We start from the raw sequence: 138,737 nt of genomic DNA on the forward strand, positions 1-138,737 counted from the left end.
GGCCACGATCCTCAGCTGGGTCCCAGAGCCGTGAACTGCAGGGCACATGCTGGGCTCCCAGCAGGGCCTTCCCAGGAGAATTGGAATTCTCACCAGGAATGCTAGCCCGGCAATTCAGCGACACAGACATGACCAGACATCCCCCTCCTCAAATCCCAGTTCCATAGCCAGCTCTAGAAGCTGGGTCAGATATTTATTATCTACACACCTTATCCTTTTCATCAGAACCATGGATGTAGGAGAAATTATAGCCATCTTGTGAGGCTTTTGTGAAGCTGAAGTGGGAGAATTCACCAAAAGTCCTTAGCACAGCGCCTGGCACGTAGTAATTCCTCATGAAATGTTAAGTGCTGAGTGAGCTTTCCCTCCCCTTTCATCTCTGAGAATTTCCTTGGTGGTTCCACCTGCTTGTGCCTGCCCGGAGAGTCACTCTTTCTCTGTTCAGGCAAGCTTACAATAGCTGGCCCCCTGCCAGCTGGTCCCGGCCTGGCCCTTCCCTGTGGGGTGCTCCCGGGGATTCGTCCTCACTCACCTTTTCCACAAACTCAGAGCTGGCGACTCCAGTTTCCTCTCAGCCTCAAGTCCAGTGAAGCTCAGCTCCACTCATTCGTCTGTCTGTTATGCATTCTTTCAGGCCAGGTGTATGTTAGCGCCTCCCATGTGCCAAGCACTATGGTAGGTGGTAGAGGTAGAGACAGGTCCCAGCTCTGAGGGAAGCCCTGGCTTTTGGGGGTCTAGAGAGCAGGAGGGAAATTGGCTCTGTTGTGTGGTGGCAAAGACGTACTCTGGTGAGAAGGCTCATCCAAGACTCCTCAAGGAGAGCCGTGCCCACAGGCTTTGCAGCAGAGCTCTGCTTCCTGGGAGATGTCTCCAGCTCTCTCTTCCAAACCTCCCTTTGCATGCTTGATGTCATCAATTGTATTTTCAATGATCAGGTCTTCTGTTCTTGTTCTGATTATTCTTTTAGCCTAGGGGTTCTTAAATGGTGTATGAGAGTCAGCCAGGCATGGACATTTGGACGAGGATAGATTCCAACAACTGGAACAAGAACCTGGTTCTGAATGTACCAGCCTCTCAGCTTCAGGTTCTCTGTAAGATCCAAGGAGACCATTGGCCGGGCTGATAAAGCAAATCATTCACTTCTTTATTCATTGCATCAAAATGAGTGTGATTTGCTGTTGCAGATTATGGTTTGGGGTGGTGAGAGGCATGGTCTGTGCCTTCAAGATTTCACCAATGCGTGGAAGGAACCAGCATATGAACAATGAAAACCCCAAGGGGAAGGCTCCACATATATCAGTGTATAGACCGATCAGGAAACCACTGAGGAAGAAACGGGAAAGGAGGCAGGACAAGGGGGCACAGCAGTAGAGGTGATTTTATTGCTGAGTTTTAGAGGATAAAAGGTAATTCCCAGGTAGGGAAGGGGCCAAGGAAGTGGCAAGGGGGAATGGCATTCCAGGCAGAGAGAAAGGTGTGTGTTAAATCCAAGAGGTATTAACAAGCTTAGAGCCCATTTGAGATTGGTGAGAAATTCCATGACTGGGGCTTCCTTCACGGAGCAGTGGAGGCTGAGAAGAGGGTACAGGCAGGACCTGGGACTCTGCAGAGGTCCGTCAGTCTGGGCTGTGCAGGACCTTGACTGCCATGTTAAGGATTAGGGCTTTTGGTTGGAGTTTCTTAAACACTTTTCTAACAACCCTTTGGAAACTATGATGAAAATTATGAACCTTCTCATCCCCCAAAATGCACAGACACACACACACACACACACACACACCCAACACACAGAGTTTCAGGATTGAAAGGATCTGAAGCGCATTCCCATTCCTCTTTTGAGTTAGGCAGTGGGGAAGTCCCAGAAAGTTCTAAGCAGGAATGTCATATTCAGATGGAGGACTAAGTCCCTGCTTCTCCACCTCCAGGTGTACGTGGCTTCAGTGACAGCTGTATGCCAGCTTCACATCCCTACAGGCCACCATGGAGTGCAGTGGCATAGAGGTGGACAGTTCTGGGCAAGCTCTGACATGTCCTTGCATTGGCAGCTATGCCTCCTGTGACTTACACACAGGCTTAGTCAGTCTCAGGGCAGCTCCCCAACCTACAGACCCAGGGCTGATGGGTGTCAGTGCGTAAAGGTCCTGCCTCCCTTTTTCCAGTATATAATCCCTCCAACTACTTTGTGTGTTCCAAGAAATTTTTAAATCTCTAATAAACTGATAGCCCCCATCCCTTGCTCTTTTTATACCTTAAAAAAAAATCTTTCATGTATAGTGGTGGCTATCGAGAGGAAAAAGAAATAAGTATACTCAGTTGGCAATTACCAGCAAGACATCTATCTGTTCAGATTTTTTTTTTTTTTTTTTTTTGGTATTCCTTAGAGTGAAAAGTTTTAAATATAAACATAAAGTTTAAAATTTTAGACAAATTCTGAATTGGGGCTGAGCATTGAAACAAATTAGAAGAAGAATGGTTAAAATCCCTAAAACTGGGTTAAAGATTAAAGAATTTAAAAATCACTTTTGATTGATCAAATGCAATGCCATGTGCCCAGTGTTCCATTATAACATCCTCTACAAAAGTCAAGATATTCAGAGGATGTGCTATGATCCTAGTTTATGTGAAAAGGGGAAATAATGCTGAGTCCTCCTTTTAAAAAGGTGTGTGCTCCTCTTGCGCCCAGAGTTAAAAATGGTTAAACACTTCGCAGGACTAGGAGATCAAAGTCTTCCAACTTAACACAGGTGTTTGTTTTTTAAGTGGTCAGTTCATGGAAAAGAAAATTAGGAAAACGTGTTCATGGTTATGACCTTGATTTTCCCACTGACTTATGGTTGTGGCTTTGTGTAGATAGAGTCAGATTCTCAAAATCCATTGGCTTGCTTAAATACGGGCAGATAGGAGAGGGTGAATTTGGGGCTTGAGGGTAAGAGAATGTACGAGGACAATACACTTATTGAGAAGAAATCAAGTAGTCTTTTATTGCTTCTTGGCACGGTGATACAGGAAACCCACATTTTGTGGTCTCTGAGCAGGATCCCCAGAGAAAATCATGGCCAGGAATCTCTTGGGAGAGATGGAAAAGGAGAAGGACTCTATCGAGGTACAGAAAGGAAACACAAATGGGAAATAAAGAAATTTTTAAATTTAAATTTTCCTTTAAGTATCATGGGGTCTTGTTTTGTTTCCATTGTTGTTGCTCTGTTTTGTTTTGGTTGGTCTTGTTTTACCAGAATTTCCCACAGAAATTTATAGAATGCCTTATGAAAACCTCTCCCAGCCTACAGAGAGAAGGCTACTGAATTATCTCATCGGTTTGTGGCAGGGACTCAGTTCTTCCTTCTACGGCTTTCGAGGACATTGAAATCATCAGGGCAAGGTTTATAAAGACTGATGCTTGCCCACCTTCCCTCCCCCAGTTTAGATTCTGATTTAATCTCAAGTGTGACCTGGACATCGGGATTTTGAAGACCTTCCCAAAAGATTCTAAAGTTCTGCCCAGATTGACAACCACTGTTTTTAGTCACTACCCCTCCTGTATTAATGTGCATGCAAGTCACCGAATCACCGGGAGATGTCCTTAAAATGCAGATTTGAATTCAGTAGGTCGGGGTGGGGCTCCAGTCTGCACTGATAATGAGCTCCCCCGTGTAGTCAACGTCCCTGATCCAAGAACCCCATTTTGAGAAACAACAGACTAGAGCTCTCTGAGGTCCTTTTGTGGTGTTAATTCGATCATTCTACCACGTTGTTGGACTTCATGCCTTTAAATATCACTTCACTAGGACTCAAACAACTCTGATAGTAATAATGAAGGAAGGTTTAATATCATGATGGAAAATGAAAAAAAAAAGTGACATAAAATTTCATATGATCAAAAATATGTCAGACAAATAAAAAATGCATAGAAAAACTGGGAGAAATTATAACAAATGTTAATAGTGATCTTGATGGTGATATTTTTATTCTATTTTTTATAGTTTTTGAATATTCCATAATGAACACCAGTTACTTTCATAGTGAACAAAATAGTTTCAAAAGAGATGCCTAAACATCAGGAAGTTGAAATACAAGACTGCACTAAACATTTTCATATATCTAATTTCATGTTTTTATCTGCCTTTATTTTATATTTTTTTCCAAATTTATTAAAATATGATTGACGTGTAACATTGTGTAAGCAGAAGGTAGAGAGCATGATGATTTGATACACATCTATATATTGCAAAATGACTACCACAATAAAGGTAGTTAATGTCTCCATCATCTCTTATAATGACTTATTTATTTATTTTTTATTTATTTATTTATTGTGATTTAAGATCTTCTCTCTTAAAAACCTTCAAGTATCTAGTACAGTATTGTTAACAGTAGTCCCGATACCATACATTAAATCCCCAGAACTTACTCATTTTATAACTATGAATTTGTTTATAATTTAACCAACATCTCCCCATTTCCCCCACCACCCAGCTACTGGCAATCACCATTCTTTCTCAATTTCTATTTGTTCAGCTATTTTAATCCCCATATAAATGAGATCATATAGTATTTCTGTCTGACTTATTTCATATAGTACAATGTTCTCAGGGTCCATCCACATTGTTACAAATGGCAGGATTTCCTTCTTTTTTATGGCTGAATGATATTCCATTATATATATCACATTTTCTTCATTCATTCATCCATCAATGAAAACTTAAGTTTATTTCTACAATATTTTATTTTAACTATAAATACAGATGGTATAGATTTCATTAGCAGATATGAAGACTCAAGAAGTGTGGGGGGTGCCTGGGTGGCTCAGTTGTTAAGCGTCTGCCTTCGGCTCAGGTCATGATCCCAGGGCCCCGGGGTCGAGCCCACATGGGGCTCCCTGCTTGGCAGGAAGCCTGCTTCTCCCTCTCCCACTCCCCCTGCTCGTGTTCCCTCTCTCGCTGTGTCTCTCTCTGTCAAACAAATAAATAAAATCTTAAAAAAAAAAAAAAAAGAAAACTCTGGAAGAGATGGAGCTGAGTCTAAAACTAACCTCATTGTTATAACGTGGTTCTTTTCACTAAAACTTTCTATCTCTCTGTACAAAATATCTTTGTTGGCCAACAGGCACATAAAAAGATGCTAATCACTAACCATCAGGGAAATGCAAATCAGAACCACAATGAGTTGTCACTTCACACCAGTCAGAATGGCTAGTATCAAAAACATAAGAAATAAGAAGTGTTGGTAAAGATGTGAAGAAAAAGAGCCCTCATGCATTCTTTATGGGAATGAAAATTGGTGCAGCCACTATGGAAAACAGTATGGAGGTCCCTCAAAAAATTAGAAATAGTGTATAACCCAATAATTCTACTTCTAGATATTTGGCCAAAAAAAAACAAAACAAATCCAAAAAGATGTATACATCCTTATGTTTATCATAGCATTATTTATAATAACCAAGATAGAGATAAAGACAATGTGTGTGAGTAATACACACACATATATATATGTACAGATAGATATGTATTAATGTACATATACGCACCCACAATGGAATATTAGTCGTTAAAAAGAATGAAATCTTGCCATTTGCAACAATATGAATAGACCTGGAGGGTATTATGCTAAGCAAAATAAATCAGACAGAAAAAGACAAATACCATATGAATTCACCTATATGTGGAATATAAAAAAATAAAATGAACAAAAAAACAAAAAGTAGAATCAAACCTGTAACTACAGAAAACAAACTGGTGATTTCGAGAGGGGAGGGGAATGAGGGGTAGGAAAAATAGATGAATAGGTTTAAGAGGTACAAACTTCCAGTTATAAAATAAACAAGTCGCAGGAATAAAAACCACAGCATAGGGAATATAGTCAATAATATTATGATAGTTTTATGTTGAAACCAATGGTGACTACACTTTCCATGGTGAGCACGGAGTAATGTATAGAATTGTCAAATCACTATGTTAAACACCTGAAGCTAATATAATATTGAATGTCAACTATACATCAATAAAAATATAATCTTTGTGTCTGTTGAAGAACTCAGGCAGCCCCCCAAATTTTAAATAGTGAGACAAGGGAAGGATGGCTAGGCCAAGTATAAGGAGACCTGAATTCTTGTCTCATCTTGCCAGGCAACTAGCTGTGTGAACTTTGGCACGTTGATTAAATTCACTGAGGTCTTATTTTCCTCTTTTGTAAAATGGGTATTAATGGAAATGGCTGCTTCAGAGGTTATCATGAAGATGAGATGAGGTAGCCAGCACTCCGTAAATAATGACTCACATAACCTCTGAAGGTCTTGATGTGCCCCTCAGGCAATGCAAGGGGAGATTAGAAGATCTCCAAGGATTCTTCAAACTCTACCTTATGAGGGTAGAGAACTGTACTTTTGGAAAATCCATAGAAACAAGATTACTTGACATTTGTCTAGGTGTCAGATACGTTCCTACAGTTCTTGGCACTGTACCAGGCAGCAAGGATAAGACAGTGACTCAGAGGAGCTCACAGTGAAATACTTCAGCACAACAGGAGATGTGCCATGATGGAGATGTGTGTGTGTGTGTGTGTGTGTGTGTGTGTAGAGAGAGAGAGAGTGCTTGAGGACCCCGAAGTAGATGTGGTAGAGCTGCTGATAGTGTGGGTCTTGAAAGGGAAGCGGAGGAAAAGGCGTTCATGCAGCAGAAGCACATGGGCCAAGGCTTGGGAGCATGAAAGAAGATTACGTTTGGTGGGGCTGGAGCGAACGTGGGGTGGGGGATAAATCGTAGATGAATCTGGGATTCGGACAGTTTATGGAGGGCCTTTTTGGCTACAATGAAAACTTTATGACATGATCTTTGTACCGGGGAGTACTATAATCAGATCTGTCACTTTAAAACGAACTCTAATGGGACACCTGGGTGGCTCAGTCCGTTAAGTGTCTTCCTTATGCTCAGGGCATGATCCCTGGGGTCAAGTCCTGCATCAGGCTCCCTGCTCAGAGCAGAGCCTGCTTCTCCCTCTGCCTGCTGCTCCCCCTGCTTGTGCTCACACACACACACACACTCTCTCTCTCTAGCTGACAAATAAGTAAAATCTTTAAAAAAAAAAAATAAATAAAATGAACTTTAACAACCGTGATGAGGAAGAAGATCCGGAGGAAGGGAGGTGAGGCGGAGGTTATGACAATAATTCAGGCAGTGGGTGACAAAGAAACACAAAAGAGTATATTAGAAACACCAATAGGCCTTAATGACTGTTTGTGTGTCCTGGCGTGGGCAGGGAATGAGAGGAGGAATTCAGAGGTGCCCGTGACCCAGGCAAAAAGTGCAGGAGGAGCAGGACTGGTGTGAGAAGTGCTAATACATTCGGTGTTTACGTGGAGCGTCCAGGAAGACAGCCCAGATGTGTGGGTAGGTGTCCCGCCAAGACCAGAGGCAGAGAGATTCCAGAATCTGTGTACTCGTGGTGAGGTGATGGGTGGGTCAGTATTTGTCTCTGAAAACACTAGCAGTGTTAAGAGTTTCCAAGCAGCATGTCTCTCATTTCAGGCCAAGGAGAGCCTTGCCTGCATCAGAGCCCTTGCTGGCGGCCTTTACCCCAGGTCCACTGAGACTGGGTCTGGAAGATGAATGACAAGCATGAGGATTTAGAACTCAGCAAGGCCCTCTTTGCCCTCAGCAAGAGGGCCCTCTGATGAACTCATGAAAGCTAAGACTCAGTACCACCCAACAGAAATGTAATGTCCGCTACATAGCTCCTGCTTTTCTAGTAACCATATTTTAAAAAGTAAAAAGAAACAGGTGAGGCCAATTTTAATAACGTATTTTACATCACCTAGTGCACACAAAATATTATAACTTCCATGTTCGTCACTCTAATAATTGTTGAGATATTTCACGTTATCTGCAAAATCCAGTGGGAATTTTATCCTGACAACATACTTTGGTAGAGGCTACACTGTTAGCAAGTGCTTAATAGCCACGTATGGCTACCGCATTGGACTGTGTAGCTATAGATCTGTCCCACTACTCCACCCTGAAAAATATACACACACAAAGAATTTTCCTAGAATTCGAGGCATTCCCATAGCTCCTGAAGTGTATATATGCTTGGTTAGGAGCTCTTGATTTTAGAGGTTCAAGGTTTCTGAACACTGATTCTGGAAATCCATGGCTTTCTTCAATATCATCATGTTTAATTCTAAATATTCTATTTACACAGAATATAATGTACATTTCAGAGTGGTAGGAATTCATTCATGCAAATTAAAGAAAGGATTAAACAAACCTTTTTGGTTTGTAATTCTACAGTATACTGTCTGCTCCCCAAGACGGATTTTTACATATTCATGGGACACTTTTGGTGGCAGATCTAGTGTGTTTACCCTGTGGATATTGTTTCTAGGCCAAAGTAGAGTTATGTGAACATTTTCTAAGTGGATAATTTTAAACAAGATTTATAATTCTGTGCATTTTTAAAATAGGTTTTGGTGGTTCCTTTTCCCCCTTTTCACGTTTATGTACAAATTTCAAAGAAATGGCCTGAGGCACTATTTCCTTCCCAAACCCTATATGCATCCTTCCTTTAAAGCAGCACCCTCAGGGCGCTTGGGTGGCTAAGTCGTTGAGCATCTGCCTTTGGTTTGGGTCCTGATCCCAGTGTTCTGGGTTTGAGCCCAGCTTCAGGCTCCCTGCTCAGTGGGAAAGCTGCTTCTTCCTCTCCCACTCCCCCTGCTTGTGTTCCCTCTCTCGCTGTGTCTCTCTCTGTCAAATAAATAAATAAAATCCTAAAAAAAGAAAGAAAAAAGAAAGCAGCACCCTCATAAAAGCTGCTTCTTTCTAAATCTCAGGCAGAATTATTTTTAGAGGCAGCATCATGTTATATCTGAAAGAATGACCCTTCCTGTAAGTGGCCTGTCGGGATGATTTGGTTGTGGTCTCCCATAATTATAGACCTGTGCCAACAGTCTAGGGACCATCAGCATATTTCCAAGGCCTCTAAATCAAGGGCATTTGGTTAATTGCTCACAGGTGTTTTCTTGTGCTTATGAATACGTGCGGCCTATGAATTTTACAAAACTTGGCAGAGAGAAGGGTCGTAAGGCTGAGGAGTTTCTTCAATTTACTCAGCTAATTAATCAGGCAGGAGTATGGATTTGGGTCCCCTGTTGAGGGAGCTCTGCACTGGAAGGCTGACTGAGAAGTAACCTATACTTTTGAAGCAGAGCTTAAGCAGAAAACAAAAGGAACCGGAGGAAAACTTTAGTGAGCCGCTGCCGCTTAAATCTCAGTGGCGTGGCCCAGCCTGTTCCAGCTGCTTTGCAGAGATAGGTCAGCTCTGCCCCTGCAAAGAGATGGTGCTAGATTCTAAAATAAAGCGGACCATGTTGGGGTATGAATTTTAATTTCTTTTTTTTTTTTTAAAGATTATTCATCTATTTGACAGACAGAAATCACAATAGGCAGAGAGGCAGACAGAGAGAGAGGAGGAAGCAGGCTCCCTGCCAAGCAGAGAGCCTGATGTGGGACTCGATCCCAGGACCCTGGGATCATGACCTGAGCCAAAGGCAGAGGCTCAACCCCCTGAGCCACCCAGGTGCCCCTGAATTTTAATTTCTTAAAACCGAACATGTAGTATGAGCCACAACTGTTCATTCTTATTTCTACTGACTACTAAGGATCATTATTGTTGACTCAATGGCCTTGAAAAGTGTGAAAAGTGTGGCATGCTGATCAGAGGAATCCTATATTAGATTTACTTAGAAGTTTATCCTAAACAGGTAAATATGATCTTATTGGCTTAACATTAAAGCCCAAAGAATGTCCAGATAATTGCCCTAGGTCATATGTATGGCAGTCACTCATGGGAATAAAGGCAAGGGGGCTGGGTTACATGAAATGTACTTACAGCCGGTTAGATCACTACATTCTGCCCAAGAAGTTAGGTGGAAGAGGGTTTTCATCTCTGTTAACATCAGCACCTGGCTTTTTGTAGGTATTCACCTGTGCTGTCGAACTGAACTACGAATCAGTTTGACAAACACAGGTGGAATGCCTACAAGAAGCCAGGTGCTGATGTTAACAGAGATGAAAATCACGTGGTTCCTGCCCTCAAGGAGCTTCAGGTTTGAGAGAGAAAAACAGAGAATGTCCATTGAAGGTACTAAATGCTTGCAGAAAAGTCTGGATTCAGCCGTTGAACCTGGCAACCTTTCATGGAGAGAGGAAAGCGACTGAGCTCGACTAGGAAAGGTTGGTAAGAACTGGTCCAGCTGAGAAAGCTTGGTTTTCAGGGAGATATTAGCAGAATACGAAGAACTGAGTGGAGAGTGGATGGGTGTGAGGCTGGAGACAGAGGGATGAAAAGATGCAGGGCTCTTATCAGACATGGGGGAGACTAAAACTTGCTTATCCTCTGAAGGGAAAGACCCAGTAGAAAGGAAGAAATTAGAGACAAAAGCAGGTCTTGGAAGATCATAGGAGACATGTACAAAGGATGTCGTTTGCCTCGAGCTCTGAGACTGGAAGGAAGGGCAACAGAGTGGGTATAGAAAAGCTTGTGACAGATTTGTGCTTTACAACCTCCCATTTTCTGATGAAGTAGAAAGTGACATAATCTGCTGGAAAGCAGTGCGCCTAATCCTTGGTCATACACTGGAATCATCTGTGGAGCTCTTCAAACCATGGATGCTTGGACCCACTGTCAGAGAATGTGATACCATTGGCCAGGGATGCAACTGAGGTACTGTGAGTTTTCGAAGGTCCTGGGGTGATTTTAACGAATTGTGCAGGTTGAGAACTACTGGCTCAGACTAGACTAAGAGGGTTGAGGAGTGGAGTGAATAGGTTGGGAACGGCTGCTGAGGGGAAAGGAAAAGGGAACTGAGGACAAGCGAAATCACTGGGAGGCCATCTTGAAGACGAGGAAAGTCTTCAGATCCTAGATTTACGAGAGCCCCAATCTGCAAAGCCTCATTTGTTTTTTCCCTCCCAGCTGCAGTGTTATACCAGCATGGGATGCTGGCAGTGGGACTGGTCCTGAGGTGGGGTTTACACAGGCTTGAGGTACAAGAGAGGGGTCAGGTCATCTCCATGCAGTCTAGCCTGGGCTTGGAAGAAAGCGAGACAGGCAGTGGCCCAGCCCGGTTCTACCTTAATCCTCCATTTCTCCCAGTGGAAGTTCCCACCAACAGGAATCTGGACAAAAAAGAAAAAACAAACAAGTAAACAAGGGTCTGGGAGAAGCAAGAGGACTAGAGGCTTCACCACTTACATTGCTAATTGCTGAATAACCTGGAGAGGGCTGAACATGCTTTCTATAAATACATATGATATTACATGGCAAGAACACATTTCATGACCATCTCTTTCTGAAAATACCCTTTCATGTCCATGAAATAAAAAGGCAGGACGTGGTTTATGAGGCGTATGTCTTTCCCGTCTGTCACAGAAGGTTTCTCCTAAATCTCCTAAATCCCAGGAGTGCTGTGGGCCTGCCCCCTTCTTTTCCACAGGGACGGGCCGCATTTTTCTTGCTAAGGCAGTGGCCTATTATTGAACTGTTTTGCATGTACACAGTGAGTCATTGTTCTGGCAGAATTCCCTGCTTTCCACACACATTTTTACCTACCTTTGGAATGTGGAAACACTGACCTTGTATATGATGGCCTGGTGGAAAAGTGGCTCTGTCAGAGGTTTTCCCTCTGAACAGCCCCAGGGAAGCAGGGAACAGAAGGGAGAGGGTAGGGAGGGCAGTGGCAGGGGATGTAGAGAGAAGAAAGAGAATGATGACCAAGAGGAACAGAAATCAGTCTACCTGAAGTGTTCCTCAGTATGGGAAACCTGGCTGGGTAAAGCTCAGTATGTTAGAACTGTATTTCAGTAAGATGACCAACATGAATCTATACCTATAATGTAAAAAAAAAAAAAAAAAGACAAACAAAAAACAACCCAACAAACATTTAATATTATGTGTGTATATATTTGAGACCTTAGACAAGTTGCCTAACTTCCATTTCCTTTAAAAAAAAAAAAAAGGATAATAATGTTATTTACCTCACAGGTTTGTTATAGGGATTAAATGAATTAATATAATGGAAACACTGCTGGGATATCATAAGAGAGCATTAAATGTTAATCATTATTATTGTTTTTCTATATTAGGCAACTTTGTTTTTTTTTTAAAGATTTTATTTATTTATTTGACAGAGAGAAATCACAAGCAGGCGGAGAGGCAGGCAGAGAGAGAGGAGGAAGCAGGCTCCCTGCTGAGGGGAAAGCCCGATGCGGGGCTTGAACCCAGGACTTGGGATCATGACCTGAGCCGAAGGCAGCAGCTTAACCCACTGAGCCACCCAGGCGCCCCTATATTAGGCAACTTTGAACTCAAGGACCTTAAACCACTTTTCCTACCTGATTTTTTTCTTTTTTTTCTTTAAAACTGCTTTACTGGGGCACCTGGGTGGCTCAGTTGGTTAAACGACTGCCTTCAGCTCGGGTCATGATCTCGGGGTCCTGGGATCGAGTCCCACATCGGGCTCCTTGCTCAGCTGGGAGCCTGCTTCTCCCTCTGCCTGCCACTCCCCCTGCTTGTGTGCTCTCGCTCTCTCTCTTTCTGACAAATAAATAAAATCTTAAAAAAAAAAAAAAAAACCTGCTTTACTATCTGTGAAAGGGGAATACAGTCATCTGGTCAATAGGTTAAATTTATTAATTTAGGGGTGTATTATACTCGTGCACTTTAAACTGAAAAAAATGCAATGTACAAATGCACTACCATGATGATCCATTTGTTCACACATATTTATTGAATACATATTAATGTATTAAATGCCTCTCTGAACTAGGACATACATGGTATCTGTCCTCATAGAGTTTATAGTCTTCAGGAGAAGTTAGACATTTTATATATAGTATGATAAAAATATTATGATACAATATAAATACACAAATCCACAGTCAACTGTGGTGAGAGTATTGAAAGAGAAAAGCCAGTTATTATGTATAAGAATAATGTAACTACATGAGTTCGGGTACCAAACTTTTCTGAGGATTGACATTCAGTTAAGACCGATCTGAGGATGAAAAGACACTAGTGAGTGTCTGGGGCACGGGGTGGGGATAAAGGGGAGAAGGAGGAAATGTGGTATGTAGGCCAAAGGTGCTAGAGTTCAGGGAGCCAAGAGAAAAGGGGCAAGAGATTTAGACCTGTGTTAAGGAATTTGGAACAGCTTGCCCTTGTTCTCTCATTTCAAGGGTTGTTGTGTTGCTGTGAGCAGAATGGATGGGAAGAGGCCAGTGTGGAGGAAGAGCAACCAGGTGGGAGGCTATGGGATGAGTGGTCCAGCAAAGAACCGATGGTGGCTTGGGCACACGGGAGTTTATAGATGGGAAGCAAAATAGGCAGAGTCAAAATATAATGTGGGAGTGAAATTGACAAGACTTGGTGATGGACTGAATATAAAGGTAGATGGTGCAGCCGCCAACAGAAATGAGGAAGTCTGTAGGAGGAACACGTTGGGTGGAGAAGATGATTACCTGTGATTTGTTTTCAGAATTGTTTAATTGAAATGCAAATTGTTTAGTTCATCGCAATCAGTAAATAATTATTATGATATAATTATAAATGTATATTTTATGAAGAACTGACAAGGTTTCAACTGAAGCAGATATACATAAAGTAATATTAAGGAAGCCCAGAGGATCCTTGGACTCCCTATATTTAAAGAGTTTCAAAAGACTGATTCTGTGGCAAAAAATATAATCAGTCATCTGGTGGTTTAGGGCCCGCCTGACTATTATTTTGACATCATTTAAATTTAACCATAGAAAGCTGCACTCAAAACAGAAGTTTCTCATGATAGAAGTTCTATATATACTAAGGGGTGCGTAGGTGGCTCAGTCTGTTAAGCGTCTGCCTTCAGCTCAAGTCATGATCTCAGGGTCCTGGGATCGAGTGCCCCATCAGGCTCTCTGCTCGGTAGAGAGTCTGCTTCTCCCTCTCCCTCTGCCCCTCCTCCAGCTTCTGCTCTCTCGCTCACTCTCTCTCTCTCAAATAAATGAATAAAATCTTAAAAAAAAAAAGAAGTTCTGTACTGAAACTTCTTGGTCTTGACTCTGTAAAATGAAGAGTCATCTTATATTTTATATTAAAATGTGAATAATTCTAGTCTATATAAAAGCTGAGCAATATGAAGGAATGCTCATTTTTAATACATGCACAGGAAGCCAGGGCTCAACAAGTGACCAAATGATAACAGTCTCTCTTCCACAGACATTTATTGTAGGTGACTATTAAATGGCACAGCTGGGCTTTGGGGTGTGAAGAAGAAGGAAGAGGAGGAGAAAAAAAGAAAGAAGAGAACAAGAAAGACAAACAAAGAGATGGAGTTGGAAGGTTAGAGAAAGGAAGGAAAGAAGGGAGAAAGGGAAGGAAGGAATGAGGAGGGAAATGAGGAAGAAAAGAAAAGGAAAAAAAAGAGAAAATTCTGATTCACTTCTAATACATCTGAGGTCAATATACAAAGAAAAAATGCCATTTGGAAGAGTTGTCCCAAATATGACCAGAAAGATTTCTTCTCAAATCCCCATAAAACAAATCTTTCTGCCATCATCACCTTCCCTAACTATTCTTAAAAGGTCAGAGACCGATGGGGAATCAGAGAATACTCGAGACTCAGAGCATAAAGGCTTATAGCTAATGGACAGTTTATGATGGGAGCCTACCACACATATCAGTCCAGATGTTTGGGGAGCTTTGTACTTTCCAACAGCTGGTCCAGTGTACCTACCAAAATTACATCAGCTTCTTTGTATACTTTTTGGAATATCTAAAACATCTCATCAGCTGGATTCCATGTGTTTTCTTCGGGGATACAACATGACTCCATGGAAAAAAGTTAGAAGGTGAAAAGAAAGATGAACTTAAGAAAAACAGACCAGGCCTTTGCTTATGACAACTGTATTCAAGTTGTCTCAGAAGACAAGCAGGAATTTCCCCTGTAGTCCTAGTGTCACCCTTAGACTTTTCACTTTCTGAGGTGACCAGTAAGTAGCTGTGTAACAGGGCAAGTTCAGTCACTTTCTGAGCCCCAGGTCCTTCATTGTAGGAAGAAGTGACTAAACTAAAAGATCTCCCCAAGATTTCTTCCAGGTCTGTCACTGGACTTTGACTCGCATCCCTGAGAACGCTGTGTTCAGACCCCATGGGAACTGGTGTGACTTGCTCTGTGGAGGTCATCCAAACCTGATTTCCACTCAGCTTGTTCTGTGATTTCTACTTTAAAGTTGGCCTGGGAACGTCTGCTCTAAAATTTACAACTGGTTGAAATAAATCCATCAAGGGCAGCTAATTAGCACGAAAATAGTTGCCAGCAGTAACTTATGAAGGAAGTCTGTAAGGATAAAGGGAAATGATTCTTCCCAGACACAAGAAAAGTTCCACTGATTTGGCACACAGTTGGGAATTGATTGCCAAGACGTAGGGCAGAAAGGCGATTACTAGGTCTTTTTCTCGGAGAAAGGTATGATTCCAAAGTGGAAATGGATAAAAGAGCCCCTGTGTCCTTTTATTTAGGATGAAGTTAGACTACACCAGACATTTTATAAGCCATCAAGGCAGGGCTTCTAGAACCAGCAGCCAAGAGCCATCATCTCTTTGCTCCTCAGGGTGTCACCCAACCCCCCACCAGGAAGACTTGCCCCAAACCTACCAGCCTTTCTCCAGCTGGATTTCTCTGGCTGGCTGAGCAGTGGCTGTCCAGCCCTAGCAGGATTTGGCAGACAGGGTAATGCAGAGACTGAGAGCCTCAGTATTTCCAAGGGCTCCCACTGAACAAGAGCAACCGCAGCTCCTACAGGCCAAGGCTCCCAAGCCATCTTGCAGACATATGGTCGGTTGCGAACTGGCACCAGTCTTAGAGATCTGGGCAGTGCACCCACACTGGTCCTCAAGTTCTGACTTTTCCAGAGACAGCCCCCAAGTAGGAAGTAGTAAATTCGGGGAGAAGCAGCATCCGGGCCAGCTGACTTTCCAGAGTTTGCTGATAGAATCGACTTTGTTTGCAGCAGTAGGCCTTTCCCATCACCACATTCCAGGGCTGAAGTGTAATTACTTTAAACACAGAGTGGCATTTACTCAAGCCACTGTTTATGTGCCTAAATCAGCACTCAGAGGAAACTGCCTTTTAAATCAACTTTTTGATGTTACCTCGACATTGCATGTGACTTTGGCAGGGAAAATAAGCCTGGTTATTTGCGCTTGACGTATGACTCAAAAGCTCTGAAGTGGTGTGTTGGATCCAGTAGCCTGCCCACAATGAAGCTGTCTTGTTGTCCTGGCTGGTCCAGCCATGCAAAGCAGCTCCAGGTGGGGGTGGAGCCTTCTGCCTGCTCTTGCTGCTTGTCTTTCGCTAGTAGTGATGAATGGACACAGTGGGACCCACCAAGATGAAGCGATTGCATGGAGAGCGTGTCCTTAGTCCACCAGCACATTCCGTCTCAGTGGACCATCCAAAGGACAGGCACCCTGTGATCTTTTGACCCAGGCCTTCCTGCTGCTCCACCCTGCAGGCTGTTTGAGAAGATGGGTGGGTCTTCAGGAAAGCCGAACAGAGAGGACTAATTCTACTGGACCAGATGGTATTACTTGCAGATTCTTGGGTTTCTAAACCAAAGAAGCCTTACATACCAATGACTATTTTTTTTAAGTTTTAATTTATATTAAATCAATGACTTAAGAAGATTTAAAAAAAAATACACACAACAGGAGCTTTCCTTGCCATTCACCCTAAGTAGGTCAATGTGATTACCCCCACTTTAAGACTGGAACACAGAGACTCGCTTAGGTCCAAATGGGGCAGAAAGGCAATGAAGATGACAAAGATAGAATGGAGAGCTTCCTACCTGGGCCCGGTTTGCGTGGTTCTAGAGGTGACCTACAAAAATAGGGTGAACACATAATTTAATGTGCCAACCGGTTTGATTCAGGATGAAAGAGAATTATTCAAATTTAAGCAAGAGTAACAGGCATAACCTGAGACTTTCTGGTAAACCAGGATGTGTAGCCAAGTCATCCTCCTGCAGCTTTCATCAGGGATACCATATCTGGGAGAACCATGAAGCCAATGAAACATAAGCTTCAGCTTCCTCACTTCCTCTGTCCCTGTGCATGCTGGGAATGACCAAGACGTGTAGAGTGTTGTAGGTGTGGAGGGCACACTAGAGTGTGATCAGGAAGCATTTCTATGTAAAGCATCACTAATAATTCCCCTGAAAATATTTGAGGAAAAGTTCCATATCTCTAAGCCTTCAATTATCTGTTGTGATTTCTTTCCTTAATAGTTGTTCATTTTTGTCCTTAATTTTACATACATAATTTATTATTATTATTATTATTTTAAAGAGCATCCATCTTCTCACCCTCTACCTCCTACACAAATTGTATAAGCCTCAAGTTCCACACTTTGTGATAAGGGAACCTGCCCGGGAAGGGGGGAGGGGGCGTCTGGCAAGAGAAGTAGAAATCAGCATCATCCCAGTAAGGTGTAAATCAGACTGTTTCTTATCCTCGTCATATTTATATCAATGGGATCAGGACAAAATGATCACTAAAGGCAGCTCCAGTGAAGAAAATCAATCTCCCAGCTGGAACCGAGGGTCACAGACAAAAGAAAGGGGTCGCAGGAGTCCCGATTTTGAGTCCTTGGTTAGAGGAAGAAATGTAGGAGAAAATGGTTCATTACATGTTTGTGAGCCTCAGGTCCTGTTATAGTACTCACTGGAAGGGTTATTTCCTGCCCTCAAGCTTCACTCTGAGTCAGTCCCTGACCCAGCTCTGCTGCTGCCCGTACCCCAACACTACATACTACATAGAAGCTCAGCTTCTAAGGTATGTGCTCCTATTCACAGCACCCTAAAGATTCATCCAGACCAAGCTTTGGGAGTTCTTCGATCTAATTCTTTGTTGGCATTGACTCATTTTCTGGCTTTGTCATTTATCATAAGGCCTTCAGTTCTCTTGGCTGTGTAGTGAAAATGAATTAATACCTCAAGATATAGGAGATGAAATTTTGCTCCTCAAAAAAATAGGAGATCAGATTTTAAAATCAACTGACCTCTACGCGCATGTTAAAATACCTTTGCCTTATGGAATGGGAGAAAGGGACAGCTGATTGTAAAACAGAATAACACAGAAAATGATCTTGAAATTCCTGATCGTATTTCGAGAAATGAAATGAGATGCTCTTGTTTTAACACCAACTGGATACACTGTAGAAATTCTGCCTCAGAGTTCCACCATCATGTTTCCTCACTACCAATCGAGGAAATGGCTTTTAAATGGGCTTCTGAGGGGCACCTGGGTGGCTCACTTGGTTGAACATGTGACTCTTGGTTTCAGCTCAGGTCACGATCTCAGGGTCATGAGATTGTGCCCCATGTGGGGCTCCGTGCTCGTCTGCTTGAGACTCTTTCCCTCTGCCTCTTCCCTGGCTCATGCTCTAAGTAAACAAATAATAAATAAAATTATTAAATAAAGTAAAAATAAAAATGGGCTCCTGAATTCCACAGGTCCAAACAATCGGATTCATTATATTGTGAAAAACAGAGCCCAGCTAAGATTTTGAAAGCTAAATTCTGCAAACATTCCTCTTCCAGTTCTGCCACCTTTCATATTTTGGTGAAGGTCGTGCACATCTTCTCACGCCCTGGACATGCTTTTCTCCTATTAGAAAGCTGCTTTACCTCTTCTCCACCTGGACTGTACTCCCTAATCCTCCAGCGTTTTCATAGCTATCACCATTTCCTGGAAGACTTCGCCATTGCTGTCCTCCTCCTGTCATCAGGAACAACTAGTTCATGATCATATCACGTTTTCCTACACTGTCTCATTAAGTTTTATTGGCTGGCCTATGAAAAGTCTCAGTATAGGGAGTACATTTACTGTAACTGTAGTAGACCTCCAATAAATGTGGAATAAACGAACAAACGTATGGAAGCAAGATGGCATTGTAGAGCACTTGTAAGGTAAAGGCTGTGGTTCAGAGCTTCTGAAAAAAAAATTCCAAGAATTTCCTGTGAACCTTATTCTGATGTTTCCCAACTTAGAAACTGCAGCCCTTATTGGGAACTCCATATGGACAATACTATTTCCCAGCTGGGATGAAAGAAAATTTCAAGGGTCTGGGAGGCCCTGAGATATAAAAGAGTAAATTGGAATCTCCAATGTCTGAACCTTCACCCTTGGTCCCTTTCACTCCTGGATTTTAATATTGCTGCCTCTGTAAAAGCAAGATGCATTTGTAGGATGGGTGTATATGGGTGTGTCATCCCTTTGTGGAGTATAGTTCTCTATCCCTTTACTCTGTCTTTCATAAAACGGGCTCTGCTAGGCTCAGCTTAGCCAGGGGCATGGGCATTGTCTAGGTCTGCCTCGGTCCAGCTTTAGAAGCCCAGAGGGATGTTCTTCAGTTGCCCTTCTAAACTGTAGCGCTGAGACAGCTAAACGTCAACACCAAATCTTTTAAGCTCAGCAAGTTAGTAAAATGAATTTTTAAAACCCAAATTAGTACTGCGGGAGCTTGGGAACATTTGTCTGGGAGGCTAACTTGCCTTCATAAAACTCACGAAAATAATTGCTCACCCCAGTCTTGCACAATTAAAACTGTGTAATTAAACACATTGGAAAATTTTCAAGTTGTCCAGGTAGGAGGAAAATTATGACAGTAAGAAATTACACTGTATCTAGCAAGTATGCTTGAAAACTATGCAGAGGGTTAGCACCATCTCTCTTGTAACCTAAAAAAATCCCAGCAATGTTCTAATTTTAAAAGATCATTTGCCACCCAGCCTGTCTCCAGCATAGTACGTACTGGAAGGGGATGAAACAGGGTAGTTTGGGGGCACTTACAGAACCTAAATCAGTAATTTGAACACTTGGGTGTCTTACTTCCAACAATCTTCATATTTTGAATGGGATGAATCTCTGTGTGTGGTGAGGGAGATGATGAATAGTTTTTCCTGTTAGCAAAAACTTATTCAGAAGAGCTTCAATAATTTCTGCTGTTGCATTTTCAGAGAATAAATGACTGAAAATGAAAACAAAACCTGGAAATTCTGATTTCTAACCTTATATTTGTCCCCTGATCCTTCTGGGATTACACTCACTCTTTCTTTCCCTCTCTCTCTCTCTTTTTTTTTAAGATTTTATTTATTTGACAGAGAGATAGAGTACAAGTAGGCAGAGCGGCTGGCAGAGGCAGAGGGAGAGCAGGCTCCCCGCCAAGCAGGGAGCACAATGCAGGGCTTAATCCCAGGACCCTGAGATCGTGACCGAAGTCAGCCACTCAACCGACTGAGCCATCCAGGCGGCCCACTCTCTTTCTTTTCTTAAATGCGGGCAAAAAAATAGACATATTTTTACCCAGGACAGGAAGCAGCACCTGGATAACTATTCCCAGGGTCCTGACTGGATTGGAATTCTCTTAGTGCCACAAGCTGCCCTAGGACAAGTCACTGTCACATTCAAATCTTTTTGCTCCTTAGCAGAAACCCCATCACCGTGACCCCCCACAGAGGGGTGTCCTCACTGTTCTTTGATGCATCAGGATCAGGCCTGATCCTAGTTCCAGTCTTTGTAGACTGCTCTTCTATCTCTTCTCCGCGAGCCAAACCATGCCTTCTGTTCTAAGCCTGGCTTCACTTGAGGAGGCTACTCTCAGTCTCATGAGCTTGTAACTGTGCCTTCTCCAAGTTCCCTTAGCCAATGCTGTCTGAGTCACTCCTTGTATAACTTAATTCCGTCCTTTTCTCTTTACTAAATTATGAGCTCCTGAAGAGAAAGGTCTGTGTCTTATTTGGGGGAGGTTGTCATATCCTAGGTTTATTTAGGCATGCAGTAGGCCACTTTTAAGTTTAAGTGGCCAAAACTACTCTAATGCTTGGTGAGACTCCAAGATTTGGTGAAGGGTAAGATAGCGGCAATGGAAAGCACATGAGTTTTGAGTCAGAATTTTCTAATCTTGTCCTCAGGTGTTTGGGTTTTTGTCCCCTGTAAGTAAGAATAAGAACACCTAACTTGCCTAGTTATCAGGATGAGAAATAATAAATGTGAAATTCCAACTCTTGCCTCCTCTATAGTAGGTTCTCAATAAATGGGAGTCATTGTCGGTTGTGAAACCAAGACCTGGAAATCATGATTCTATTTTGTATTCATTTACCAAACAGATTAAAGGTTTTTGAGATTTCTGTTACTGAGGGAGAATAAATTTATTGAGGGGCCCAGGACTGCCCGTGCAACTTCTTATCAGCGTCAAAATCTGGCCTGGGTTGTTCTGCATAGTTAATAGAGCAGCAGTCACATCTTCATAAGGAAAGTATTTTAGATTAACATATAATATATTATCTGTTTCAGGAGTACAGGTCTGTGATTCATCAGTCTTACACAATTCACAGCACTCACCATAGCACATACCCTCCCCAATGTCCATAACCCAACCACCCTATCCCTCCCACCTCCCTCCACTCCAGCAACCTCCAGTTTGTTTTCTAAGATTAAGTCTCTTATGGTTTGTCTCCCTCTCTGATTTCTTCTTGCTTCATTTTTTCCTCTCTTCCCCTATAATCCTCTGCCTTGTTTCTCAAATTCCCCATATCAGTGATCATATGATAATTGCCTTTCTCTGATTGACTTATTTCACTTAGCCTAATACCCTGTAGTTCCAACCCCGTCATTGCAAATGGGAAAATTTTGTATCTTTTGATGGCTACATACTATTCCATTGTATATACATACACGACATCTTCTTTATCCATTCATCTGTTGGTGGACATCTGGGATACTTCCATAGTTTGGCTATTGTAGACATTGCTGCTATAAAGATTGGGATACAGGTGCCCCTTCAGATCACTACATTTGTATCTTTAGGGTAAATACCTGGTAGTGCATTTGCTCTGTCATAGGGTAGCTCTAGTTTCAACTTTTTGAGGAACCTCTATAATATTTTCCAGAGTGGCTGCACCAGCATGCATTCCCACCAACCATGTAGGAGGGTTCCCCTTTCTCCGTATCCTCACCAACATCTGTTGTTTAGTTTTTAAAGCATATTCCTCTGTAATTCATTCATTCCATTCACAGGATTTCTCTTCTCTGCTACTCTTGCCTGATGTCAGATTAAGAAGATAAGCCTGAAACATACCAAAGAGAGATTTTTTTTAAGAGGATTTGATATGTAATGATGTACCTTGAGTAAAATGACTAATTTTTTAGTAACTTAAAAGATATGCATATATCCACCATGTGATAATGTTATTGATCCATAACCTCATGTCTTTTTCTCAGTGGGACTGATGCCAGAATCTATGCATCAAATGTAAACTGAACAAAATTGCTACTTAATTATCTCTAATGACCTGGTAAGCTAAACACAAATGGCCCTTTTTATTTTCAGCCACTCCCGTGATTTCCAGAAAATGAAGAGTCTGAATTGTTCTTGCTTTCTGGGACCTATAGCTAGAATTCAGGTAGGTACCCTATAAAAGAAGAGTCCTGTTCAAGAGAGTCTTATAGCCTGGTGAACAATTTATAAAGCACTGAAGAGGAGGCCCATATGGTTCAAGGACAAAAATCTACAGGGAACCAACTTGTTGGCTATTCTTGAATGAATCATACACTCTGTTCCCTGTGGCTTCTCCATTTTTAAAAATGAGGATGACAGTTTTTGCAAGATACCACCATGAGTGCTATTTAGATGTACAGTATAGTGATTGAAGATAATGACTTTGGAGTCAGAAAGACATGGACTTGAATCCTGGTTATGTTACTTATCAACTGTCAGTCTGAGCTGAAAACCTCTTTGTGTTTTACTTTTCTCACTTGTAAAATGGGGGTAATTATTGTCTGGTGTGAATATTAAATAAGGTGCCTGGAACATCACAATAAATCAATAATTATTAGCTATTATTTGTAAAATACTTAAAGCTTCTTATAGAAAATAAACCCATGTAATTCAGAATCCAAATTATTCAACTGGCAGATAACAGGTTTGGGAGGATATTTTCAGTCTTAAGTATGTTTTAAACAGGCTTTTACTTTAAACAAGCACTATGTGCCACATTATCTGATATTTAATTGATTCACACCAATCTGATTGTTCTTTATGTGCCTATAGAAGTGCAACCATCAGTATTAGGAGTATAGCACATTTTATCTACATGATTAGTGTTTCCTCTCTCGATAATTTTACTCTGAAATACTGGGACTGAATGAAGTGAGAGGGAGAATTATTAAGTTATCAAGGTCCCAAATAGTCATGTTTCACTATTCTTTGAGGTTCTCACCCACATTCACTTTCTTCAGCAATACGAATTCCCAATTCATAATCTTAGCTTCTTAAGTATATGCTTGTGAATGAGACCTAGAAAGAAGTTTTGTAAGTTTTGTAAGTATAAGAAAAATAATGATTGAAAGACAGGGTTTTCCTTGGTTTAAACTATTGCCTATAGGGGTTAAGACACTTTAGAAGGTCTAGCCACATAGGGCACCCTGGTGCACAAAGGACAGAAAGGCTGACAGATAGAAAAAGACAGCCCAAGGAGGTTGGAAATCAAGAAAAAGGAGGGGTGGGAGAGGTGGGGCAAAGAGAAACTGCTGGCCAAGATGAAAAATGGCAGGGTGGGCATATTGGGTCCAAGGTCCCAGAAGATCAGATCATGCAGGTGTCCTACCATCTCCACTCCTGATGTGGATAAGCAGAAGTAGCCCTGGCCTGCTCACCTTTTCTCTGTGTCCTCTCTTCTATGGCTGACATAACCCAATCCAGCTTCCCCCTTGCTCACTGCCCCATGCCTTACTCAGTTGGAAAGCTGGAGCTTTGGAGTTATTTACAATCAGAGTCATAGAATATTGGATATTTGAGCTAGAAGTCAGATGTGTGACTATTTCCAGGCATACAGCTTGATTATGATATTCCGCACAATCTCTGCTGCTTTTGATACAGAGATCTTCTCATGAATTGTGTAACAATAACCATTGTTTTAAAATACCTTTATGGAGGCAGGGATGCCTGGGTGGCTCAGTGGGTTAAAGCCTCTGCCTTCGGCTCAGGTCATGATCCCAGGGTCCTGGGATTGAGCCCCGAACCGGGCTCTCTGCTCAGCTGGGAGCCTGCTTCCCCCTCTCTCTCTGCCTGCCTCTCTGCCTACTTGTGATCTCTGTCTGTCAAATAAATAAATAAAATCTTTAAAAATAAATAAGTAAATAAATAAATAAATACCTTTATGGAGGCATAACTGACATACTATAAAATCTATTTTAGATGTGTAATATAATGACTTTTTAATAAATTTATAATTATTTAATCATCACCACAATCCAGTTTGAGAACATTTCCGACATCCCCCTCAAAATCTTTTGTGACTATTTTTAGTAAATCCCTATTTCTACCCTATACCCCAGGTGACCACCAATATGCTCTGTCTCTATAGATTTGTCTTTTCTAGACATTTAAATGGAATCATCCAATGACTTTTGCATCTGGCTTCTTTCATTCAGCATCATGTGTTTGGATTTTATCCTTGTTGCAGCACGTATCAGTCATTTGTTCCTTTTTATTGCTGAATACTATTCCATTGTCTGTGTACCAACTGATAAACATTTGAATTATTTCTGGTCTTTTGCTCTTATAAATAATGCTTCTGTGATAGTCACATACACGTCTTTGTGTGGATATATATCTTCATTTCTCTTGGGTAGATTCCCAAGAGCAAAACTGCTGGATGAGATGGGAGGACTTTTTTTTTTGTTTTTTCGTTTTTGTTTTTTAAGATTTTTATTTATTTGACAGAGAGAGACTGCAAAAGAGGGAACACAAGCAGGGGGAGAGGGAGAAGCAGGCTTCCCGCCTAGCAGGGAGCCCGATGTGGGGCTCAATCCCAGGACCCTGGGATCATGACCTGAGCCAAAGGCAGATGCTTAATGACTGAGTCACCTAAGTGCCCTGAGATTGTAGGTTTAACTTCTTAAGATACCACCGAATTATTTTTCAAACTGAAAAATATGTTTTATCTATTTTGCACGAGGATCTCAGGTTCTCCTGAGAGAACCTTGTCAACCTCCTTGTCAACACTTACTATAGTCAGTCTTTTTAATTATGCCCATTCAGTAGGATCACAAGCATTTGCATGGGCCAGAGCCTCCTTCTGATTTGAAACAGGCCCTTTGATGTCTATACAAGTAGGAAAGAAAAAAAAATGTTTAGTTTCCATTTCTTGTTTTGACCAATTAGAATAAGTTAAAAACAAAAATGAAAACCTAGCACTTGATGTGGGTGGAGGTAGAGGATCCCCGCTGAGCATGTTCTTCCTCCAGGCAAATAAGCAGCTGCTTCTCCTGCTCTCCTCCAACAAACTGAAGCAGAGCTCTTTAGGATAAACCTTTCACAGTATTACATCATTGGGTCATGTCAAAGAAATGCCCACACACTCAGTAAAGTCATTTATTCTTGATTTTCCTCCTTCCTCCCAAAACGATGGGCTCGGGTGATAAACAAATCCTCTGCAAGCAGAGGAGAAGAAAAGAAAGCAAAAAGCCAACAACTGTCAATTGCCCATGTACTGGATATGAGATGAACCTTTTCATATTTTTCAGATCATGAAATTCTCATAATCATTGAGATAATTTTGTGATGAAAGCTCTGGGAAGGTTAGGTAAATTGCGTTAGGACACACACTTAATAAGCGAAGCTGGGTTTCAAGCCCAGGCCACATAGTTGGAATCCAATTTTATTTCACAGTGCCCACTGAGAGGAAATAAATAAGGGAGGAAGATTCTGATGAGCAGGGGGGAAAGTTCATGCAACTGCTAACTAATGAGAAAATTTAGCAATGAGATTTACCATGGTCAATTATAATACCTGTATTATACAGCCAACAATTCTCTTGAGGCGCTGGACTTCTTTTTTGCCATAGTTGGGTGCCATATACATAGACATAGTTCAAACCTTGGGGACAAAGAACCAAACTCACAGCTTTAGGAGGAATGGGGAGAGGTGGCATTCTTGTTTATTGAGTAGGCATTTTGATTTCCTCCCAGCTGAGAAAGGATTGTTCATTCAAAACCCTTGCCCAGAGAGTGCAGAGAAAATCCACAGACACATTTTTACCACCCAGGGTGAGAAACTTAAGAAGTTCCAGAATTAAACTGGTACATCTTTTGAGTAATAGTTCTGCTTCCCTCGGGTGACTGGAATGTCTTGTGATGTCACTGCCACCCACCGCCACCTGGCATCTCTGTATGGTGGCGGTCACAGCAGTACCGAGATGGAGAGCAACAGTTGCAAAAAAGCTCCAGGGTGCTTGGAGGAACTCCCCCAAAAGACAAAAACGAAAACACATTTACAGACTCCAGAGTGGAAGCCTCATTAATCTCCATCGTTAGGAATATTTGATTTATGGTCTCTTACCTCATTTATTTTTCATAAATGTTTATATGATCATCACAAAAGAAAAAAGTGAGAACCCATCTGTAGCATGTCTCATTTCAAGGGAAATGGCACTAGTTCCCTAACGTTCTTCTGTTCCTTATAGCATCAAAATTCGAGGCTGTTCACAAGTAGCTTAGAAATGTCATCAAAGGGGTAGGGGATGGGGAGATGAGAATATGAGTAATAATTAGGAAATTACTTTTTCTCTGACGACAGCCAACCCAGTCAGGTAGCTGGGGATTATTTGGATTTTTACCAATTAAGTCTTCAAATGTAGGGTTTTAAGTTAAACCCTAACGCTGGCAGCATTTTGTTACCAGGCTCATATCATGCATTTAATAGCACTTACCTTTCAATGGGAATAAAAATCCCAGCTTACACCACAGGATTTAAGAGTGAGAGGAAAAACTATCAAGTGTGATTATAAGGTGCTTTGCCAGAACAAACGGTCATTGGTGTACCTAAGAAAAACAGGAATAGGGACGCCTGGGTGGCTCAGTTGGTTAAGCAACTGCCTTCGGCTCAGGTCATGATCCTGGAATCCCAGGATCGAGTCCCACAACGGGCTCCTTGCGCGGCAGGGAGTCTGCTTCTCCCTCTGAACCTCCCACTTCTCATGCTCATTCTCTCTCTCACAGTCTCTCTCTCAAATAAATAAATAAAATCTTAAAAAAAAAAAAAAAAAGAAAAGAAAAGCAGGAATAATAGCGGCATAGATCAATGCACTCTGCAATTGGGGTTCCAAAAGATGTTAGTAAGTGATTTGCCGGGGGTGGGAAGAAGCCCAACTGCATAATCAGATAAGCTTGGGAAACACTGAGTAAAATTTGTGCCACACCAAAGAGCCTTGAATGTATTAAACGTCCATTAGGTGCTTCCAAGAGGAGGATGCCGCTGGGGGGTGGGCGGGGGGGGGGGGTATTTCCTGATCTGCTTGAAAAGGAAAACTTTCCCTTGTTGTTGGTGTCGTTGATGCACGATGTTACGTTGGTTTCAGGTGTACAACGTGGCGCTCCCACAAGTTTATCCATTCGAAAGAAAAACTGTTAATTGCAGGAATATTCTCTAACACACTTCAGGGAAAGAGGGCACAGCAAATTTGCAGTTGCTTCAGGAGTAGGGTTTCGTGTCTCCCCAAGGTTCGCACATCCAGGCAGCTCTTGCCTTTTCCCCCCGCATTCTGTCTAATATCTGTCATAAAGACTCCTGCTGGTAAACTCCCAGAGCACAGAAGTATGTTGAAAGAGAAATGCTATCTGTACCCCTCTCTAAATCTGAACTTTCTTTCAGAAGCCTAGAGGGGCTAGCCTGACTGAGCACTCCTTTGTGGTAGTTATCACGTGAAAGGGGGATTCTTCATTGAAAAACAAAACTAACCTGTCTAATAACAAAATGCACTTCATGGCACTGGTTCAGACCTGGATTTCAGGCTGTAACATCCATTAAATACTGGTTTCTTAGCTGTTTTCGTTTTTCTAAAATACACTATATAATGTATAACTATATTTTGGAAATATTTGTATAACATATAACTATATTTTGGAAATATTTATCCCTTACCATCCAAAATGTAGCATACCACAAGTAATACTCTTCCTATACCTTGGGGAGACATCAACCTAATTTGACAGCAGCAAGAATATATCAGATCCTTTGCTAATAGGAAAGAAAGTGAAAAAATATTCCTAAAGGGAAAGAACTATGTCATAATTATATTTGTATGACCTGTACTTAGCATAGTGCCTAAAACATAATAGGCATGCAATACAAGTCTGAGTAAATGAATGAATGCTTATCATATCTCTGAATTAGCCCTATCCCCTATTCTCAAAACCAATTATTTGTCGAGGTGAAGGCTTTAATCAGAGCTCTTAGCCCACGAAAATTAAATTGCTGAGCTGGGCCCCTTTGTAGGAAATGTAAAACTCATGAAATTCAAGTACTCTTGGGAAATCCAAACACATTTTCATTTACCAATGTATTTAATAGAGGCAAAAATAAATTTAGAAAAATTTACTTAAATACATGGATGTTAGCTTTTGACATTTCTTAAAACATTAGAAAAGGAAATGGAAATTTGAAAGGAAACTTAGAGTAACTGAGAGAATGCCGATGGAAGCCCAGGTTAGAATCCTGGGTCTGCTACTCTTTAGCGGGATACAAGCTGGTAAAGTCTCTTAATCTGAGCTTCAGTGTTCTCATTTATAAAATGAAAAAGTGAGGTTAAATCATATGTTTCCTTCCAGCTCTAAAATTCTTTTTTTTTTTTTAAAGATTTTATTTGTTTATTTGACAGAGAGAGACACAGCAAGAGAGGGAACACAAGCAGGGGGAGTGGGAGAGGGAGAAGCAGGCTTCCCGCTGAGCAAGGAGCCCCATGTGGGACTTGATGCCAGCACCTTGAGACCATGACCTGAGCTGAAGGCAGAGGCTTAACTCACTGAGCCACCCAGGCGCCCCATTATTATTTCTTTTTGAAATTATTCTTCGCCAGAGGCCCAGCGTTAAGCTTCAGATCTTTTCCAATATTAAGTAGGCAGTCTGTCATGGCCCTGGCACAGTCGCAGTGCTGTTCTGAATTACATGAGTCCAGGGAGTGGCAAGCAAACCTTTCACATATAAATAAAGGCTCTTTGTCATTCAATTTTTTAACAAACATATTTAGAAACAATTTTAAATACTCTCATTTCTTTTTAATATTTGAAGTACATTTTATCAGAAGGCAGCCTGTCTAGCTGTTAAGACCATACTCTCTGTAGTCAGATTGTTTGGGTTGGAATCCTGGCTTTAGAACTTAGACAAGGATAGGCGCGCTTGGGTGGCTGAGTCAGTTAAGAGTCTGCCTTTGGCTCAGGTCATGATCCTAGGATCTTGGGATTGAGCCCTGCATCAGGCTCCCTGCTCAGTGAGGAGTCTGCTTCTCCCTCTGGCTCCTGCTCTCTTTCAAATAAATAATCAAATCTTTAAAAAAAAAAAAAAAAGTAGACAAGGATAGACGTGTTAACTAATCTTATTGTGGTAATCTGTTTGTTATTTCTGTGTGTATCAAATCAACACTATATACCTTAGGCTCACACAATGTTATATGTCACTTATATCTCAACAAAGCTGGGCAGAAAATAGATCTTAGGGCAAGGGACTTCTCTATGATTCAGTTACCTCGTTTTCTTCAAGTGATTACAAAAAGAAAAAAAATGCTACCTACTCTACAGGTTTGTGGGAGGCATAAGAATTAAATGGACAAAAAAAAAAAATAAACCTACTTACACAGCACTTTTAGCAGAGTGCCTGGCATGTAGTAATCACCCAATAGAGCAGTCACCACTGGTCTTTTTAAAATATCCTTTATCTAGAAAAACACTTTTTTCCCTCCTAACTAGTAGAACACAATGAAAGTGTTCATTTGCTATGTACCTGTCTCTTGACTCTGACCTGTTTTGGTTCACCTCTGCAGAATAAATGAGGAGAGCAGGTGGGGATCGGGGATTGGTACTTGACTGCTCCTGTCCATTCCTACCCTGGAGTCCTAGGCCTCTCTGCAACTAATTGAATTTCTTTGGTTGATTTATCAAATTTGCCTACAGTTGACCATTTTTCTGTCTGGCAATGTGCTGTCGGCCCATTCCGGGCAGCTAGAGAGAAGTAGTCCCATGAAATGTTGACCTGCTGAAGAGGGTTCACAAGTGCCCTACTGTTTTTGTGAGGCAAACGAGATGATACTTGCGATTTAAGAAACTGCAAAATGGGGGCGCCTGGGTGGCTCAGTGGGTTAATGCCTCTGCCTTCAGCTCAGGTCATGATCCCAGGGTCCTGGGATGGAGCTCCATGCGGGCTCTCTGCTCATTGCGGAGCATGCTTCCCCCTCTCTCTGTATGCCTCTCTGCATACTTGTGATCTCTCTCTCTCTGTCAAATAAATAAATAAAATCTTTAAAAAGATAGAAAGAAAGAAAGAAAGAAAGAAAGAAAGAAAGAAAGAAAGAAAGAAGGAAAGGAAGGAAGGAAGGAAGGAAGGAAGGAAGGAAGGAAGGAAGAAAGAAAGAAAGAAAGAAAGAAAGAAAGAAAGAAAGAAAGAAAAGAAACTGCAAAATGCTGTTCAAATACTACGGTTTCTATATGTAAAGTCCAATATGAAGATAAAATCTAGAGGGGAGAAGGCCAGAATATGGGATGTAACCTCTGTAAGGACTCTCATTGTTATGAGGTATAGTGCTCATTTCCCAAGGGTCTGTCCTGATTCCCTGCCCTGAAGAGAAATGACCTGAGGGGTAGGAGAGCCCTTTCCCCCAGAAGGCAGACCAAGATTAAAGCAGAAAAAGGCCAGCTTTGTTCTGAACCGTCTTCTCACATTTGTTAAACATTTTAAGTAAACAGCAATTAGATCTTATTTTACATTTAAAAATAAATTTTTGTTTTTCTTTAAAATAATTAGCAGGAAAGTTTATTTCTATGAATATGTCTCCCATTTAAGGGAAAGAAAATACCTTTTACATAACAACCATTAAATGAAAATCCTTTGAAACGGTTATTTACTCTAGAATTATGTGTCCCCATTTAGTATGTAAATGATGCTAAATATATGTGCAATTCCCTAATTTGGGGAAGATACTTTTGCAAATTTTTATTTTTATTTTTTGGAACATAACACATAAAAGTGATACCATTGACTGGAAATAGTTGCCGGAGGGAAAAACTGACATAAAGCAAATGGCATGTTATCAGCCCTGCAGAACAGCACAATTAGCAACAACATTTTATTCTACTCAACACAGTTGCAATGCTTGGTGTATCTAAAAACAAACCTAGAGGGTATTATGCTAAGTGAAATAAGTCAGACTGAGAAAGGCAAATACCATATGATTCCACTCATAAGTGGAATCTAAAAAAACAAAACAAAACAAAACAAAAACAAAACACCAAACAACCAAATGAATAAACGAAAAGCAGAATCAGACCTAAAAATACAGAGAACAAACGGATGGGAAGGGGGAATGGGGCTGGGCCAAATTGGTAAAGGGGAGAGGGAGATACAGGCTTCCAGTTATGCAATGAATATGTCACGAAAATAAAAGGCACAGCCTAAGGAATACAGTCAATGATAGTGCAATAACGACATAATGGACAGATGGTAGATACACTCGAGGTGACCATTAGCATAATGTATAAACTTGTCAAATCACTAAGTTGTACACCTGAAACTAATATAACATTGTGTTATACCATTGTGTTAACCATACTCAAATGAAAAAAAATGTAAAGGGAATGAAGAACAAGAAAAATATTTTCCCCTGTTAATTAATATAAGTCACAAAGCTAAAGGGATTTGTTTTAACTAGGACTTACAAGTAGCAGGAGCAATTTTGATAATATCAGGGAGGATAAAGATGAAATTCATAATACAAGTTGTTGATATGTTTATACCTTCATTAATGTAATCCACAAGTCCATCTAAAACAGTTTTTATTATTTTTTAAAAGTTTTATTTAAATTCCAGTTAGTAAACATACAGTGTAATATTAGTTTCAGGCATATAATATAGCGAGTCGATACTTCCCTACAATACCCAGTACTCATCACAGCAAGTGCCCTCCTTAATCCCCACCCCCTTTTACCCAACCCCTCGCCCAGCTAAAACCGTTTTAAAAAATCATCCTCCAGGGGCGACTGGGTGGCTCAGTGGGTTAAAGCCTCTGCCTTCAGCTCAGGTCATGATCTCAGGGTCCTGGGATCGAGCCCCATGTTGGGCTCTCTGCTCTGCAGCGAGCCTGCTTCTCCCTCTCTCTCTGCCTGCCTCTCTGCCTACTTGTGATCTCTGTCAAATAAATAAATAAAATCTTTAAAAAATAATAAATAAAGTTGAGAAAAAATTAAAATCATCCGCCAATTTAAATCATCTCTCCCCAAATCCTCCCGACGATTTTAATGGCTGGTTTTTCTTGAAACTCAAGGACATTTTTTTCAAGAGTTCTCCAACTTGCTAAGAGTAAGAGGGCAATCTGTGATTTAAGAAATTAAAAGTTTGCCAAGTTCTTTCCACAGATAACGAGCTGAATGAGACAGGATAGCGCAGTGCCCAATCTTCAGTGCCAGTGGGAACAGTAATTTGCTCCCTACTACCCCATTCAGACGGAGAACCTCCAGCTGTGGGTAGTTCCGCATTGTTTGAATTCCTCCTGGAGACTCAGGGTTGACAGCCACTGTTCTGGGAGCCACCGCTGACAGAAGAGGCTCTTGTCACATGCTAGATTTTACACCTGGCCCTAACGAGGATAAAATCATAGGGACTAAAGGCAGAGGTGATTCCAGGGACTGCCAGTCGGTTCGCTATAGGTTCCCCTGGACTGTTCACCTCTTTCGTTTATGCTCTCTCCTTTGTGGCTCCAGTGAAGTAACTGGAAACTTGAAGGGACAAAGCTGAGTTGCTGATGAATGCAGAGGGGTGTAGTAACTTACTGAGAGCTTTGGGCATTATTCCTTTAGCCTGATCAATTTAAAACACAGGCAGATTTAAGCTGTTGGAGTGGAAGGGTGTTAACAAGCAATGCCCTTGGTAACGTTGCTGCCGGATGACCTCATGTAAATTTCTAGAATTACTTTTAATAGATTATTTAAATAATCCATTTAAATAGATTAAATAGATTACCTACTGAAAATAGGGCTGATGATTTTGTTCCCAGCCCTTTCTGTCCCATATACAAATTTGGGTTTGAAGCAGTCTGAGTGGGCACATATCTTGGGTACTTCTTGAAGTCTTCTGATACTATAGCTTGCTGTATGAAAATCAGACACTCTGATAAAAAGGTGGACACTGGGGAGCCTAGGTGGCTCAGTCGGTTAAGGCGCTGCCTTTTGCTCAGGTCATGATCCCAGGGACCTGGGCTTGAGCCCCGCCTCAGGCTCCCAGCTCAGCTGGGCGGGGTCTGCTTCCCTCCCATTCTTTCACCCCTCCCCTTGCTTGTGCTCTCCCTCTTTCTCTCTCTCAAATAAATGAATAAAAATCTTGAAAAAAAAAAAGGTGGACAGTGTAGTGTTCGATTTTAAAAATTTTATCAAATCAAGGTGTTTCCATTTTCATGTGACTTTTTCTATTCTTTTTTTTTTTTTTTTAATTATTTAGAAGCTCCAGTACTAATGGGCTACTTAAATTTGGGGAAATTATCTGTGCCCTGATTTCCTTACTTGTAAAATAGAAACTGTGATGGTATCTATCTCATTGGGTGGCTGTTACGATTAGATCATAAACTTAACAACATTCGGCACAATACCTAAAACACTATAAAGGATCAATGAACATCGCCTGTGATTATTTTAAATACATGGCATTTCTGTAAACCAGTCTTCTGAAGCTACTTGTCATTCATAGAACAAAACAGTATCTATCCATGCAACCTTCTATTTATCAGTGACGTGTCCCCTTCCAAAGTCCCGAGTTGAGTCAGTGCTGTGGGGAATGAAACATGTCCATGTTTTTTAGGCAGCATCAAAAAGAAGAAAACTGTGAAATGGGAAGTAGTAGAATTTGGGATGCTTACATATCCCATTCGTCCACATTCCTTTTTCTCAGAGCTGTCCTTCAGCGTATTTACTGGCAATGTTACTTAAGACTGTGATTCATTTGTACGCTATTAGATTGATGTGGAAGTTTCTGGGGACTGCAATTAGGTTATTCAGTAAGACTGGTAGGTTCTATTGCTTTATCTTGAGTTGAATGGCTTCTTACGGACCAAATTAAAAATCACAGTTTTAGTTACTCCATTCACATCACAAAGAATCAGAAAAAGGGAACCTTTCCCTAATTTGAATTGGATGCACTGACATCACTGTCATTATTGTGATAAAAGATTATTAAACACATCTTAATGTATTTTCCTTCTCCCTCCCCTCCCACCTAATTTTATTCATTGGAAGGGGTTGGGAGAGTTACAATATCTAAAGTATTTATGGGTACCAAACATTACCAAAGTATCTTTAATATGGCCTCTTCATGTAAATCTTACTTTAGCATAAGCATGAATAGTGCAACTACACACAAGGTCACAAATGGGTGTCAGAACTCTTTGCAGTTTGTTGCCATTATATTGAGATTCCCAGCCTTGCCACCCAATTCTTACACAGGTTCTGATACATTTACAGGTTTGGAAACAACAGTCTAAAATAAATCAGCTAATAAGTCTAAGTGGCAATATTTGAAAATGTGTTTAATGATGTACTTTTTATAGGTATTCTTGGGTTTTGCTTTCCTGAGAATTTGAATATATTTGAATACATACATATAAATTCTTTATTATAAATGCTAGTGATATGAACAATAATGGAGGGAAGTATAGAGATAGAAAATGGCTTTAAGCAATAGGAATGTGAAGAGTGTGATTCATGCAAATCATTTTTAATAATCCTAGTGATCCTTTCAAAATTTATTTCTATATATTTGACAGTAGCTCTTTGTTCAAAACACACATGGTTTATTACATGCATTTCTACTTAGAAATAAAATTTAGCAGATTATTTAATTATAATTATTCACTATAAAAGCAAATAACTGATCAGGTCTGGTTAAATTATAAATTTTATTAAAAGGTCTTTAACACTAATTTTAGTTCAAAAGTTGATTCTTCACTGATAGAAAAGAATGTTTCCAGCTTTTTTCTTCTTTGACCTATCATTTAATTTGGATTGAGATCAATCTTGCTATGCCTCTGTTGACAAACAGAATGGTGTTCTGGCCACATTAGAAATTTTATAGACAGAGGTAGAAATTATACTTATGTAAAAAAAAAAAATTGCTTTGTCAGACACAGGGATTATCCAATTTACTTTCCCCCCTCGAAGTCATCACACATTAACTAGGTGATACAAGAAGAAATAAAATATCTATCAGGTGTCTTGGGGCTAAGACCAAGATCCAGGTAGAGTTAGGGAGGGGAGATGGAGAAACTCAGCCCAAATACCTTACTCTATAGGGCCCAAATGATTCTTCCCCTCTAGTAACTCTTCAACAGACCTTCAGCAGGCTCAGCGAGCACCCCCAAAAGCACCTGTCCCTCAAACCCAACTTACAGGGAAGCTAAATGCCCCAGTCAAGTTCACCCTTTAGATCCATGGTTCTCAACCAGGGACAGTAGTTGTGTTGTAAGGTGCCCTGCATTATTGGATGCTTAGTAGCAGCTGTAACCTCTGTCCACTAGACACTCCTCCCAACCCCGAGTTGCGACAACCAAGCACATCTCCAGACACTGCCAAATGTTCTTCGGGGACAAAATCACCCTCCAGTTGAGAACCACTAGGTCAAAAGTGGCAAAATACAAGTTTAAAAAGTGGTTTGTCTCACAAATATCTATCTCCCCCCTTGCAAATGCTGAAATTCTTTTAATAAGATTGTATCTTTCTTTTCCGTCATAGATTACAAGGCTTAAGCCACAAGAACCAGTTTGAAGTCTCTTTGGTGGGAATATATTTCACCTAAAGTGCACCTAGTCAGTCAGTAATGGCAAAGGGTTAGTTTTCCAAACCTCAGAACTGCTGACAAAAGGGTATGAGCTGGAGGCCCACCTAAAGTGGGCTACTTTTCAGAAAGAGGACTAAGGACAAACCTCCAAACTAATTCCTTTACCTGAAATCATTCATCCCTCTGTCAGCAATGCACCTGTCAGGGTCAATGCTAGATGTAATGTGAAATGTCCAGTGATTTCTTTCAATGCAAAGAATGGTCTAGGAGCTTGCCAGACATTGAATACTTCAGAGGGAGAGTGCATAATTAGCTAATCTCCCAGGTTGGAAGATTAGGCCTTGTTTACTTCTGTCCCCAACACCTGGTACACAACAGGCACTTAATATGTATTTGCTAAATGAATAAACAAATGATGGAGAAGGCCCTGAACAGCTAGGATGGCTTGGGATATGGGGCTTTGGTAGGGGTTGACTGAGGGGTCAGGAGGGAATGGCGTCAGAGGAAGACACACAGAACTTTGGAGGTGGAGGGAACTAAATCCCTAAGGAGAAAAGCCTAGAGTCAGCTCTGCAGCAGAAGCAAGGCAGTTTAGGGAGAGCATGTATGAGCTTTGAGACAGATGTCCTGAGTTCAGATCCAACATTTACTTTCTTTAAGATCTTAGGCATCCATAAACCAGGGATAATGAGTGTGCCTCCCTCAAAGGGCTGTTGTGAGGATTCAATGAGGTAATACTTATAAGCCTTTCAGACCAGTGGCCAGACCCACTAGGAGATGGGCTAGGTTGAGCCTTGAGTGTGGCAGGGTTATAGACTGGGATGACAGACTTGAAGAAAGCCATAAAAATCTGATCACTGTGGGGAACCTGGGTGGTGCAGTTGGTGAAGTGTCCAACTCTTGGTTTCGGCTCAGGTCGTGATCTCAGGGTCATGGGATAGAGCCCTGCATCCAGCTCTGCGTTCAGCATGGAGTTTACTTAAGACTCTCTCTCCCTCTCCGTCTTCTCAAATAAATAAACAAATCCTTAAAAAAAAAAAAAAAAATCTGAACACTGTGGTGAAAGGGAAAGGGAGCCAACCGGGAATGAATAAAAAATTGACCAAGCATCTGTAAGCACTCCACTGCTCAAATGTTGTCTTAGTGATGTCACTAATCAACACAGACATTAGATTTTCTTTGGTCTTCCTTGGTGACTTTAAAACAAAATGCAAGGAATGGGTGACTGAGTTCTCCTGATTATTAGGGTTGTTAGGAAAGCTGTATTAGAAGGTCAAGGAGAGATGAAGTATAGACTACGGGGGAGAATAAATTCAGAATGGTGAGTCTAGGCATTTAATTCAAAAGAAAGAAGTGAGGCCAAAAATGGCCAATAAACTGGAAGAACTGGGTAGATTTTGGTGACGGAAAGTCAAACAACATCTCTGGTGGGAGAGGTCGAAGGGCAGGCTCTGGTGGACAGAGAGGTTTCCGGTGTTCAGAGGAGGAGCAGCTCCGGATGACACAAGGAAAGCTTGACATGGACGTGCGGCATGAGCAAATGGAAGCAAGGCGACCAATTCTTCCCTTGCTCGACTCAAACCACTCTGTTCCCAAGTGTATCTCATCAAAATGTTTTGCTGGCAAGGAATTCAATGATCGGTCAACTGCTCTAGTAAAATCTAACATTCTTCTTAATATTTCAAAAGTCTGTAGGGTGAGTAAAGGTAGAGGGAAAGCTGCAAACAGAAATAAAACACACATTAAAGAATAGCAATAGATGTAGAATATTGATGATTATATATTTAAACTTTAAATATAAACATTACACGAACTGGCTGGTATATGGTATCCCATTCAAATCAACCAAAAATCTTTTTAAGGGATAGAGCCTTTCTCGGGTTACTTGGGATATCTGTCCAAGAAGCTTCTCAAAAAATGTTAAATTTTTCCCATTCTCACCTCAGTGACATCTCTTTTTTTCATCCACTCTTAACATGCTTGCCTGTACACACACACACACACACACACACACACACACACAGAGCCCAGACACTGTTCTAGATGTTGGGGCCACAGCAGTTAGTGAGATTAGGTCTGTGTTCATATGAGGCTTAAATTCTAAGGGGGAAAGTGACAAAAAGGCAAACATACTCATAAATAATTTCAGATAATGAGAAAAGTGCTAAAAAAAAAGTGGTATGATCGAGTATTTTATATCGATTTGCATATTATATGAATTCTATATATACATATATATATAAAGTTATATGTTGAGTATCTATCCCCCTATCTCTTAAGAAATTGGGGTGTAAAGGACAAAAATGATTATCCAACATAGAACTATGGGCAGAACAGAAAATCACTGATTTTCTGATTCTATTTTTCTGCCCAAGAAATCACATAAAATGTTTAATCATATGTGAATCGTAAATACATAATAAACTTTTTAAAGGAAAGCATGTTTCAGGCAGCCTAGCCCTACCTCTTCACCCCAGAAGTCTTACCTACAAAGCCAGATCTAGTTGAGAGCGCTATCCCCCAGCATTTTCTTCTCCAGACCTGACAAACCAAGTATCTGGATTAGAGGCCACTGGAGAACAAGTTCACAATCCTTCATTTCTAATTCAAGCTCCATGCCAAATTACCAGTGTTTTTTCTTCAAGGAACTATAGCGTAAGAATTCTGTTTAGGTGAACAGAATAACACATTAGGCTACCCTCGAAAAAAAAAAAATAGACCCAGTACCCTGCGTATGAAGAATTTAAGATTTTTTCGGCATTTGGTTCCATAGCCACACCAAACAAGGGTGAGTGTAGATTTTGTTTCTAACCTAGGATCAGGAGAGAGGAAAACAGGGATCCAACGTGGGTGTTCATAAATGCTTTTTTCCCTTGTATACAGCTGGGCAATAGAACCAGCACATGAGGACCCTGAGTTACAACCCGTACCCCACGTGCCATGGACGGACAGGGTGTTCCTTGAAGACCCTGCTGGCAGAGACCTTTAGTTTCAGTGAACTTCCGGAGGAATTCCAGAGCTAGCACATCTTACCTGTACTTTGATTCATTGTTCCTTTTCAAGCAGATAAAAAGAAGCTAAAAGGCACATTTGTTATGCTTAAATTCTACACAAGGTGGCCAAATTAAAACTGAATGGGTAGATTTCATAAACCCTCTTCATAAATGAAACACTGGTTGGTATTTACAAGAAAGCCAGTATTGGCCTGGCTGTAAGCCTGTGTTCTGGAAGACGGATGTTCCCATCTCCTCCTGTTCCAGTTCAGCATGTCTTAGGCACAAATTGATAAGATGTCATAAAATACTGAAGAGAATTTCAATGACATCTGTAATGTTATCTTTGGGTTTGAAAGTGACTCCTCTAGGAACAGCCCCTCTGATATAGATAATCAGAGTGTGCCTGGGGCAAAATTTGGAGAAACCAGTCTGTCACCAGATTCCTACTTCCTTTCAGTGCACATCTATCTCCCACAATGGGGAGTGGAGGGAGCTGCCTTCCATCTCTGGGGGTGGGAAGGTTTTCTTTGAGCTTTTCAGAGAGTAATCAAGGAATGAGAGCTGAAGCACTGCTCTTGGACCTTTGGGGCCCATTGTATAAACACAAATGGTATGTGTCCTGAAGCTTTACCCTCTAGGGAGCCTACCCCTTGTCTTGTCCCTTCAACTAGACAATTTTCTGTACCTGTCCTCAGCCTCCTCTAGAATGTGAAGCCCCATGCATGACATAGAAATGCTATTTGCACACTAAATTTCTCACTGTATTTTAGTTAACAGCAGTATCCCTCAAACAAGCATGGCCTCCAGACACCATGCCTGTTTACCTCCAAGACCTCAGGGCTGGGGTATCCTACCTTTTGCAGCTAACACCTTCACTGCCCCCACTTAAAACTGCCTCTCCTCAAGAGTGAAGGGCCTGGCCTGGCCCACCCAGTCTTATCAAACTTTTTGCCTGGAGTATTCAAGTATTTAAGCCCTCAAGGAACAGTAATGTGATGTTCTGGTGAAACTAACATCATAATAGAATGGAAAGAAAGGTGGCTCTTCGAATACATCTCCTGTGAAGTTTTACATGTTGCATGAAAATGAAACTTTGTCCCAGGATAATCAAATTATCCTCTTGTTAAAATATTTTCTCAAAATTTGATGGCCATAAGGGCAGAATTCAATTAATTTAATTTTTTCAACTTTGTGTCTCTAAATTGGGTAAAGGTAAAATCTTTCTGCATTAGATTGCTCCATAATATATTAAGCCTTGTGCTGGTCTGCCTCTGCAGAATAATTAATATTAATTAGGGGCTCCTGGTGCATAATAATGAGATATTATTTGGTAATCTATTTTCCTGACTTGAGTATTAGAATCTCTTTTGGTGTTTTTAAAAGAATACAGTGATATACCACTGAGAATAATAAGAAGATCATTTTAAATGTTCCAGGCAGTGCGAATCAGGACTACATCACTGTAAAGTTTCCACATCTGATTAGTTTGTCTTTCAAAGTAATATACATGAGCTAAATGGACATTTAAGACCATAGAGTAGCTCTTATTTAAATGAATTTTGATTGCTTTCAAATGTATTTTGTTTTGCTTTAAAATGGAACTTCAGAAGTTAACAAAAAGAAAAATGAACTAATTTTTTTACTGTGAACTTCACCCAGAATGAAGAATAGTATTTAATTTTGGTAAGGTCTTCTTTAAAAGCCAGTATGTCAAATTACTGACTTCTTTCTCTGTCTAGAACTTCTATTTCAGGGATGACTGGGTGGCTCAGTGGGTTAAGTGTCTGCCTTCAACTCTGGTCATGATCCCAGGGGCCTGGAATTGAGCCCTGTGTCAGGCTCCTAACTCCGAGGAGAGCGGACTTCTTCCTCTCTCTCTGCCTGCTGCACTGCATACTTGTGCTCTCTATTTCTCTGTCAAATAAATAAATAAAATCTTAAAAAAAAAAAGAACTTCTATTTCAGCATTGAAACATACTCTGAGTCTCAAATGACCCTGAATTATATATGGAAGATAAAGAAGTAAATCTTTTTCTTTTTAAAAAACTGAGCTGATCTTACTTCTCATAATACTATTTGTATAATGTTTGGAAAATATTTGGAAAGGAATGTGAATTATAGCAGCTCACATCTCTTTGCTTTCCATATAAATGTGTTCTTTATGCCAAAAATGTGTAAATATCGACCTCCAAAGCTTAAGCCTCTTCAATTACAAAACGAGGCTCTGGCCATCATGCTTTAAACACACACCCCAGTGTACATGCACACTCTGTGCCCTCTACGTGGGATGCCATGACGCAAGGTTCCCACATGTGTCTCCACTTAGAATAATCTGGAGATTTTAAAACATACCCCAGGCCATGTCCCAGAGCAATTAAATCACATGCTTGGGACAAAGTTTTTGAAAGTCCCCCCGTGATTCCAACGTGCTGCCAAGTTTGAGAACCACCACCTCAAACAACTTGTTCCTAGGCAAACTGTTCATCCTTCCCATCTCAGTTCATCCTTCTCATCCAGACAGAGGATGTCTGATGCCCTCTCTGCAGGTCCTAAGCCTTCCCACTATTCCTCCTGCTTAGCCCTATGCTGGCAAGCATTAAAGTGTATTGTAACCGCTTACTCACACACCTGCTCCCTCAAACTACTATAAAATTCAGGAATATTTTTACCTTCGAATCCCAGAGTCTAATCCTGTACCTGGCATTTGGAAATACTCAATAAATTCATGGAATGAATAACTTCTTCCTTAAAAAAAAAAAAAGCAAAAATATAGAGTTATGTTAGTATTTACGTGCCATGGAAAAAGTAGTAATTTAAGATGTGCTTAAGGCAATATTTCACTGATGGGCAGTCTCATGTTTAGGAAAACATCTCATCATATTCATGAAAATAGAACTATATTTCAACATCAAAAAGAATCATAAAATATAACTTTACCTTTGAATTTGTATATAACTATACCTTTGAATTTGTACTGTAATAAGTACAGGAAAATATTTCCAGTGATAAGAAATATCTAAAACAACCCATCCTCTCTCAGCTCCATTTCCATCTTGAGTGGATTACTTGTTTTCCAAAGCAATCCTTACAGAGTTTTATGATGTTTCAGGGAGTTATAAAACGGTTTTTAAGAGTTTTAAAGTACTTGGTTTACAAAATGTATTATGTAAGAGTCCTTTTTTTTGTGGTACTATTAATATGACCATTATGATTCAAAAAATATTCACATAGTAAATTTTGCTACAATCTAATTCTAGACCATAAACCCAATCTTAAACATATGGTTTTTTTTTAAGCTGTTTAAAATATTTTGCTCCTTGGGTTACCTAATTATTTTATATTGCAGCAATGTTTCACAATCTAACAATATGTTGTTCTTGATCTGCTAGATGGAGAAAGCCTAAAAAGAAATCAGATTTAGGAACTGTTTTCCAAGATGGTAAAGTATTACTAATTTATCTTTACATATGAAATGCTGGACTATTTCATTAGACATCAAATTAATTTAAGACCTTACCAACTTGTGTTCACTGTGCACTCATTCCGAATGCATGTAAAAGATAAAAATGAGAGAAAAGTGTAATTCTCCACTTTTAAATGCCTACATTGTCATCAACTACCATAAACCATTTTTAAATTTTAGTCTATTAATTAAATACAACTAATTTAGAAGGCAGTCATTGAAATGTAGCTCTTCTTCTCTTTTCCATAACAAAGTCATGACTTTAAATTTTAAGTGCAATATCCTTAGACACTGCTGCTTTGCTTTATCAGAAATAAACTCTGAATGTATTATCAATTGTGAAAAAAGATCACAGCTTCTAATACTCAGTTCCAGTGTCATGGTTCCCAAATTGTAAAAGCTGTGAATGAGGCAACTATTCCAAGTTAGCTTCAGCCCTAATGAACACAAAACTGAATTTCTTCTGCCAAGTAAAGGAGGCAAACAAACAGGCGCACTGTCAAGCAGTCACAACCAGCCTAACATACTGATGTTTGGATTAAGAGAGCAGAGCCCTTAAGTTGGCTTCTGCAAGCATAAATCTGATTTTGGGTAATGTCCTTTCTCAGGTCCTCCTGTGTTTGTCTTCTCACCCATTTGTCATACCCGGCAACATACACCCTATTCCTCCTTTAGTGAGGGGCCCTGTGGGGCCAGGGGTCACAGGGTCAGCAGTCAGCATAAGGCCTCAGAGGGCAAAAGCCCACCAGGTGGGAGTACAGTGCGTCCAGGGCCTGGGGTCCAGGGGAGGCTGGGTCCCCCCCCCCCCCCAGTGTCTCCAGTTCCCAGGAGCAGGTCCTAGCGGGCACAGGCTGGGCACAGGCTGACCAAAGAGGCGTAGCTCTTCCCCAGACCCAGCAACTAAAGGAGACAAACCTCAATCTCCTGATTCGATTCTTAGTGCCATAAAAACAACTTCCAGCGGCCCTTGGCACCTCCAGCCAAGCCCTCCAGCCACCTTCGGGGGCGGACAAAAAGAATTTCTGAGGGGTCACATTCGCTACAACCACAGCAAATAGAGGCTGTGTCTACCTTTACAATTGCAGAGACAAGAGTTAGCGGGGGAGGCTTGGCTTCCTGGCGGCGCCCCCTCCATCCAGTATAAAAACCCACGAGGGCGCGGCGTCCCGAGTGGTGGGTGAGCCGGTGGGTGTGGGACAGGAGTACGGGGGAGAAGCTAGGAGTCACGAAGCCTCCTCCGCTGGGATCGCCTCCTCTTTGAGTGGCCTCCACTCCGTCGTTCCGAATTAGTAAGACGATGCCCAGGCCAAACAGCCACCCCCGCCCAGCCTGACTGGGCTCGGGAGGGAGCGTTCCAGGGGAGCGGGGGCCGAGCGTCGGAGAGGGCCATTCGGCCAGAAGGGGGAAACTGACCGCGTCCCCTCCCGCCTCCGTCGCGTGGGGAAAGGCCTAGATCGCAGTGGTGCTCACACAGCGCCCTTCTGCCACTCTCCTCCTTTCTCAGGACCCGGGAGGTGTGGTGCCTTCCGCTCTCTCCCACCCCCGAGTGGCGGCACCCCTCCGCGGGACGGTTGGTTGGGTCCGGGGCGGGGCCGGCAGGCGCTCCACGTGCGGCCGCAAGCTAGGCTCTCCGATCGCGCCGCTCCGCGGCCACCCCCGCCACCTCGGGGCGGGCGTGTGGGCGGAGCCTCTGGGGGCGGGGCGGGAGGCGTGGGCGGGGGGCGGGGAGGACTCGGAGCGCTCGTCTAGCTGCCAGGGCAGAGGGGCTGAGAGGAGCCGGGCTGGCGCGGTGCGAGCAGGAGGGGCTGGGGTGCCGACGAGAGTCCGACGCCGGGTGCTCCGGGCTTTCTGCGAGGTACGAGCGGGAACTCGGCGTCTGGGGGCCTCCCAGGGGTCCCCTAGCCCGGCCACCGCGCCCCAGCTGCCCACTGTGCCCCCTGCCGGCCGGGCGGCGGCGGCGGCTGGACGGGACTTTGGGAGGGTTTCTGCGAGTGGAGAGCCCCAGCCAAAGCAGTGTCCCCTTCTCTGCGTCTTTCTTCGCCTTCTTCTTGCTTCCTCGGCTCTGGGCGTCGGGCACCGGGCTGGAAGGTCGCCGCTCCACCGGCAGAGATCGCCCACACCGGGGCGGGAGGACAGGGCCCCGGGGCAGCTGAGCCAGGCAGCGGGGGAGGCAGGGAGCTCCGGGGCCGCCTGTACGGCGAGGGCGGGAGGCCGACCGGGGCTGCGGGCTGCGCCGCGGGCTCACGGTGCCGCGCTCGGTTCCCCGGTGGTCTCCCGCGCCCTGTTCTGGGGGCGCCTGTCGGTTGCGCCCCATTGGTCGCGCCTTTGACGCGGCCAGCCCCTAAATCCTGGATTCCTGGGTGCCGTGCCGCCTGTTGTATGCGCACCGGGGCCGGGCAGCCGGGCTGCGGGCAGAGACCCGAGCGAGGCGTCTGTCCCACAGTCCCTGAAGTGTTTGGTCGGGGAGCCGGAGATTGAGCTGGGGCTCGGCGGCGCCAGAAGGGGGCCTCGGTGGGATGCGAGTGGGGGGCGCGGCCTGCAGAATTTGGGTTCCTGGAGGTGCTTGCGGCGTGAAGGCCGGGCCCTGGGCAGAGGAGACCACCATCCTGTGCTCGAGGAGGGCCAGGAACTGTCAGGTATGGACCGCTGGGGGCCACCCTTGTGAGATCCACCCGGCTTTTAACAGCACCTCGAGTCCCGGGACAGCATAACCTAATGGGGAGGGCGTTTTCTTTAAGGGCACGAATAAATGGAAAGCTGTCAAAACAAGCGTATTTTAAAGTTGAATTGAAAGCTGGCAGATTTTCAGACCGTGCAGTTGTGTAGTTAGTGGCCAAAGAAATATTAGCTCTTTTAAACCCTTTTCGTTTTTATTTTTTGGCAAAATCTGTGTTGCCAGTATTTCCCTCAGGAGCTTTGCATTGCCCACAGCGGGGAAGGAAAACTTCAGCAAGCGTTCTCAGGTTGCTTTTGACTTCAAGCCTGTGCGCTCCAGGCTTTTTTTTTTTTTTTTTTTTTTTTTTTTTTTGAGTGTGCAGAAAAAGTATTTGATTCCGTCCCTTTTTCTCTGAGATCCCACAATGTTTATTGGTTTTATAAGCATCTATTTAAATTTAGCTTTTGCACGAAATACTCCCTGTTGCCACAGGGTGTAGTTTAGGGATTAGAAAATACTGTTGGAGAAAGCTGCTAGTGGCTTCATTTTCCAAGAATGTAAGTCATTTCCTTTCAGTGATTTCAGGGAGTTGATATTTCACAGCATCAAAACTTTGTGGGGAAAATTTTCCGTAATACATCTGTCATTAAAAAGGCTTTTGACTTTTGGATTTTTTTCTTCTTAGAGCAGCGCATAAATTCAGGCTCAGCAATGTTAAAGGATAAGAAGTTTTTCAGAATTTACAGCATTAGGAGAGTATTGTAGAAACTAATTTTAACAACCACCAAGACTTACAAACAGCCTGCTCCATAGAGAGTGGGGGAGGGGAGAAGACCAGAGGAGAGAGGCAGGAAAACAGATGCTTTTGCTGTTGTCCTTTGTAGTATAAAACTTGTAGCACTTAATCATTTTCCTTGGGTGTGGTTTTGAGAAATAAAAGTATTATGTTAAAAATGAAATTACTCCACAGTATGAGACAGCTGACATTTAAATGCTCTTTCAGTATGTTTGTAAACATATTGGATTTATATTTCATATTAAAATGGACCTTTGGGATCATTAGATGAGAAGGGTCCCCCAGGGGATATCTCCTATCAAGTAAGTTATCTGCAGAATGTCTTCTCCAGAAAGCAGACTGACTGTAATACGAACTAATTTTCTCCCTTTTGAATTGCTTGTGAAAATACCCCAGATCTGACACTGATGGGGCACAGTAACCAGCAGTTCTTGCAGAACTCAAAACATCTTAAGGGAAAGGAAATCTTTCTCTATTTCCATTCCCTTTTTGGGGGGACAACCTGGGTAAGCTACCAGCTTCAGGTACGTAATTTGAACTTGCTGGTTTAAGATGCTCCTGGCTCTCCAGGAAAACAATAGGGGCTAGGATGGAGACACTGTGGTTGAAAGCAGAGTCCATGTGCTAGGTAATCATTTCTGGCAACCCGTCCTGTAAAAACTCATTCAATTGGGCTAGCTGAATCCAGGGAAGCGGGGGGGGGGGGGGTGTAGAGCTTTTCTAGTTTCTGGACTTTGTTTCCACTTTTAACTACAGTTATAAAGCCTTTGGCTTTCAGAACTTATGGCATAATAGACTTGTGTAGCCTTTTTGTGACAGATGCTTGAAATGAAAGTTTTCAAACAATTGTTTTTGACTGAATTGTCAAGTTCAGAGTTTAGTGTAAATGAGTCCCGTCTCTCAACTTTTTTGATAAAGGAATTCTTTGTAGTTTTCAGCTTGGATGCTGCACATTCTGATTTTGAGACTGAGGGTTTAAAAAAAAAAAAAATAAACCTGCAAACAATTATTTTATTACATGAAAGCCAGTACTAAGAAAAGATTAATTCAGTCCAGATGTAAAAATGTATGTGAATTTTAGATTCAGATGATCTCAACAAGTTTTCCCTTTTGTTGATGAAACTGCCTGGATCCCAGATGGCATTCACAAATTATCCCTTAGGTGGTTTTCTGAGTTCAGAACTAGATTTCAGGGACCTTCTTTAAAGTCCTTTTAAGGGTGCCTGGGTGGCTCAGTGGGTTAAGCCGCTGCCTTCGGCTCGGGTCATGATCTCAGGGTCCTGGGATCGAGTCCCACATCAGGCTCTCTGCTCAGCAGGAAGCCTGCTTCCCTCTCTCTCTCTCTCTCTGCCTTCCTCTCCGTCTACTTGTGATCTCTCTCTGTCAAATAAATAAATAAAATCTTTAAAAAAAAATAATAAAAAAATAAAGTCCTTTTAATACTGTTTTAAGTGTTCTAAAGGACAGAAAGTTTTCTGTTTTTATGCAGAGATGGGTTTTTCCTATTCCACGTTAATACAAACCTTATAAATACCCTGGTTTGGTAAATAAAGTCTCTGTAGGAAAGCCAGAAGTATTTAGTATTGTGTATTCTTATGGGCAAAGCATAGAATCTTTGGCTCTCATTTAGGAAATTCCAACGTTGTTTTAAAGAAAATAAAAGAGTTTTGTGTGTTTGCAGTCTTCAGTAGAATCCTGTTGTAACACAGTTTCTGGTTTTCTATAAAGCAGTTAGTCCTTACATGATGATTCTTCTACCCTGCTCCCTCACCATTAAGAAACAGCAAACACAACCTCTAAGAAATCTCCAATAGTTTAAAAAAAATCTGTTGTTCCAGTACTAAAGTTATAAAGGGTGTGTGTTGCACACTTAAAATTATATACTTTTAAGGAGTCTTTGATTATATAATTACACATTTGGGAGTTTAATTACATTGTGATTGTATATTAAACAATTGAGTGTAGGTGGGGGGAATAGAAAAGATACAAAGATGAAATTTTATGAGTGGTGAAATTTTAGTTAAAATGTATCTCTCCTAGGGGCACCTGGGTGACTCAGTTGGTCACATCCTGGGGCTCAGTGGGGAGTCTGCTTCTTTTTCTCCCTCTCCACCTAACCCCGCGTTTGCTATCTCTGTCTCTCTCAGATAGGTAAATAAAGCCTTTTTAAAAAAATGTATCTTTCCTAAACTCAAACAGGAAAAATAGTACTTGTTGACCTTTATAGTTAAACTTTGACATGGGGGATAGTGGAAAAGACTTTCGGAATTGCATGTTATCTGGAAAAAAAGGCTTTGTGGGCCTATAAATTTAAGTAGAAACAAGTCAAAGGAATAATTTGACAGGAAGGAGGAAGTGGAGTATCGAGCACTGAGTTGCAAGGGAAATCTGAACTTGGGAGGATGAATATTTAAAACAAGGCTGAAGTAGGGGAAATTTTCTATTTAAAAGTGGAAATTAAAAAGTAAGATCTTTTTAGCTGAGGAGAAAAAGGATTAGTATTAAGGTCCCCAGGACAGTCATATAGACAACATGACCTAGGTGCTGTTGAGTGGTATTTATCTTGGAAAGCTTGTCTGCATTTGTGTCAAACTGCTGCTTTGGTGTTAAATAATGTTTGGGGACTGGATGCTTATCATCGTGTTCTGCCCCCCCCCCCCCCAGCCCATAGCACTTCTCATTTCAAAGACTGGGAACATTTTCTGTCTAAACTGTAAGGATTCTGCAAATATCTAATTATTATCCCAAACGTTTGTGAGCCCTAGAGTCTGCCTGCCATGCTATGGGACCCGAGGGGTTCTACAGTAGTAATGGCCATAGTGATCCTAATATTTTGAGTGAAAATAAGCTACCTGTGCTTCCAGGTTATCTGATATGATTTGGTGGTGTAATTACCTCTGATGCACGTTTGTATCACACCACTTTTTATCTGTATGTAGTGCCACAATCATGTAGTGTACCATACTGATCGAGAAGAGATTCTAGAACACTGGGAAGGGGAAAGAAATCACTGATCTGACAGGAAGAATTTTCTCAGGAGGAGAAAAATGGAGTGCTGCACCAAATTCACAGGAACCAGTTATAGGCCAGAAGAGAAGGCAGTGTTTACTGGGAGCTTCCTTGGGGCTGCCTGAGCATAATGTTTTCTTGAATGCCTGTCCCCACCTGTGTGGCCTTTCCTAACAGTTTAACCTGTACGGGAGGAAAACTAAGTAGCGATTTGGGCATTATCCAGTGTATTTCATTAATGTGATAACTGGGATAATTCTGACCAAAAATAACTATTTAGAACCTTCAGCATTCATAATTGATTATCCAGGAATATTTTTTAGAGGTTTTCTAATAACCCTGCCTTTATACATATTTATTATAAAGCATTGAGCAGTAATGTTTTTCAGGTATATGAACCCAGAAAAGCAATTATTTTATACTAACTTGTAGCCACAGTTTCCTATGAAGGAGGAAATCATTATAAAAATCACTTGAGTTCTGGATGAAGATTCTAGGAAATTAGGTAGTTCTTTGTGTGGTTTACATTGAATGAGTAGTTATTTTTCTCCCCACAAGTAGCAACACTTGTACTGTCCAGTTTCAGTAGATGGCTTGGGGAGTAGTGTCCCTGAGGCTTTATTTCTTTTAACTTGTTTCTGAATAATTACATACAACCAGAAAAATGCACAGATCAGAAGTGTGTACCATGAAGTGATTATATCCAGGCAGCCAGCATCCAAATCAGAAAAACAGATCATTACCTCATTCCCCACCCCCCAACCTCCCCCCAACCAAGCCTCTCCTTACATTCGTAATCCCTGCCCTGGGGATAACCGCTATTCTGACGTTCATTGCCTTAGGTTAGTTTTAACCTGTTCTCAGACTGCATTTAAGTGCAATCAAATGTAAGTTCTCTTTTGTGTCTTCTTCAGCTCAACATAGTGTCATGGCCAAATTGATGCAGATAGCAGTGCTTTTTTCTTTTATTTCTGTGGATGAATGTACCCAGTTTATTTATCCATTCTGTTGGTGGACATTTGGGGAGTTTGGGGCTGGTATGTGGGGTATGACCTTTTGATTGCTCAAGAAAATTTGAGCACTTGGAGTTGAAAGGAGAGTGTAGTCTTAAGATGAAAAGAGAAAAGTACTTCAGAAATGTGAGAGAAAAAAAATGCAGCATTACAAAAACACGGAAGTCTCAACTCAGTCCACAGAATCCTAGTGTTTCAGGGACATGGGAATATACCAGCTGGATATTGCCAGATTTTAACTGAGGGCTGAGAAGAGGGAGGAGACCTTAGGTGGCAGCCAGCCTTACCATTTTTTAGAAGTGGCGGGACTGAGGCCCAGTCTAGCCTACATTAGTGCTGTCTAAGGGCTAAAACCTAGCTCCCAACTCTGCAGCCCAAGCAGAGAGTCCACTGGCATAAGGATGGGGTGCCCTTTCCTGATTGACACCAAGGTCTCCTGTGGCTCTGTTGAGATAGACTCAGACCTGCCCAGAGTAAACAGAGGAATAGCACAGTGAGGCAGAATTTAACCTCAAGGCTGTTCTACTTCTGCTCCCATACAGAAGTCTCTTGGAACGTCTCTTTCTCCCTTTTTTCCTTCTCCCTGTGTTCTAGGCCTTTCCAGTGAGATGTTGGGTATTGAATGATGGGTAGGTGACATCTCAAGGTCCCTCCTGATTCAGTGTTTCATAACAATGATCCATAAATGATCTGGGCTGGACCCCAATTTCAAAGGACTGCTTTCTAAATATTTTCAGAATAGTTCACTCTTAAGAAGATAGTGTAAAAAATTCTTTTTTTGTTTTTTTGTTTTTTGTTTGCCTCTTCCTGCCATTATATCCCCACCTTTTACACACTTTTCTCCCCCCCTGGAAACCCTTCCGCCTCCTTCAAGTTATCTTTTGGTAAACATCCCCGGAAACATCCTGTCTCTACCTATAACAACAGTGAAATTCAGTTGCTGAAGTCTACTGCAGTATCCAGGAAGCATTTACTGTAAAACATAGGATTATGAGAAACCTAATAGATAAAACAAAGTGCTTACAAAAGGAAACAAATGAGATAAATATGCATCTTTCTTTCGTGTTTCCCTGAAGAGAAAAAGGGCATTCTTTTTTTTTTTTTTTAATTTGTGGTTTAAGAAAAGGCTTAGAATTTTGACTTAGGCCAGAAGAAAAACAGAATAACAGAAGTTTTACAAATGGGTAGTATATACATTTTGCTCAGATGAGATATTGCTTAGAACAGCAAAAGCTTAGCATGTATAATCTTAGGAAATAAAAAATGTGCTTACCATAGGGTCACATCTCTGACAAGTTGCTCGCTGAAATTACTGTAGAAAGAGTAGTGTGTTTTGGAGGCGGCATGGAAGAGAAGCAGGAAAGTACAATGGTAAGAATGAGGTCTTTGAAATCAGTCATCTAGGGTGGAGATCTAGGCTCCACTGTCTTCCAGTGTGTAACCTTGAGGAAGTTCCTTATTTCTCTGAACCTCTTTTTCCTTATCTGTAAAACAAAGATAATGATAGTAACTATACCACTTTGTTGTTTTGATTATTAAATGAAATAGTACACATAAAGCAATGGCATGGTCTGACACACTAAATTGCCAAGTAATGTTAGCTCTTATTACTGAGGACAAAAGAAATGATGCTAAAGGATTTTTAGTATTCTTGGGAGTGCCTGAACCTTTAATTTACAATCAACTTGAGATTTTATTATGTTTTGTTTTTGATGACATTCAGCAGGCAACAAAACCTAGTATTTCTCAGTTACAGATATTGGGCAGTCTCTGTTGCTGCACTAAGAGTAGCTGCTGGCCTGTTCATTGATCACTAATTGATTGATCCTTCCTAATTCTTGTCTAATTTCCAGTAGTCTCACTCAGTCTCTCAGCTTCTGCTTGCTAGATACTTATTTTTTTTTAAAGATTTTATTTATTTATTTGACAGATAGAGATCACAAGTAGGCAGAGAGGCAGGCAGAGAGATAGAGGAAGAAGCAGGTTCCCTGCTGAGCAGAGAGCCGGATGTGGGCCTCCATCCCAGGACCCTGGGATCATGATCTGAGCCGAAGGCAGAGGCTTTAACCCACTGAGCCACCCAGGTGCCCCTAGATAATTATTTCTTTCCAGATGCCAAAAGATAAATCTGCAGATTAAAAATATTCTCTTTATGATAATTAAGTTTGTGCAAAGTATTTTTAAATGTAAAGAGTACCAAATGGCTGATGTCTTTTGCTCTACACAGATTTTATGTACTTTTAGAGAAAACCACGATTATTGGTATAAAGCAATTGTTTATTTCTCTCATCCCCACCCCCCCACCATTGGCACCATTTACATAATGTGGGCCAGACCCCTTTATAATTTTCTCTCATGAGGCCCAAAGCTTATGATATTAAACCATTCATTCAATGGAAATTAATAGTCTGAAAGTTTGAAAGTTTCAAAAGGACCATTTTAAAAAAACAAACTTAAGCACATTAGAAAGACACATTTACATCTAAACAGCCTAATTATAAGTCCAGTGAAAATAGGCACAGGCTCCTCCAGAATAGCCATGATGTATCATTCTACTGTGTTCATTAAAAACAGGACCTACTCTGTGTAATCCCATGCCCTGTTACACATTGTGTAGTATCTTTATTTTTTCGTTGTGTAGTATCTTGAACTCAGCAGGCATTTTTTTAAAGCATTCAGTTTACTGGGTGCCTGGGTGGCTCAGTGGGTCATGATCTCAGGGTCCTGGGATCAAGTCCCACATTGGGCTCTCTGCTCCGTGGGGAGCCTGCTTCCCCCCACCCCTCTGCCTGACTTTCTGCCTACTTGTGATCTCTGTCCGTCAAATAAATAAATAAAATCTTTAAAAAAATAAATAAATAAAGCATTCAGTTTGCTAAGACCATCGAAAAATGGGTTTTATACCTCTATGAGATATCCAGGACCATGTTGAATACTTTGTGCAAGTCCTGCCAAAGTGCGTCTTGTCTAGGTGGGGAAACAAAATACATGTATGTGGAAAGGAATTAGATGTTTCCAGATAAGTGCTAAATGGAGTCCTAGTTTTAGGGAGAATCACTAATGGCCAAAGGGAGGATGTCCCTTGCTTCCCTAGGGCTTCTGAATTTGTGTTGGGCCCTGAGGTCCGGCTGGGATCTTTCTCTTCTTCAGGCACCACAACAAACAATAAGAAGGTTAGGATCTAGTAAAAGGCTCAAATATTAAGAGAAAACTATGAAATTGAAATTATTAAATGTTTATCTAACTTTATTCATTTAATATAATATGTGCCTACTGTGTGCCAGGCACTGTTCTAGACCCTAGAGATATGTCAGTGAACAAAATAAAGACAAAAGGCCTGCCTTCATGGAGTTTATATCCTATTAGAAGATAAACAATAAACACAACAAAGCAAATTTATAGTATTTTAGAAAATACTAACTGTAGTTGGAAAAAGAAAACTAGAACAGGATAATGGACATTGGTATGCTGGAGGTGGGTACTGGGGCCCTTGGCAATTTAAAATAGTATGGTCAAGGTAGGACTCACTGAGAAGAAGACTTGAAGGAGGAAGTTGGCCATACAGAGATACTTGGGGGAAAGAACATTCCATCAGAAATTAACAAAGGCCTCAGGCAGAAGTGTGCTTGGTGTGTTTCAGGAACAGTGAGGTCACAGAATAATAGTAGATGAGGTCAGAGAGGTTTAGGTGGCAATCCTATAGGGTCTGACTGGTAGCCCATTTTAAGAACTTCCTCATTTACTGAGTGAAATGGGGAATCATTGAAGACCTTTGAGTAGGGGAGCAAGGGGATTTGATTTGCATTTTGATAGAATCATTGGCTGCTATGTTGAGACAAAAATGGAGTAGGGTGGTCAAGGGCAGAAGCCAGGGTACAAGTTAGCAGCTGCTGATAATGATCCAAACTGAGAAATGTCAATAGCAGGACAGGAAGTGGTGAGAAGTGACCAGAGTTTATTTTGTAGATCAAACTACTGAGATTGCCTGGCCAACTGTTAGAGGAGTGTGAGAGAGATTGGAATAAGGATAACCTCAAGATTTTTGCATAATTGTTGAGCTGCTATGAACCAGGATGGGGATCTGATGGAGGAGACAACTACTAGCTGCTTTAAACATGTAATGTTTGACTTCCAAGTGGAGAGGATGAGTAGGTTGTTGGATATAGGAATCTGGAGTTAAAGACATCCAGGCTGGAGATTCAAATTTGGAAGATGCCAACAGAATTTGGATGAGCTCCTTTAAGGAATGTTTGTAGACGGAGAAAGCAATCCATGGACCAAGCCTTGGGTTATACCAGTATTTACAGTTTGTTGAAGAAGAGAAGAAATCTCCTAAGAAATTATCTTACAACATAAGAATTCTGCACGTATTTCCAACATAGTGGACCTAAGTGTCTCCATTCTCTAAGTAAGTGTTATTATTAGAAGATGCTGCTATTTCTGTTGACCCACAAGGTGGGAAGAATGAACTGTGAGTTGTTTTTCTGTGATGAGGCGCTTGGGCTGAGCCTGAGGTGTTTCAGCCTGTAGAGATTGAGTTGGTAAGAAGCAACCAGTAAAGGAGACTGAGGAGGAACAGCCAGAATGATAGGGAGGAAATTGGAAGAATATCCTTGAAGTCAAGTAAAGGAAGTGTCTGAAGGAAGAGAGAGTGAATCAGTGGTGTCATAGGTTGAGAGGTGTGAGAGGTCAAGTAAGATGAGGACTGAGTTGCTCATTGGATTTAGCAAGAGAAGTCACTGGGACCTTGATCAGAGCTGTGTTGATGGAGGGGTGGGGAAAAAACCTTATGGAGTGGGTTCAAGAGGGAATAAAACACTTTTGAAAGAGAATTCTTATTTTCATTTCAGTGATATTTCTTATAAATATCCAATATTGAATGTGAGTACTCTTTAATATGTCTGATAGACTGTGGGGTGGGACTTCAGAATACTAGAGGCCATGAAGGTCTTCAACAGATTCTGACAGGAATGGGGGGAACCTTTGAGTGTCCTTCAAGTTATTATTTGTAGAGCTCCTAGTGTTTAGACTGTAGTCAGTTTCTTTAGAAATAGAAAAAACAGTTCTAATGCATTTGCTTTATTCTAAATTGCATCCCTTTGGTAAGAACTACATCCTGGAAGCACAGTCGCTTGTGTTGAGACTTTGTTTTGTTCTGTTTCTAGTAAAGACGTGTTCTTTACTTCAACTCGTTCGTTGATCCTTTCTATGAAAAGGATACAACAGAGCCCCAGGGAGACCTGTGCTTTGAGTTGGCTTCTTTTTCAGCAATCATGATAGGTTTCCGCTTGACCAGACATATCCTAGTGCCCCATGGACCTGGAAACCTTCGTTCACGGAATGGATGGTTCGGGTTAGGGGTTCCCAAGAGCCAGAACAAATCAAGTAATAGAAACATTGCTTGTTTAATATTTCTTTTATACGTTGCTGGTATCTTCGTTGTGAATATTATTTCAAAGCATGTGATTATGCAATTTTCATAGTTCTGTATTGTATATCATAATTATGCACCAGGAATTTTCTCTTCTGGGAATTACCTTTCAATTATAATGCTAACTTTCTGTAATACTATCATCAAAATGAATCTGCAAGTCTCTGATACTAATTATCTTTTCTTTCCCTGAGCTTATTAAAATGTTAACACATAGGCCTTTAATGCTTAAAATATTGTTTTGGGGTAGTTAAAGGCTTACAGTGTATGGTAGAATTAAAACTTTGTTACATGTGTTTGAGTGTTGTTTGGTAATAAAAGAAAAGTATAGCGATAGTCTTTGGAAAGTTGCTAATTATGGGAAAATGCTGGAAAGAACAAGGGCTTTTATTTTGCAGTGGATTATGGTGCGTGTTTTTTGAGAAGTGGAGTTCCAGGGGCTATATGTGTTTCCAGTGGGCTGTGGTATACACATAATGTCAGCATTCTCTTAGGTATTGCGCTGTCAACACTGCTTTATTAGTATCATTTTGAATGTTTTTTCAGCTGAAACTTATAAGTCACTCCACAGTTAGTTAAATGAGCGTAATTGGCTTGTAACAGAGAAATTCTGACACAAGGCCAATGTGAAATAATTTGGCAGCCCTAGGTGTTTTACATGGTAAATACTGGAGTGTGCAGAGGTATAAAACTAAGCAAATTTTGAAATAAATGTTAAGTCTTTTAAGTCAGTGACTACAGGATGAAGTCCAGAGCTCTTAAGCATGGAACTCAACCTGCCAAACCAGAGCTGCGCCCTGTGGCCCCCCGGGAAGACTGGATGCAGACATGTTTGGGTTTCTAACATAGTATTAGAACATTCTTTTACCAACATTTAAAAGCTGAAATTTTTTAATTAAAGAAGTTTTTTTGAACCCTGCGCCGCCTTTTGAAAAACCGGAAGGCGTGGCAATGATTCTTTGCAGGCAACATAACAGCTTCCCCTTTTATATGGGGTTTGTACTGTGCAGGCCACCGTCAACCCCAGAAGAGATCGTCTGTCTTGCCCCCAACACCGAGACAAAGTGGCTGTTGGCATTTTCATCCTACAGGCTTCCCTCCTTTCTTGCCTGCCCCAGTAGGCACATGAAATGGCTGTCCTTATATTATAGACCCTTAGATTATTTTCCAGTGTCATCTCACAGATCCTTAAGTCTAACCAAACTATGCTCCTCATTGTCGCCCATTGTCTCCATTATCAGACTAATATTTAGTCTGGGTCCTCCTTGTTCTTCTGCTTGTACTGACCAGCGCTGCGGAACGTCTGTATCACTTCACTGGAACTTAGTACATCCTACTTTATGTAATCCCCTTTTTATCCGTATTTTCTAGCTCCCCAAACTATAAGTTTCTTGAGGGCAACAACCATATCTTGTAATTTACAAGTACCTAGCAAATTTGTTTTAGATATACTAGGTTAGTTATTGTTTAGATTTATCTCCCAGTGGATGATAATGTATGATTATAATGATGCTTTAGAAGAATTAGAAAATACAAAAATTGGGACACGTGGGTGGCTTAGATGGTTAAGCGCCTACCTTTGGCTCAGGTCGTGATCTCAGGGTCCTGCAGTCAAGCCCCACATCGGGCTCCCTGCTTGGTCGGGATCCTGCTTCTCCCTCTCCTTCTACTGCTCCCCATGCTTGTGCTCCCTTACTCTGTCAAATAAATAAAATCTTAAAAAAAAAAAAAAGGCGAAAGAAAAAAAAAAAACAAAAATTTATATAAAATGTATTTCCTCAAATAGAGCTTTCTTAATTTACTATGCCCATTTCTTTGTAGCAGGATTTGTGTAATTTATTTGAGTATTAATTCACTAAACACCTCTTTTATTGCCAGTTCTGATTCTGTTATGTAGATGGATGAATTTTCCAAATAAGTGGATCATTATTACATAGCATTTTATTATTTTAGACATGCTTCCTTCTAGGGCTAATACTCTTTTAAATGTCTTATTTTTTCATTCTTTTGACAACTAGTATGTACCCTATGCAGAAGGCCCTGGCGGTAGTGTGAGTTCAACAGGCAATTGTGGTTCCTGCTCTCCTGAAGCATTAACCTGTTGGCTGGAAAGGCAGATATGAAATAACAGAGTAATTGTTCAATTTTGATAAGTATCTTTTTAAAGATTCTATTTATTTGTTTGACAAAGAGAGAGAGATCACAAGTAGGCAGAGAGGCAGGCAGAGAGAGGGGGGGAAGCAGGCTCCCCGCTGAGCAGAGAGCCCGACATGGGGCTCGATCCCAGGACCCTGAGACCATGACCTGAGCCGAAGGCAGAGGCCCAACCCACTGAGCTACCCAGGTGTCCCAGTTTTGATAAGTACTACCAAGATGTAGGGTGTTCTGAGACCTTATAAGAGAGCACTCTGGTAAGGGTGGGAATAACTTTATAGTTTGTTTTGTTTGATGCCTAAGTTCAACTCGATTTAAATAACTAAATGAGAGACAAAAGAGAAATTGGAGTAGAAATTTCAGATATAGCTAACTTGGAAACCAACTTAAATTTTATGAAACCATAATTATTTTAACATTTTTTTTTTTTTTTTAATTTGACAGAGAGATCACAAGTAGGCAGGGAGGCAGGCAGAGAGAGAGGAAGAAGCAGGCTCCCCGCTGAGGAGAGAGCCCAACTTGGGGCTCGATCCCAGGACGCTGGGATCATGAACTGAGCCGAAGGCAGAGGCTTTAACCCAATGAGCCACCCAGGCGCCCTGAAACCATAATTATTTTAAAGATGTTTGAAGTAAGGACTTTTCTTATAGCTTCCAAAAATAGGATATAAAAAAAACAAACAAACTGATTTTTCCCCCCTCAAGTGGTTAGTACCTTTATTTTCTATTTCCGAGCCCATGACAGAAAAATATTAATAGTTTATTGGTCTGATCTTGGAGTGATGTAATAGCAGTGTTATGAAAAATCTTAGCAGTAAAGTTAGTGGCATATGTGAGCCAAAAAATAGAGTGGAATTTTGTGTGGTGCATATATTTTATCACAGCAATCAGAAATGTCTTAGGCTTTTTTTTTTTTTCCCAAAGAAAATAGAATTCTATACTTAACTAAACCCATCTAAATATAGTGGGAAAGTTAATTTTTTGCATAGTTTAGTGTCACACTGAAACAAAGGTCAGCTGCCGAGGTGCCATTTTTGAAATTTCTGTTGAGAAACTCATGTTACTGGTAATTATAGAAGGAGATTCAGAAAATTAACATATTTAAGGAAGTTTTAGTTCAAATAAACCCAGGCTTTTTCAAATGTGAGCTTAAGGAAATTTAAGGAAACCAAATCAGGGCATAGTTTTTAAGAAATGTCAAATGTCATATAGAATTTAAAATAAATGCCAGATAAATCTTTTTAATCCCAAATATGCAGAGCCCACATTAATTTTAAGTTAACAGAGAATGTTTAACTGATTATTTGTAATTTACTAAATTACTTGCTTTTCCTGGTGCCTACAGAAATTAAAGAGACATTGTCATGAATTTTAGTTGTAGAGTAAAAACCAACAGGGAAAGCTAATGAAAGTTACATAACTTATAAAGTTTCCTTTAATGATTTTTTTTTTTTTTTTTTTTTTTTTTGGCTTATGTATTCTGGAACTAGTCTTGTATTTCTGACCAATAAGTTACCAATAAGTTTTCAGGGAACTTGTAAGCAGCATTTCATAGACACAGGATCTAAGTGAATGCATTTTAATTTATAAATTATTTTCAGGTGAGGAGACAAATAAATAATTGCAAGGGGATGGGAAAGGCCATGAAATGTTGTTCAGGGGCCTGGTAGGCTGGTTAGTGGTCAGTTGAATTCCATTTTCTAGAGCTCAAACCTTAACCAGACCTGTTGTGGTGGTCATTTGTGTTTGTGTTATCTTTTTTTGATGTTACTGCCTGTGCTATGGATGTTAGTCCTGTGTTTTCATGTAGGCAATAAGATGTTTTGAGGACACACAAGATGCTATATTTCTACTCTCTTGAATTCTTCCGTAGCTCCTGGAAAACTGTTGGCTCTTGATGTAAGCCAGTATTATGGTTTTATTCTCTGCGATATGTATGATGTGAGAGAACTGTCATCTAGATTTAAACCTTCAGCAAGTCAGGGGAGCAAGCATTTGACCCACTAAAAAAAAAAAAGGTAACAGAATTGTGTTTATGCGTACCTCCCAACTCTGATGTGTAAATGATATGTATGTGTAAATCGTACGATAGTGATACGTATTCATATTTCAGGTTGGCATTGGAATACACATCTTGTTGCTTACTCAAAAGACTATGAAAAATGCAAATTTTGTTCCATAAACTTTCAAAAGACCGTAAGTAAGTACTGGGTTTTAAAAACCATCAATAGGCTGCAGTGATAGAAATTATTTCTAATTTCTCAGTGAAAGAAGACAAGGTCTTTTTAGAAATGCCTGAGTTTGGCGTTTCTTCCCAGCCTGCATCAGAACAGGTTTCTTGTTTCCTTATGCCATGAGTTTTCTCGAAGTGACAGTACTGTATGCATAGTGTTCCTCTGCTTTCCTGGGGCTGACCTGAGACACAAAGCTTAATCCATTGGAAACACCCATTTAACCATTCCTGCAGTTTTTTCTCCTTGGTTTGACAAGTGGTGTTGTCCACTCTTGTTCTGGTGATCAAGTTTTCTGTGAGAAAGTAGTCTTAAAAATGACATGGGCCTCTGGCCATTTGAATTGTTATGCTTGGCCCAGTGGCCTAGGAGTGAGATGATAATGGTAGTTATCTTGTAAGTATCTTTATGACTTTGAACCTTCCACAAGCCAGGAGCAGTTGACTCATAACACAAACTATAAACTGTGTTTATGAAAATCCATATAATATATTTCCAAGTCTGACATATGAATAAAATATAACTTTCATAACAGTAATATGTAGTTAGATTTAATGTAGCATTGAAAAATAAAAATTTTAAGTTTTCAAAAACTGTAAAGATTGTGTTTTGATTACCCATAGAATATAGCTATACAATAGAACATTTTCTTCAAAGAAACAAATGAAGATGTCATTGATTTGCTTCCTCTGGTAATTAAAAAATAATATATATACACTTTTAAATGTTTGGTTATGGGAATAATTATGTAATTGTAAGAATAATTCCAAATGGTGTTCTTTCAATTCTCTGAGATGCCAAAATGTAAAATAAAATAATAGGTCTTCAGAATGGTATATGTAGCTTAATTAATGAGGTTTTTCTACCTAAGTGCAGATAGAAATATAGCCATATGGTATGATTGAGAGTTCTATCGTTAGAGTTTGATATTATAATAGATGACTATTCAGAAGTTGAATTACATCTGATTTTGAGAAGTCCCAGATCTTAAAGTGTTGTTAGATAAGGGAAGATACTGCTAAGATAAAACAATGCATTTGTAGGTGCTTTGTAAACGTGATATCCTGTCATCTCAGGGTCTTAGATAGTTATCTGGATGGTCATGTACTACCGATAGGTATCGACAAGAGAAAGAAGAGTGTAGAAAGTGCTACAGTGTTTACCCTGGGCTGCAGGTCATGAGAAGGAGACTGTGACACTCTCAGATGAAGCACAGATGTTGTATGTGTATGTGTGTACATGGACACATACTTGTAGGGCAAGGACGCAGAGTATTCATCAGAGTAAGAACCATGAGTCACATATGTTACCTCTTTCTTAAAAATTGAAGGTGAGCATGTATTTCCTTCAACTAGATAGTCTGGCATTATCATAATTATATCATAAATATGTGACATTTTGTAGTTTTAAAAGGAATTTTTACCTTACTTTTGATTACTTTGATCTTCAGAGTAGTAGTCCCTATATTTTACAGATGAGGAGGTTAAATAATTTGCATGATTTGACAGCTTTACCTGATACAGTTTGTGACAAAACCAGAACATGGTACTCTGTTTCTAACTCTGTCACCTGTGCTTTTTTTCCCTGCTACCAGTCGCAGTCACCCTGTTGATAAAACATTTCTAGAGTATTTGCAAAAAAAGGTGTGACATTTTGATTTAGTTTTTTCAGTACCTTTTTAAGTCACTTTTAGTTTCTGCCAGATACTAAATCAACTTGTGTTCCTTAAGTAGCTTACATTGATTTTGCCATAGAGAATTTTTGTGTCAGGCCGAACTAGATAAAATAGTCTTTTTCAAACATACTGCACTTCCTGCAATAATGCATTTAACATGGCACGGAATTCCTGATCATTGGATTTTATTAGAAGACAGCAAGTATACATAAAATTTCACACTATTAATCCTTTGTTCAGAGCAGCTGTTACCTTGAAAAAAATCTCTAGTAATTTGTAGGATTGGTTAGTAAAGGAAAATTAGAATAAAGATGTTTTGAAATGATTACACGTTGTACACTTAAAGATGAAACACTAAATACATTTTGCTTGGTTTATTTTTAGAACATTGTAATCTTTAAGTGCTGATGTTTTATGGACACATACCACAGGCCTTTCTGTAGGTAGTTTAACTTACATGTGGACTTTACAAATGAACCCAAATTTAGCATGAGAACATCTGCAGTTCTTTCTGTCATTCAGCTATCCATTTACATGCCAAGCATTTTGTTGGAAATTCAGTGATGCACAAGGCATGGACCTATCTCTGGAAGTTAGAGACTGGATGATGAGGGGAGACGGACAAACAAGTGAACACTTACCCAGGTGACAAATGAAATGCTACCTGTTTAAAACTCTGCTGTGCAGCTTTTGTTTAACAAGAAATTTTCTTTGCTCTCTCAAAACTCTTACTTGGTGATACCATTGGTATACCTAAAAGGCCAACCTGTTTTTACTTAGTAAAACATTTAAAATTATACTCTTTTTCCAAATCAAATGAAGCCTGTGTTTTAATTTTTTGTTTTAAGATTTTATTTATTTACTTGAGAGAGAGAGAATGAGAGAGAGAGCATGAGAGGAGAGAGGACAGTGGGAGAAACAGACTCTCTGGCAATCAGAGATCCTCATATGGGACTGGATCCCAGACTCCAGGATCATGACCTGAGCAGAAGGCAGTTGCTTAACCAACTGAGCCACCCAGGAGCCCCATCCTGTGTTTTAATTTTTAAGGTCTAGTTTAAACTTTCTGAAGCCATGGGTTTAGCCAGGTTAGCTAATATTGTATGATATCACTTGTTCATATCCTGTGTCATGCAGCAGGGGTTTGAGGTAATGTGGTATTACTTAACAAACATGGCACTTTAATGAACATATAGATTCATGACATTTTTTTTTTTTAAGATTTTATTTATTTATTTGACAGAGAGAAATCACAAGTAAGCAGAGAGGCAGGCAGAGAGAGAGGAGGAAGCAGGCTCCCTGCTGAGCAGAAAGCCCGATGCGGGGCTCGAACCCAGGACCTGGGATCATGACCTGAGCCGAAGGCAGCGGCCCAACCCACTGAGCCACCCAGGCGCCCCTAGATTCATGAAATTTTTAAAAATCAGCTTTTTTTATTATAGATTTTATTTATTTATTCAACAGAGAGAGAGAGATGATAAGTAGACAGAGGCAGAGAGAGAGAGAGAGGGGGAAGCAGAGAGCCCAATGTGGGGCTTGATCCCAGGACCCTGAGATGATGACCTGAGCAGAAGGCAGAGGCTTAACCCTCTGAGTCACCCAGACGCTGCTGAAAATCAGCTTTTTTATGATATAAATTACATACAGTAAAGATAAAGTTCACACATTTTAAGTAGATAATTTGGTGACTTTTGACAAATGTGTATAATCACATAACTAATGTCACAATCAAGATACAGAACATTTTGTCGTGCCAAAAGTTTTCTACACACCCCTTTTTAGTCGTTCCTCTTTTTTTCCTACCACTTCTTCCTTTTCCTCCTTTCTCCCTCACCCTCATTATCCACAACAATTGCTGGTTTTTAGTTTCATCTTTTATAGAATTTCATGTAAATTGAATCATCTGACTTATAGATTTTGTGGCTTGCTTTTGTATCTGGTTTATGTCACTTAGCATAATAATGTTTTTAATTCATTTTGCCGCATATATCTATAGTTCTTTTTTATTATTGGGTAATATTCACTTGTCACAATTTGTTTATTCATTCACCTGTTATTAATAGATATTTGGATTGTTTCTAGTAGGGAATGGAACTTCATTATGAATGAAGGTTCGTGTGTAAATTTTTTTTTTAATCTGAGACATACCAGTGGATGCATTTATATTTTTTAAATTTTTATGCAAGTATAGTTAACATATAGTGTTATATTAGTTTCAGGTGTATGATATAATGATACAACAATTCTGTTTCTCAGTGCTCATCAAGATAAGTGCACTCTTAATCCTCTTTATGTATTTCACCCATCCCCCCACCCACCTCCCCTCTGGCAACTACAACTTTGTTTTCTGTATTTAAAAGTCTGGTTCCTTTGTTTTGTTTCTTAAATTCCATATGAATGAAATTCTGTATGGGTGAAATCATACAGTTTTGTCTTCCTCCATCTGACTTATTTCATTTAGCATTATTATCCTCTAAGTCTTTTTTTGTTAAAAAAGTTTATTCCCGGGGCGCCTTGGTGGTTCATTGGGTTACAAAGCCTCTGCCTTCTGCTCAGGTCATGATCCTGGGATCGAGTCCCGAATCTGGCTCTCTGCTCAGCAGGGAGCCTGCTTCCCTTCCTCTCTCTGCCTGCCTCTCTGCCAACTTGTGATCTATCTGTCAAATAACTAAAAAAAAAAAAAAAAAAAAAAAAAAAAGTTTATTCCCTCACTAAATTACCTTAGCACCTTTACCAAAAATCATATGACTTTTAGGATGCCTCTATTTCTGGACTCTTATTCCATTGACCAATATCTCTTTAGGCCAATATTATACTGCTTTGATTAATGTGTATATTCTTTATAGTAAATCTGAAAATCAGATTGTAAGCCTTCCAACTTTGAATATGAGTAGTAAGAGCAGACATACTTGTTTTGTTCCCATCCTAGGGGAAAACCATTCAGTCTTTCACTATTAAGTACATTTTAGCTATAGATTTCTCATAAACTGTCATTACTTCTACTCTTAGAGCACGTAATTTCCAAATTCTAGACAAATTAATGCAATTGGAAGATATTTTTGAAAGACTCTTTAGAGGGAATTTCAGGACTTGGCTCTTCATTATCGAGAACTATATCAAAGGTTACCAGTATATAACTTACAACTTTCCAACTCTTATCTGAAAAAAAATTTTCATCCAGCTTTCCCTGGAAAGCCCATGATTAGTACTAACACCATGTTCTCTTAATTCACTTTTCCAAATGTGAGGGTCATGAAGGAAAATAGGCACTCCTCTGTTAATGAGTATTTTTTGAACACTTGAATAGTTTTGCCCCTGGATCTGAGATGATAAGATTCCAAGGCATCTGTTGGCATTATACAACATTTTCTTGGATATGGTTAAGGGAGTAAGATGACAGTGACGCACCATTGGTATTGGGCAGTGAACCTGCCTTGAGGAATGGTTGACTTCGGAATAGGCTGCTCATCTGGTTTTTTCAGGATCAGAGTCTATATAGTTCAACCTCAGGACTCATTTCCTTTTCAGGATGATGAGAGCCGTACAGAAAAAGCATGCAAGTGCTGAACAGACATAGGTTGGTTTCTGTTTTTTGTTTGTTTGCATTGTTTGTCTTTAAGTTCGAGGTTGAGTTATGGTTCCATTTTTCATGGAGGATTAACCCTGTCATTGTAGGGTAAAGTGTAATTCTGATTTCCTTCCTCCACACCCTTTAAAAACCAGACTTTTAAGTCTCTCTCAAAGTATTAGCAGATGATTACTGTAAGAAGGAATGTTGTCTTTTGGCAGTGCACCAGGGGGATGCACATCACAGATCCAGAAAAAAATGAGCAGGTAGGTCAAATGGAGACAACTTGACTGGGCTATTCAGTGACACACTGTTGGACTGTGTAAACTTTACACACCTGGGAGCCCAGAGGTTCACTGACAAATGGCTTCTACTCCTACTCTCTTCGGAATATACGGCTATTAATTGAGTTGGCTTTGGTTTTTTTAATCTTATTTCAAAACCCCCAGTTGAGAAGAGTTCTAGAAACAAGGCCTGTGAGTTGGTATAAGGGAAATGGAATATTACTATATAGGTAAATACTACTTGGAAATGAGATTTCACACTTGATGGAACTGGCATATTTATGGTAGTTATCTTCTAAAAGTAAGCTAAGGGAATTTAATGCTGGATGACAGGTAGAAGAGAGCCAGCTTCTGACTAAAGATTACCTTGGGGGGAGACCTAAGGGATGCAGCCTCTGCTCCCCAGATCCCTACGGCCGCCTTCACAGTCTTGGATTTGTGTTTCTCCAAAATAAATCACCTCAGTCTTCTTAGAGTAGATTGGCTAATGGTTGGATGATGCTCCTGGGTAATGGGGTAGCCAGAAGTAACAGGGAAGCCCTATATAAAATAAACATTCTTATCAGTTTTCTTAAGTGAGGGCTTTTAAAACTGTAAATCAGAATTTTGGCCTTTTTTTTTTTTAATGATTAAAAAGAATCATTGTTTTCTCTGACAATATTTTCAGATGTATTTATAAGATTATGTGACAACTTTGTCTCTAACTTACTTATTCACTGCCAAACCCCCAATGGGGTGTTAAGAAGACCTTTTGTAGCAATGTAAAGCCTTGTTAGAATGTCTTTTGAGAATCTTTTACTTTGAATTCTGTAGGTTGTGATTTTGATCTTTTTCTACCATAAAGAGTACCTGGACCTGATAGTTTTACTTCACACCATTCCACACATATGGCAGGTGCATAGGATGTGTACATGCATGAGGGTGTGTCCTGCTGCAAATGCTACTTTCGGGTGTGTCTGGTTAACAAAATAATTGCAGCCCATAATTTATGTGTAGAAGGGTGAAATTTGGATTCCTAACATCTCACACCCTTTTTCTGGCTTCTTAAACTATTTTGCATATAATTCTACAACTTTATTAGCATTTGCATACTTTCACTTTAGTAAATCATTTTAGCATGTTTCTTAACTTTATATAAAAAATGAACTTTTTGAAGAGACTAGATTAAATTAAATTGTCCCCAACTCATGGGAGCTTTTGGACAGACTTTAGAGAACAAAAATCCTGAAAAGAAAAGCACCTAAGACTAACTGGTATTATCTTGGCAGGTCAGTGTCTCACAGCATCAGCTTCATTACCAATAAAATTATGGAGTTGGAAGAGATCATCTCTAAAATCAGATACAGTGGTGAAGTTTTCATTTGGTCGTTATTTTGTTGCATTATTTTTCTACTTAGTAGTAGATAGAATCCCAGAAATTAATACATATGCATACTACCAGATTGTAAATACTCCTATAGGGATTCATTAACAACACTAGAATATCTAAGGCTTTTCCCTATTTCTGGGCCATGGAAACAATTGTGTAGTAAGCACAATAATATTTTACAAAGATTAATTTAGTTTGCTGTTGTCCAAGTGTTTGTATAGGATCCTCAATGGATGTATTTTATGTTAAAAATAGCAAGCTATTATAACAGGATTGCATACTTGTCCTACCTTATGTATCTTTTTCAATTCTAATCACCAGTATGTATTTATAGCATTTTCAACAACACCTCTGATAAATTTTATTTTTTTAATTATGAAATACACAGAAAAGTGCCTATAATGTCTACTTTTTATGTTTTCTATTTTTTTTAAATAAAGATTTTATTTATTTGAGAGAGCTAGAGAGAACATAAGTAGGCAGAGCAGCAGGCAGAGGGAGAGGGAGAAGCAGGCTCTCTGCTGAGCAGGGAGCCTGATCTGGCTCAATCCCAGGACCCTGGGATCACGACCTGAGCTGAAGGCAGACGCTTAACTGACTAAGCCACCCATGCACCCCAAAATATGTACATTTTAAACAATAATAGTAATCAGCATCATTGTATCCACTACCAGACATAAGAAAAATAATATTCCTCTAGCTCCTTTGTAGCTCCCGTCCCTTTCTGAAGACATCTGCTATTCCCACTATCCCATCCAGCACCATTTTGAGGTTAATCATTACATTGCCTTTCTTTATCGTCTTACCAATATATATTATGTAACTCTGAATGATTTATTGGTTAGTGACCTTTTTTTTTTTTTTTTAAAGATTTCATTTATTTGTCAGAGATCACAAGTAGGCAGAGAGGCAGGCGGGGGGCGGGGGAGCAGACTCCCTGCTGAACAGAGAGCTGGATGCGGGCTCGATCCCAGGACCCTGGGACCATGACCTGAGCCGAAGGCAGAGGCTTTAACCCACTGAGCCACCAAGGCACTCCTAGTCACCTGTTTTTGAACTTTGTATTCATAGGAAGGAATTGTATATATTCTTCTATAACTTTTTTTTTTGCTAACTGTCTGAGATTCATAGCTATTATCATCCAATGGCTGTGGATCATTAATGTTCACTGAATTGTTTCACATACCATGTTTTATTTCTTCTACTATTAATGGGCCTTTGCCTTTCCAGTTTTTACATTTATCTTGTTGTTGTTAATAATCTAGAAAATCCTTCTGCAGTGTTAAAATAAAGTTAGCAACTTCCCAAATGCTTTATTCAATCTTCCTTACAAGCATTATACTCTCTTAGGAAAAAAAATATTTCAGGGGAAAAAAATAAGTAAAGTTAATGTTAAAATTCCTATGTGATATTAGAATTTCTCTATTACTACCACATAATGAGAATTATTAGCAAAATCATTATCTAGAAAGCTGCAGTTCCAGTGTCAGAGGGAATTGTGTGCAAGTCCCATGAATGAAGGAATCAAAGATTTCATTGTGGAAATTAGAAGCAGATGCTTCTAAGTTGGAGGATTTTCCGTGAGAACAGCACTTTTTGTTGGCGATGTCATGCTAGAAATTCATCTTGGTTGAAAGGAATTTTTGTGCCTGGTTGCTAAACCTGATATGACTTCTGAATACAGATGGCTATGAAATACTAAAGTTTCTCTGGTTGAAAATTCATGAATTTTACCATTGCCTTTGTTCTTTTTGTTGGTTGGCTATCTAACATCTCCCCTCATCTCCCAGCTTCCCAAAGGTACTCAGATTTTTTGTTTTGATATCCATGTAGTTCAGGGGAAGTTGATCCTTCCTCTGGCTCCAGACGTGGGCCTTGCGTGACCTCAAGTAGGCTAGCTATTCCTTGTCCCTGCCCTATGATGGGGTTGCTGGTGACCTAAGACATCCAGTTCGGCCGAGTATCATTACTCTTGTTTACTTCCTCATTCTGGTTTATTTGATCACTCTGAGAGATGCAAGCCTTAAAACATAGTGGTCCCAAGTTAACAGGAAGAGACTAGATTTTGCATGACATCTCAAACTACATCAAATTACCCACAAACCCTTTTAGCCTACTTGTAGTTTTCAAGTTACTTTGGTTTTTATAAATTTCCCTTATAGTATTTAACTAGTTTACTAGTAGTTAAGATTTCTGTAGTATCTACCGTATGCCTTATGTCATCCTTTAAAGTAGATGCTGTTGTTATTTCCATTTTACAGACACGGAAGCAGAGATGTAGAGAGGTGATAGGACTTGACCAAGGTCATATAGCTACAAAAGAGCTGACTAATAGTCAAACCAGATAATTTGACTAACGGAGTTCAAGTTTGAGTTGGATAATTTTGGCACTTGTGATTTAATGCCTCCCAACCAATATATCCTTTTTTTTTTAAGATTTTATTTATTTATTTATTCGACAGAGAGAGAGAGAGAGATCACAAGTAGGCAGAGAGGCAGGCAGAGAGTGGGGTTGGGGGGCGGGGACCGGGCTCTCTGCTGGGGAGAGAGCCCGCTGCAGGGCTTGATTCCAGGACCCTGAGATCATGACCTGAGCTGAAGGCAGAGGCTTAACCACTGAGCCACCCAGGTGCCCCCAATGTATCTTTTTATATATTTGCTTTCACATAAGCTGGGAGATGAGGGGAGATGTTAGATAGGCAACCAACAAAAAGAACAAAGCTGGCTTAACTTGATACATAGGGAAACTTTCCTAGAAACTCTATTTTTGTTGACAGTTTGGAGATTAGTATTTTTTCATGTTTGTCTTCTACATTTAAAGACAAGGAACAATATGCACCTTTCCCCTGTAATTAACATGAAGAAAATATTTAAGAAGCTGTGACCAATACTGACTCCCATTTCTGGAGTGGGGACAGGAGCGTGCTTCTTTAAAAATATAATTTTAATCTTTATTTTTTTGAAAAACAACTTATTTATTTGTCAGAGAGACAGAGAGAGAGAGAGAGAGAGAGAAAACACAAGCAGAGGTAGTGGCAGGTAGAGGAATAAGCAAGCTCCCCAGTGAGTAAGGAGCCTGATACAGAACTCGATCCCAGGACCCTGGGATCATGACCTGAGCTAAAGGCAGACACTTAACTGACTAGGCATCCTCATAGTTTTAATCTTAATTGCTAGAGAATTCGCATGTTTGGTGATTTTATAAATAATTTACTCCTCACATCCTACTGTGTGCCTATTATAGACCCAGTACTATTGCAGACATTAGAGACATTAGATGCTGATGGATCCTGTTCTGGAGGAGATTCCAGTTCTCCGTGGGGAGACTACTGCGGGGGTGATACAAGCGCAAGGGAAATGACCCTCCGTTGCCTACCTATGTGGAAGCATGCTTCTCAGACGAATATCTTGAATTTTGGGGGGAGAAAGAAGATATTTTGTTTTTATTCTTTTGAAGGTGGGTAGATAATATGCAAGGAAGGATATCTAGGCAGAGGGAACAACATAGTCAAGCACAGATATATGAGAGCAAGACTTGCTCAGAGGACTACGAGGAAAACAATTGTAGTAAATGTAAGACGTGAGTTGAGAATGGCCACACAGAGGCCGGATGGAAGCCGATGGTGAAAGATTCTGCCTTAGAGTTGAGGTGTTTTACCATGGAAGTGCTGTAGCATGAAAGAGTGTGTGAGCTGGGATGTGAGAGATGGGTGTGCAGTGTAACGGGGTTACCCTGGCCGCATTTGGGGGGGTGGCAGACTTCAAGAGTGAGATAAGACAGAACATCTAGAAATCCAGGTGAGAATACAGTGAAGATGTATGGTGGAGGAGAAAGGCACTAGAAGGATAGACAGAAGGAGGATTTTGTTTGTTTGTTTTTGTTTTTGTTTTTACTAAGTTTTTTTTTTTTTTTAAGTGTATGTATAGCAACAAAATCCCAACCTTCTGACCACCGAGGTTCACTTTTGCTGTCCTTCTTCTCCCCCATCTTCCTCGGGCTTCATGTTTGAAAAGATTGTTTATTAAAATAAATTGTTTTCATTTTTTAAATCAGGCACGTAAAACTGTTATCAAAATAAGCACTTGAAAAACAGTATTAAAATTGCTTAAGTGAACACTCTCAGTTTTCCTTGAAATATTACTAAGGATAAATGTGCCAGGTTTTCTTTTTTTAATATACCAGTTTTATCAGCGTATTTGAAATATTAAAAATAATTGTAAAGCTCTCATTACCTTTTTTTTTAAAAGATTTTATTTATTTATTTGACAGACAGAGATCACAAGCAGGCAGAGAGACAGGCGGGGGGGGGGGGGGGGAAGCAGGCTCCCGCTGAGCGGAGAGCCCAATTCGGGGCTTGATCCCAGGATCCTGGGATCATGACCTGAGCCGAAGGCAGAGGCTTTAACCCGCTGAGCCACCCAGGCGCCCCTCATTACCTTTTTTTTTTAAATTAAAGTATGGTTGACACAAAGTGGTACATTAGTTTCAGGTGTACAACATAGTGGTTTAACAAGGTTCTGTGTTATGTTATGCTCTCCACAAGTGTAGCTGTCATCTGTCACTATATAATGCTATTACAGTGTCCTTGACTACTCCTTATGTTGTACCTTTTAATACCCATGACCTCTTTATTCCATAACTAGCAGCCTGTATCCCCCATTCTCTTCACCCATTTTGCCTAGCCCTCCACCCCCCTTTCCTCTAGCAACCACCAATTCTTTGTATTTTTGGATCTCTTTCTGCTTTTCATTTGTTTTGTTTCTTAGATTCTACATACAAGTTAATTCATATGGTATTTGTCTTTCTCTGTCTGACTTAGTGTAATACCCTCTAGGTCCATCCTTTTTTTTTTTTTTTTGCAGATGGCAAGATCTCGTCCTTATCTGTGGCTGAGTGACATTCCATTGTATCTATATGCACCACATCTTCTTTATCCATTCATCTTATTGATGGACACTTGGGTTGTTTCCATATCTTGACTGTTGTAAATAATGTTGCAATAAGCATAGGGGTGCATATATCTTTCTGAATTAGTTTTCTTTTTCTTTGGGTAAATACCTAGTAGTGGAATTAGTGGGTCATATGGTAATTCTATTTTTAATTTTTTGAGGAACCTCCATACTGTTTTCCACAGTTGGCTAAACTAGTTTGCATTCCCACCAACAGCCTATGAGAATTCCTTTTTCTCCACTCCTTGCCAACACTTGTTATCTCTTGTCTTTCTGATTTTACCCATTCTGGCAGGTGTAAGGTGATAGCTCACTATGGTTTTGATTTGTATTTTTCTGATAATTAGTGGTGTTGAGCATCACTGTATGTCTTCTTTGGGAAAATATCTATTCAGGCCCTATGCCCATTTTTTATTGGGTTATTTGGGTTTTTTTGGTGGTGAGTTGTGTAAATTCTTTGTATATGATATTAGCCCCTTATTGAATATATCATTTGCAGATATCTTCTCCCATTCATTAGGTTGCCTGTCATTGCAAATGGCAAGATTTCTTTCTTTTCATGGCTGAATTATACTCCATTGTATATTTATACCACATCTTCTTTATCCATTCATCTATCAGTGGACACTGGCGCTACTTCCATTTCTTGACTACTGTAAATAATGCTCCAATAAGCAGAGAGGCGCATGTATCCCTTTGGATTAGTGTTTTTGTGTTTTGGGGGTAGATACCCAATAGTGCTATTACTGCATCATTTACTGTAGTTCTGTTTTTCACATTTTGAGGAACCTTTATGATGTTTTCCGGAATGGCTAGGCTAGTTTGCATTCTCACCAACAGTGCAAAAGGGCTTTCCCTTTCTCCACATCCTCACCAACACCTGTTGTTTCTTGTGTTGTTGATTATCTTATTGTAGTTTTAATTTATATTATAACCAAAGATGTACTTTGGTTGAATTATTTCCTTTTTATACATTCCCCAGAAGTAAGACTGTTGGGTCAAAGGGCACAAACATTTGTAGGACCAGCAACGTAATTTTATTCCTTAGATTATGATAAGCGTTAGTTGGCACCAATTCAAATCCATTTTGATTGGAAGGTGCTTTGCCATTCCCAGCTCCAAAGTGCCTATAGCAAATCTCATTAATAGAGAAACAAAATAATCTATTAGCTACAAACAAGAGAAAAGCACTATTTCTTTTAGAACTCAAGAGATGATTGACAGAATAGATTGACTTAACCACCATACCACTACCAAATAGCAGTTCTTCCCCTTATTTTCTATAACACAACATCAGTAATGGTACTTGGTAGTAAAGAGTAGCTAATTTAATACTCTTCACAACAGTTTGATTTCAGAGGTGAGAAAAAATGGACACAAAGAAATACAGAGCCTTGCCCAAGGACACCCAGGTTCCAAGCCTTTCAGCTTGGATCCAAATCCAGGCAGTCTGAATCCAGGCTCTTAAGCCACACATTATATTGCCTCTCACTATGTTCCCACTTTCCAAACTTAACATTTCTCTTGATTCAATAACTGCATTTCAAGTGTAGTTATTACTTATATTATATGTACGTGCTTGCATGCACATGTCATATATGTAAAATTTATAAATATACTCACATAGATAAAATACATATATTGGCATACTACTTTACATATGCTAACTATATATCGCAGCTGCATTTCAAGTAACATACACAGCCACTTACAGTGTGAGTGTAAAAATGCTAGAGTCAGGTTATAGCATTTACTAGATTGCATTTGGTAGTTAGCAGATTTTCTCCTTGCCGCATTTGTAAAATAGACCCCAAATTAAAGATATTTTTACTAAAAAAAAATAAAATAAATGCTTTTACTAAAATTGCTACGACTGTACTGTAAACTGATCCCTTCTCAAATTGCTATGTGTACTACTCATCCAGAATAGTGGTGTCAGAACTGCAACTCAACCACCTAAACTTTTCAGTTACTCAGATTTTTTTTTTTTTTTTTTTTTTTGGCCTTCCAGGTCTTCTTTGCTAATGATGAATATTCATCCAAGAGAGTGTTATCCTTTGTCCAAGGAGAGGAGTAGCTCTCTCCACCCTAGCATTTGTATAACAAATTTCATGGAAGAATACTGGCTTCACTCTTCAGACCAAGCACTGGGACTGGAGAATGGGGCACCCCGTTTGGCCGGCTTTGGTCACATTCATACCCTATGTCATCTCTTCACCCTTCCAAAGTAGAGAATACACTGATTGATAGCCCCACTGGAAACATGTGGGATTGGAGAGGGGCACTCCTGGTGGAAAGAAGGTACCAAAGAGAATTACACAGATGTCTTCGATATTGCATCTTTTGGTCAGCCAGCATCCATCGGAACCTATGCATTCATATACACTTTCTCTTTTTCAATACATAAAATTTCAAAGGAGTCACCACCTAGTATAATGTAACTGCCCCATTTATAATCAACATTACACTTACCTTCCCCACCCCAAAGTAGACCTCCCAAAGTTCAGCCGAGTTGTTGTATCTGGCTCTAAATTCCAGATCTCTGGGTGATGGGTATTTTTGCTGATCAGTTGTTGATGTGCCTTTTTATGACCTGGCAGCACATGACTATTGTTACGATGAACCATCCACCCAGTAACCTGATACCTAATACTTTTATTCATTATCTCAATTTCACCTTTTTTAATAGTTCTAGAAGGCCGAAATTACATATTTTACAGGTAAAGAATCAAGCTCAGAGATTAGGTTACTTGCTTGTGGCCATTGTAGAATCCATATTAGGATTCAGGTTTGACTCTTTGGAGAGATTAAGTCCATCTTTTTAATCAGTATTCTTTCCCTGTTGTCTCTAAACAGCTGAGGTTCAACCATATGAAAGGTGATGTTAAGCTTTTCACAGTCCTTCATTTATCTCGGAGAGCAATGGTTGGAACATGGCAAAGAGCAAGGAAGAGTGATGTTCTTTCTAGAGGGTTTGGCTCCAGATAGTGGATAGATAGCAACTACTTTCCTTTTCAGATAAAACAGTAACTGGAAAAAAAGGACATGAAATGAAGTGTTCAATTTACTTATTCTTCAAATTAAGTGAGAAAAATATTTCTATAGTCCCAAAATGACTCTTACAAGCAAATTACCCTTACTTAAGAAAAAAATAACTTCATAATGCAGAGCATACAAACTGAAACTCAGGTATTACTTGTTTCCATGTTTGTTTCTATATTTCCAGGTATAAAATCAAAATGTAGGACTCTCCAGGAATAAGTACCTGATAATAATGGAAGTGTACTTATGTGAGAACTTCGGCAGTACACTCCATTAAAAATTTAAGTTTCAAGAAGGCTAAACATCAAAGCAGCCTCTAAAGCCAGAGGCTAGTAAGACATTCAAAAAGTTGAAAAAGTTGACTTCAAGATTCAAGCCAGGTTTCTGAGTTTTGACTCAATTGCTAACCTTTAGTTGGACAGTATGTGCTTAGTAAATGTTGTACTATTACAGACATGTCTCAAGACATTGCAAGTTGGTTTCAGATCACGGCAGAGAAGTGAATATGGTATAAAGCAAGTCAAATGAACTTTTTGGTTTCCTAGTGCATACAAAGGTAGTATTTGCACTATACTGTTATCTTTTAAGTACACAATAGTATTATGTCTAAAAAGAAGTATGTACCTTAATTCAAAATACTATATTGCTAAAAAAAAATGCTAACCATCATCTCATTTTTTATCAGGTCATAATTCTTTCGCTGGAAGGTCTTGCCTCTGCAGTGATGGCTGCTGACTGATCAGGGTGGTGGTTGCTGAAGGTTGGGGTGGCTGTGGCAATTTCTTAAAATAAGACAGTAATGAAGTTTCCCATATCAGTTGACTCTTCCTTTCATGAACAATTTCTCTGTCTCATGTGATGCCGTTTGATAGCATTTTACCTGCAGTAGAACTCACTTCAAAAGTGGCTTCAATATTCAAACCCTTCTGCTGCTTTATTATCAGCTAAACTTATATTGTATTCTGCATACTTTGTTGTCATTTCCACAGTCTTCAGAGCATCTTCACCAGTAGTAGGTTACATTTCAAGAAATCACTTTCTTTGCTCATCCATAATAAAAGCAACTCCTCATTCATTCACGTTTTATCTTGCGATTGTAGCAATTCAGTCCCATCTTCAGGCTCCACTTTTAATTCTGGTTCTCTCACTGTTTCTACCCCATCTGCAGTTACTCCCTCCACTGAAGTCTTGAATCCCTCAAAGTCATCCATGAGGGTTGGAATCCATGACTTCCAAACTCCTGTTCGTGTTGATATTTTGACCTTTTCCCATGAATCATGATGTTCTTAATGACATCTAGAATGGTGACTATAGGTTTTCAATTGATTTTGCCTAGATCCAGCAGAGGAATGGCTACCCATGGGAGCTATAGCCTTATGGAAAGTATTTCTTAAATAATAAAACTAGAAAGTCAGGATGACTCCTTGATCCATCGGCTTCAGAAAGGATGTTGTGTTAGCAGGCTTGAAAACAACATTAATGTCGCTGTACGTCTCCATCAGAGCTTTTGGGTGATCAGGTACATGAGCATTGAGCAGTAATATTTTGAAAAGAATTTTTTCCTGAATGGTAGGTCTCCATAGTGGACCTAAAATATCCAGTAAACCATGTTGTAAACAGATGAGCTCTTGTCCAGGCTTTGTTGTGCCATTTACAGAGCACAGGCAGAGCAGAGCTAACATTATTCCTAAGGGCTCTGGGATTCTCAGATTGGTAAATGAGTGTTAGCTTCAACTTCAAGTCACTAGCTGCATTAGCCCCTAGCAAGGGAGTCAGCCTGTCCTTTGAAGCTTTGAAGCCAGGCATTGACTTCTTCTCTCTAGTTATGAATTTTTTAGATGGCATCTTCTGACAGAAGGCTGTTTCACATACATTGAAAATCTGTTGTTGAGTGTAGCACCCTCATTTATTATCAGAGCTACATCTTCTGGGTAACTTGCAGCTTCTACATCAGCACTTGCTGCTTCACCTTGTACGTTATTGGGATGGCTTTTTTTTTTTTTTTTAACTTCATGCTAGCTTCATACATTTTCTGTAGCTTCCTCAACTCTTTCAGCCTTCCTTGTCTCTTGGCATTTGTTCACTGACATGGCACGTTCCTTCAAGAATTTTTCCTTTGCATTCACAGTTTGGCTAAATGGTGCAAGAGGCCTAGCTTTCAGCCCGTCTTGGCTTTTGCATTGCCTTCCTTACTAAGCTTAATCATTTCTAGCTTTTGATTTTAAGTAGAAGACATGCAACTCTTCCTTTAACATGAATGCTTAGAGACCATTGTAGGGTTACTAATTGTTCTTATTCCAGTATCATTGTTTTGCAGAGAATAGGGAGGCAAGGGAGACAGGGAACAGGTGGTTGGCAGAGCAGTCAGAGCACCCACATTTATTTATTAAGTTCTCTGTTTTATATGGGCACCCCACACAATTCCAATAGTAGCATTAAAGATCACTGATCACACATTACCATTACAAATATAATAATGATGAAAAAGTTGAAATGTTGTGAGGATTACCAAATGAAACAGAGACACAAAGTTAGCAAATGCTGTTGGGAAAATGTTGCCAGCAGGCTTTCTACAAACCTTAAATTTGTTTAAAAAAAAAAAAAAACTGATAGCCCCTCCTCCCCGCCAAACATATTATCTGTGAAATGCAATAAAACAAAGTTCAATAAAACAAGATATGCCTATATTAAAAAAAAAAAAAAAAAAAAAACAGCTGATGGTGAAGAGTAATGGCTTTAAGGAAACTTACTCTCAGTAGTTGGTTCTCAACAGTGGGTGATTTTGCCCCAAGGGGGCATTCGACAATATCCAAAGAAATTTTGGGTTGTCACAACTGGGAGGTGGGGGGGTTCTCCTGACATCTAGTGGGTAGAGGCCAGGAATGCTGCTGAATATCCCACAATGCCTCAGATGTCCCACACTACAAAGGATATTTGACCCATAATGTCAGTAATGCCAAGGTTAAGAAACCCTGCTGTAGGATCTTCCCTGTCCAAAGACACTGTGTAGTAAGTGAAACAACCCACACTTAGTGAGCAAGCCTGCTCTCAGAGATGAAGAGAAATCTGGGTTAGGGAAATAGATAAGAAGGATAACTACAAGCTACTGAACTGTTAGTGTAAAGATAGAGATTTGAAGAAACATACCAAGAGCATTTACACAAATGAGTTATCCATGATGCAGAACTTCTAACCGAACATGAGTTAGCCCAGATTCAAGGGAAGGGGAAATAGAACCCATCTCTTAATGGGAAGCATGGCAAAGAGTTTACAGTTTTCTTTAATATACCATAAGTGCTTAACAGTAGCACTTGGCACATACTAAGTATGTACTAAATGTTAGCTATAATTAGTGCTATTATTCTGTCTTTTCTGAAGAGTAGGTGAAGCTGGGCACTTACTGTTCCCTTTTGGAACACTTCCCCTGGGATGGATGGATCAATGGAAGGAAGGAAGGAAGGAGAGAAGGAAATGATATCGCTCTCTTAATTCTGTTACCAGTTCAAATATCAACTTAAAAAAGATGCTTCCCCTGATTGATTACCCTGTATGAAATAGCATCTACACTACCACCTTATCTCCGTCAACTCTCTCATCTACTGGGTTTATTCTTCTTCACAGTATATATCACCATCTACATTATATGTTTATTGTCTTTCTCCATCAGAGCAGGATATTTGTTTTGTTCAGTGTTATATGCTCTGCGCCTATGACAACACTTAGAACGTTGTAGGTGTTTAATGTGTATACATGGAATGAATGAATAAATCAATGAGGGAAAAAAAACCAAGCCATTTTACCAATGGTATTTGGATATCACTTTTAGGAATACCAGACACTAAAAAGGCTATATACTATTTATTCCAAAATGAAAAATGATATAGACCACAGTATTCATATATTTCATGCTGTCAGAAGTCTTCCCATGAGAATCGCCCATCAGAATACACGTGCTCATGGGAAGCAAAGACAGTATCATTATCTTAAGTTTCTCGGCAAGAGGTATGTTCCTAACGAGATTCTGATCTCAAAGGTGTAGGAGCACATCTTCTATTGCGATTGTATTCTGCCTATTAGCAAATAAATATCATGGTACTGTGTGTATGACATGAGCTTCCCAAGTGTATAATAATTAAATTAAAAGGGCTCTCTGTGATCCAGTTTTCCAAGGTAAATTTTGATCTTGTTTTTGTTAGGTAATAAAGACACCTTGTTGACTGTTGAAATGTGGCTCCTCACCATGCTTGCCTTATAGAATACGTCATCATATCACAGTACCACCTGTTCATTCTCAGAATGAGAATCCTCCTTTGCCTCCATTCAGAGTGAGATTATATCATGTGTTGGAGATATCTGGCAACCTGGTTCTTTTTTGTTAGTATACTTTATTATTTTAGAATACTTTGAGATATATAGGACTTGCGAAGAGCACAGGAGTTCGTAAAAACCCACATGCACCCACTTTCCCCTATTGTTAACATCTTACATGAGGGTGCTACATTTGTCACAACAGATAACCAGTATTGATACATGATAATAAACTAAAGTTCATACTTTTATGAACCAGTTTAAAAATTAATTCCTATAATTTCTATATAATATTCTTATATATATTATATATAATACTCCTATATTATATATTACATATTGTATATATAATTAATTCCTATATAATTCCTATAATTTCTAAAAAATGAAAACTGGTATTCATTGTACACACATCAGGTGGTGGCTTTCTGATTCTTAAAGGAAACATAGTAACTTTGAACCAATGGGGCTTATCAGGAAATAAGGGACTTATAAAAATGTGGGTTTAAAATTCAACTGGGGGAATCTTATAGCTTAACATATTTTATTTGTAAGTTAGATATTAATAAAGGTAACAGGAGGGGGTTTGATCATTATTAAAGCTGTTTTGTTGTTGCCTGAAAATATGACACTACAACATGATGTATTCTTCATAAATATCTATCCTAAAAGCAATAATCCACCCTGAGATCCCTGGACAGAAAAGGGCTGCCTGAGGTAGGAAATTTGCTCTCCTGGGGCTGAGTTGGGACTCAGCTGAGAACAGAGCATAGGTAGCCAGTGGCTCAGAGGCTAATTTCTGCAATTCAAATTGGTATAAATTGAGTCTGATTCTTTTCCCCAGGACTGTCTGCAATGTATGATTAAATTTTATACTGGAGCATATTAGAGATATAGACCTTTTACTGTTTCATTGGAACCTTTTAACCAGCTTTCATGCAGTCCTGGATGAAGTAAAAATTCCATCCTATCTCTCTTTTAGGACTTTTTAGTTTGCCATCCTCAAAGCAGAAAAGGCAGCCAAGAGGCAGTACTGTTTCTTAAAGACTCTGCTTTTTACGAAATTTTTTTTAATAATCCCCCTCCAATCTTTTTTTTTTTTTTACTGCATTATTTGAATCATAAAATAAGTAAAAATTGTACTCAAATGAAATTTGAAAATTATCTTAATGAAGCTCTGGAAACATCTCAAACCTCAGAAAATATTTTTTCCTTAGTTTATTTTTTTAATTCTAGAAAGTAGGTCAAGAGAAATACTCCCCCTTTAGTTGGTTTAATTAGGAATAGAAAATTATAGAAGTAACTCAATTTGAGGTATAGATTTAAATAAGAATTACACTGGGATTAATATCATTTAAGATTTTGAATTTAAGTAAGATGCATTTAATGATAGCCTGTAATTTCTTCTTGAAAAGATTTTAATAGAGAGGAGACCTAAGTGTTAGAATAGATCAGTACATAGGAAAAAATCTGCCATTTTAGGATGTGACAAGGGAATTGCTTTACAGCCATACTTCTCAAATGGTATGTTTAAGAATTTATTCTACAGGACCTTAATAGATAGGACTTAGAGGAGAGGGAAAGTATTCAGTGACCAAGTAAATTAAATTTAAGAAATTGCCTGCAGGACTCCTCAGAGCCTTTAATATTGAGGATTTTTTTTTTCCAGTTACAGCGATGATGTCTTTACATATGTTGCTTATTCCCCGTTCTATACCTCATGATGTTTTCCCAGTGTATGCTATGAAGGTATAACCAACAATCTGCTCAGTACCTTCCTTCTGTTCATTCAAGTGTGGTTTTTATACCTATGTGTCAGAAATACCTGGGAGCTTTTTTAAAAGATTAAGATTCCTGAACCCTGACCTGGGAGATTCTAAGTGAGTAGAAATGTCACTGTGCTCGGGATTCTGTATTTATTACACACACCCAGGTGATTCTGAGGCAACCAACCCCAGTCTTACAATTAGTGTTTTGGAACTGTTGAACTAAAAGTGGATTGGACTTGGAGTGCACTTAATTCATGCTTGTAGAAACATGGGCTAACCATCCCATACTGGAGGTAAACTGCAATGCTGAACTTCAGTGATCCTATAGGGTAAGGTCCTGGCTACAACTTAATGTGAAACAATTGCTATTGATCCTTTAAGAAAAGCAGAATACTTCTAAGGGGGCTTCTGGTCGCCTTTCTAATAAGGAAATACTCTATATAAGATTGCCATTTGTTTTTACTCAGTTTGAATAGCTGCCTTGTGGATGATATTTTTATTCATACTTTAAAAATAAATAATAGTTTATGTTTACTCCTAATGCCATATAAGATCATATTCTCTCCCATTTCCTGCTGATAACAGGTGGACATTTAACCTTAAGCAAATAGACCAGATTATATCTCATTTATGCTTTGATTTATGTGAGCTTTTCTGTTAAAACTGTGTGGTTATATTCTCTGATTGGTAAAACAATTCTGTATTCCTGGAAATTCTCTTCTGCTCTGTCTGCTGGAAAGAGACAATATAAATACTGTTGGAGAAAAAATTACTGTTGGCTTGAGGGGCAACTAGCCTTAACATATCTTGGTTAAATAGTGTTATATTAGCAATAATATATGAAACAGTGTAGACACACTCATTTAAAAGTAGAAATTATCCCCCATTGTTTTAAAATTATTCTCCAAAGTTTTGCCAGTGCAATAAGACATGAAACAAAGAAATGGTGTGAGAATTGAAGATTGGAGATAAATCTTCATTACTTGCAAAAAAAAAAAAATTGTATACATTGAACCCTGAGAGAAGTTAAAAAATAATGTGTTTAGGGGAGCCTGGGTGGCTCAGTGGGTTAAGCCTCTGCCTTCAGCTTGGGTCATGATCCCAGGGTCCTGGGATCGAGCCCTGCATCGGGCTCTCTGCTCAGCGGGGAGCCTGCTTCCCTCTCTCTCTGCCTGCCTCTCTGCCTACTTGTGATCTCTGTCTGTCAAATAAATAAATAAAATCTTTAAAAAAAAATAATGTGTTTAATAAACTGATCAGATATCCACAGTTGTTTTGTATACAAACATGTTCGATATATACAGTTTTGTTATTTCTACATGTTAGTTGGTTGGTGAAGTACATAGAGGTATTGTTTGTGTCATCAGGTTAAAGGATCAGGAGAGAGAGCAATGCTGTAAAAACTCAGGGAGAATAAAGTTTTAAGTAGGGCTTAACCTTGTTAAGGGAGAGAGATCAACTGAAGTGAATCCTAGAGATTTTGCTGATGGTCTGGAGATCCTGACTGCCTTTGGCAGAACCACATTGGCGAAGCAAAGGAGTAAAAGCCAGACCACAGTGGTTGAAGAAGGAATCTAATGAAAATGCCAAGACATTTAACTTGAGTTTGTAATGGAAAAAAAAGGCAAGATTGAGAATTTTGTTGTTGCGGCTCTTTTGTCATTGTGTTTGTTTATTTCTGGAAGCCTTCGTTTATCTCCCACGTGAGCTTGGAAGCTCCTCAAAGGCAGGTTCTCTGCCTCTGCGAGCCTTGCAGCACATAGCACTGCTTTGAATGTATGAGGCACTCACTGGCTTTATGTTTAATTCATGACTGTGAATGAAAGTTTTAAAGCAGTTGATAGTGGGCAAAATACAGAACACATTTCAGGGAGTTCTCATTTATTAAGCCAGGCAACCCAGCTCTGAGACATGCTGTCCCAGTGCCAGGAGCAGTCGTGCGGCTGCTCATCTCCCTGGCTCTCTCCTCGCCAGTCTTACTGTCGTTATTTATGGCTGGCTTTGGGGCTTTTCCTACAGCTATGAAACCTACGCAGTGGAACATCACGCTGCTTCTCCTGCAGGGCGTGTGATGAGGAGTGGAGTCTGGCTTTGGAGTGCTCGGAACCAGAGGAATTGCCGAGGACTCAGAGCCCAGCCCTGACCACTAGAGAGCCCACAACACAATGAACAAATTGAACTTCCATAACAACAGAGTCATGCAAGACCGCCGGAGTGTGTGTATTTTCCTCCCCAATGATGAATCTTTGAACATCATCATAAATGTAAGTAGATCCAACTTTAGAAATGTTTGAATATTCTGTTCCCAGAATATGTTCCCAGTGACCACATTCAAGTTACTACCTGGTGAAGGGCAAAAGCCTTACAGAATGAGACCGTGAGTAATGGAGCAGAACTGGGGTATTAAAGTTGCCTATACAAGGATAAACTGAATTATGGCTTACGAGCAGCTACTTTCAATGTTCTTTCACCTGGGGCCAAAATTGCAGAATTTTGGTGACCGTATTATAGAAAAACTAACACCTTACTGTTTTACAACTTTTTACTGAAATATAAATTTTTATTAATATATAATGTGAGTTTGCTTTTTAAATGCTTTTGAGGGGACGCCTGAGTGGCTCAGTTGGTTGAGCAGCTGCCTTCGGCTCAGGTCATGATCCCGGCGTCCTGGGATCGAGTCCCACATCGGGCTCCTTGCTTGGCAGGGAGCCTGCTTCTCCCTCTGCCTCTGCCTGCCACTCTGTCTGCCTGTGCTCACTCTCGCTTCTCTCTCTATGACAAATAAATAAATAAAATCTTTTAAAAAAAAAATGCTTTTGAGTTGGGGCGCCTGGGTGGCTCAGTGGGTTAGGCCTCTGCCTTTGGCTCAGGTCATGATCTCAGGGTCCTGGGATCGAGTCCCACATCGGGCTCCCTGCTTTGTGGGGGGCCTGCTTCCTCCTCTTTCTTTCTCTCTCTGCCTGCCTCTCTGCCTACTTGTGATCTCTGTCAAATAAATAAATAAAATCTTAAAAAAATAAGAAAAAATAAATGCTTTTGAGTTGACACACACACATGAAATGGTAGTAATTGCTAGCTTCTTACTATGCGTCTTGATCATTAATAGTAGCCTGAGTCTAGCCAATTTCAGGAAAGGCTGTGCACTTGAGCACTAAGCTCTGGCTTTCAGTTTTTGAGTCAGAGTTAACTGTCTTAATTAACCTGGACATTAAGGAATAGAGTTATATCTATAGCAAAGTGTAGGGATCTTAAGTGTGCAGCTCAGAGAGTTTTTACAAGTGTATATATGCATGTAATCATCATCCAGCTTGAGATATGCTGTATTTTCAGCACCCCGGAAAGATCTTTTGTGACTCCACCTGGACAATAGTCTCTACCCAAAGGGTAGTAACTGTTTCCTCCTCTGTAGTTTGTTTCTGAACTTCATGCAGCTGAAATTATGTGGTGTGTTCTTTTTTTGTATCTGACTCCATTCAGTCAACATTTGGCCTATGAAATTCATTTACACTATTGCACGTAACACTAATTCCTTTTCACTGTTGTGCAATATTCCATTGTGTGAATATGCCCAATTTGTTTATTTATTGTTGATGAATATTAGGTTGTTGTAAGTATTGGGCTATTATGAATAAAACTATTATGAGAATTTTATGTGTATACCCGTAGTATACTTTTCTGGGGTTTATTCAAGAGTAGAGTTGGGAATCTAAGTATGTCTGTGTTAAGCTTTGGCAGAGGCTGCCAAACAGGTTTATAGTAATCAGAATCATGCCTAGCATTTTTTAACCCCTCTCCCTGTTATCAGCTTTCATATTCTTCCTTTTTGTGATTGTATTCAGATGGAATTAGGGAGAAACTTGCCTCAGTGCATGCCTTAAATTGGTTTTCTTTGCTATATGCTAATATATTTTTAATTCAATTGCTATATAAAAGAATATCTCTAAGTGTTATACTGAATATATATGACATTTAAGTAGCTTCATTAGAAGATTTAGACAGGAAAAGGTTCTACTTACTACCATAATTATTTTGGTTTTATTCTGACATTCGCCATAGTTTCTCAGTTTTAGTTTCTTGATTTACTAATGTAACCTCGTTTTTGCTCAGAGGGATTGTCCGAGCATCCAACCTACCTCTTGGATGAATTTTATCATCTGTTGGACAGAATTTCTTTTGATTAACAACATCATTATTCAGAGTACCTGATGTTGTTTTTGAGTATGTGAAGTGATAGGCTATTATTTTTACATTTCGTTTTTAAAAATCTAATGAAACTCAACAACTTATCTTTTTCAGTTTGGTCATGGGCAAAATACATTAAAATGTAATTCTACTAATATAGGTGAATATGCTATTTCAGTTTTTATATAGTTATTTTATAAAAAGATACCCACTGAATTTTTTTAAAAAATTCAAAATCAACACATATAGGCTAAGCACTTAAGAAACTTCTCTCAGGGGGCGCCTGGGTGGCTCACTGGGTTACGCCTCTGCCTTCGGCTTGGGTCATGATCTCAGGGTCCTGGGATTGAGTCCCGCGTCAGGCTGTCTGCTCAGTGGGGAGCCTGCTTCCTCCTCCTCTCTCTGACTGCCTCTCTGCCTACTTGTGATCTCTCTCTCTGCCAAATAAATAAATAAATAAAAAGAAAGAAAAGAAACTTCTCTCAGTTCTGTTTATGTCTTTAAACATAATCCACTGGTTGCATTGTATATCCGTTGTGTTCGTGTAAACACTTAGCCACACATATAGGATATGGAATGAAACCTTCCTGACCTCTGGTAAGTGGAAGGCAGACTAATCTGTCTTCATGAGGAATTTTATTCATGAAAAATTTATAATTTTCAAAGAAATTAATTTGTACTAAAATCTCAGCTGAGGAACATAGGAATAACACTTCTGTTACAACTATACTATGTGATTGTGCGAATTGAAGGTTAGCACATAGCATCATTTCTGACACAACATAGTAGCTACTATTATTACTTTAATTCCTCATCAGAGATTAATTTTATGTGTCTTCACTTCCCTTATTTTGCAAAATTAGTCTAATATCCCCCACAGGATGGTCAGGACTATGATCATGGATTGTATAGCCGTCTGTCATCATGATTAAGGAGGGTTTTAGAGTCACAGGGACCTCACTTGAAATCCCTACTCCTTGACATACTCTGTAGCCTTGGACAAGTTAGTTGGTTTTTTTGTTTGTTTGATTGTTTGTTTTGTCTTTTTTTTGCTTCTGTTTCCTCATCTATAAAGTAGAGATAATCTTCCTCTCCTCATCAGGGTCATTGTGAGGATTTAAAGATATAACATGAATAAACCTCTAATTGTAGTGCCTGGCAGCTGGGAATTGCTCAGTAAGTGAGCACTTAATAGAGTAGCACTTGTTTTAATTTCTTTGAGCTGTTTGTTCATTTCATTAGGTAGCTCTGTTAATGAAGCTCAAATGGAAAATCTGGACTCCCTCTAGACCTATAAGATTTTCTTATTCCAGGGCACGTAGATTCCCCTGCCATATCCGGACTTCTCTCTAACAAGCTGTTGAACAAAGGAGGGAGGATGGACCGAGTTAAGTAGTGTGGAGGCCCCTCATTGCTAGAAAACCAATTCAGGGCTCCCAAAGGTCTGTCTTTTTCCACAGTGTTATCTTTGTATTCATATGACTGCAATTGATATTTGTAGTGTTGTTGTCTAACAAATTAACTGTAACAAAAACAGTTTTATTAATGGTCTCATTTTGTCCTCATTTCTAAATATTTTTTAAACAAAGATAGTTTATTCCTTGACATGTGTAGTTGATATGATAGAATGTTGTCTTTCTGCATGTGCATGGGTAAACTTTGTTTGATCATTCTAGTTTCTCCATGAGTTTGAACTAGTAGGGTATGTTTTAAATGATTTTAATCATCAGGTAAATGTTAAATATGGAAACTTGGTAAATTTTGACAATAAAATTATGGTAAATGTACAAAAAATTTTTGAGTAATATAAATAGTGGCCAGGAGTTTATACCTGTTCACTAAGACTAAAGGAACAAGTCTTTTTTTGGGGGGGAAATATACTTTAAACATGCTTGCTCAGTAACAATGACATTTATTTATTTATTTCAATTAGAGAGAGCATGAGCAGGGGGAGGGGCAGAAGGAGAAGGAGAGAATCTCAGGCAGACTCCCCACTGAGTGTGGAGCCTAACATAGGGCTCGATCTTAGGACCCGGGATCATGATGTGAGCTGAAACCAAGAGTCAGACCCTAAACCGACTGAGCCAGCCAGGCTCCCAAGCCACTGACGTTTAGGACCAAATGCTGCTTTTATTACCACGTTCCATATGGAGTGTATTTTCAGATAATACTTTAATTCTTCATAGCTCATACTCTGTATAGCACTTTTTAAAGCTCCATTGCCCCTGAAGATTAAAGAACTTGAAAAATTTCACAGTCAGCTAAAACGTAGCCTTAAAGACTCATAATATACAAATACATATAACTCAAGCTTGTTTTCACAGCAGGTAAGACTTCAGAACCACAGCCTTACTTAATTACAGTTTTAAACAAGAATACTACTTACTTGATAGTTGTTAGAGGTTTATCAGTAGGCTCCAAATACTTGATTTAAACTTAGCAGAGCAATAAAAAGTATGTGGGATATATATATATATATATATATATATATATATATATATATATGGATACACACATATATATGGAGGAAATGTACAGCATTATTTGAATAGCAATTACACAGAGTTACAGCATGGTTTGTGTATATAGTTTGTGGTTTGTAATTTTTCAGTTAACTTTTTATCATGTTTTATCCTAAGAGCTTTGTTTATGACATTTAAAAATACAGTCAAAACTAAGGATTAAAGTTTCCTTGGATGGTATGACATTTTAAGTCTCAAATTTGTAGTATATTATCAAGAAGAAAAGCTTCCTTATAAAGATATTTGTCTGACTCAGCTTTTGATAATCTGAGTAGCCTGTTTTGGATACCCTCTGAAATATTTATCGTGCACCATGGTTTTATAATAAGCCCTTGTCCATGTGTCCTAAGATTTATGAGTCTTTTTTTTTTTTTAAGATTTTATTTATTTATTTGTCAGAGAGAGAGAGGGAGAGAGAGGGAGCACAGGCAGACAGAGTGGCAGGCAGAGGCAGAGGGAGAAGCAGGCTCCCTGCTGAGCAAGGAGCCCGATGTGGGACTCGATCCCAGGACGCTGGGATCATGACCTGAGCCGAAGGCAGCTGCCCAACCAACTGAGCCACCCAGGCGTCCCAAGATTTATGAGTCTTGTACAAGACAGTATTGGTACCTTACTACCATTTCGTAAACATTCATATTGTGATAATCATTATTGAAATACAATACAGATTAAAGCAATTTCCGTGAACCAATGGTTGTTTCACTAGTGTTGCTTGTAGTTTTAAGGTGTATATTTAGGGTGCATTAAATTGCCTGATTGTGGGGTTGCCTGAGTGGCTCAGTCGGTTAAGTATCTGATTCTTAGTTTCCGCTCTGGTCATGATCTCAGAGTCATGAGGTCAAGCCGGCATCAGCCTCCGAAGTTCAGCATGGAGTCTGCTGGAGATTCTTTCCCCCGCCTCTCCCTCCCACTCGCTACTCCTCTCACTTGAAAGCTTGATCTCTCTCTCTCTCTAAAATAAAATCTTTAAAAAAAAATAAAAAAATAAATTGCCTGATTGTGGCTCAGCGAGTAGGCTTGGTTTACTTGCTATCTCAAGTTGTGTTGTGTTGTTTTGTTTTTTTCTCTACAGGTTAAAATTCTGTGTCACCAGTTGCTGGTTCAGGTGTGTGACCTACTCAGGCTAAAGGACTGTCACCTGTTTGGACTCAGTGTCATACAAAGTAGGTCTTAGTCCCATCTCTGATAGAATTTAGCCAACTATCCCTGAGGAAATGATGTTTTATAGCTGTAACTTAATTTAGGCACATGGTGATAAGATTGTGATTATCAAAATACCCATAAGCTCGTCATTATTTTTAGTTTAGTATTCATTTTTTAAATCTTAACTGATCTATTTCTTTTAAGATGTAGTATTTTAGACCTTGTATTATAGTTTGAACTTAAAAATGGGTTCCTTTGTAGGAATCTAGATTTTGTGTTTGTTCTTTTGTGTTTTAATGAACCAAGCTTGGTTTTTGTTTCCTTGCACTCAGGGAGCAGCTGGAGCTAGTAAGCAATTTCTTGAGTGTTTTTATAATTTCTTTTATGATTTTCGACATTAAAGCATTTAGGCATAAGAAAAATAACTCTATTCAAGTTCTCTTACTGTTGACTATATAGTATGACAAAGTGATCTACTAATTTGCTCCTATTTTCTGTTTTTCCCTCTTCACACCTTCTCTTTTTTCCAATTAGACTATATGACATGGAGATAAGGAATCAGTTTTTTCTGTATTTTTTCTGTGAAGGTTTTCTCCACATAAAGGGCTCAATACAAGCCTCTTCCCCACCCCACCCCCATAATATCTTGAGTTAAGTTACTAGGATTTGAAATAAATAAATAAATAAAATAAAAATAAAAGTTACTAGGATTTACCTGCAACCATTCCTTATGAGCATTTTTTTTCAAATCAACATTTTTAAAATTCTCTAGTCTTATGTCAAAAGACATATGTTTTATATCTTTGATCAGTTTTTCAAGAATACTTTTTTTATGAAATGTATTTAATTATATTTTATACTTCTTTATGAATCATATTCTACTACTGGAATTGGTTTAAATTTAAAGGTTTATGACATGTTGAGATTCTGGTTAGTACTATAAAATGCTTAGATCTTCCAGGTGTGTCATGATCAGCTGATAAACAATGCCCTTCTCCACCAAAATGTGAACCATTTTCAGTTGTCTTTTTAGGAGAGGCCAGAGAACATGGAGCAGGGGGCAACTCAAGAACCAATGAATCCTCCATTCGCTCTTCAGTTTCTTCCTGTAATAGTTAAAGCGATAAAACCACAAATACTTAGCCCCATCCTTCTATCAGTGCATCCTTCTAACAGTGTATCCCTCAGTCACTCTTGAGGAAGGGCCCAGGAGAAATAAGATGCCCTATAGATTCTAAAAAATTTTCCTTTTATTCTAAACTCAAAGTTGATTCTTTTAATTCCTACAACAACAGCCAGACTGTTGGTCTGTGTCGTTCAACAAGTAGTCAGTCTAATAAAACCAGTTTATAGCTTCCTTAGATTTCAAAACAAGAGTCTTTTTAAGATACCTTTTTTCAAAGAGAGATTGTAGTGTGGCGAAAGAACATTGGAAAAGGAATCAGATGACCTGGTTCTAATTCTGGTTCTACTGCTAGCTAGCTGTGTGGCTTTAGAAATATCACTTGACTTCTCTTGACTTCACTTTTCTCACACGTCAACTGGATATTACTGCTTCACCTGCTTTGTCAGATTTTGATATGTGCTCTTGAATTCTTAAAATATAAGGCCACGCTCAAACTGTCAGATGGTAGAGATGTGGTGGTAGTTTAAAAGTATGTGCTGTTACACAGTGAACAGTCTCAGTTCTCTTTATTATATTGCTTCCTCAGATGGCAGCTCAAGCCAAACTCAAATCCTGTTCAATAGGAAGGTTGTCTGGTCTTGTTCATTTCATGTTAATTGGTGGCATATGAGAGATGGGAGATAATTTAGTTGATCTGATAAGTGGCTTTAAGTAGCACCCTTTTTTGTCCCTGGGACCTTTTTCCCTATCCCTTTCATTCAAATTGATTGGATTAATATGTCATTTATAAACAGTAGCTCTACCCTTCCTATTGTCTTAGGGCTCTTTTTCAATCAACCCCCGCCCCCTCCAGCATTCAGTCAGGAATGACAGTGTGGTCAGGCTTGTTATCCTGGGAGTAGTCAAAGAGACACACTACATTTTTATGCAGTGCTTTCCATGAGCATACTTAGAGCATGAGCATACTTTCCATGAGCATCTCTAACCACCTTAGTGGTGGTTAGAGAAAAAGGAATGAACTTTTTTTAAAAAGCTTAAAACTTTCGGGGCCTAGGTGGCTCAGTCAGTTAAGCTGCTGACTCTTAGTTTTGGCTCAGGTCATCACCTCATGGTTGTGGGATCTAGTTCAGCAGGGAGTCTGCTTCAGATTCTCTCACCTCCCTTCCCCTTCTGCCCCTCTCCCTGCTCACACGTCTGCTCTCTCTCTCTAAAATAAATAAATAAATAAAAAATTTTTTAAGATTTTTTATTTATTTATGACAGAGAGATAGCGAGAGAGGGAACACAAGCACAGAGGAGCTGGAGAGGGAGAAGCAGACTCCCCTCTGAGCACAGAACCTGATATGGGGCTTGATCACAGAATGCCGGGATCATGACCCTACCCAAAGGCAGACACTTAATGACTGAGCCACCCAGATGCCCCAATAAATAAAATCTTTAAAAAAGAAGACTTAAAACTTTGTATGAGATAGGAATGTTGAAGGGTTTTGTTGTGAAATATCTCTTTTAAAAGATTTTCTTTGGGAAATCTGAAATTTTTTTTTTAAAGATTTTATTTATTTGATAGATACAGATCACAAGTAGGCAGAGAGGCAGGTAGAGAGAGAGGAGGAAGCAGGCTCCCCACTGAGCAGAAGAGCCTGATGTGGGTCTCTATCCCAGGATTCTGGGATCATGACCTGAGCCAAAGGCAGAGGCTTTAACCCTCTGAGCCACCCAGGCGCCCGGGAAATCTGAAAATTTTAATTATTTTTACCAGCTTGTCTTCACATGTTTAGATCATTTTTGCATGGGTTTTCAACAATCATAGTTTCTGCTCATCTTAAGAACATCATCCCCTTGAGGAAACACTTTGGCATTCTTTTTCTGCATGAGATTCTTCTCATTCCACAGGATCAATCCCAAAGGCAGTGAGAGCAATGGATTGTCATTTTATCAGGCTGTGTTATAGTGGAGAATAGAGAAGCAATAGTCCTAAAGGCTGTTGTTCACAAATTGTGGGTCAGGCCCCTCACTTAGAAATAGGTATGTCCCCTAATATCTTACATAGCAATTAGGATGGTGTTTCTGCCCTGTTTCATTATTCTGCATCTGTGATGATAATACTCTGTGAACTCAACAAAAGCATGTTTCTCTAAGAGCAAGGAAGCCCACAGTGCTGGAAGTTTGTGCATTAGGATGACCATAGAAACTAAGTAAAAACAGGAGGTGGAAGCTAATGTTTCTTCTAAATATTATAGATTTTTAATAGCATGTGTTCTGTATTGAAAATGCAAAATAAGTCATTAAAAAGCTCATTAATGTCTAACCAACCTTTTGTCTTTTAGTATCTTGTTGAGTTTTTGTGGTACTATGTGACTTCAGAACACATTTACAAATCTTGAGGCTTTTATTTTATTTTTTTTTTGTAAAGATTTTATTTATTTATTTGACAGAGAGAGAGAGAGATCACAAGCAGACAGAGAGGCAGGCAGAGAGAGAGGAAGGGAAGCAGGCTCCCTGCTGAGCAGAGAGCCCGATGCGGGACTCGATCCCAGGACCCTGAGATCATGACCTGAGCCGAAGGCAGCGGCTTAACCCACTGAGCCACCCAGGCGCCCAAATCTTGAGGCTTTAAAAAAAAAAAAAAAACCTGTCTTTGTGTATATTCTTTTCTTTTAAATCTTTTCTTTGTCATCTTGTCTCCTTTTTTAATGTGCAGATAACGAACATGTCTATATGGAGTTGTCACAAAAGCTGTATAAGTATTGTCCAAAAGAATGGAAGAAAGAGGCCAGCAAGGTACGACAATACGAAGTCACTTGGGTGAGATTACATTTATAAGCAAAATTATTTTGATTTTTTAAGGGTTTATTTTAGCTGTTATACATTAGAAAAACATTAAATTTAAAAATTTTAATTCATAAAAATATTATGAAGTAGAGAATGGGAAAGGGAAATGAATAATTAAGTTCTACAATGTCATGTTAATGAAGTATTAGGAGCTTATAGCATATAACAGTAGATTTTAGATCTCTGCTTATATATGACTGCCTGGGTGGCTCAGCTACTTAAGTGTCTGCCTTAGGCTCAGGTGGTGATCCCAGGGTCCAAGGAGCCCCAGGTTGGGCTCCTTGCTCAGCTGGGAGGCTGCTTCTCCCTCTCCCTCTTCCTGTCACTCCCCCTGCTTGTGTGCACGTGCTCACTCTCTCTCTCTCTCTCTCTCTCAAATAAATAAATAAAATCTTTTTTTTAAACATTTTATTTATTTATTTGAGAGAGAGAGAGACAGTGAAAGAGAGCATGAGCGAGGAGAAGGTCAGAGGGAGAAGCAGACTCCCCGTGGAGCTGGGAGCCCGATGTGGGACTCGATCCCGGGACTTCAGGATCACGACCTGAGCTGAAGGCAGTCGCCCAACCAACTGAGCCACCCAGGCGTCCAATAAAATCTTTTTTTAAAAAAGATATCTCTTAAATAATGTTGGATAATAACTTTGTAGTAATTTTGGGATAATGCTTTGAAATGAAAACCATGAAAAAAATGCTTACTCCTCTTTTGTGACTCTATTAGCTGTCAAAACTGATGTTCTAGAAGTTATTCATAATTTTTTAATCTACTTTTACTAACCTTTGATACTTTGTTACTTTGTTCTGGTGGTGTCTTTATTTAGTAAACATCAATTCCATTTACATGGGAGATCATTCACAGGGAGTTTACCTAGTGTTTCCAGGATCATCCTAGTAAATCAGGAATAAATCCTTAGTGTCTAATCCTAGATCCTCCAATTTGCATTTTAAGAATTCTTGGGATAAACAGGAAGTCTTCTTGAAAGCCAACTACAAAGTAAGGCACATTAAAGCCTAAATAAACAAACAGCATATTAGAATTTGGTATGTGGAATGTCAGAGGAACAAGAGAACATTTGTAATGAGGAGCAAATGGTCACCACAGGGGATAGAGCTGGAAGAGGAGCTGGATCTCAACTAGAAATTTCCACTGGTATTTATTTTTATCTTCCCTTATGTTGTCATTGGCATTACGGTGAATGAGTATCAGATACATGATGATGCTTTATAACTTCCCAGGTTTGCATGAACTTGGTATCCATCCATATGGGACAATTGTCTGGCCTCTGCCAGCCTCCACTGCCCTCCTCCACATTAGAAGTAGATAAAACCTTTCAAGACTTAAAAACTGTCTTGTAAATAACAAGTATTTTGGTATTTTGTTGATTTGGAAACCCCTTGTAGTAACTAAAAATATCTTGCTTTTTATATGTGTCTTTGTTTTAGGGTATTGACCAATTTGGACCTCCCATGATCATTCACTTCCGTGTACAGTACTATGTGGAAAATGGCAGACTGATCAGGTATGAGGACAGGAATTCTGTACCTTTACTCTCCTGCAACACTCACCTTCTAACATACTGAATAAAGTTCCTGTGTGTGTTTGTCTCCAGCTGCTATGATAAAAATTCCAAAGGGGAGGAATTAAAAAAAAAAATCTTTTTGTATGCTCATGTATCCTCAGTTCCTAGAACAGAGGTTCAGTAGACACTGAATAAATATTTGTTGAATGAATGAATGATAAACTATTGATAAAAATGTTAATAATATCACTGCCGCACATTTTCTATACTCCACGATTTTGATAACAAATCAGTCAACAAAAAGATACTTCATTCGAGAAGGAACTAGCATTTTTGTGAAGAATAGAAAAACTAAAGGATTATATTCTTTTCTGGGGGTAGGGTGGGGAGTAGTAGGGCAAGCAAGCAAGAACTCTCTCCTATAAAAATGCATGGTGTTTATACAGCCTGGTTTTCTTTTCACTTTTGGGGTCTCGCTTCTGTTGTTAGCAGTAGCTTTAAAGCTAAGATTACACCCACTGGAGCTCTCCTGTGAGAATCCTAGATGCGGTTTGGCAAGGGCAAGTGACTGATTCTTTTTCCGGAAGTGGGTGCGTGAACAATACTATGCTCACGAAACAGACCCAGAATTTACCATCTCAGAAGCTCAGTTTATCACTTGTATAGGAGGGGTCAGTGCCAGAAACTTTCAGAGGTGGTGGTTTTGTTGGCCCATAGAAAATACTGGAAATGTGGATTCTGTTTTACTTATTTACTTTTAAACTCTGAGAAACGCCATGTAAAAGAGACAGATACATTTGGCTAATGAGTTATATGTGAAGTTCACTCTTAATATTTGTATTTTGTAATACCAATATTGTAAATTTAAGAGTAAAAAATATTAACCCATAAATAATTTTTTTAAAAAGCTAAGAACCTTTTTTAGTAAGTTTATGTAAAATTTTTACTCATTTTACCTACTAAGTGTGGAATGTGCTGAAAAGAAGCAAAATATGTTATGTAGCCACTAATTAACCCTCTGGAACTAATGAATGTTTAATTCTCCACGTACTTCTGTCCTTTTCCCCAGGGATGAACTAGTCCAAACACTGTGTGGTCAGCATTATAAAAAGAAGTGTTCTGAAAAGTATTCTGTCCCGAGGGGGAAAAAAGTTACATAAATGCCTTATTTTTAAACTTTTCATACTTAAACACCATCTTAGTTGAAGTCAACCCATGTTTTTATTGTCATCAGCTGATGAGCTATGAATCTCAGGTAAACATTGGACCTAAAATAATAGGAAGGCAAATAAACTCCTTAAACACACACACACACTTTTTTTTTCCCTTGCATTTTTACTTTGATCACAAAGGCGTCCCATTTGCCTGTGACATTTTTTGGAGCTTGACCATGTTTTTCCCCAGTCAGCACTTCTTACTCTATGTATTTAATGGGAACTATATTTATTTCTGACCTCAACAGATTGTAATGAGTGCATTATTAGTATTTCCATTTGTGAGGAGCATCATGATTGTCACAACATGTGCTTATAAAACCACACCCATAAAGTAACATCCGCTTAAAAAGAAAGATTTAAGGCAAGCTTTTTTTTTTTCCAGTTCATTCATTCTGAGAAAGAAAAAAAAAAACTGTAGAGTTAAATTTTTTTTAAATGGGCACATAAACAGAAATATTTTTAAAAGGGCCTTAGAGTACTTGTAAACCAAACCGACACAGAACAGCAAAACATTAGAGCCAGGATTGTCCCTTCAGATTTGTCCTTGTTTATGACATATGTGTAGCATTATTACAGCAAAATAATTTTTAATGTGGACAACAAATGCCTAGGCTTCTATACTAATCCTTGTTCAATGAAATGTTTACCATATTGGAGTGGAATGATTCAGACCTTGTTTCCATTCTCTGAATGAATCAAATGTTATAGGCCTCTGGAAATGGTATGTTTGCTGTTGGGTAGTCTAACTTGGAGTTCTGCCTCCCTGTGACTTGGGTACAGCAATCAGGTATTAGCTATAACCCTCCCCCCCTTTTTTCAAGGAGTTGATTGGGGGGAGGAAAGAAGAGGGAGCAGAAACAGAAGAGCTCTTGTCACCAGATGGATAGCAGGATTTGGGTTCTGTTTACATGCCATCAGATTGTTCCATCAAATGTGAGTTCTGTTTTCTTTTATTTTCCCAGTGACAGAGCAGCAAGATACTATTATTACTGGCACCTGAGAAAACAAGTGCTTCATTCTCAGTGTGTGCTCCGAGAAGAGGCCTATTTCCTGCTGGCAGCCTTTGCCCTGCAGGCTGATCTTGGGAACTTCAAAAGGAATAAGCACTATGGAAAATACTTTGAGCCAGAGGCTTACTTCCCGTCTTGGGTAGGCACTGTTTTCAAATTTTAAAGTGTTTTCTCTAGCACATTTTTGGTTCATTATGCTGCTACTCGTGTTGCTTCAAGAAATGGGAACCCAGATATTTGTGGCCAGGAAAACCTTTCATGATGCCCAAATATAAATTTAACACTTGAGAGCACTGTACACATGATCTCTCGATACAGCTCATCTGCTCCTTAGAGTTACCAGGCAAGAAGATTGCTATCCGTCCTAAACAGGGTGCAACTTGGAAGTTGCTGGCCTGCTTTTGGCATTTACATTGTCTTTACTTTCTTACTTCTTATTCAAGCTTCCATCTTATTCCCTTTGGAGGGAGAAAAACATTACTCTGTAAAAAGTTAGATCATGCCCACCACCAGCGCCCCCCATCTCTGGGCTCTGTAAGAATTCTCGACAAAACGTTTTGCATCTCCTTTTCAAATGATCTGTTTATCTTTTGCCTCCAGTAAACTGTTGTTCAGTATCTTCTAAAGGACAGGCACAAACGTCACCTTTACTTTTTCTTCAGCATTTCAGAGTGAGGTGCTCCATGTGAGTTTTTGTGGACAGATTAACAGTGCTCCAGTTGTTGAAGAGAAACCACAAAAGGTGTCAGGCTTTTACATATCAGTGTCTCTGATTAGCCCATATTTTCATTGCCTGGTTGTTGTCAGGTACTCACTGAATCTTGGTCCTTTAAATCCGAGCTCCCCGTCAGGGCGCCACAGCCTCCAGTATGCTGAGATCCGAGTTCCTTCAATCTTTGGGATCACCAAAGCCACCTACTTTAGTGCCCTTACAAATACTATTTTCTGTGTGTTCTTTGACCGGAGAAAGTTTGACAAATGCTCACTTAGGTGATCTCCATGTAAAAGGAGTCTAGAAGGAAAAAAATCTATAACTCTGAGTTCTCAGCAAAACCTCTTAAATGGCCCAGTAATTGATCATGTATAATTCAGTAGGAAGAAACATAATGTCAGTATCTATAAAAACATTTTCAATCTAAAAATTCTTTAATTTTCTTATTCTGATGATTTTAAGCACTAATCCTTTTGCTGTCTTCACATAATTCTTTCCATATTTTATAATCCTCATTGAACTAATCAGCACCTTTCTCTTAGTCTGCAGCTGCTGGCTACTATATATTTGGGGCATTTAAAGGCTCAGGCTACTGTCCCATGAAAACCTGAGCCATGGTGAATTGTAATGAATGCTTGAATGAAATTGTTTTCTCACAAGTATTCAAATTGAGCGTTCATATCAGCGTTTTATGCAAAAACCAGAAATGTTTCGGAGAATTCCTCTCAGTCCCTGCCTTCTTTGGATTAGCATTTAGAACCTCCCACTCTGGCTGTAATTTTAGAAGAGTTAAGTAGGATCCAGAACCTGAAGATAATGTTGACAGTCAATGTATTTCATGGTACCAGTCATTTTGCAAGTATAAACAGTGATGTGTACAAAATTTCACAAGTTTGCATGTTTTTTTTTTTCCTCTTGGTGAGTTTAAAGCCAAGAGAACATATTTTTCTCATTTCTTGTGATTTTTCTTCTCAAATATGCAGTATTACAGCTAAATCGACTTCGTAGCTTCTAGTATTAGCTGATTCAGCCTAGTAACATAACAGATGGTGAAAATGGAATGAAAGTGGGAAATTTCCTACTGGAAATTAGCCAGTTTACATGGCCTATTTTAGGTTCTTGTCCTTTCATCATTTTGGGGGTGAGGGTAGGACTTCCATCCTTCCAACAAATGTTGCATTGCATACCCATTGTATTCCAACAGGTTGTTTCCAAGAGAGGGAAGGACTACATCCTGAAGCACATTCCAAACATGCACAAAGATCAGTTTGCACTGACAGCTTCCGAGGCTCATCTTAAATACATCAAAGAGGCCGTCCGACTGGATGACGTTGCCGTGCATTACTACAGATTGTATAAGGTACAGAACTGTAGTGTGTCTATAGCTTCTGAGCAAAAAATACCTTCTTGATTAGAAGCTTTTATTAAAATTTGTCATTTCATTTTTTAATGGCCTTTTTATATGTAATTTTTAAAAAAATTTATTTGAGAGAGAGACAGCGCACAGGCCCACAGGTGAGGGTGGGGGAAGGGACAAAGGAGAGGGAGAGAGAGAGAATTTTAAGCAGACTCCACACTGAGCATGGAGCCCTACACAGGACTCGATCTCCTGACCCTGAGATCACAACCTAAGCTGAAACCAGTAGTTCTACACTTAATCAACTCTGCCACCCACGTGCCCCATTAAAGGGCTTTAAAAAAAAAAGTTTCAGGTGAACTCTTGTCATAGGTTAGTCTCGGAGTTAATGATGCTTTTTCTCAGGCCTGGAAGCACAATGGAATATTTTTTCTTCAGTGGTTCTAATATTGAGATAAAAAGTGGCTTCAGATCATGAATCTGGCTTTTCAATGATTATGAAATAGTTATTTTTCTCTTTTCCAAGTCTGCATGTCTGCCTTGGGGACTAACATTTGCCACTTATTTGATTAGTAATTTTTAATATTCCTCAGAGTGAAGCCATACTTGCATTGTTTCCACGAATAAGAACCACCACCACAGCTAATGTTTATTGAGTATTGTTTCCTTAGGGCACACTTTATTTATTTATTTTTTTTAATTCTCACAATTCTGTAAGATAGAAACTGTGATATTCATTTTGCAGAAGAGGAAACAGACCAAAGAGCACGAAGCTAGCTAGGTAGAGCCAGGATTCAACCCAGGTCTGCCCGACTAGAAGAATTTATGGATAAAAAGTGTTGAAAACAGTGCCCAGCACTAGTTAAGCCTGATGTTCAGCTGTTAGCATCATCACTATTACTGTCAGGCTTTTTCTTACTACTACACTCTTTGTGGTAAGATTAGCATAACCGGACCAATGGAGGCTGGACTATAGTTTGGCTGTGTTACTGAATAATCTCCCTGGCTGGGTCAGAAAACTTAATATGGTACCAAAGAATTTTTTTTTTTCTTGCTTCCATGCCCAAGAGATGCATCGTTACTGTCCTGTCACCCTTGAGAGGCATAATTGAGTTCCATAAGATCTCTTTGGCCAAATTCCTGAAGGACTGTGTTGTTATTTCTTTTTTTTCCTTAAGAGATTTCATTTGTGACACCTCAGTGTATGAGAAAATGACATTTGATGATCAGTTTGTATTTTAAAATATACTGAAAGCATGAATGGTGTATAAGGAAAAATGTGGCTTTAGAGTCAGATATTAGAAACCCTACATTACCACTGTTATGGGATCCTAGGCAAATATAACTCTAATCCTCAGCCATCTAGGGTTCTGTACAATTCACAAGGTTGGGAAAATTCTGTGAGATAGTGAATCTGAAATGACCAGGTGGAATGTGTGGCACATGAATCCGTGCTCAGAATACCAACCGCTACTTCTTCGATAGGGAACTTAGTATTTTAAAGAGTCCTGTTAAGAATCCCGTAGTAAAGTAAATATCCCCAACTTATTTTTTGTGTAAAAATTAATCTTTTACTGGCGTACAGTGTGGTACTTCTGTATGGCATGGAAAATGACCCTCTCACCTGCTTGAAACAAGATAATAATAATATAACTGAATGAAGTGGGGAAACAGATATTGGGCAGAGTTCTCATTCTTTAGAGAAATCAAGTGGCTATTAAAAATGCTTCATGTTTAAGACCCGCTTGTGAAGTGGAAGTTATAAAGTAGAAAGAGGACAGGCAACATTCTGGGAAAAGAAACTCCTGAGGCCCTTTCACAGTAACACACACCTTGTGCCCACCCAGCCAGAGTTTTTATGAGCACAGTCTTATTTCAGGAAGCAATCAGAGTAGCCTTGAAGAGGAAATTAACCTAAACTCACAGTAATAGATTGGTTTCTCCTGTTAAACCTATACTGTATGTGCCTTTCTTGATGTAAAAACATACGCGTTAGAAAAAACAGCCCCAATAGTGAAAATAGGCCACGTCTTGTCTTTACTATGCCAGACAAGGATGCATTTTCTAAACACATTTCTTCCCGTGTTCATGGGAAAACAGGCCCTAAACAGACTCATTTATTTTTATTGAAGAATCTCATATGAAAATATTTTGGTTACTGAGTAATTTTATTTGTATTCTGTTTGGAACTTCATACCTTATATCCCATTATTACAGATAAGCACTTAAAAGACATGGCCCAATTTCAGAATACATTTAAAATTCAGAGACCATTTCAGGAATTTTTTCCCATATGCTCATTATAGTTTATTTTTTATAGTTTATGGTTTAGCTGATAGAATGGATATCTTATTATATGCAAGTGATGAATCACTGAACTCTGCCTCTGAAACTAATAATACAATATATATTAATTAAATGAATTTAAATAAAGCTAAAAAAAGAATGTATGTTGTATTGGCAAGTGATGATTGAATTTCTTAGAAATAAGTACTTTCTTTCCAAACTAAATATAAAGCCTTTACATACAGCCTTTTCTCCTCATGAAATGACAGCCTTAAGTATTAGGCTGCCTCTGATTTTGGCTTCAGAGCTGGAGGGTTACACAGTTTGAAACCTATAAAATCTAGTGCATCTCAGAATATAGTTATAACATTGTATTCAATATTCCTAATATCTGAGAAAAGGTAGAAAACTTAAAAAAAAAGATAAGGGGCAAAAGTAGTCTTGTTTATCAGAGTTTCAATAATGTAAATATTTAGAATATTATCAGATATGAGAGTGTTATATGATATAGTGACAATACTAATGTTCTGAAATCTCAGTGGCTTAAAAAGTAGAATATATCATTATTGATTTAATATGTACTCAAGACTTTCTTAAATCTTATAGTAAAGTAGGGATGCAGAAAAATGAGCAAAGTACATTTTTCTTGTGATCTTATTTCTATAGGATAAAAGGGAAATTGAAGCTTCTCTGACCCTTGGATTGACCATGCGGGGAATACAGATTTTTCAGGTTCGTAAATGAGAAATAAGTGTCATACGGTATCTACTATGTCTTATGTTGACAGTGCTCTTGTCTGGTCCTTTGATAGGTTCACTGGTTCATTTCTGGCCATTGCTTCCTATTTTTCTTCCAGATGTGGATGAGGTAGGATAGATAAAGTGATACAATCCAAACCTCGACAGTAGTAAGTCCTCCAGAACAGAAAAGAATAAGCCAAAGATTGACCCAATTTCATCACTAATAGATCATTAATATCCAGACATTCTTCTTTGTGGTTATGGATTTTAAATATTCTCTTTTATCCTCTGGAGCATTATAACTGTGTAAAGAAAAAAAATAACATTTTAATACAGTGCCAGACCAGACATTTTAATTTCCATTACACTTTTTTCTGATAAAGTGTATCGCTTGAATAAGTAATACCTGTCACGTTCTTGCAAGTGGGGTAGTGTTATACTGCAGCCATCAGCAGGGGAGAGAGAATGCCTCTTTCTGTGAGACCAAGGAGAATATAAGGTTCTCTTATCTTTGATTTAGGCAAATATCCAGTTATGAAAGTCTAAGTGCCTTATCTCTTGAATGCCTGAGTCTTGGACTTTTTATTTAAACTTAGGGATAGGCTCAAAGGGAAAAGATTGCCTTAAAAGGCCAGATAATGACTTACTCAGGAACCCAGAGCTACAGTTTTGTGTCACTAATCTTTTCATTATTATCTGAACATCTCCAAAGAGAGTTGAGGACCCCTATCAGAGTTTAATTACTATATTTTAGTTTTCCAGGAGAGAAGTTAGAGCCATTGTAGAGTGTCTGGTATTTTCCTCCGTAACTCTGTATGCATAATTTTCCCACAGAATTTAGATGAAGAAAAGCAATTGCTTTATGATTTCCCCTGGACAAATGTTGGAAAGTTGGTGTTTGTGGTAAGTTTAAAATAACTGAGTAAAGAAAAATTGCCCAGTTGTTTGTTTTTGTGGATTTTTGTTGTTCCCTCTTTTGTTTTTAAAAATAATACTGTCCTAGGCAAAAAAGTTTGTATTTTTAAAAAGTTGTCAAAGAAGACAACTAGCTTTCTTATATTCTTACTATATGTGCTTTAATCCTTTTAGAGTGAACCTAAAATTAAAGAATCTTACAGCAAAGGAATTACAATTTTAATTTGTGGGTTTGGTCCCCCACTATGCTATGCTAAGTTACTCTAGTCACAGAAGAAATGTAGTGGGGGAAATGTACAAGATGAGTTTATCAAACAGAATTGTTTTTAAAAGCAAAGGGATCAGAAAACAGAAAGCCATAATCCCAGGATAAATTACTCGTAGCATGGGGGTTCACCAGTTCTTTTGGAAGTTGCTTCTTTTGAGCAGAGAATAAAGAATGATAACAAGATGTTTCTATTCATATCTATCTCTTTGAAACTCATCATTACAAAGAAAGGTCTACAGTTCTTAATAGGAGAAACACTGTTATTTTTAGAATATTGAGAATAGTATTCTTTTTTCGTTGCAAGAGCAAATTCATGATTTTTCCCAGCTGTTTCTCTACCTTGCCAGCTATATCTGGTTTTTGGTAGGGTTCAAAGAATTACAGTTAATAATATATATGTCTAGTGGTCATTAAAACCCATATTTTTTTCTTTGTTCAGAAATTGTTGGAAAAAATGCCCAAAGAAAGTAGGACAATAAGGATTTGTACACGTGTGCTTCTCTCCCATAAGGAAGATGGCCTATATAAACAAAGGGCTGTATAGCCAAATAGCATTTGGGCACTGACTCCACACTGCCCTGTGAAGTCAAAAGATCTGTTCCTGACTCTACATTATTTTAATTACTTGGGCACACTTCAGTCTGATTCCACTTTACTCATACATTGAATGGGGCTTGACCTCCTCCTCACTTGGTCTCTCTCATCCAGGCCCTTTGTGAAAGGATCTGAGCAATATGAAAATGAGAAAATTATTATCCCAGTTGTCCCTGTCATGTCCCAAATTGAGTAGTAATAAAATGCATTTATGAAATTGAGTGCTTTAAGGGTCCTGGACTCCGTGGTTCCTGAATTGAATTGTGCATCAATGTTATGTGAGGAGCTTAAGATAAAGATTTCTTGGTCTCGTCCTCCTCCTCTGAAATTTTTGATTCAGTGAATGTGGGTTGGGAACAAGGCATCTATTCTGATGAATTTCCCATATGATTCTTCTCGTGGCCAGCCCATTCCTGCCCAAGTTGTAGGACCTTGAGTAAGTTATTTAACCTGTGTGCCTTGGTGTTTTGTTTCCAACTGGGGATAATTTGTCCTCCCCCATAGGCTTATTGTGAGGATTAAATGAGTTAATACCTTCCTAGTGCTCATTAAATGACAGTTATTACCATCCTAGCATTGGGATCCACCGGTGGTTCCTTTAAAATGAAAAGTCGAGGGGTGAAAACTCCATCCCCAACTGAGAGACACAAAGCCATATTGTTTTGTATTAACTTGAAGTGTATAGTTGGAAGATGCCTCCCGCTTTGCTTTACTTTTCCCCTCAGGCTGAGAATTGTTTGGAATATTCCTTTGCAGGCCTGCTGCCGTATTCATTAATAGGAAAGGTGAAGGAATTTATAATATCCAATGACTATAAGAAACTTTGCCAAACTCTCCTCCTTAACTTAACATTAATGAACTTTATGTTAATGATCCCAGGCTTAAAGAACAAGAGATTCCTTATATCTCTACTGATAGAGATACTTACGCTACTTCTATCTCTTCTTTTCTTATCCCTCTAACTGTCCCTCTAGCTTCCAGCTCCCTCTTTTTTTTTTTTTTTTTTTTTTTTAAAGACTCTGTGTGCCCAATGGGGCTTGGGGCTTGAACTCACAATCCTGAGATCAGGAGTTCCATGGTCTACTGACTGAGTCAGCCAGGTGCTCCCCCACACCCCCCACCCCAGCCTCCCTCTTTGATCCAGCTAAAGAAGTTTTTCCATTTTTTTTCTTAACCCTAAATAGGAATTTGTAGTGTTTGCTCTCATAACTTATTTCCTCCCCAGAGTTTATGACAAACTACAGTTATTTTATGTGTTTATGTACCGTCTCTCCCATCAGAACATATCTCTATGAAGGTAGGCACCTTGTCTGTCCTACCCACTGTCATTTTCTTAGTGACTAGCACAGTGTTTGGTACATAGTGTTTAACAAATACATGAATGCATTATGCTTCTAGAATTTGTCAACTTGTTTGCTATATTAGGGTGTTGGAATTGCATTAGAAGATGCTTCCATGATGGGCCCCTCTTTTCTCCATCATATAAACGGCCCCATTAGCCAGAGAAACCAAAGATACTCCTTGACTATCATTCCCAGTCAGTGTTTACCAGAAGACCCTGGCTAGACACTTCCCTGAATTTTTGGTAAACGTAGTCCTGTGGCATTTTTGAATAAAAAAGCAATAATTTGTCTCTGAGTGAATTTTGGATGGAGCTTTCTACATCTATTTCTGAGTCTGGAGTCTTCCTTAGTAAGAAGACAATGAAGGGGACCCTGGCAAACGAGAGACTTCTCTTCCCAAATCTGATGTGTGCTTTCGCTCCACAGGGTAAGAAATTTGAGATCTTGCCGGATGGCCTCCCCTCAGCCAGGAAGCTCATCTACTACACGGGATGCCCCACGCGCTCCCGACACCTGCTACAGCTCCTGAGCAACAGCCACCGTCTCTACATGAATCTACAGCCCGTGTTGCGCCACATCCGGAAGCTGGAGGAAAATGAAGGTATGGCGGGGTCTTGGGCAGGGCAGCCAGTGGTGCCTTTGCCACCTGGGGCCCTTTACTGTCTAGTGCCCTGAAGAATAGGGTGCAAGGGTTGGGCCTCTCAGATTCAGAGCAACATTCCTGTTCTCCTCTCCTCAATGTCCTGGAAGACCAGGGGTAGCCTTGAGGCCCACCAACCGCAGCACCTGTGCGGAGGACCTGAGGCTGTCCCTGTCATTCAGCTGTCCCTGGGTACAGTCTCTCAAGTTTCCCCACACTTGCCTTGAAGATGGTTATAGAAAGCCATATCATGAAGGTGCAGGCCAAGGTTTAGTGGCAGCTCGGAGCACCTTGGGATCTGGAATTTTTTCCAGTGCAATTATTCCTTAGATTAGAGTGACTATAAAGGTGGGTGACAGAATGTCTCCAGTCTCTCTCATAGACTGCCAGGAGGCCCCCAGTCTAAGTGAGCAGGAATGACAAAGGAGAAAGAATTTCTTACTCGAGGATTTTATCAGCCAGTCCCGCAGGGGCTTTGCTGAGATGCAGAAGAGAGCGAATCATTTGGGGCCCCTTAAACAGGGGGACCTGTCATGGTAAGGAAGAGCTCTACAATATTAACCGGATGGTTAACCCTTCATCTTGAGCTCTGGCACCCCAGGGTGTCTCCACTTAACACACTCCAGCTTCTAATCCCCCCAAATGTTAGTTTGCATATTTGCCTATTTTAATGTCTTCAATTTGTTTTGCAAATTCGCATTGTGGTAATTCTTACAATTCAATTAGATTAGATCTAGGATATCTGCATGAACATTTGGATGCAGATTCATATTCAGGGTCATGTTGGAAATAAATTTAGACCTCTCGGACCCCACCTTTCCTACAGAAACCCGACAAATACCTGTCCTCTTAACAAAAAAACCTTATAGCGGCTTGCACATCTGAGCGATTTCTCCCGAAAGCTATCTCTAACTGAATGAGACACAATTTGGAGATGCCATTGCTTTGTAAGCAGCCATTACGACATGAATCATTCCCCGCCGTCTACCACCAAACTGCTTCTGTCTTTGGAGAGAACTGGCGTCACTGCCAGGTGTCCCGGCTTCCTCCGTGGCCACACAGCCAGTTCCTCCCCACCATGACTCATCGGTAGAACAGATCACATCTCTCCAGTGCTGACATGAATCTCAGGAGGAAGGAAGATGGGACAGAAGCACCAAGGAAACTTGTAAGAGTAGGTGACCTCCGTGTGGAGCCCATCGTTTGTCAAATTGGCCATATTCCTAAATGGCCAGCTTGTAGGGCATAGAGAGTTATTCCGTGAGCTTTGCCATCAGCGTTTTAGTACATTCTTGTTTAGATGACCTTAAGGGGAGCCCTTTAGAGCCTGAGAATTCACGAACCTCCCTTATAGGTTCTAAGGTAAAATTACAAAAAATTTTCAGTTCTTAGAGGGCAGGGTTTCTCTCTTACCATATATAGTACCAAGTGCCTATTTGGGGGCTTACATGAGGAGGGTAATGAAGAAATGATAAAGGTGTGAATTGGATTTTTTATTTGGATAAATGCAGATAAATTTGGGGGGATATCTTTCTTTATTTTTCTAAACCAGACTTAGTTTCTTAGTTTCTTCTACTTACAGATTCTTCTAGGTCTAAAGAAAGCCTAAACTAAGGTTTCTCTGGGCCAGCCTTGGCCTGACTCCATTTTTCTCATCCACACTTAAGGGCTCCATCATTTTTACAAGAAAGCTCTTTTCCCAGTCTTGGTTTAGCAAAACAAACAAACAAAAAGCTCAACACAAAAAGAGACTGTGTTTTTCTTTAGAGTCACCTTGTCTGAAACACTCTTTTAGCATTTTATAATAGGAAATGATCACAAGAATTCTTCTGTAGCATTAAAAGAGAAGTAAAAGAAAAAGAAATGCTTTTGTCATGAAAAAGATTTTTTAACCCAACTTTAGTCAGCAGCTAGAGCTTAGTTTTTAGGTCTTATGTCAAGAGGTCACACTGACTGCATTCTGTTCGAAAATCATGTTATCAAAAGCTTTATGGTCTCTGGGCTTTTACAACAAAGGGAATACAAAGAACGCCAACACATTGGTGATCTGTGCTGTTGACACCATTGATTACTAGGGAGGTGAGGTTGCATTTTGCAATAAATAAATTTCAGAATTATGTAAACATATCCTTCCGTTAGTAACCGAGTGGTATGATACTACTTAAATGTCTTCACTGGGTCTAAGTGCTTCAGCCCTAAGAAGGGAACACTGTCCAGCCACATAGAACACCAAGGCTGCTCCGAGAAGTTGACAGGAAGTAGATTAACGCTAGGCTCCTATGAGGTAGAGGACAGGTTGGCAAAAGCTTATCTTCTGGTATACTAATGAATATAGAGTAACTGTGATTGACTCTGAACGTGCCTGGAAGTGTCGAGAGTAAAAGGGCTATTTATAAAAAGGTAGAAAAGCTTTTAAGTTATTAGAACCATAGTTCCCAATTGTCTTAGAACTCCAGCACCCTAAAGAAGTTTTTAGAAAGTTGTTTTCTCTTTGCTTTCCACCTTCCCAGTGCCCCATGGCTATGATTTTGAAACTATTGCGAACAGAAATTGTATGAGAATTTTGTACACCCCTTTAGCTCTCCATCTTCCTCTGAACCGTGGTTGCCTTCAGGAAATAGGAATCTTTGGAACCCGGTCTAGCTCTAGAAGATGGGTTGTAGATGATGCACGTGAGACTTGTCTCAGATGTATGTGTGTGTTGGGCTCTGGTCTCCAGACCCGGTCTGCTTCCTGTATGGCTACACGTACTCCCTGTTGTGGTGTAGCCGGACTCCTTAGAATTGATATGAATGGCCGGAGCGCAAAAATGTACACATAGCCTTCTGCAAGCCTTTTTGCACTTCGCTTCCTGGAAAGAACATCTTCTCTTTCTGCTGATGCTCCTTCCTCTCTGGGGAGCCCATGGTGATTATACTTCAGAGTTGAATTTAGACATCAGGAGTACAAGTGTTTTCACTTACCAAGAAACAAGACAATTAAATCCATCAGTAGGCCCCCTGAGAACCCAGTTAGTCTACAAGTTACCAATTTCTGAAATAATACCAATTTAACCTTCCCCACATGCATTTGCCATCTTTAATATAGTTCTAATATGTTATTTCTCATCTGTATTAAGAAGACAAAGAATCTGATCTACTTCCCTGTTTTAAAATTCTGACCTGTAACACAAGGGTTTAATTGTTTACTGCAACTCAGTTGTGATTTGGTGCTTTAATGTAATGGTTACTTAAGCATTTGACAAAAGGGACTTTCTAATACGTCTTTGTGTTAAAGAATGGCACTGACCTATGAAAGAACAGTTTTATCAGTCAGAGGTCACCCCGGTATAAATCTCCAAACCAGTAGCAATTCCTATATTTTCCAAATAGATAATAAAGCCTCACTAGTTCACCCAAAATGGAGAAAAGGAGTCTCCATTAATGAGAAACTAAATTTTAGAACTCTTTGGAAGAAATTTGCAGAAGAGTAGTTTTATTTTAAATTATATTCAGCAGTCAGAACTAAACTAATAATGGGCCAAACTGAATAAATAAAATCAATGGCAATTAGTATAATTATATTTCTTAAACAGTCTTCTATAGCAGTGCTTCTGAAATTATTTTAAAATGTCTAATCCATTGTGGAACTGATACTTCTACATAATACAAAATCACAGTAGTGGCTGGCATGGCGATGTCCCATGGCTCTAAACACTTCTGAATATTTATTCACACTTACTGAACCCATGTCACTGTGGACCCATAGCGGTTTGTGGAGCAGAGGTGGCCTGGGGACTCTGTTGCGGAAGAGCACTTTTCCAGTTTTAAAGCCTTAAAACTCTCGGAGTGGTGTGAATACTCCTTCAGGTCTGTTCTGGTTTCTGTTCATTTGCAGTCTTCTTAAGTTACGCTCCTGTCACAACCCTCAGCAGCCTCCAGCCCCTCCATTCTGGGTGCGCAGTCGCCCTGGTTCTTAGCCTCATGTAAGCCAACCGGCCATTCCATTCCATTGGTTGCCTGTAACGACGCGCTGTGCTCCTCCCCACGCAGAGAAGAAGCAGTACCGGGAGTCTTACATCAGCGACAGCCTGGACCTGGACGTGGACCAGCTGGAGAAGCGGTCCCGGGCCAGCGGGAGCAGCGCGGGCAGCGTCCGGCACAAGCGCCTGTCGCGCCACTCCACCGCCAGCCACAGCAGTTCCCACACCTCGGGCATCGAGGCGGACACCAAGCCCCGAGACACGGTGCCGGAGGACAGCTACTCTGGCAGCGCCATCCACCGCAAGCTGAAAACCTGCAGCTCCATGACCAGCCACGGCAGCTCACACACCTCCGGAGTGGAGAGCAGCGGCAAGGACCGGCTGGAGGAGGACTCACAGGATGACGGTAAGGGCTCCCCGGGGCTCTCCCCACTCGCGGTGCTACCCCGCCAGCTCTGGCCTCCTCCCTCCTCCGGCCTGGTATTGTTTTCAACTATCAGTTCTGGAGATGTGCTGTGCGAGCGCCACTCGGAAGTACCGGTAGAGAAGAGGGGTTTTACGTTTCCCCTCCCTGCCCCATGATTTTGTGGACTTGTTTGTGTGGTGAAGAAAGCATTCCTCCGGCGGTGATCCGTTGTGGCCACAGGCTGGGGTGCTAGTGGCTTCTGAGTCCTATTGGTTTCTATGAGGTAGAGCAGAAGTCAGCCTGCAGTGCTCAGGTCTGCGTTTCTGATTCCCAGATTAAATAGACATTGATTCGGACAGCAGAGTAGATGCAACAATGGTGACAGAAATGTCTTCAACTTTTTGCAGGGAAAAAAAAAAAGATTTGAGTCCAGGACATTGGTTATTTAGTAAGTATTACTTAAATTCCTCCTATGCAACTGGAATTCTGGGAATATAATAGAAAGTTAGAGCGTGGCTGCTTAACTCTGTGTTAGGGAGAGAAAACCAGACCTCCCACCTGTATCAGAGAAACTTAGCCTATGTGTGCATCTTTCTTTCTTTCTTTCTTTCTTTGTTTTGTTTTGTTTTGTTTTTAAGATTTTACTTATTCGTGAGAGACAGAGAGGGGAGGGGGAAACAGAGACAGAGGGAGAAACAGTCTCTCCTCAGAGCAGGAAGCCTAATGTAGGGCTCGATCCCAAGACCTAGCATTATGACCTGAGTGAAAGGCAGATGCTTAACTGACAGCCACCCAGGCGCCCTTGTGTGCTTCTCTTTTTTTATTTTTCTGCCTCAAGCACTGTAACATTCACATTTGGGAAAAAGATACTGATTTCATAACCAAGCACATTCGCTTGGTTTGGTTACTGTAGAATTCGTGTGGATCTCAAATGAAGTCCCTTCAATGCCTTGCGAGTAGGCAGCTATGGGAAATGGGGACCCTTGTGAACAACTCATTGTGCTCTGGCCTCAGGCAAACAGCCCATCAGTCTTCGTTTTCCCTCTGTCATCTCAGCAAGGTGGTAGAGCTCTTTCCTTCTTTCTTTATTTTTAAGAGTTTATTTATGATTTATTTTAGAGTGTGCGAGCGTGAGCATGTGTAAAGGGTGGGGCAGAGGGAGAGCAACAAGTGCACTCTGTGCTGAGTGAGGAGCTTGGTGCAGGCTCGATCTCACAGCCCCGAGATCGTGACCTGAGCAGAAATCAAGAATCAGACCATTAACCGACGGAGCCCCACAGGCACCCCTTCCTCTTTCCTGCTTTCTTAAAGAGTAAAGAATAATTGACAAATCGTGGCACGAGAAAACATGTTGATAACACACCAATCCTGTGAAAAAAGAGAATACATCTAGCTGAGAATTGTCCCTTGAATTTCCTAGTGTAGACTCTCATCAGCAAATCTATTTTAAAATATGGGGAATCACATAGCCTCCTTCACAGTACGGCTGTGCATTCTGGTGTCCATTTCCCTTCACATCCCCAAATGCCTTTTCCTTCTTCTGTGTCAGAGATAGAGATGCTGGTCGACGACCCCCGGGACCTGGAGCGGATGAATGAAGAGTCCCTGGAAGTCAGCCCAGACATGTGCATCTATATCACCGAGGACATGCTCCTGTCGCGGAAGCTGAATGGACACTCTGGTGAGCTCTTACGGGAAGTTCTCCTTCAGAAGAGCACCGTCCCAGGCTGAGAAGCAGGGGTCCCAGAAAACAGGAGGTTTGGGGTGGGGCTCTAGGTCCGACTGGACTGGAATCAGAAGTTTCCAGGTCAGCACCACAGACTGCCAGCTTGAGGATCTTCCCAGGGAGAATGGGAAAGGAAGGGGAAGAAGCACCCTCCACTCCAAGCTCTGGGCGAAGCACAGTTTCCTCTTTGTTGTTGTTGATTTGTTTTGTTATTTTAAATGATAGTCAGAGACTCCTGTAATAGTTCTAGAAGGGGCCTCAGAAGCCTTTCTACAGATGCGAAACCCTGTCCATGAGGGGGACAAATGCTGTGCAGCTAGAAACAGAGGGTCTCTGGGTTTGTTTTGTATTGTTTTCCCCCACTAGATCATCCTAGGTGTAGGAGTCTGGAGGAAAAAGTGTCAAAAAAGGTAGACATAAAAAGACACTTACTAAATTCCGTATTCAATTAACTCTGTTAGAGAACACACATTCACTGGAACCCTAGTCTAGGGTTATATATATAGTTATTATACTATATATATACTATCTATATATATACTATCTATATATATAGTTATATAATATAGTTATATATAGTTATATAATATAGTTATATATAGTTATATATAATATAGTTACATATAGTTATAGAATATAGTTATATAATAACTATATATATAGTAGATATATACTATCTATAATATAATATAGTTATATATAATATATAGTATATATAGATAATATATAGTAGATATATATTATCTATATACTATCTATACTATATACTATCTATATACTATATACTATCTATCTATATATATATACTATCTATATAGTAGATATATACTATCTATAAATATAGATCAATATATTTATATCTATATAAATATATACTATCTATAGAGAGAGTGTGTGTGTGTGTGTGTGTATATATATATATATATATATATAGTTATTATATAACTATTTCTATGAAGTAAAAGATGTTACCCTAAAAAAAACCCAGCACTGTGGGTTTTGTTTTTAAGCATCAGTCCATCCTAATGGCCCTTGTCACATTTCACGCCTCGGTTTCCGATCCATACAAAAACACGCGTTCGGAATCAGCAGCGTGGACACAGCACGGGGGCTTATGGCTCAGCCATGTCAAGCTTTGAGTGAGAGACCCTGTTGACCATAGGGATGACCCGCGATGGCTCAGTCAAGACCCATGGTCCCCGATAGTGGGTCTCCCTGCTGCAATAGGTGCTAGCAATCAGAGACGAACAAGGCCAGCATGCAGGGTCCCCTCATCCTGGCATTTAATCTGTAAGAGCATGAGGCTCCTTTATTGCAGAATTTTACCTCCTGACCTAGTGGAACCGTGGCCCCTAATGTTCCACCAGGAGAAGGCCTGACAGTGGTTACAGAGAATCCCTCTGCCGAACCAACACAGATTCACCAGGCTACTTGGCCTGTCATGTCATTAGACTTCTTGTGCTGGACTTGGCCCTTTTTGGCTTTTTTGCCCATCTGCTTTATTAAATAGACACTTTTCCTTATAAATATATTTTAATATATATTAAATATAAACTTAAAATTATATGTATATTATAGGTGCGTGCTCTTTGTGTGTGCATGTGTCTTTGTGTGGAAAGAAAACTGCCTAAACAATACACACCAAAGAGTCAGTGGGAAGAGGCGGTGGAAAGGAAACAGATTTTTGCTTTTTATGTATATATTTCTACGTTTAACTTTTATGATAACATTTTGTAATTATTTTATTTTTCTGAAGATTTTATTTATTTATTCATGAGAGACACAGAGAGATCGAGAGGCGGAGGGAGAAGCAGGTTCCCTGGGGAGCAGGGAGCCTGATGCGGGACTCAATCCCAGGACTCCGGGTTTATGACCTCAGCCGAAGGCAGACGCTTAACTGAGCCACTCAGGCACCCAGATTTTGTAATTTTAAATAGAAATAAAGTATAGATAAAATAGTTGTTTAAAAAGGTTTATATATGAAAGCACTTCCCGAAATATTATTTATAATAACAAAGAAAAGGAAAAAGAACCTCAACAGGTAACACTGAAATGTTTATTCTGTCCATATGCTGGAATATTGTACGATTATTAACTAATGAGATTTTCAAAGGATATTTAATAATGTGAGAAAGATAGGCAAGAAAAACAACACAAATTGTATTAACAGTAGGCTCTCAAATTATAAAAATGTGTGTATGTATATGAAAAAAATACATAAAAATACTAATAGCTTTTTCTCTGGATGATGGAGTTATAGATGATCTTATTTTCTTTCTTGCGTCATCCTACTTTTCCAAATTCTCTACAATTTGAGCATTTAAACATTGTTTTTAAAATGTGGAGCTCAGATTGAGTAGTGGTAGAAGTCTGGGCAATGTCAGTTTCGTGTTCTGAGCCCCAGACTTGATGCTGATTTATCTAACGCAGAGTCTGGGTTTGGAAGCAGATTATTTACAGGCATAAGGGCCAAGAGCACATTTACCAGGAAATCCAGAAGGACCCATTCCAGGTCCTAGTGCACCAGTCTACATCTTTCTGGGAGGATTTATTAAAAGTTTAAAGCTTTGGGGTGCCTGGGTGGCTCAGATGGTTGAGCGTCTGCCTTTGGCTCAGGTCATGATCTCCAGGCCCTGGAACCAAGCCCCACTTCGGGTGCCCGGCTCATCCAGGAGTGTGCTTCTGCCTCTGTCTCCACTTGTGCTCTCTCTGTCTTTCTCTCCAATGAATAAATAAATTTTTTTTTTAAGTTAAAGCTTTTTAAAATATAAGGATATTCTAGAGAAAGACCCCCTACTAAAGCAGTCTGTATCATCCCCAAGATGTAAGTATCCACCTGAGAGTTTCTGTCTACATGTAAACCAAGAATGTCTTCCTTTCATGTTTCAGTTGAACTAATTATCAAACACTTAATATATGCAAGGTCTATACTAGTCACTTATGAGTCATTTCTAAAGAATTAGAAGATAGAACACAAAAGGCCATTTCTGAGGTAATTAACAGTAGCTAAATAAAAATCACATTACTCAAGTTTCTTTTTTTATAAGGTGAAAACGTACTTTACCTAAGAAACCATTCACCCTTGAGGACCTGGGGTTTGACTGACTTGCTTCATTGATCTGCAAGAAAAATGTCAGTGATCATCTTCACTCCCATCTCCAGTTCTTGTTAGCAGCTTTATCTTCTGAAACATTAATTTCTGATGCTTCACTCACATACCACAGCCACAGAGGGAAGTTTCAGCCCTGAATTTCTAGTTCCAAAATATTAGCAGATTGTCCTTGAGCGCTAGGGCAATTAGGAGCCCTATTGCTCTCAGAGATCCAGAACCACATGTTCAGGATGACCTCCCATTTGTGGCCTCTGCCCAGTTGGATCTGCTGCAGGAAGCAAGTGCCACAGGGCCCTTATCAGCCCGAGAAGTTCTGTGAGTTGAGTGTTGTCCCGCAGGCAGGACCAGCCCCTTGCCCTTTCCATGCATTTGCTCTTCAGTCATCGTTAAACTCTGTGGGTTAAATGTTGCTTTCAGCCCCACTTTACAGGAGGAGACTATGACACAGGGAGGCCATGTCACTGGCCAGCAGACACAGTAATCACAGTAATGACTCATCTGGGCCCAGTTCTATCCCAGATCCGTGTGGTCAGAGCCCCCACAAAACTGCCGCACATCTAAGGGGAAGCAAACATAGAAGGCCATGTCGTGGTTCAGCTGGGGTTAAGTTCAGACTTTGTGCTCTATGGAACGTGAGGGAACTTTAGGCAATAAACTGCTTTTTCACCTACAGTCTTTCTTTTTGTCACTGACTTCATAAATACCTTAATTAGAAGTTGCTGTTTAGAAAATTCAGGCTCTAGTGGTGCCTGGGTAGCTTAGTTGTTAAGCATCTGCCTTCAGCTCAGGTCATGATCCCAGGGTCCTGACATCAAGCCCCGCATCAGGCTCCCTGCCTGCTTCTCCCTTTCGCACTCCCCCTGCTTGTGTCCCCTCTCTCCCTGTGTCTCTCTCTGTCCAATAAATAAATACAGTATTTTTTTAAAAAAAAAGAAGAAGAAGAAAGAAAGAAAATTCAGGCTCTAAACTCCTCCCTGTCCTCTAACCCCACATTTAACCCTTCTCCTCCCTACTTGCTGTAAGACAAGAGACAGAATGTGTTCCGTCCTGGTCGCCCACCACGGAAGAGTAACAGATTGTTCAGTCACAGCTAATATTTGACCTTTTGATCTGGGTGGTCATATATGTCAGATATGTGGCAAGAGGTATGACTAATAAGAAGTCTTCGTTGGTCTTACTATTTTTTTCCCTGCGTTTTACTTTAGGGTTGATTGTGAAAGAAATCAGTTCTTCCACCTCCAGCTCCTCAGAGACTGTCGTCAAGCTTCGCGGCCAGAGCACTGATTCTCTTCCGCAGGTACAGAAGGAATTGGAAAATTTAAATTGGGTACTGAAGTTATAGAAAACTTGAAATAGAACTCACAGTTCTATTAATATAAATGAGCAATAATTAAAAACCCTCAGGAAATGATTCTTAATAGGGATATTCCGGTTTTGTTGAGAGCTTAATGTCCATTTTATTTGCTTGTTCCATTCATCCTTGATTTGATTTTTATTTGAATAAATTATGTACTTTGTTTCACACTTTTTGTAGCTGGGAAGCCTCTATAGACTTCAGATTAACTGTGTGCGTGTGTGTGTGTGTGTGTGTGTGTGTGTATTTATTGACCTCAACAACTGGGAGAAGGATTTTCTCGTGAGGAGTGTCGTGGCAGAAGTGTTTCCACACTCTGATTTTTCCATCCAGATTGGATTTTCAAAGTATGCTGAGTGAGGCTGCTTGATACCCTGTGGTCACTGGCTACACACTGTTAACATATCAGAAGATAAAACACTCTGGAACTTGTGGTTGCAGTATCCGGGTTTATTCTATAACTGATCCTCACATCTTCTTCCTGAGCATTCTCTTGCTCTCCCCTTTATGCCTCTCTCTCTCGGACTGTCTCCGTCTTTTTTTAAATTCTTTTTTTTTTTTTTTGTCTTCTGTGTATGGTTCTCTCCTCCCTTTTCTCCATCTGTCTCATTTAAGTAGCCTTAATGCGCACCTGCTGTCTTATTAAATGTTTTTGAGTCATTTCTAAAGTAGTATGTGTAGCATGATGATTACGAGCTCCAGGGTCACACTGCCTGGGTTCGCCCCCCGCCCCAGTTCCACCCCCGGTTTTAGGTCTGACAGTACAGAAATGTCCGTAGCCACAAGGCACAGCCACAAGGCAGGAGCACCCCTGTGTGCCTGCCGAGAGGACCTAACGCGTTCCATGTGGGAGACCCTGGCGGCCCCTGGGAGGCCTGTCTGAGTACAGCCGATTGGCATCTCCAGAGGGTGCCCAGAGGTGGTAGTTCCTAATAAAATGTTTTTGGGCTCAGACCCTGTTCTCTGTCCCAGCACTTTAGCCTTTAGTAAAACGTGAGCACTTATTCTGACAAGTTTGGCTTGTGCATTTTCAAGCAGCTCTTGAGTTGAGAGGAACGATGCCTTATTTCCTTCCATCACCCATTAAGCATCTTCCATTCATGTAATGATCTGAACCACTTTTTAACCTATTTATATTTTCAGCCAGTAGCACTTGTTAGGATAATGAGTTCTAGAAGTCTGCTGCCTGCTGTATGAAGTATTTGGCAGAACACTGCTTACAGTGTTCGGGACCCGACTCTTGCCTCCCAGCCTTCTCTGTACTTTGTATTATTTTTCTATCCAAGAATTCTAGTTTAAAAAAAAAAAAAAACACTTCTTTAAGTTGTGTTTCTTGAATAATAATTGGTTCGTTTCCCCACTTCTTATTAAAATAATAACAGACCTCAGCATGAAAATGTTACCATGCTAAATTGTCATATTCTAGTGGGAAGAAAAAAATTGGGCCCTATCTTTACCTATCCAGCCCTATTTCAAGACCATTTCTTGACTTCTGAGATGCTAGAGACAGTTGGTTCCTGTTGGATTTACTTCCTTTGCCTTAGATTATTCATCTGTAAAACAGGGAGAATAATGGCACTGACCTTGTAGGGCTGATGGGAAGACTGAACGGTCAGGGCCTTGCACCTAAGGGCTCGGTGAATGTTTGTTGCTGTTAGTGGTGGCTGTGACATTTTCCCCACAGGGCCTCAGCGGCCCTGAAACCTCAGACTGGAAATCACTTTCCAACATACAAGATTCCATAACCTTCTAAGATTTTGCAGCTCTCTCTTTACAAGGGCAAATATTGCTAACCTTTCACTTCGGTCTATACTCTTAAAGTTGTTCTCACCTTCCCTTATTCTGCAGACTATATGTCGGAAACCAAAGACCTCCACTGATCGACATAGCTTGAGCCTGGATGACATCCGACTTTACCAGAAAGACTTCTTGCGCATTGCAGGTCTGTGTCAAGACACTGCTCAGAGCTACACTTTTGGGTGCGGCCACGAACTGGATGAGGAAGGCCTGTACTGCAATAGCTGCTTGGCTCAGCAGTGTGTCAACATCCAAGATGCTTTTCCAGTCAAAAGAACCAGCAAGTACTTTTCTCTGGATCTCACTCATGATGAAGTTCCAGAGTTCGTTGTATAGAGTACGTCTGCACGCAGCTGGCTCCACGGGCAGCCTGCTGTTTGGTGGAGGCCGGAAAGCCATGGAATTGTGCCAGATTTTCTTCACCCCAGAACATATAGCTCTTTCTTGATGATACTTGTGATGGAAATAAAAGCCTTGGGACAACTGCACTTTAAGTATCACACAGAGATAAAAGAACTACAGAGAATGTACACCAAGACCAGTGCCCAGAAGTTCATGATCCTTTGGAAGGAAATGTGCTTTACTGGTTACCAGGCCTTCAGAACATTGAGTCGTGGTGTTTGTTCCTCGTTTTTGTTTTTTCATTTGATTACACGACATCACATTTTTTAAAATCATGTGGAAGATGTTGTTAGGTTTATTTGTTTGCTTGTAATTTTTTTTTTTTTTGGTCAGTCCCTCACACACGTGGTTTGAGGGAAGAGAGAAGAGTCTCTCCTTTCAACGGAGAGACCGTTGCCTAGTATGTAGCCATTGCCGCCTCTCTGGGGCTGTCCCAAAGTGAACACTAACAAAGTGGTCAAAATCCTGTAGTTCTAGCAAGCCAAAGACATGGACGTAACAGAAGCACAGCCCAGGTCCAGAAGACAGGAATGAAGCAATAACCAGAAGGCTCTGTGTGCTTTGATGCCTTGTGACCCCTTCACGCCTGCTCGGTGCCATTGTCCTCTTCCTACTCTCCCTGAAAGCTCTAGGACCCAGCAGAGTTTCTCCTCAGAAAAACTGATCAGTGGTGTTCATGTCTGTGCATTTTGTGGCATTTACAAAACGAGTTTCTGTTAAAACTATGGAAATGTCTTAGAAAATGTTTGTGCTTGGTGTTTTGTTTGTTTTGTTTTAATCAAGAACCAATTACGGTAATGCTAGTTTCTGCTTAACCAAAATACCATAACTGTGCGTATATGTTATACATATATAAATACCGGAGATTGCGTGTGTTTATATGTGTTTAACGCTTACTGACTCTTCTTCTTGGCTTCCAGGACTGTTTTTGTGTACATGGTCTTTCTTGTTAAACATGGAGAATGTGTTGCTGAATGAATGATACCTACAGACAATCAGTTAATATATGTCAAGTTAAGAATGACTGTTTTCTCACGGGTCTTTTGCTGTGATCCTCAGCCCTGGTTGCACAATAGAATTATTTGGGGAGCTTTAAAAAAAAGTGACAATGTCTGGATCCCACTTCTGGCCAATAAACTCAGTCTGTTGCGGCAAGTTCCAGGTGCCCTTGCCTTTTCCTTTAAAGCTCTCCAAATGGAGCTAATACGCATTGGGGTTTAAAACCACGGCTGCAGAGGGTGTCTTTCTGTTAATTTCGAAGTTTAAGTGTACAGAAAATGTTAGCGGTTTAAGAGAGGGCCATTTCTAAGACAGTTACTGCCACTGCTGTTAAGATATAGAATGAAACCAGGTCCAGGAGAGTGAATCTGTTAACCTTTAGATGTATAGTAACAATGTTGTTCGCACTTAGGGAGAGAACTTTAGCACAACGTGTCTTTCTATGAGATGTTTGTAATGATTTCGTATTTTACAACATTTGTTTACCATATTTTGATATACCATTTTTTCTATCTGCCAGGTTTTCTTAAAAAAAAAAAACTATATATTATTTTCTAAAGAAACAGTCATATTTTTATACAAGATTAAGTTTTCAGGTAACAAAGAAATAGATTTTGGGTACAGCAGAAAATGCGGTGTTCCGCATGGGTGGGAGTCGGTATGATGAACGCGTGGAGAACACGGGCCAGCCCCGCCTTTGTGCTGCCCCTTGCACACCCCCACGTACATGTGCACCCACTGGGCAGTGTGTGCCCTCCAAGCCCAGGCAGATCAGTTTTACCCAGCACTGAGAAAGGAACACAAGTTCTGTAGAGTTCTATAGTCATGAAATTATTTTGCTTTTATCAAAAGTTCTAAAAGAACCAAAGATTCAGATATCCGAATGTACAAAAGGATCTCAGTCTTCTGTACAAAAGGGTAGAAGGATCAGCTACTGACTGCTTCACTCACAAGTAAGTCATTGAATAATCCACCGTTTCGTATAGATGCGTCAGAGACACATCCTGGGAGGTTTAATGGAAAAGAGCCCAGATCACAATGTGGTGCATTTCCTTAGCTCATAGCGTTTCTTGCAAACATCAAGACAAAAGCATCTTCAATTAAGTATGTAGTGCTTTCTTTTTTCTCTGTACTTCAACCAGAATCAGGTCTTCAGGGTTTTGCCAGCATCGTTGGTGGTTTTGCACACCCTCTTTCTAATTGGGTTTATGAATAGTGGGTTTTCAAAAATGAAACATGCTAAGGAACGTTTTTGCTTTTTGATCCACTGTTTGCAGCAGAATTATATATATGTATATGAAAATCCATTTTGGTTACTGACATTTTGTATTTGGAAATTGTTTTAAACAATAAAAAAAGGAAAAGAAACGTATGAAGCTGTAATTTATTCTGCATTTGTTAATAGTGTTGCTGGTCGGTATACCTGTTTGGTACATATGGCCTCTCTACGTCTACATTTGTATTTGCAACAATGAGCTTTATATCTACATAAACTGTAAATAATCCTTTCTGTGAAAGGATCATCATATTAGGATGATACCAAAAGTGTGTAAAAGAAAACTGCAGTATTTTGTAATGATTTCTTATAGGCATTTCATGGTAAGATTAGCAGTCAATAAAGTTACTTTTTATTTGTCTTTAAAGTGCCTTTTTTTTTTAATTAGAGTTCTCAAGTTAACCAAGAGGCATTAAGAAGTGAATCTTTTCTTTGTGTCCTTCTTTCCTGTAACAGAGCACCTGGAGGGACTTCCTAAAGGCCCGGTGTGGTAGGGCTCCGAGCCGATGGCCTCTTGGTGGAGATGCTCGTGAGGACAGAGGCTGAGCCCCGCCACACGCTGTGCCCGTCCCATGCATGCTAGGAGTTCACGGATCAACTCCTTTAATCCTCATATGCATATAAGGCAGGTGCCAGTTTTATTCCCAAGTTAGAGATGAAGGAACCAAGGCTCCAAGAGGCCGTGGCAGCCAGCTGCTAGGCATGTCCACACTGAGGGGCTGAAAGCACTCAGTAAAGAATGGTTTTCATTTTTTAAATGAAAATAATCACCTTAGTTTTGCCCACAAAATAATCATCTTTGGAGTGTTGAATTTCCAGTTGTAAAAAGTAAGGGGTTAAATTTCAAAGGCAGTCCCCAGGATGAAGGTGAGGGCCATGTGCAATCAAGGTTCGAGCCTGGACCTGCACTTAGGGTCAGTAGACCGGGGTCTGAAGAGCCCGGGCGGCCTTGTGAAAGGATGGCCATGATCTTCCCATTACTCCGGTTTTCTTGCCTGCAGTAGGATTAATAATTCCGAGGGCCATTTTGGGGGGATTCAATAAGGTAATAGTTACAATATGCCCCTGAGGACGAAGGTGGGAAAGAGGAGTGTTTTCAAATCTTCTAACCAACATGTAACTTGCATAGAATCGTGACCATTTGGAAGCATACAATCCAAAAGACAAGCTTTCTAGTGTTACTCATGGATTTTGCAGTGCCCCTGGTAAATTGTGAGTTAAGTTTCTGGTCACCTGCTGTGTAGCTGACACGACACACGCCATGTCTAATCTTCACAACCCTTCAGGGAGTCAACTCATTTTATAGCCAAGGAAACAGACTTCCTCAACACCCTACAGCTCTTAAATCTTGGGCAGCATTTGCAACCCAAATCCACCTCCGAAAGCTTTGCTTTCTCTACTACCTATACTGTGTTACCCACTGCACTTAGAGAAAGCTCACAATCTAATATGGAAGACATACTTACAATTTTGCTACTGCAAGAAGTGAAATTTATTCGCTTGCACACTGTTTTTTTGAGCTCCCCCTATACCAGACCTGTGGTAGGATTATTTGGGTATTGCTCTGGTGCAAAAACAGTGAAGAGCTGGGGGTGGGTAGGAAGTGGAAGGTGGAAAGAACAAAGGTTTTACTCAGAGGAAGAGCCTTGAGAGGGAACTTCCGGCAGGTTAGAGTGAGGTACAAACCGACCGCTCAAAGATGAGAAGCCAGAGACAACAGCGCTCACTCAGCGACATTTGGGCTTGAGCAACAACTCTCTCCAGACTAGTTATGAAAGGCCCTTGGTGCCCAGAGGAGGATGCTGAGTTTTCCTCTGGACAGGGTGCCACTAAAGGGGATGATAAAAGGAGGGACACAGGGGCGCCTGGGTGGCTCAGTGGGTTAAGCCGCTGCCTTCAGCTCAGGTCAAGATCCAGGGTCCTGGGATCGAGCCCCGCATCGGGCTCTCTGCTCAGCAGGGAGCCTGCTTCCTCCTCTCTCTCTGCCTGCCTCTCTGCCTGCTTGTGCTCTCTCTCTGTCAAATAAATAAATAAATAAATAAATAAATCTTTAAAAAAAAAAAAAAAAGGAGGGACACATTTGAGAGGAAGAATGGGATCAGTGCTGCTAGAAGGTAGGGAGAGGGGAGCAGGACTGGAGAGATGATGACCTGAGAAAGGATGTGGCCACAGAGAGAAGAAAAATTCAGACATTACGGAGCTATGCCGCCCTCCCCGTCTCTCTCATTCTCTCTCCCCTCTCCCTCTCTCTGTCCTTCCCTCTCTGTCTCACACACAGACACATCACCTTCTAAGCTAAACATGAGAGAAAGAGGCAAGTTTTCCATACTTAGTGACATCCTTGGGAAGACCAAAAAGTTCACTACCGCTTTATATAATGAATTAAAATCTACTCTGCATGAATGCTTTGAGTGTTAACTATTGGCTCCATGACCACCACCACTCTCATGTGGAGGCAGCAGCTCTCAAGCTGGGCTTCACATAAGGGTGACCAGCAGAACTTAAAACAGCAGTGTCCAGGGCCTGGACCACAGCTCCTGATTTACTCCGTCTGAGTGGGCATGGTTCTACCGAGAAGCTCGGCCAGTGATGCCAGTGTGCATCAGGGTGCCGACCCGTCGTTCTGCGGGTGAGCCTGAGCAGCTGAGCCGGCATCCACACTTGGGCTGAGTTGCCTCGCCAGGGTGTCTTGGTTTATTGCGTTTTATGAGAGTGACATTATTTTTACCAATACAGGGAGGTCAGAGCATGGACAGTGTTCAAGTCCACGGAACTCACCGTTTCGGGAAGTCTGAATACACCCACATTCTAGAAAGCTGGGTGGTACATACGTATAATTGTTTTGCCAAGTATAAGAGTGGAAGTGATGTGAGTTCCATGAAATACTCGAAGATCTCCTCCCTGTCACTTTTATTTGCTTCATCACTTCTCTGACGCTTTATAAAAGGCGATCGCTACCTTATATAAAGGTCATGATTGCTACCTTATATAAAGAGGAGGGTGAATAAAAGTAAGCTAACTTCCGCCTAGCCCTTTGATTCTTAAGACATTAGTTTGAGTTAATGGAGGAGTCTGACCTCTGAAAAGTCCTGCTCAGATGCCATGAGATATTGTGGGTGATAGAGTTATATACTCTCAAGAGATTAATCGAAGGTCTATAAACAGGGTACAGCTATAATTAACCAGCTCATTGCATAGGATGGGTGTTTACCCATCTAGTGTCAACTGTAGTCAGTTAAAGTCTCCTCATTTTATTACTGTCATTATGACAAGAGATGGATTTCATAAAAACAGGTAGTTCTTAACTTAGAAAGGAATTATGTTCCAAGTTTGCTTCTAAATTCCTTGCTTGGTGTTTACAACACAACATCCCCAACTTCCCTAACTTGCCCTCAAATGCATGTTTATCCCAGAGATATTATTGGAGGTGATTTTTTTCTGCATATTAGTAACCATCAACAAAGAGACCCAGAGTACAAAGAAGGTAGAGTGACCCCACAACCAGATACAGAAAGACGTATAATTCAATCTTTAGGTTTTACTTCTCAGAGCACATCTATGCCCAAGTGTAGATAAATGTAGAAAAAAGCAGGTAGTCCGGGTGGCTCAGTTGGTTAAGTGTCTGATGATCGTTTTCAGCTCAGGTCTTGATCTCAGGGTCATGAGTTCAAGCCCCACATTGGGCTCTGCACTGGGTGTGGAGCCTACTTAAAAAAAAAAAAGTAGGAAAAAGCTTCAGCCAAGCCATGCCAAAATGAACCCGCTCTAAGTCAGTTTCTTTTTTTAAAGATTTTTTAAATTTATTTAATTAATTATTAATTTATGTGTTGACAGAGATAGCAAGAGAAGGAACACAAGCAGGGGGTGTAGGAAAGGGAGAAGCAGGCTCCCCAGAGATCAGGGAGCCCAATGTGGGGCTCAATCCCAGGACCCTGGCATCATGACCTGAGCCAAAGGCAGACATTTAACAACTGAGCTACCCAGGTACACTTCTAACTCAGTTTCTACTTTGGGGTTCCATGAGGAATGCTTCTAGGGTTTTCCCAAGCACCAGCCCAAGCACCAGCCCAAGCCCCAGTCCACAGCTGCCCATCCCCGCTCTACCATCATGAAAGAGTCAGCTGGAATGAAGCCAACCCCAAAGGTCAAGTCACAGGCCCTCTACTGATCTGCAGGTATGGGAAAGAGGATGGGTCTAGGAGATACTTGTAGAAGCAGAAACCCCAGGGTCTTATTTAGATTCTATCTTTACATTGCTACAGGGTCTAAATAAGATGCTAAGAAATAAATGAAGGAGCCTCTATAAGGGCCTTTATATGTGACAGCTAAGTGAACGTGGAAGACCACAAAGTCACTGGAGAAATTAAAAGAAGGTCTAAATTAATACCCCATGTTGTTAAGAGGAAAGACTCAAAAATAGGAGATCAATTTTTCCCATCAATTAAATCCCAACAATGAAATATCTTAACCAGGATGGAGTAATAGGACCAGTTTTACCCTCTCACCTTAAACAAATTTATAAAAGGAAAACATATCTAAGAAATATTTTTTTAAATTTCAACAGTAGACAGTGTAGCAGAGTCAGCTCCGAGAGGAGAAAAACAGGGCGAGCCTTGTCATTGTCCCAGTTTACTGCCTGGAGAGAGTTCTGCTTGGGTCCCTGTTCTTGATGAAGTCCCAAGTAGTTCATTTTTGCCCTTGCTTCCCTCGCCTTTGGCAATGTTTCTAGGAAGAAGTTGCTGCGGCTTCAGTTGAAGAGGTTGCTGCCTGTGTTCTCCTCAAGGGTTTTGATGGATTCCTGTCTCACATTGAGGTCGTTCATCCATTTTGAGTCTATTTTTGTGTATGGTGTAAGGGAATGGTCCAGTTTCATTCTTCTGCATGTGGTTGTCCAATTTTTCCAACATCGTTTCTTGAAGAGACTATCTTTTTTCCATTGGACATTTTTTGCTGCTTTGTTGAAGATTAGTTGACCATAGAGTTGAGGGCCCAATTCTGGGCTCTCTATTTTATTCCATTGATCTATGTGTCTGTTTTTGTGCCAGCACCATTCTGTCTTCATGATTACAGCTTTGTAACAGAGCTTAAAGTCTGGAATTGGGATACCACCAGCTTTGCTTTTCTTTTTCAACATTCCTCTGGCTATTCAGGGTCTTTTCTGGTTCCACATAAATTTTGGGATTATTTGTTCCATTTCTTTGAAAAAACTTGATGGTATTTTGATAGGGATTGCATTAAATATGTAGATTGCTCTAGGTAGAAGAGACATTTTCATAATATTCTTCTAATCCATGAGCATGGAATGTTTTTCCATTTCTTTGTGTCTTCCTCAGTTTCTTTCATGAATATTTTATAGTTTTCTGAGCACAGATTCTTTGCCTCTTTGGTTAGATTTATTCCTAGATATCTTATGGTTTTGGGTGCAATTGTAAAGGGGACTGATTCCTTAATTTCGATTTCTTCTGTCTTATTGTTGGTGTATAGAAATGCTGATTTCCATGCATTGATTTTACATCCTGATACTTTCCTTAATTCCTGTATGAGTTCTAGCAGTTTTGGAGTGGAGTCTTTTACGTTTTCCACATAAAATATCATATCATCTGCAAAGAGTGAGAGTATGACTTCTTTGCTGAATTGATTCAGATGCCTTTGATTTCATTTTGTTGTCTGATTGCTAAGGCTAGGACTTCTAGTACTATGTTGAATAGCAGTGGTGATAGTGGATAGTCCTGCCATGTTCCTGACTTAGGGAAAAAGTTTTCAGTTTTCCCCCATGGAGAATGATATTTGCTCTGGGTTTTTCATCAGTGGCTTTTATGATATTGTGGTATGTACCCTTTATCCCTACACTGTGAAGAATTTTAATCAAGAAAGGATGCTGTACTCTGTCAAATGCTTTTTCTGCATCTACTGAGACTATCAAATGGTTCTTGTTCTTTCTTTTATTAATGTATTGTATCACATTGATTGATTTGTGGATGTTGAACAACCCTGCAGCCCAGGAATAAATCCAACTTGGTCATGGTGAATAATCCTTTTAATATACCATTGGGTCCTGTTAGCCAGTATTTTGGTGAGAATTTCTGCATCTGCATTCACTAAAGATATTGGTCCATAATTCTCCTTTTTGATGGGGTCTTTGTCCGGTTTTGGGATCAAGGTAATGCTGGCCTCATAAAATGAGTTTGGAAGTTTTCCTTCCATTTCTATTTTTTTAGAACAGTTTCAGGAGAATTGTGTATGGTGTAAGGGAATGGTCCAGTTTCATTCTTCTGTTTGGTAGAATTTACATGTTTGTAAATTCTTTAGAATTCCCCTAGGAAGGCATCTGGTCCAGGAATCTTGTTTGTTGGGAGAGTTTTGATTACTGCTTCAATCTCCTTACTGGTTATGGGGTTGTTCGGGTTTTCTATTTCTTCCTGGTTCAGTTTTGGTAGTTCATACATCTCTAGGAATGCATCCATTTTTTCCAGATTATCAAATTTGCTGGTGTATTGTTCCTCATAATATGTTCTTATAATTGTTTGTATTTCCTTGGTGTTGGCTGTGATCTCTCCTCTTTGATTCATGATTTTATTAATTTGGGTCCTTCCTCTTTTCTTTTTTGATAACTCTGGCCAGGGGGTTAACAATCTTATTGATTTTTTTCAAAGACCCAGCTCCTAGTTTCGTTGATCACTTCTACTGTTCTACTGTTCTTCTGGCTTCTATTTCATTGGTTTTCTGCTCTGATCTTTATTATTTCTCTTCTCCTGCTGTAGTCAGGCTTTATTTGCTGTTCTTTCTCCAGCTTTTTTAGGCCCTTGAGACCTTTCTTGTTTTTTGAGAAAGGCTTGTATTGCTATATACTTTCCTCTCAGCACCGCCTTTGCTGTGTCCCAAAGATTTTGAGTAGTTGTGTTTTCATTTTCATTTGTTTCCATGAAGTTTTTAAATTCTTCTTTAATTTCCTGGTTGATCCATTCATTCTTTAATAGGATGCTCTTTAGCGTATATATATTTGAGTTCTTTCCAACTTTCCTCTTGTGGTTGAGTTCAAATTTCAAAGCATTTTGGTCTGTAAATATACAGGGAATGGTCCCAATCTTTTGGTACTGATTGAGACCTGATTTGTGACCCAGGATGTCATCTATCCTGGAGAATGTCCCATTTGCACTAGAGAAAAATGTGTATTCTGTTACTTTGGGATGGAATGTTCTGAATATATCTGTGATGTCCATCTGGTCCAGTGTGTCATTTAAAGCCTTTATTTCCTTGTTGATCTTTTGCTTAGATGATCTGTCCATTTTAGTAAGGGGGGGGGTGTTAAAGCCCCCTACTATTATTGCATTATTGTCAATGTGTTTCTTTGGTTTTGTTGTTAATTGGTTTATATAATTGGCTACTCCCATGTTAGGGGCATAGATATTTAAAATTGTTTGATCTTCTTGTTGGACAGACTCTTTATGATGTAATGTCCTTCATCATCTCTTACTATAGTCTTTGGTTTAAAATCTAATTTGCTTGATATTAGGATTGCCACTCCAGCCTTCTTTTGATTTCCATTAGCATGGTAAATTGTTTTCCACCCCCTCACTTTAAATCTGGAGGGGTCTTTGGGTCTAAAATGAGTCTTTGGCAGACAGTATATTGATGGGTCTTGTTTTTTTTATCCAGTCTGATACCCTGTGTCTTTTGATTGGGGCATTTAAGCCCATTTACATTCAGGGTAACTATTGAAAGATATGAATTTAGTTCCATTGTATTGTCTGTAAGGTAACTGTTACTGTATATTGTCTCTGTTCCTTTCTGGTCTATGTTACTTTTAGGCTCTCTCTTTGCTTAGAGGACCCCTTTCAATACTTCCTATAGGGCTAGTTTGGTGTTTGCAAATTCTTTTAATATCTGTTTGTCCTGGAAGCTTTTTATCTCACCTTCTATTTTCAATAGCTGTATATAGTATTCTTGGCTGTATATTTTTCTCATTTAGTGCTCTGAATATATCATGCCTGTCCTTTCTGGCCTGCCAGGTCTCTGTGAATAGGTCTGCTGCCAATCTAATGTTTCTCCCATTGTGAGTTATAGATCTCTTAACTTGCTGCCTTCAGGATTTTCTCTTTGTCTCTGAGATTTGTAACTTTTACTATTGGATGTTGGGGTGTTGACCTATTTTATTGATTTTGAAGTGGTTTCTCTGTGCCTCCTGGATCTTGATGGCTGTTTTCTTCCCCAAATTAGGAAGTTCTCCACTATAATTTGTTCCAATATAGCTTCTGCCCCTCTCTCTTTCTTCATCTTCTGGAATCCCAGTTATTCTAATATTGTTTTATCTTATGGCGTTACTTATCTCTCAAATTCTCCCCTCATGATCCAGTAGTTATTTGTCTCTCTTTTTCTCAACTTCTTATTTGCTGTCATATGGTCTTCTAGATCACTAATTCTCTCTTCTGCCTCATTTATCCTGGTAGTTAGAGCCTCCATTTTTTTATTGAACCTCATTAGTAGCCTTTTTGATATTTACTTGGTTAGACTTTATTTCTCCAGAAAGGGATTATCTGGTATCTCCTATGCTTTTTTCAAGCCCAGCTAGTATCTTTATAATCGTTATTCTGAACTCTAGTTCCAACATCTTACTAATGTCCGTATGGATTAAGTCCCTGGCAGTTGGTATCGCCTCTTGTTCTTTTTTTTTTTTTTTTTTTTTTTTTTGAGGTGAGTTTTTCTGTTTTGTCATTTTGTCCAGAGAAGAATAGATGGACGAGAGAACAAAATGCTAAAAGGGTAGCAATGACTCCAGAAAAAAATACACTAAACAAATCAGAAGAGACCTGAAAATTCCAGAAAGTGGTCACTTTTCCATTCATAGAGTTGCTGCTATTCTTTTCTTCGATCTCCTGTTGAGTTCATGGATGTTCAGAGTGGTTTGAGAACTATCTAGCTGAATTCCTGGGACCAGATGAAATTTAGTCTCCTACTCCTCTGCCATCTTGCTAGCCTTCATCACTCTCATTAATAACAGGAATTCTATGGTGGTTTTTTTTTTTTTGTTTTTTTTTTTGCCTCTGGAAAAAAATGTTCTTATTGTGTCTGTATTTCAAAAAGTTCTGGGCTATTCCTTGTAAATAAGTGTCTTCAGTGAATTCTGCATTTAATTGGTTATTGGTATGATTGGGTTTAAATGTACCAATGTTCTATTTGTTTTTACTTGTCCTCTTCTTTGGTCCTCTTTTCCTCTTTGCCCTCTTTGGCCTTAAAGATTTTTATTTCATTTTCTCTCTTACGCTTCTTGTTTTGTTTTGTAGTGGTTGCTTTAAAGTTTATAGTGTACATCTTAGACTCTCATAATCTACCTGTAAATAATATTACATCACTTCAAATATAGTATAAGAAACTTACAACAGAATACTTGCTTCCTTTTCCTGGTCCTTTGCAGTTGTGGCCCATTTGACTTTTTACATATGTTATAAACTTCAAAGCATTGTTTTTATTTTTGCTTTAAATGGTCAGTTATTTTTAAAAGGAGACTTAAAATATGAAAAAAAATGTGTTTTATATTTACCCACATATTCTGGTACTCTTCTTTTTTTTGTGCAAATAAATTTTTTCATCTGGCATTTTCTTTTTGCCTGAAAGAGTTCCATTGACATTTCTTATACACATCTATTGGTGTTGAATTCTTTCAGCTTTTGTAAGCCTACAAAAGTTTTTATTTCAGTTCTGATGCTGAAACCAAGTTTTGGGAAGAAATGCAAATATGTAATTTACATGTTGAAACACAAGTATGTATGCTTATCTGTTAAATTTCATTTCTGCCACAGGAATATTCCGGTGCCCATAAATCTAAAAATAAAATTATTGCCAAGCCTTTAAAAAAAAAGTTTTTATTTCATTTTTGTTTTTGAAATTTGAAATTTTGTTTTTGATCTTTGCTGGGTATAGTACTGAAGAGCACTTCTCTTTCAATATTTAAAAGACTTGCTTTTTAAGCTCTCTTAGGTCCAGAGAACCTCTAGTCTTAGAAGAGAGAGAGTGACTGGGTGTACTAAGTGGTATCTTATCTTCCATAATAGGAAGCTGGCAGATAATATCCCAAATTGGAAAACAAACAAACAAACAAACAAAACAACAGTATACAAGCATTATGAGAATGTTACTTGAAAATATGGAGGCAAATACTTTTCTTCTAGAACCACCTCAAGAACTCAAAGTGTTAGCATCTGGGGAGGGAAGAGGAAACTGCTCTTTTTTGTTAGAGGCTTTATAGATCTATTACTTTAAAAAATTCTTTTTAAGAAAATAAAACTGATTTCAATCACTAGCAAAGAACCCTGGGTTCCCAGAGACCATAAAGAGAAAAGGATCAGCACATGGAAGCAAGAAGGGTGGGGAGTCAGGCTTTGTTTTGAGGAGTGGGCTGTTAAGTTGATCTCCAAAGAACAGAACACAATGTGGGCACCAACCCAAGAGGTGGAAGGGAAGAGGGAGGCTGTTCCTCTGGGCTTGGACTCTTTCTGACAACGCCTGCAGGCTATTCTGGGAGGTGTTGGGCTATTAATGAAAAAAGACCTCAGGCAACCACATGGGAGTTGTTTGTAGTGAAAGCACCAGAAGGCCGGGATGAATCTCCCTTTTCCCTGTACATTGGGACATGTGGGGTCGATGCCCAGTGAAAGTGATCTGGCTCCCGTTTCCTTGGGGAGAACAGCCAGCAGATGGGTGTCTGGTAACTTAAAGCCTTTATTGAAACGGCTCAAGTCAATTGCTCCACCTGGCATGGGATTGGGGCTGACTCAGGTTTCAGCCCCCCGGCCTCCAGGGGCTAAGACAAAAAGTGGGGCAGAAGACGGAACCTGAGGCCTTGCATGCGGAGGGAGTGGGTGGAGACACAGAGGATGTCAGCATGGGAGATGACTGTAAGTAGAAGACTGTTGATGGGTCTATGCCCTCAGTCAAGTGTCCACAAACCTGAATAAGTGTCAGAAGCTCCAAAGAAGCTTTTTTTAAAAGACAGATCTATTTCCAGGCCTAAAAGCCCACCAGCCCATCAGAACCTGTAGGGGGGAGGCCCAGGATTCTGCAGTGCCCACTCATTCCTCTATCCTCCCCTAGAGGCCCGGCTCTGCTGCTTCCAGACCATTCCAGACCACTCCTGCGCGGGGGCCCCAGGGAAGTCCTCTCTTACTTCAGCTTTCTCTTCTTCCTTCTTCAGTAGCAATTCAGATGCAGTAGGATCTTTCTGAAACCCAGGGTAAAACTCTTTTTGCCAGGGAGGGTTGACAGCATCTGGCAGTTGCAAATTAATGCTATAGGAGAAGCAGAGGCTTCCTGGGAAGGGTGGGAGCAAAGAGCTCCTATAGATTGTTGCCGCTTCTATAGCATTGTTTATCTTCAGTGAGAAATTCAGAAAGGCCACTGAGAGGTTCAAGCACAAATCGTTCTTTCCCCTTTGACAGCCTCCAAAGTCTGGGGAAGTGCGGGCCGCCCCAGCCGTTGCGCTTCTGCTCAACACCGATAGATGGCGGCCCAAATGACAGTCCCGACCTGGCGGGATTCAGCGAGGAAAGACCCGGCTCTGCTTTGGGAACCCAATCTGTCTTCTTACCCAGAACTGGTGAGATGCGATGGTATGAAGGGAAGGCTAGAGAGCCAAGAAAACTTCCCTCCCCCGCAAAATGGGCAGGCTGTGATGGCTGGATTTTTTTTTTTTTAATCTGCACCACCAGACAGCCCATTCAGGTTTTTGGGACAACCCCCCCGCCCCAACCCCCGGGATGATTTCCCCTTTGGGTTTTGGTATTTGCAGTCACAAAGGCCTCCCCAGCAGGGCCACACTAAACCAAAATCTAAAATAAATCATCTATAACGAAGATTAATGGCAAATTTAGGAACTGAGCCTCAGCAGAGCCTTATCATTAAGAATTGCACCAGGTTATAAACTTTGGGAGGGAAGAAGCCACGGCATTCTCGTTCACACCCGCATCCTCACCAGGTAGCGTCACGTGACTCAAAAAGGGTGTCCAGGAAATGCTGAGTTAAGCAACGAGAGCAAGTTTCGCCGCCATGGGCCAAGGCACCTGGTGGACTTGGTTGAAACTACAAGAAAGCACTCTCTACCTGGAATGTTCCACTTTAGGTCCTTCTCTTCTTTCCAACCTCAATTCTGTGACCCGTCCTCAGAAAGTTCGTCCTTGAACACCCAGCTGAAATTGGCCCCTCCGTTGCGTCTCTGCCATATCACCCTATTTCTTTCTTTCCTAGCACTGGTCACATCTCCAACTCTGTGATTCACTGATTCAATTATTATGCTCTCATCTCTTGCCTCCTACACCATGGTAGCAGCATTGTGAGGGTGACATTAGGAACCTGGCTCACCCCTTCCAACAGGCTCTTGGACAGAAGGTTCTCTATGAATTTGAGTTGAACGAATAAAGTAACATTTGATCATGAGAAGAAGAAACCTTTCTCAATTCTCAAACACATTTTGTATTGGTCTGGGACTGGACCGATGAGCATATTTGATGCCCTATCTCACTCCCACTTCTCCCTGAAGAGCTGTTAGTCCATCAAGAGGCTCATGTGGTAGACTGTGTCTTAGCACCAATGAAGGACAGCAAGCATTATCCCGAGCAGAGGGCTTAGCGGCCTCTAATCCAGGATGCTTTTTCTGAGCAAAGAGGAGGAGGGAGGCACATCGAAGAGGATGATAAAAGGAAACCAGTGCCCAGAAATGACCAGAAGGAACAGAGGGCATGAAGGACATCAGGACAGGGCTGGGCGAGCAGCAGTATTCTTCATCTGGGACCAGTAGTAAGAATTTCCCTTCATCCTCAGCCTCCTTCAGCCCCGTCTTGGGCATTCTTTCACGTGGCCGGAGACCACGCATCTGACGCCTCATCGCATCGGCCTGCTTAAGTCCTGGGCTAGACACAAAGCCAAATCCCTCCATGGACGGATTGTCCTGGTTTGAACCGCTTAAGGCACTGTCTCGTCAAAGTGTGTTCCTGCACCACCTGTCTCAGAACCCTCAAAAAGGTTGCATACAATGCAGATTCTTGGGCCTAAATCCCCCACCCAGAGAGTCAGTCTCCAGAATCAGGACCCGGAATAAGCGCTGTCTCCCACCACCCCCACGTAATTCTTAGGTGCGTGGTTCCCAAACTCAAATGGAAAAGAGGGAATGATTCCCTCGCGGGCCTAACTCAACTCCCGGGCAGCCTCTGTGACAAATGGGGAAGGAATCCCACAGGCCAGTGCGGGACGCGCGGGGCTGAGTCTGGGGGCGCTGTCCGCCCAGCTGGCGGGGCGGAGCGGGAGGGAGAGCGGGGTCCCCCCCAAGCTCAGCCTTGGGGTGTCCCAGCGCGTTCTTGGCCGAGGCCTGCCCCCTGGCGGTCAGAGCGAGTGGCTCGGCAGGAAGGACCCAGGGCTTGGGGCTCGTGGAGGTTCCGGGAAAGTTAACTTCACCTGTGCTTGCAGAGGCGCAATTGCCAAGACTGGAAGGATTTGAGGCGGGGGCGGGGGGTGGTATGCAGTTCACGGATTTTCCAAATTCCTGTGTTGCCTCCGTGACTCACTCATCTTGCTGGAGCTGCCCCCCACCCCCGGAACGTCTGCAGGCCCCTTGTTAGTTAGCCCCATATCTTATCTGAGCGAGGGAGGAGAGAGAGAGAAGAGATGGACAGGAAGCTGGGTGTTTTTACAATCATTTTTTTAAAGGTTGGGGCGAAGACCAAGGTTTAAAAAACGCGACCAGACACAGGTGTGCTGTGGCCGCCGCGCTTCCCTGGTGAGCCTGGCTGGTATGAGCCCCTCCCCCATACTGCGCACCTGAACCCACTGAGCGAGCAGCCAGCTGGCCCCACTGCCACTCCACCACCCCCAACTCCGCCCTCTCTGGCTCCCGGCCGCCTACTCAGCCCTCCGACTCTGCACCTGTTGAACTAGCTGAAGTTTGGTCCCTCCCAGGACGCGAGACGGTCCTAAAAACAGGTAATTCAAAGAAATCTCTCTGACAATCGATCTTTCTCTCCTTTTCCTTTTTTTTTTAAGATTTTATTTATTTATTTATTTATTTATTTATTTATTTATTTATTTATTTATTTATTTATTTATTTATTTGAAAGAGAGAGAGCAGGAGGTAGGGTGGGGCAGAGGGAGGGAGAGAGGGAGAAGCAGCCCGCTCCCCACCCCGGCGCTAAGCAGGGAACCCCGTGCGATGTGGGGCTTGAACCCATCACCCGGGAATCATGACTTGAGCCCAAGGCAGACACTTAGTGGAGTGAGCCACCCAGGCGCCCCTCTGCTTTTCCTTTTTAAATTCTCGGTAAGTTGTAACCAACAGAAATAAATCACTTGACTTTAATCGTGAGTAATATACTTTTGCATTTTCAGAACTGAATTATAGAGCCCAATTCGAAGAATCATTATTCTTTTGTCTGGTGGTCCCAGAGAAAGATTGGTGTAGCAGACTAGCAAGCACAGAAGTGAGAGTCTCTCACCTCCTCCCCCTCCACCCAGGGATAGTGTGCTGAAGGGGAAGGCAGCCTGAGGGTCAAGGAGTCTGAGCTGTTTTCCGGTTGACTGCAACTCATTTATTCAGTCAATTTCACAAATTTTACTGAGGGCCCTCTAGGAAGAAGGCATGACACTTGATGCTAGGAAGACAAAGAAAAGTACCCTCAAGTTATTTTCAGCCTTGTGGGAGGTAGTAGAAAGACATATAAACCAAAAATTATCGAACTAGTTGGACCATGAATTTCCCTGGCATATTTAATTCTTTGATTTGCTGTGTGAGCATCTTCACTGCCACTCTCCATTCATAGCATGCATAGAACCTTACACGAGTCTCACGATAACCCTATGAGGGAGAACCTATTATCATCCCCATTTTATAAATGAGGACACGGAGTATTTGGGGGGGATCAGATAGCGTGCCCCAGGTCAGGTAGCTGGTGAGGGGGTTGGGCAGCCCTGGTACCAGCACCCAGGCCCAAGCTCTTCCCCAGGTGATAATGATCCCCAGGGCCTTCCACTTCTCATCTTGCTTCTGCTGCTGTGTTGCTTAGAGTCAACTTCTTAACCTCTCACTGACAGCTTCTCCCTACCCACTTAGCCATCCTGACATTCTTTCCTCCAGGGTCAGAGAATAAGGCACACATCTTGCTGCCAAAGCTCATTCCACCCCCATCTTCCTTCCTTCTCCTCCAGACCACGTTCACTAGTCTCTGTTCCCCTAGACCCTCAATTCCTTATCTCTGCTCATTCCTTCCCTTCAGCCCATGAACTTGTCAGAGGCTCACCTTTTGCTAGCAAACCTGCAAACAAATACAACACAACACAATAAAAGCATCCTATGTCTTGTACCCATTAGAAATGCTAAAATAAAAAATACCGACAATACCAAATGCTGGTGAGATTATGGAACAATTGGATCGCTCAAAAATTGCTAGTGGGAATGTAAAATGGCACACTCTTCTGGAAAGCAATTGGTAGTTTCTTATAAAAGTAGACATACATTTACCATATGATACAAAAATGGCAAATATGCCAGAGAAATGTAAACGAACATCCCCCAAACCTCTGCCCTACTACTACACAATGTCCACAGCACCTGTCTGGGTAAGAGGCCCAAACTGAAAACAACACAAATGTCTTTCAAAGAAGTGAATGGCTGAACTGAGTGGTATTTCCATCCAACGGGATACTATCCAGTAATTAAAAATGAACTCTCGATATTTACAACAACACTGATGGTCTCAAGGACGTTAGGCTGAGTGAACAAAAGCTGATCTCTAAATGTTACATTCTCTGTGGTGCCATTTCTATCATATTTTTGAAATGACAGTTATAATGATTCGTGGTCTCTGGGGTTGGGGCACCATGATGGAGTTCTTTGTGGTGACGGAACAGTTCTGTATTTGATTGTGGGGGTGACACAAATCCAGGCCAATGATGAAGTTGCACAGAACTAGTTAGACACACTAAGTGCCTGTAAAAACTGTTAACATTTGAATAAGGTCTACTTGTCAGTGTCAATGTCAATTTCCTGGTTTGGAGACTCTCAGCTTCGGCAACCTAAGATGTTCCTTGTGGGTAAATCTGGGGGGTGGATACCTAGAACTTCTCTGCCCTGTTTTTGCAACTTCCTGGGAATCTATAATGATTTTAAAATAAAAAGTAAAAAATAAAAAATGCACGTACTTTAAAATCAAGCGAATAACAGAAGGTTCTTTTCCTATATTCAGTTCAGCCCGGCCGACTGCTCACCCCACAGTCACCATCCCATCTCCCACCTCTCTTTCCCTTTCTCAGCCTGTGCCACGCAAAATGCTATCTGCTCTCATTGTCTTCACTTTCTCAGCTTCCCTTGGCTCTCCAGTCCAGCCCCTCAGCCTTCTGCAACCTCCTTGTCACCAAGCAGTGTGGAGAGGCCACAGTCCTGATCTTGCTGGGCCTCTCGACTGCACTGAAACCATGGACTCCTTCCTTCTAATCATTTGAAGTCAAAGCCCTTTCCTGCTTCGACTTATACCTCCCTGCCATTCCTTTTCTGTCTCCTGGATGGATTTCTCTTTCTGTTAACTTCTCTTCTGCTTCTTATCCCTTCACTGTCAATGTTAAAAGGAATAGGCTGTAACCCACTGCTTTCCTTCCTCTTCACTTCCAGGACTGTCTCATCCTCCATCTTGGTTTTAACCACACTTCTCTGTTGCCATCTCCCAGTAAATACCGCTGCTCCAGGCCCTTGACCAGGTTTCGGCTATCACTACCTGCCTGCTGGTCATCTCCAGCTTGATGTCCCCTGAGCACTCCAGACTCATCAAGCCCAAATCCTATTTTGTCCCCTTCCTTCCAAATCAGCTTTTCCTCCTGAAGCCACAGCTCCTTACTCTTGTAAGCCAGACACTTAGGAGTCGCCCTGATGCCTCACGTGCAGTTGGTTGACAGAGTCCTCCTGCAGGAGCCTTCTCGGTGCTCCTTTCTACGCTTTCACCACCGACCTGGCTCAGCCCACATCATCTCCCGCCTGAATTAATGCAATGGCTTCCCAACCACTTTCCCAGGATTTGGGAATATCTTTTCTTAATCTGTCTTTCACCTCAGAGATAGAACGATTTATTTAAATCATACACAGTCTTTGTCAAACTCATCAGGGGTTCAGTCCATCACTCGAGCCAGAGGCCCAGCCTTTGACTAGGGAACATCAGGCCCCTGTGTCTAGCAACCACCTGTCACGGGGGCGGCTTCCTTAGTGACTCTCTGCGTTTCAGTCTCTAGCACCACAGAACAACCTGGGCACACTGCTTGCGTCTGCTGTTCCTCACCTCAGGCCTGCATGCGGTTGTGTCTGTGGAGGACATTTTCCTTCCTGCCAGCCCCACACCTCTGCCCACCTAGGACTAGCTATCTTCCACTCAGCCTTTGGAGATCATCTCAAACTCACCCTTCCTACCCCCTTGGGTTTACGTTGCAATGATTTGTCTGTATGTCTGAACCACATTTCCTCAAGATTTCCTAGGAATAACGATGACATGGGATTGAAGTGCCAGGCTTCTCTTACTTTAGGCCACGGGAACACTCTCCTCTCTTCGAGTGAGATGTGTGAGCTCCTCGGGAGGCATTACAAATGACTTTCAGCTCCATAATATGCCTTTTGCCAGCTGATGGATCTCAGCGAGGAGAAAGGATCTGGAAGGAAGATGGTGGCCCTGTCAGAAGAGGGCTGTGTGAAGCCACAACTTGGAGGAGGGGCAGGGCTGCCACCCAGGCCTGGTTGTATTCCAGGTGTGAGACAGAATAATATCGACTCCCTGTGCCTGGACTGGCATCCCAACAGCAGCAAGTAATGTCTGAAGTGGATGGTCAGCAGCAGAAACATGGAGGAAAACATGAAAAATATGTCCTTGTCATTATGGGAAAAGAGATCAGGAACATAGGTCTCTATGGGAGTAGAAGAGGAATTCAGGAACGTGAAGGTCTGGTCAAGTCTGGAGGAGACCCTCAGTAGCAGCCTCCTTTCTCCCATCACCTCTCCGGCAAGCAGAATCTCCTTCTGTGCTCGTCGTTTTGTCCCAGCCATTTTTCAGAGTGAAGGGGGCAACTTTTGAAAATAAGTGCGGGGCACCTGGGTGGCTCAGTTGTTGAGTGTCTGCCTTGGGCTCAGGTCGTGATCCCAGAGTCCTGGGATCGAGTCCCACATCGGGCTCCCTGCTCTGCGGGAAGCCTGCTTCTCCCTCCCCCACTTTCCCTGCTGTGCTCCCTCTCTCGCTGTCTCTCACTCTGTCAAATAAATAAATAAATTCTTTAAAAAAAAAAAAAGAAAGTCAGTTTTAAAAATAAATGCATCTTCCTCTGATTTGAAATATGCCTGGTTTCAGACTTGGCTGTGGCGCGGACTGTTCTGTCCCGAAAGAAGAGAGTTGTGTGCCATCTTGTGGTGGAAGGGCGCCATGACAGTGGTTATGCACCAGGGAGGTCTTCCCAGTCCAACTCTGTAGTTACCTGCTGTGAAGCTCCAAACTGGCTTCTGGTTCAGGGGCAGTAGCAATCCGAGGATGCATCTCTAGAGAGACACTGGGGATTGAACTGGGAATGAATGGCATGGGAGTACGGTCCACAGGGATTTTTTCTTGCAACTCGTATGATTTTATCTCTAGGTGTCTTTCTCCCTAATTAATAAGTTAATTCCAATTCATGGTGGTTTTTAAAAAAATTACCT

General features: G+C 40.5%; 1 protein-coding gene across 5 annotated transcripts; it reads left to right on the forward strand.

Moving 5' to 3' along the window:
• Positions 1 to 44,085: 44,085 nt before the first annotated feature.
• On the forward strand, positions 44,086 to 120,410 carry FRMD6 (FERM domain containing 6). 5 transcript variants are annotated; one of them, XM_047738016.1, is made up of 14 exons: positions 44,086 to 44,207; positions 82,626 to 82,870; positions 88,383 to 88,473; positions 92,281 to 92,384; positions 93,852 to 93,928; positions 96,108 to 96,294; positions 98,072 to 98,227; positions 101,177 to 101,242; positions 102,085 to 102,153; positions 104,797 to 104,971; positions 109,042 to 109,377; positions 110,927 to 111,058; positions 115,421 to 115,512; positions 117,418 to 120,410. In XM_047738016.1, the coding sequence occupies exons 2-14, from the start codon at positions 82,772 to 82,774 to the stop codon at positions 117,700 to 117,702; spliced, it is 1,869 nt and encodes a 622-aa protein (XP_047593972.1). In that variant the 5' UTR covers positions 44,086 to 44,207; positions 82,626 to 82,771; the 3' UTR covers positions 117,703 to 120,410. The 5 variants fall into 5 exon arrangements, with proteins under 5 accessions (XP_047593972.1, XP_047593971.1, XP_047593976.1 ...); XM_047738015.1 differs by having other exon boundaries at positions 44,095 to 44,207; positions 82,670 to 82,870; XM_047738020.1 differs by having other exon boundaries at positions 44,095 to 44,207; positions 82,670 to 82,870; positions 92,281 to 92,360.
• The last annotated feature ends 18,327 nt before the right edge of the window (positions 120,411 to 138,737 follow it).

This window comes from Lutra lutra, chromosome 7, assembly GCF_902655055.1.
Source record: "Lutra lutra chromosome 7, mLutLut1.2, whole genome shotgun sequence".
Taxonomy (NCBI): Eukaryota; Metazoa; Chordata; class Mammalia; order Carnivora; family Mustelidae; genus Lutra; species Lutra lutra.

Coding starts and splice junctions, on each gene's coding strand:
- FRMD6 (XM_047738016.1), top strand. CDS start 82,772: ATGAACAAATTGAACTTCCATAACAACAGAGTCATGCAAGACCGCCGG. Junction 82,871..88,382: donor CTTTGAACATCATCATAAAT/GTAAGTAGATCC, acceptor TTTTCTCTACAG/GTTAAAATTCTGTGTCACCA. Junction 101,243..102,084: donor GGGGAATACAGATTTTTCAG/GTTCGTAAATGA, acceptor ATTTTCCCACAG/AATTTAGATGAAGAAAAGCA.